Raw genomic sequence first — 143,269 nt, forward strand, 5'->3', positions numbered from 1 at the left:
GATATTAGAATTTCTATTTCCTACGGACTTCCCTTGTAACCAAAAAAAAAAGAGTCTCCTTATCGGATTCATTTACCTCGTTTGAAATATCTTGCCAGTGAACCATTTACAAAGACAAAAAATCAAGAAGAGGTAGTGCAATATCCACCTGACATTATTATCTGGGAAAACGAATATCATGACATCGATTAAAAGAGACTAACAGAACCATATGCCTGCATAAGGTCTATCTTGACCGCTTGTCTCCAAGAAACTCCAGTATCTAGTGGTAATTATTCATCAGTTCGGAAGATAAAAGGACATTAATTATCAAAGAGCCTTCTCCCTTTTATAAAAACAAAAGCTTTCTGATTTCAGCCAATTAAGTTAAGCAATACCACATGCATTCTATTTGCAATAATTTTTTTTAGATGCATTTATACATGATATTGCAACACAAAATGGGACAAGAATTCCTCATAGATTATCTTTTTAGAGACCTTTTCCGCCCCAAATGTCTCGCAGGAACTCTCCGCCACACACGCGTGGTAGTTATCTTGCTAGGCGTGCCAGGGCGCAGTCCCAAGGTAGTGAGATGGTGGAACCACCAACCATCCTCACCGATCTAATGCGTACCGCCTCAGTACATGAGGTCCGAAGGATTAGCCGGTGGCTGGATTTCCTTAGAGATGAGTAGGTCGCGGTGCTTTACGATTGGATAAGTTCCAGACGATGTCGCGGCCACAAGGGAAAGGTTGTTTTAGTTCTCCCAACGTATGCATGATCGTGTAGCCCGACTCATAAAAGGAGCCGACCTCGAAGCTAGTTGTTCACAGTCCAAGGAGGCCCATGAGCTAGCTAGTTTCAACTACAGGATAGCCGAGATAATTGAGCTCAAGGCCGAAACCTTAGCTCGGTGAATATCTTGACCCGAAAGCCAATATTAGTTATGGTAGCCAACAGATCGAAGGTAGGGTGACCCCAGAAGGTCGATAGGATTGCTTCGGAAAGCGATTTAGTACACGGTATATAAAGGTGCTGGAAAAATATATATTGAAGGTGCAATGGGATAAAAGTAAGAATAGAAAAGATACATGCGTTTGATTAATGTGCCAAAGAGGGTATTACAATAAAGAAACTCGACTTATATAGGCTAAGCATGAGCGCCTCCTAAGATAACAAAAATCAGGAAATAAACGACTAAACTTAATAAGTAGCTAATCTGAGACTGTGGAAATAATGTCAACTTATTTAGATATTTAATAACCTAATATAGTGATTAATTAACAAAAGTAGGATATAGCAAATATGGAAGATGCCACCATTACGTTCTCTCATTTCCATGATGTCCATTGCCTTAGATGCATAGATGTCTTCTAAATATAGGAGATTCTCTTGCAACATATAAACGTATCTTGTATGGAAAGGAAAAGCAAGACCACCTTGAGTTCTTCATAGAAGTAAACTTCCTAAATATAAGCTCTATAGAATATTCTCTTCATTTAATGAAGCTACATTTAGGTTTGTTTATGTCTTGAACAAGGAAACAAACCCGAAATTTCCTTCTTTGAGCCGTCGAACTCCTTATGGCTATTTGGGTTGAGTATTGCCACAGATTCGAGTCGAGACGTGTCTCGAAAAACAATTATTGGATATTCTTCTTGCTTGGGCTGATCTCATGGGCTTCTCTTGATCCATGACACGTCTTGACCCACATTTATCACGAAGTGCGGAAAATGGGTGTAAAAGATACCCTCTCATGTCTAGTCACGGGAGAGTATTGAGCAGAGCTAGATATGTAATTATTAGTTTCCGCATTGATCCTTGAACAGTATGGAATGTATTAGCCGTGTATCGGCCATTAGACTTCTAAATTGAACGTTTCTCGCAGTAATAATTCTAGCGGCCATGTAGCCAGCTAAGACATTTAACGCATCTTCTAGCCGTGGGGTCAATCTTAGGGTGGTTTGCCGTAAATCGGCTGCTAATCGGATTCAGCTAGAAACCGACCTTCCAAGCTCCTCGTGAAGCTTGTGATATTTTACAGATGATGGAGCCGATGGTTACATTGTGCTCAGCCCATTTACTCGCAGCTAGCTCGCCCGTAGCCTTTAATGGGAATTCCAACTGCAGCTGTTTAGCTAACTATTTTTCATTAGCCTGGGCAACTAGTAGTTGAACACTTGAAGATTGGCTAATTGGATGGTGGCCGGCTGGAAATTGAGCAGTTGAAAATGGATTAGCTGGAGACTGATTAGATGCTAGCCTCTCTGCTCTTTGACGTCGTTGCTCGAGACCCTTTTGGGATTTCGTGAGCGATACTCGATTCTTTGGATGCTCCAACAATCTCCAATGATCAGTGGGAACATTGGCTGGTGGGACAATGAAGCGCGGCTTAGTTGGAATCCTCCGAGTAGCTGGCTGCGACATACTCAACTGCTTTTGATCCGGTTAGACTATGATCCTCCAAATTTTTTTGTGGCTAACTCTAAGCGTGGCATCAACTCCCCTAGCATGCTGACCGCTCGGCTACTTAACTTTAAGTCACGGCTACAGCATTAGCCACTACCCCCCCGAGCATTCTTGACGCTCGGTTGGTGGTTTTTGGCTACAACTATAGGATTAGCTGCAACCCTCCAAGCGTTCTCAACATTCTACTAATAGTATCGGACAATAACCACAGGTCCGGCTACTACCCCTCGAGCGTTTTTAACTCTTGGCTGGTTATGTTCAATGACATTAGCTAGCTGTTCTGTAGTAGCCAGCTTCTTCACAATTGACCCCGAAGAAAATGAAGTATTTCCCTTAACTACGGAATTCAAACAATGGAGGCACATCTTACCGAGTAGCTCCTTAAGTATTTCCTTCACCTCCTCAGCCATTACGTATTGCTCATTCTCAAGCTTCTACTTGGGCAAAATGGACTTCAAGTTAGCTGCTCCAACAAGCATACTAGTCGAGGCGGAGAATGGGTTTGTGTCAACCTTCAGTAGCTTTTTGGCAAAAGTAAATGTTCCCCGATTGATCTTTTCTTAAATGATATTGTGCAAACTCACGCAATCTTTGGTCGCATGCCTCTAAGAACCATGGAAACGACAAAAGTCTTTGTTCTTTAATTCTTCCGTCGTTGGGTGCTTGTGGTCTTTGTTCTTTAATTATTCAGTCTTGTAGACATCGAAGGAATAATACTTCACTCGGTCGAAGAAATTCGACCTTTCATCTCTACTTACCTTTGCCCAAACAAGAGGTGGCCATGCTAAGGGTTTATCGGCAATTATTTCAGCCGCACCGACCTCGTAGTCTTCATCATAGTCATCCAAAATAGGATGGACTCTCCGTTTATCCTCCGAGCAATCATATTTCTTCTCGGAATCTTCTCTAAGAAATCTCTCGTAGCTGGCCACCTTTGTTGCTAAGGGTTTATCGACAATTATTTTAGTTGCACCGACCTCGTAGTCTTCATCATAGTCATCCAAAATAGGATGGACTCTCTCCATTTATCCTCCGAGCGACCATATTTCTTCTCGAAATCTTCTCTAAGAAATCTCTCATAGCTAGCCGCCTTTGTTGATAACTCAAAGAAATCTCATAAGCCCACATCTTGAAACTTCTTTTTCAGCCTTCGCTCAAAGCCGTTTTTGCACATCCGAACAAACTCAGATTCAAGAAGATAAGCTCGGCACTTCTGCTTTGCCAACTTGAATTGAGTAATATATTCCTCAACCCTCTCACCCAGCTTTTGAGAAAGATTAAACAAGTCGTTGAGAGTTGTCTCCATTTTAGTTCGGTAGAACTGGGTATGAAATTTTGCCTCTATGTCCTCCCAACTCCTAACTGATTGGGCCGGCAAGGAAAAATACCAATTGAATGTCATACTAGTAAGTGAATTGGAGAACAATCGCAATTTGAGATAATCATTCCGGGCCACCTCGCAGCATTGGCTTATGAACCTCGCAATATGCTTGACAGACGATTGTGAGTCGTCACCCAAAAAAAGAGTAAACTTGGGTATCTTGAAGCCTCTAGGAAATGGATGGTCTTGGTCCACCTATTCGGGATATGGTTGGCAGTAGATTGTCCTATCCCCGTGGTTTAAAGTCGAGCCGTACATCTCTCGAATCAACTCTTGCAAGTTGTTTCGATCAATCTGTGGTAGCCAAGCTTCTTGTTGTATTAGCTTATTAGTTGGCTGCAGTGGTTGCATGGGTTGAGCCTTCCTTTATTGAACCAGCAGTGATAGATGAGCTGGTATGTGGGCAGCAACAGCTGGCTGAAGCTAGTAATCTTGGTGTCGAGGAGCAGCAATGGCTGGCTGTAATTAATTAGCAACCGGCTGCTATAATGGCTGATTGAGTGCACCCAGTTGACGTTGGTGTGGTTGATGTATGGCTGATTAATCAGTGTTGCTGGTGGTGTTTGTGGTGTTTGCAATGCGGTCCAACTGTATACATGGGCTGCTGCTGCATTGGCTGATCAGTGACGGCAGCTGGCTGATTTGTGCTTGTATCTAGTGACATAGTCTGAAGCGGTTAATGAGCTGATGTAGCGGGCTAGTGCATAAGCTGGCAAGTAGCGGCTGGTGACAACGTTGGTTGTTTTTGCGCAAGCTGATTAGCTAACGACTGAATCTGGGACTATTGGCGTCATTGCAATGCAGGTAACGAGGTTGATAGCTCGCGTGACGAAGACATGAACTGTGGAAGTCTCGCGGCTGTTGTGGCCCATGAATCAAAGTATTCTTGCAGTTGTGTTTGATTTGGATCCATACTAGGAACGTGCGATACATGCGACTCTAGCACGGGATATGACTGCAAAGCTTGAGAAATCGTGGTTGCAAGTGACAATGACTCACTATGAGCGTGCGATACATGCGACTCTAGCACGGGATATGACTGCAAGGCTTGAGAAATTGTGGTTTCAAGTGACAATGACTCACTATGAGCGTGCGATACATGCGACTCTAGCACGGGATATGACTGCAGAGCTTGAGAAATAGTAGGTGCAAGTGACAATGACTCACTATGGGAAGAAGATTAAGAATACAGTGAATAAGTCGAATATGTTGAGCCGCCGTAGTACGGCCATGATTTTCTAGCTTGTACTTGAGCATAGGAATCAAAGGAATTTCCTACCTCCTTGATGGCTAGAGGTTGACACATCTGCTTAGTGACGATCTCGGTGACTTGTGCCGTGACCAACCAAGATTCCAATAAATCAAATCTGTCATTCATGTGCCTGAGTTCCCTCATCATATCATTCACGGTAAAAGAGTTACTCTCGAATTGTTTCTTCATATATTTTTCAACTCGAGATAATCGGTCGTTGACATTTGTTGAAGCAACTAGATGTCTGCTGACCGCTCCATCTCCAGTCGTGTTGCGTTCGGCTGACTTGTCGTGGAATGGGTCTTAAATCTTCTTATCGCTCAACTCCCCTTCGTTGCTGGATGAGGGACCATCTCCGAAAATTTCTTTGCTTGGGCACGAGTCAGGATGGGCATGCAATTCAGTGGGTCTCACCGAGTGTACCAGAAAGTTGTTCCGCAGGAACACTCTAGCACATGCTCATGGCAGTAAGGTTGGCAGGCGTGTGGGGGCACAATCCCAAGGTAGTGAAATGGTGGAACCACCAGCCGTCCTCACCGGTCTAATACATAGCACCTCACTCCTTGAGGTCCAAAGGATTAGCCAGCGACTAGGTTTCCTTGAAGATGAGTTAGTCGAGGTGCTTTACGGTTGGATGCGTTGCAGACAATGTCGCGGCCACGAGGGAAAGGCTGCTTTGGTTCTCCCAACATAAGCATGATCGTGTAGCCTAACTCGTAGAAGGTAATAGCCCAGAAACTGGCCTCGAAGCTTCACGGTCCAAGGAGGCCCTTGAGCTGGCTAGTTTCGGCTACAGATAGTCGAGAGAATTGAGCTGAAGGCCGAAACCTTAGCTTGGTGAATATCTCGACTCAAAAACAAAGATTAGTTGTGGTAGTCAACAGATCGACAGTATGGTGACCCTGGAAGGTCAATAGGGTTGCTTCGAAAAGCGATTTAGTGCACGGTATGTAAAGATGGGAGAAAAATAGACATTGAAGGTGCGGTGCGATAAAAGTAAGAATAGAAAAGATATGTGCGTATGATTGATGTGTCGAATGGGGTATTACAATAATGAAGCTTATCTCATATAGGTTAAGCATGAGTGCCGCCCAAGACAACAAAAATTGGGAAATAAACGACTAAACTTAGTAACTAGCCAATTTAAGACTATGTAGAAGTAATGTCCACTTATTTAGATATTTAATAACCACTTAACATAGAGATTAATTAACAAAAGTAGGACATAGCAAATATGGAATGTGCCATCATTACTTTCTCTCATTTCCATGGACATCCATTGCCTTCGATGCATGAAAGTCTATCAAATATAGGAGATTCTCTTGCAATATATAGATGTATCTTGCATGGAAAGGAAAAGCAAGACCATCTTGGGCTCTTTATGCAAGTAAACTTCCCAAATATAAGCTTTATAGAATATTCTTTTCCAAATCAACCTATGTCTAGGTTCGTGTATGTCTCAAACAAGGAAACAAACCTGAAATTTCCTTCTTTGGGCCGCCAAACTCCTTATGGTTGTTCAGGGTCGAGTATTGCAACGGATTCGGGTCAGGTCACGTCTCGAAATCCAATTATGGGCTATTCTCCTTGCTTGGGCTGATCTCATGGGCTTCTCTTGATCCATGACACGTCTTGGCCTTCATTTATCTCAAAGTGCAAAAAATGGGTATAAATAGGACCAAAGCAATAACAGTAGAGTTGACCTATCTCATAAATTTACTAGCTCTGAAGAAATTTTGAACGGCATCTATAAAGGAATGCCCAATGTTATAGACCATGAGCCTTAAAAGAGCTGAGCTAAATAACCATCGGTGACTTGTTCCCATTTATTGAAAATAGATCATTCTTTATCTCATCAGAAGAAGTAGGGGCACTAAAAGTTATTGTAAGAAGACTTGAGACTTTTTTCAAATTAAGACTATTGATCTTATCAAAATCTGGGGTAACACAAGGGTCAAAAACAACAAACCCACTGCCTAAGCCTTTATTTCATGTATCTTCTCCAATTTTTATCCATCATCAGGAATTAACACTCGAATTGTGTTGCTGACATTTTTAGCTTTGATAAAATGGTGGAAAAAAATTGTGTTATGGTTTCCCAAATTCTCAGTCACTGCACTCTTAGATGTATTTTTGCTTGTAAAAGATCCCTCATGTTTAAGAGCTTCCTAGTATTTACTTCTGAAGTCCCTTTTTAGGATCAAGATCAACAAATGAATCGGTTCCATATATAATAGAAGACTGTAAACAATCAAGTTCAACTTTAAAACTAGCAGCCCCCATGAGTAGTCCCCCTCCTCCTCATGTATTTTAATTTTTTTTAAATAAAAAATTATTTTAAAATGATACCAAAAAAAAGAGGAGAGATCAAGATGTGACACCACCGTTGGTGAGGTCACCGGCAACCGCTAGGGCTGCTTAGTGACCTCACTAGAGGGGATGGTGGGTGACGAGAAAGCCCTAAACCCCAAGAATGAGAGGGATCTCGAACTGAAATCCCCCTCAATCATAGAGTGTGAGGCTTGCCCGCCGGCCACCAACCATCATCCCCCTACTAACTAACCACCTCTGAGGAAACTGACAACTTCACTGATGGGGGCAGTGGCCGATGGAAAGGCCCCCAACCCTAGATCGAGAGAGAACCGAGATCATAATTTTCTCATAATTTTGGGTCGGGGGTACTCCTGTGGCCCACCAACACTAGCGAGGTTGTCGATGACCTCTTAAGCTGCAGACAACATCAGTAGTGGTGTCAAAATAAGTTCTCTTATTTAGAAAAAAAAATGATATGTTAGCCTATAGACACACATGACATCAAGTAACCTACCACATCTGCGAAAATAGGGCTAGTGTGCATTCTATTTAAAAGGGGTGTCAGTTATCTTTTATTGAAAGTATAGAGGGTGCAGATGAAATTCACCCAAAAGAGAATCTCTATATTAAATGAAAATTTTTTCCCTAAACTTCGAATAAAAAGTATTATTATTATTATTATTATTATTATTATATACCCATACAACCAACGATAGTGACGTTCGGTTTTACTTTGGTGCGATTTTTAACTTAAACCGTAACCAAACCATAAATACAGTTTTATGAAAATTAAAAACCATATCTATATCCAAATCATATTTTTAAAAATAAAACCAAATCATAAAATTAGATTATCTCTAGTTTGATTAACCGCATAACCACATCTTCTACATTAATTTGATAAATCCTTCAATTATCCATAATAATCCGTCAACTCCATAGCGAAATACCCATACAAAATAACCCATCATATAAAACAACACATCCCTAAGCTACAATTCTAAATCGAAAGTAAAATGCATTCCATGATAAAGATTAAGGCAAAAGCTTGAGCGGTGACGTTGAGTGGAAGGTTGTGAGCGAGCGAGCGAGTGTAGCGTTGTGCTGAAAACATAAAGTATGGGCTTTAGGCCCAAATGAAGAAAAATTCAACATGTATACACATCATATTCGGTTTGGTTCGGTTTTTCACTCTAAAAACCGAAAATCACGCAACATCCGAAATTTTCAAGATAAACTACTGCCTAATTAAACCATATATTCAGATTTCCGGATATATGGTTCGGTTTCCATTCGGTTTTTTTTCGAATTTCCGGACGTTTTTGTAGGAGCCCTAAGCAACGGAGCCGCACGTGATTGTTCTTTTTAAGATTCCACATGAAAATATCCAAGGACTAAATAACGAATTGTAAGTCAAACCAACCAAACTACAAAATTCGAGATTCCTGTCGTCCCTTCAATTTTGCGGTAGCCCTTATTTTCTTGGGTATCTTCGAATCCCCCCCTTTTTTTTTAATAGAAAAGAAAAATAATATAAAATCACTTTTTGCAGTTCAAAAGTCACGTAAGTTTTAAAGGAAGAAAACGCGATCTTCCTTCTCCTCCCTCCTTCTTCCTCCTCCACAGTCGTTCCCTCTCTCCCCCAATTCCTCCCTGGTTCTTCTCCCGAGCTCGTTCGAGATCTCGTACGACAGAAGCAGATCTTCCGCAGCTGAGTTGAAACAGGTGAGGCGATTCCCATACCAATGTCTAGATTCCTAAGGAATTCCCCAGATCCCCGTCCTGCTAACATGGCGCTGCGGATCATAAGTTAGTACGATCCGTTGATTCATGCGGATCTGTTCTTTGATTTTCTACCTCTTGCCTCCAAATCTCATCTCATCATGCGTGCATACCACGGAACGAGGTGTCTCATTTGAAGAATTACGAATGCGGCATGCAGAAAAGATTCTACTTTGTTTACTTGATGTGAATCTGTATAGATCGAGGTCGGTCGAATGTGTTAGCTTTTTTCCCGTGCATTGATGATTCGCTCCTTATCGGACGCAGATCGTAACTTTCATTTGAGCTTCGATCCTCATGGGAGCTGTTGCTGATGCCGCAATCACGGTATGGTCTTGATTCAGTCTCTTACCGTTCCGTGATTAGGTCGTTTGACATTATTCATTTGGATCTAATAATGTTCTGTTAATCTCGCTTGGATCTTGAAAATATATAATCTATGATCGCTTATGCATATATATATGTGTGTATGTATATATAATCTTCCCCTGTATAAACTACTAGAGAATAAAGTACTTAATTTTCGGTGGAGAATATCAGAACCATGTAAAGTAACGTTGCAAATTGTTCCATCGATCGCATTGAATCAATTCTCAGTAGCCTGACTGCTGTAGACGAATCTTTCCTTTTATAAGATATTACGCAATCGAACTGCTGGAATCTCTAGCGGTGATGTTGATCTTAGAATCGGATATGCTTTCAGGACGCAACCAGAAGGTTGATTGAAAAGGAACCTACTGTCGTTTTTGTTTTGGGTAAGTTTATACTCACTATTCATATGTTTGTTTACTCCTTTGATTATTCTCTTCTTTTTGTCCTTATATTTTTACAATACAGTGTTGGGGTGGGGGAGATCCATTTCCTTTTTAACCATTGAAATTTATCTAGACGGCATATACGAGCTTTCAATTCTACTCTATATGACATATTGAGCCTGAAGTCATAATCTATAAGCTATCTTCCTTCTATAGGTAGATACACATTGTAAGTTAATTCCTTTATTTGGTCTTCCAGGTGGACCAGGCAGTGGAAAGGGTACACAATGTGCAAATATAGTCCAGCATTTTGGGTACACACATCTCAGTGCTGGTGATCTCCTTCGAGCAGAAATCAAGTCTGGTTCAGAAAATGGGTATGATGATGATTTCTAAATCGTGAACTTTCTTATACAGCAAAGCATAGTCAAGAAAGCCTGAATGTTTTCATAGTTTATTGGTTACGGAGTTCTACTTAATAGATCATCAACAGGCTGTGGTTTTTAATGTAAGTAGTAGCAAGAAAAATGATATATTTGGCAATATTAATTTTCTTCATTACTCATTATTACAGAACCATGATCCAGAATATGATTAAAGAGGGAAAGATTGTGCCTTCGGAGGTAACTATTAAGCTTCTCCAAAATGCAATGCTGGAAAGTGCCAACAACAAGTTTCTTATTGATGGTTTTCCTCGTAACGAGGAGAATCGTGCTGCATTTGAGGCTGTGGTAAGTTACTATTAAACTTTTCCATGTTTTGTTGGTTTTAGCTGCTCTGCCTCGATACACATTCTATGGAAGGACCATTTCAGTATAATTCCTTATTGAAGCTAAAGGCTTGCTCTAATTATTGTTATATGTGCTGGGAAAACGTGATATTGCAGACAAAAATTGAACCAGCATTTGTGTTATTTTTTGAGTGCTCTGAAGAGGAGATGGAGAGGCGACTGCTTGGTAGAAACCAGGTTACACCATTACCACTTCTTTTAATTGTGAGCAATCATTGATCTTCTATACCTTTTATGTCTGACTGGTCTTCTTTCTGCTCCGGTTTAGGGAAGAGAAGATGATAACATTGAAACGATCAGGAAGCGTTTCAAGGTTTTCATGGAGTCTAGCATTCCTGTGGTAGAGTACTACGAATCCAAAGGAAAAGTTTGCAAGGTTAAACTTCTTCTCATGCAGTGGTTTCTACTGTTACTTGGGTACTGGGCTGTCCTACAGACTGATTTTGTTGCTTTTACTGGCAGATTGACGCTGCAAAGCCTATTGAGGAGGTTTTTGAGGCAGTTAAAGCTGTTTTCACCACACAAGATGCTGTGGTTAGTGTCGTTCAAGCATTTTGCATTTGGAATTGATTTTGCAGTGGATTTGATTTTGTCTGGCCATTTGGGTTATGGAATGATTGATTAGGGTAACTGACAGAAGCTTCACTCCATAAAATCTGTTGCTTGGCCTTCCATTTGTTCTTTTCATCTGCGATCTGCAACTACATGAAATACCCAAAAGTAGCACTAATGCATGGATGGCATGTGCAGGTTGTCGCGTAGGCGCAGCAAATGTTCCTGAGATGTCGGACCTATTATATAGCTAAGGTAGCACTTTTATCTTAAGCAAGTACCAAGATGTTGGACCAACTTTCATGTCAAACGCAAACTGTATCTGCGCTTTGCTCTATTATTCTTTTTCCATTCATTTGGATGTAAGCAAGTGTGGAGAGATTCTGGATCAAGGTTGTGGATTAAAGAGTGGCATATGAGTTTACATGAGATTTTGAAAAACATGAGCTAAATCATCCATGGCCAATTCATTCATTTCCTTGCCCCCTGCATTTGATCCAAGCATTTAGTATTCAATTGGTATTTCCTTCACAGCTTAGTTATGAATGAGGAATCAAAACTTGAGTCTTATTTCCAAAGCTGTTCACTAGTAATGGTTTGACGTACGCGTGATCATCATTAGAATATTGGTTTGACATGTGTATGATCATCGTAAGGAGAAAAAGAAAAAAGAAACGGATGGATATGTGGATAAGGTTTGATATGAGCGTAGTTCCTGCTGATTCTTCTTTCTTGTTACCTGCAAGAAAATCTCACGGTATATATGAAATTTTTGTGTTCGCAGGTTGTGGTATATTGATTCGAGTTGTTCAAACTACAGGAGGAATTGAGCTCTTTGCCTGCCTCCTAATATAGAACTATTAATTCAATATAGAAAATTATTTCGTGGGTTGTCATGCCCCCATTTTTACTGTATTACTATTGTGACTTAATGTCATCCGGAGAATGTAATACACTGACAAGAATATAAGAACTGTCGTCGTCCCATATTCTATAAAATTGAGTTCCGTATAATTGATTCTGGGGAACTTGTTTCTGATTTCATGACAAAAATTGCATTGGCCGAGACCTTTCCCAACTATACCTATTGGGTGTGTGCTTAGTATTTTGCTTGTCGATTAGTTATTGAGGACCTGTGTTGATTATGTATCAACCTGCTAATGCATTTTCATGAGATGCCCCTCGAATGTGCTACAAAGAGCAGATGAGCTGTGGGTCTTTGCGTTTCAACAGAGAACAATCAGGGATGAGGCACTGGTTGAGCAACAATTAGCGACTGGGGATCGGTGCAAACCTGGATTTTAATCAAGGGAGTATGCCTGTGCACCTAGTTAGCCCCTCAACGCGGATATGTTATTGATGGGTGTGATAAAGTTCTTGAGCTGAGGATGGCCTTAGCCCAAGGCGGAAGGTGGCCTACAGCACTTGAGGATTAGAATTGAGCAAGATCTCCTGGGTTACATGTTTCCAAGATTACGTAATAAGGAGAGAACATGAAGCGTATTGTAGTTATTGAAGTAGAAATGTTATCCCGTCGTTGCGATCGCAGACTTTCAACTATTGCTGGAAGCATTGAAGATTGTCGCTCCTCGGCCGAAAGCTCTTTTGGATTTCGAGGTGTTCGATGACATCTTATTTTTGCAACTCCCTCCCAATTGAAAATTTGAATGGAGGGAAACGAATCTGTATAATAAGCTTACAAACACAAGCAGCTATTCAACCAATGTCTCAATTTAAACCTCCCACCGAATGAAGGAATCCAGTGAAAATTGAAAAGGGAGGATCCTCTGATCTATTAAAACTTAGGCAGCCTCACCAATATATAAAAATTGGTTCAACCGCGTGAGCAAGGTTTCGGATTCGAATAATGTAAGTAGAGAAAATTCATAAAAAGAGTTTTCGTATACACAACCAAAAACTTAAGCAGTCTCAGCCTATAAATTCCAACATGCATTTACTAACCATAATTTATTTTAATCATTTTTGTTTTATTTTTAAAATGGATTGCTATATTTTCTAGCGTTCAGGAGTCCATTCTGTTGTCCAAGTGTCCAAATTTGTGGGGCCCACTAAGTAAACATCGTGATGGATTGCAACCCAGGAGAGAAACGAAGTCTATACGCGCTAATAGAATCTATTAGGAGAATTTGATCAAATTTTCAACTGCTTTCAAATGTGGATGTCAATTTCTTTGTATCAATCAATACATGTCAAGTCACGAAGTTTCGTTCTCCTCCTAATCAAATTTCCAACTCTTCCTCATTATCACACGAAGCAGAGGCCACCCGAGTCTGGGGGAATAAACACTCAGTATCTTCGATCATACTGCCATCTCTCGACTTGTCTGTTAGGATCCCAGTACACAGGAGAGTCCCGTTGCCCAGGCCTCTGAGGCCTATAAGCCTGTCCAGGATTTGAGACGGGTTCCGGGAAGCTCCTCCCCTGCATGTACTCTGGGTACCTACCCGCACCACCGACATGACTATTTCCATCCCGCATCCATCCATCGTGAGAGGTATTAAAGTTGGTAGTATGGTTATTGACATGGGAATGAGGATTTTGCGGATATCCCAACCCATCTCTCCATGAGTTTGAACCCAAGACGGGCTGTCCAATAGGCGAACTGCCATGATACAATTGTTTCTGAACCGTAGGCTCGGCATAGAGATGATGAGGCTGGGTTTGGGCTCCGTACAGCCTGTCGCGCATGTTCATTGGGACTGGCACAGGTCCAGAAGATGGGTTTGGGAGAGCTGGGCTTGAAATGGGTGGTCGGGCAGGGGCTACTTCGCCAGCTTGTAGAAGAGAAGAATGCTGCATATCGAATGTGATCGAGGGCATTGGAGCTGAGGGAACAGCAGCAGGTTGAAGCTGTCGCAGTTGGAGAAGCTGCTGTAAGTTCGTCAACTGTTGATGTAATACAACGTTCGGATCAGGGTCAGTTGGAATCTGAGACGTCGCTCTGCTGCTGCTCATTTGCCTCTGCTGTGAGAATGGATTCTGTAGAAACAATCCAAGAAGAAATTCAATAAATTAATCCACAGACAAACTAAAAGCAAATTTGACGATTATGTGCAACATTTTACTTTAATCAAACGCGAACAGTAAAAGTTATCGTACTTCTGGAAATCGGGCCTTAATTTCTACTAGCAACAGCATGAATTAAACTTTGTCGCTCAATCAACCAAAATCTCCCATTACAGGCCCTACTGTCTTCCTTGAGGCTACTCGTGGTTCATTGATCCAACCTCTGTTAAAATCTCCAACCTTCAACGTTTCTGTAAATCTCCTCATCAGTATGCCCTCCCAACTCCAATATGAAAGTAAAAATAGCAACAAGGAATCGCCACTTAGAGAGGCCGAGTTCATATTGAGTACGGGAGAGGCAGTAAATTCTAGAATTGGGACTCTTACCATTCGTCTGATTTCTATAATAAGCTCTACGGACTTCTATATTTCAGTCCCTTGTTTTCAGGTTCATCCTGGGTCTAATTGTTTTATTTTATATCCTCTCATTTCTAGTGTAAATGATTATGCGTTTATAGTTTTTCGAGCACAATGCGTTCACAAAACGGGTGTTGAAGTGGTGATGATCATAGAAATATTCACATATACTCGGTGACATCTCATGGAGCTGAAGTATGGACCTAAGTCACGCACCGTTCCGGGATCGCTCGAAGGAGTTGGGGATGGAAGAGAAACCTCAACCTTCTCTTCTCTCCTACCACCACTGCCTGCAATCCCAATTGAGTTCCCAGCTCCACCTGTCTTAATCAGATCGAGCAGCCTGATTGTATCCTCGTTGGACAAATTCCCAGCCTGCCCCGAGGTCAAGGCAAAGACCAACTCTGGGTTCTTAAGCAGCACAGCAAGCAGCTCCATATCAGGTTCAGTAGCCAAGGAGCTTGCATTCTGCGAAACCGGCAATGATGAAGCTAAAGTTGTATTTGAAGGAAGAGTTCTGTTTATGTGTTCTTCTGAGGTTTCCATAGCATCAGCATCGGGCAACTGCTCGATCGGGATCAAAGGGGTCAATGAATCATCATAGTCCATTTCCCAATCCCACGGTTCTTTCGGGTTAGGCGGTATCTCTGGGGTGGTCCTGTAGAGGGTTTCCTTCTCTCGGTGCGTTCGGTTCCTCTGAACTTCAACCTCTTTGCTGTCCTCTCCTCCACCGACTCTCCATAAGTCATTCAGTCTCACTTCTGCATAAAGGAAAAGGGCTCAAGTGGCTGAGTTCAGCATTAGAAAGAACATCTAAGAATAGGCCAATGGAAATTGAGAGAAGACATTCTGCATCAGCTGAATCAAAGGAGAAATATTTGCAGAAATCCTTTTCAATTTACTTTGGAAGCTGGAATGTTTCAGAATGGAATACAAATTGGGATACAGTCAATGGGCAAGACATTAGCTCCAGATAATCAAATAAAAACAGAACGCCTCGGAAAACAGTCGGTCAATAGATGCATTTGAGTTTCAATCCATTACAAAATCAAGCAATAAACATATATCACATAATTAGCTTTCTCCACAAGAAGTTCTCTTCCTGCTGCTGAAAAAAGAGCAATCTCCTCTTGAGTAGATTATCTCCAGACCATGTTAGTTGTTATAATCAAAGAGCTTTACTGCCTTATTCAGACCAATTTAATTTATCAATTCTGGATGGTCCCATAAGAGTATGATTTCTACTTCTGTAAACCAGGAGGGTGCATTGTATTCCACACTTCAGCATCAGCAGAAACAAATGATGTCTGCTAACAGCACCTTGGAATGAAGACTACACAACTGTTTGAAGATTTCCAATGATGCCTCTAGCACTTTCAATTCCGGACATTTTTTCCTGGTTTAATTGCGGATTTCTTTCTTAATGACAGCAATAAATATTTAACTAGGCCAGCTCCAACATGTTCACACATATGATATCCGTATCGAAAGAACCACCAACAGCTCTACCGTAAAGCAGAGCAGTGCAATACGCAAGCAGACAGGAAAAGCCATCTCTATCATAATACAATATACGGATCCTAGATTTCTGCAAACCTTTATAAAATTCCACCAATATTAGCAGGGAAAATTTGCATATTTCATAATACTCTTAACTTGGATCATGTTGTACAACCAACTAATATACACTACTCACTACAAAAGAATGACTCAGCTTTGTCATTGCTATTCTATTTGTCCTACTTGTATAGACCAAGGGGGAACTGGGAAGATCAAAGGAGAAAGGTTCTAAATTAATCACCCTCCGGCAACAAAAGGGTATACAATTCATTGACTGCTAAGATACACCTTCTATAATTGGTATCGCCAGTTCTGCCAAGAGCTTCCATATCAATTCAAGACCCATAAATATATATGATAATATATAAACAAAGTTAAAAAGAAATGAAGCAATAAGAGCAAATTACCTGGAGGCAATCGCCATTGTATCTTACTCCTCCCACACTCCTCTAGCCTGGGCTTCATAAGATCAAGTTTTGGTTTCAAAGGAGAATCAGGTTTCTCAGGGATACTGGCAGGGGCTGCCGCAGCAATTTTCTGTTCTTCGACCTGAGGCTGAACTTCTGCCTCAATCTGAGGTTGAACTGCTGCCTCAGCCTTAGGCACTGGAGGAAGATTGCTCGTATCAGAAATTGAAGGTTTTATTTGGTTTTCAGTCTTCAATTCATCATTTCCGGTGGCAGAAGCTGCCCTCTTCCAGTACTTGCTCTGCATGAATGAAGCCCGCAGCTTTGCCTTTTTAATATCATCAACTGTAATCGGACGGCTTGCCATAGCAGGCACTGCTTTGGAAGCCTGTGGGCCCCTGCTGGGAAATTTCTGGCCTGGCTGTTCCACGAATTGGACCTTCCTTCGTTCTTTCATTTCTAGCATCAGCTAAGGAGACAACTGATTTCTTCAATGACATATTTGTGGCCATTTAACAATGCAGAACAAAAAGCACTCCTTATTTAGAAGCAGAACAGAGGCCAAAATGATTTTCTTATCAGGAACAGGATAAAAAAGGCAGCATGATAAGGCAATGGATCACCATGCTCCTAATTGGCACATTTTATCAGTCTCTCAATTCTAATGTCCTTCAAGGAGAGAGGATTGCAGAAAATTAAAGGATACGGAATGAAGATAAACCCTTCCTGCTTGAATCATCAGCTGATGCCGTCAAAAGTTTCAGTGGTTGCGAAGATTCTGACTTCCTGAATCACAAAGGTCGTTAAACACAAGAAAAGATGACAAACAGTTCAACACTGACCAATTGTACCAAATGAATGCACTACTACCTTGTATTCTCTGAACCTTCATAAGGTGCAAGAATTCCTTCCTGTTGAGAGCCCAAATCTTGTCAGCAATTACATACAGAAATAAAAATCATAACAAAAGTTTCTCCAGGAATCTATACAAGAAAAGACATACAGAAACATTAGCATTTGACTGCAAAGCTTCCTCGCCCATAATTTCACTGAGACTGCAACAATAAAAGAAGACAACTGTTAAGATAGCCCTGACATTCTAATGAAATGTGCGCAGTTTGAACATGATTTTTTTTACTCTGGATAAAAATTTTAAACATAAAATTACCTTTGCTTCCACGCTCTCTCTTTAAGTACCGCATCAGAAGATTTCATGCCATTAGGTTTCTTAAGGGCTTGGGCTCTTACGAACATTTTGCTCCATTTAGCTAACAAAGCCTTTGCCCTGTTTGATACATCTGATCTTCAAATCAGATACATGAGTTCAAAACTAAGAAAAGGTTGGAGTAATTTATTAACCAACGAAGTAATATTTTCAAACAAAAATTTAAATAACCGATTCCTTTTTGACCGTTCTATCATCGTGAGTCATCAAAGACACGTAATATCCACTGCACCCTCTTGTCTACTTCCATTGTAGTCAAAAACTTAATACTTAAGCGATCAGGCCACAAATAATACAAGTTAATCATAGAGATGGCCTAGACTAGAGATATCAGGCATTATAATTTCCAACCCGCCCCCTCCACTATGGAAAAAGATAAATAAAATGAGAAGCAGGAATTGCATCAACCGGTAAAACAAATTAGCTATTTAATTAATCGAATGTCATGGAAACATGCAGCGAACCCTGATAATAACTCAACTACATGAAGTACAGAGACAGATGCTTCTCAGCAATAAAGACACACCTGATGTTCGATAAAATCGCAAACTGTTAACACTCTGTAGTATGGCTGACACATGAGCTGGGACTGCTTCATGAATAGGCAAATGTGAAAGGACCTTCAAATTAAGACAGTAACCATCAGATAAATCAGTGCAGCTTCATCCATTTAACTCAAGCCACAAAAGAGATTTACCTCAAGAATCACAAAAAGGACACTAGTTTGTTCTTCAGTAGCTGCTTGACTAAGCCATGTCGCTATAATCATTGCCCCCCCTTTAGTCAAAAACCTAGAAGGGATAAACAGAGTGCTCAATGAAGAAGTTGACATAGATTAACAGCATGTAGCTAACAAAACCAAAGAACTAAGGATTTACCATGACAATACTGCAGTACTCTGTATCGTCAGGATCCATTTCATCAATTTCACCTGCCCGGAGAAGGTTTCTTCTTTCCCCATCAGACTAAATATATTATTAACAAAATGCTTGTCTAATTCATCTATGTCAGACAAAGTATCATTTTGGGATGGACAGGATGGTACTTCTTCAACATTGCTTGGGCCAACAGCACTCAACGGAACAGGATTAATGGATGCAAGTGGTTCAGAATTGGAAGGAACGTTGTCACTAGCGTTCTTTAACGCTTCAGACCTAAGAGCCTTTTCCCTTGAAAGCCGAACAAATCTCCTCACACGTGTTTGTTGACTAGCAAAGAAATCACGAACCTGTATGTGTCGAACAGATTTTGCAAAATTAAGGTTGAACACAAAGGCCTAGAACTAAGAGAAAGAACTCCAACACAAATACAGAGAAGGTGGGTAAATGAGAAATATAGCATATTTTCAGAAAACCGGATATACCTGAGTGACCTTGACTCCAAAACGGGCACTGATTTCACGAGACTCCTTCTTGCTAATTGCATCTTTAATAGCAAAAACCGATTGCATGTACTTCACTGCTTTAGGATTAAGCAAATCCCTTGGTCTTTTTCCTGATAATGAACAATGTAACAGGAAAGAATCAGGATGAAGCAACAAACAATGTTAATGCCATTGTAAAGAGGGAAAAGAAAACTCACCAATTTTTATGGACAGAGCTCCAGCCGCCTGAGAAAGGTTAAAAAAAATAATTTGCATCAACAAAACATGTAGAGGAAGCCAATGAATCTATATCCAACCTATCTAAGTTTAAAGAATCATAATGAAAGTCGAGGCACTGATTTGCATATCAGTATCAGACTAATACAGCACAAATCCTCAGCTAATCCCCACAAATGTACACCACAAGAGCAACACAGCGCCAAAAATTACGACTTGAACATTGAAGAAAAAGAGAACAATCAACCAAACCACCACAACCACTAATCATAAGGAAACTTGCTGCTTAACAAGTGATGAAGAGCGTAGAAGGCAAACATGTATATCGCCAGGATTCTCAAATCAAGCAATCTCCCGTAATGAATCAATATCAATAGTGACGAGATATCCCATACATGTAGAATAATTAATCACAAGCGAACCCTAGGATAATACTGGTCAAAATTTTCACAAATCGACATTTTCACCCTAGGGACAAACAATTCCGTGAGCACTGCAAAAGAGGGAGCTTGCCCCGTATCATCAGCATAGTGAAAAACGCACCATTTCCTGAGACAGAGGGTTGACGCCGGTGAGCTTGCACTGGGTGACCACAACGTTCTGAAGCTGGTCGATCTGGCTGTGCAACAGCTCCCTCTGAGACTCCAGGAACTTCAGGAACGACGCCGGGGAGTGCGCAATCTCCTGCTCCAACGACTCCTCCGTCGGAACCTCCATAGTCGACGGCGGCAGCTGAAGGAGGGCGGGAGCTCGGTGAAGCCGATGGATGCAATCCGGGCATTAGAGAGTGAGGGCGTAGGAGAATTTGGTGGTGGGTGAAAGCTACATGGGGTCAACTAGCGCGGGAGGGATGAATTCAATCGTCAGGGCTAGGGTTTTCGAAAGTCAGGATTTGGGATGGCAGAGAGCTACGCAGGGAAGGGGGGGAAGAAGAGGAGAAAGGGGATGAGGAAACGTTTGCAGAAGAAACGGGTCAGAGGGGAAAGCGAAGCTCGCCCGAGAAATGCGAAACGGGTCTTCTAATATATCCGATTCAACCCTCCCCGCAGTCTGGTTCGGATCCGCCCTCTTACGATCAACAAGCCCTAAGGTGGTGTTTATCGAGACTAAGTTTGGTAAATTCCTCATCCAAAGAAAATTCCATTGTATTTATTGAGACCCCAATACTTTACTTATTTTCATTTCTGATTCAAAACTTCTACGTTTTATTCAGGAATTTATTAAAAAAAAATAGAGAGAGAGAACTCAAATGGGGATAGTAATGTCTCGTTGACTGGCCACCGCGATCGTAACCAGGCTTTGTGCTCACCAACAACCACGTTTGTGATGGAAGTAGCTGGCAACAAGTCGCTACCATCGAGATCTCCCTCTTTCTCTCTCTCTTCAAAGTGGTGGCTCGTCGATCGGCTACCACTGTAACAAGAAGGTCGTCGGTGAGCTTTGTACTCGTGCGGCTATGGCTAAGGCCTACGACTTGAGGTATGCATGAGTATCGGGTAGAGCCAAAACCGGTAAGAATCTATCTTAATGGCTAGGTTTTGGATAACAATTTAAGGAATCGATGATTATTGGCTCTGGTTCCATGTCCATTTATAGGGTATCCAGAATCAGAACTGAAACCAGTACCTAAAACCATAATTGTTAGACTCGCGAGTCGAATTGTAGAATCACATGATTCTACAATTCACAGGGGGACTAGTGATTCCGATTTCACCTCGGGAATCGAAATCTTAAAATTGTACTAGGATCCCGTCCAAAATCGTAGAATCGATGCGATTCTATCAATTCTACATTAGGCTCAAAACTAAAAATTGGACCCAGCCCAGTCCAATTGTTCAGCCCATCAAACAGTCCGACTGGATTTTTTTTTCCTCTTTTACTGGTCGACGAATGAATGGAGAATCGACTCCTGACTTCTAAACTCTATTGAAGTCTCGAAGAAAGAAAAGACTTCATCCCTACCTTCTCCCATTACTCAAATTTTGCCTTCTCCTATTGAAATTGCTTAATCCCCTACTCAAATTACCAATTGTAATTGTCATTCTTCTTGAAATTGCCAATTGTAATCGTCGTCCTTCGAGCACTGTTGTGTACAGTTGTCTGCTTCGAGCTCTCCGTTGTTGCTCTATTGTGCGTTGATGATGTTGGTGTTGGCGATGAAGATATGGATGGCATTTGATCTATTTGTTCATTTTATGTTATGTTGTTATCTTTTTATTTCTATTTCGAGTTTTGAGTTATGAACTATGATTTGATTTCTATATATATGTTGTTTTTTTTTTATTATTATAGGTAGAATTTTACGATTCACGATTCGATTCTACGATTCACGATTCCACGACCCTCGACCGATTCTAATTAGAATCGCGATTCTAACAACCTTACCCAAAACCTTTTTATCTTTTATTTTTGTGGTATTTTTTATTTTTTATTTGATAATAAATAAATACAATATAAAGATAATAAAGTTACTATATTGATTAAAAAGAATAAGTGAAACCGCTAGGCCATCTCTTTATCCTTCTTCTCTTCCCCGCCCGCTAGCCCTTAGGTGTTGCTCCATCATCGTCTTCTTCCCCATCATTTTCCTCTACCATCGATCTCAACCACTTCATCGTTGCCCTCTCTCCTCGATTGAGACCAGTCACGACTTGCTACTCTGCTCCCGTTGCTCTTCTTATCAATTCAGATCCAGCTGTGACCACGTCGGGTCAGCTTCCACGAGCCACTACCGTCTGCTGCTGCACTTCCATGAGCTGCAACCAACTCGAGTTACTGCATCTTCTTACGTTCGATTCAGCCTGATTTTGTAATCTGTATATGGCTTATGCCTGATTATGTGACGATTTTAATGTAACAATTGATCTTAATTTTTGCTTTAATTATTATTGGCAAGAAAAAAATTACATGGTCCAAATGGGTACTCGGAACCTGTGAGATCTCAACAAGATGGTGTCCGAGTACCCCTAAAAATACAGAGTATTTGAACCCCCACACTCCTACCTGCGACAAGGCAGCACTGCAAAGATCTCCCTCGTGTGAGCATAGAGCCCATATGCAACCCTCATGGAGGGCAGCAGTAGTCGATGACTAGTTGCCGCTGCCGCTCTTCTTTCACCAATCTCGGCGTCTCCCTCCCATTCTCTGTCTCAAAAACCAAAATGGGACTGATTTGTAAGCATAGTAAAGTTGAGAGGCATTGTTGCAAATATAAAAAAATATTGACTTCAGCCGAGCAAATCAGCAAGATAAACAGATTTAGGTTGTGTTTGTTTAGAACTTAATTAGAGAAGCACTTAAAAATTAGTTACAAATTAATTACATGGAAAAATAAATAGGAAGAAAAGAGAAAGATGAAAGACAATGGTCTTATCTACTTAATCATTAAGTCAAAAATCACTAAATGAATGAGCAAAAAATTTTGAATTAATAAAATAAATCATTTTTCACTTATTGGTACTCTCTTCTCCTCATAAAATATTTTCTCATCTTTATCAATCTTTCTCTCTTTCTATACATTTCTTTATTTAACTAATTAAGTGCTTAACTTTTAAGTACTTAATTTATCAAACACCATTTTAGTTTACTTAATAAATAATTTCTTACTTATTATCTTTAACTAGATGAAAGACCTACACGTATGCGCGGGGTAGAGCCGTTAGGGTATTGAAACGGTGAGTACTTTTGGAAATGACACTCATGAAACATAATTTAATAGCTTTGCGTGAAAAATGGAATTTCATCCCACAATTGTCCTAAGCTTATCAACTTAAATTTTTCTCGAAATTCATAGTTTACATCCTTTTTTTCGTCTAAAACGCTCAGTTAGTCTAACAGCAACAAAAGGATCCATTACTAAAAAAATCAATAGGGTAAAATCTACCATTACCTAATAGTAACAGAGAAAATCTCATTCTTTACATACAGGGCTTTTATCTTTACGTGAGTTTGACTTTTGAGCTTCCGTCAGTACAAGACTTGTTGACTTCCATGAGTTAGGAAAACTTACTGAGTTAGAAACTTTTGGGTTTTTATGAGTTAGAGAATAATTCATAGAATAAGAACATAATTTGAAATTTCATGAGTGAGGTAACACCATAATTTTACGCCATTTATAATGTCTTCAGTGGTGATTACTTACAAAATACTCAACCGCAATCTAACTACGTCCTACGTGGAATCATCTTATGCTTTGCCTCAATTTTTATATATTGTATGTAGATATTTAATCATGAATTGATAATTTTTATTATTCGAGAAAACATTCAATATCTATATTTGAGAATCAAAAACTTTTTTTAAATTTTTTCTAGTGTAATAATTAGGAATGATGATAGTTTAATTAATGATGCTAAATTCTCTTACTGTTGAAAAGACAAACAATTACAAGACGAGATCTAAAAAAAAAAAAAGGTGTTGTGCACAGTAAACAATGGGTGAACTGCGTGCTAACACTGGTAAAGTCCTTTCTTCGTTGCAAAGCACTTGATTCAACCAATGAACATTTCCAATTACTTCATAATAGAAAGTGATGACGTAATAAATGTAGAGGAAAGGCATCCTTCACTCTAAATGTGAAAATTGGTCCTCTAGAAAAGGAAATATAGAAAGTTCTATAATATAAAGTACTAAAATAGTCCCAACCTTTAAACTATGCACTCTCATGGTTCCTGAAATCTTATAAAAAAAAAAAACTTAAACGAATATCAATATTAATCTAGCTGGTTATGATAAATTATACTGATGGTCCAAAAAGTTTTATAAATATTTTAATATGATATAAAAAACTTTTTTTGTTACTTGATGATATAAAATATTTCAAAGTTTCAATATAATACAAACTGTCATTCCACCATTAACGTCGTCCTTTACAAGACTGTAAATTTTGCACAAACTTACATAAATCATTTTGTACTATTAAGTTACAACTTCAAAACATTTTACACCACAATGTAACATCCCACAAAAATTGATTTTGCACAATCAACGTTGACTTGACGGCTTCAATGATGAATAATAGTTTGTACTATACTGAAATAACTTTAAAACATTTTGTACTATCAAATAGCAAAAAAAAAAAATTTGTACCATATTGAAATATTTATAAATTTTTTTGAACCACCAGTGCAATTTACTCTTAATATTAATATGATCAGGATATGTTATCTAATATGTAGGGAGCAGGAATTCACCCAAAAGAAAAAAAAGAATTCACCCAAAACAATAACGTAGGGATCAGGAGAGCGAAAATCTAAATGAATAACTAATCGTACTTACATATCAAATCTATAGAACATTAACTTCATTCGATCAATGAATTTAATAGATACAATGATTTATTTCAATTTACAAATAATATTTCTATCGAGCCGAGCTGAATACATATCTCGCGAATATACAAGAAGCTGAGCTAAATACAGGCGGGACTTCCCCGTTTTTCTCCTCTTCTTCAGGGTAAGAAGCTTGTCCCATTGTTTATTCACTTGCCGAAAGAATTGCAAGAACTGCAAGTATGACAAATAAAAAGACGAGGCAGTTCGTTGCGTCTTTACTCCAACGAGCTGCTCCCCTGAAACTGAGAACTATGTATTAACTTCTCGAGCATAGAGGCAGGCTAACATTTTCTCAGGACGAATCTCAGTTATATATTTCAGAGTTAAAACAAAGGAATACTGCACATTAGAATCTATTTATAATTCATCTATATACTTTCCCTTAAATTAGGAAGAACACTAGACGTACTCGACTTGCGCTTGTGATTCTTGCAGGCAAAGCAGGAGAATGTTCCAACACTATCATTTAATCCAACATTCCAGAGATACTCCACTCGTCGTGTAGTTATGCATAATCTCGATTTCTTCTTAATCGCTTAAGATGATCCTTCATTGAATTCAACCAAATTGGAGCGAGATGCACCCCACAATCCTCAACTGCACTTATTCTTCACTTTCTTTTTGTTTAGCGATCAACTGCAATCATTCAACGCGATACGATCTTATTACTTAACCTACGTTTGGGAGGAGGAAGCGAAATGGAGGGAGAAGGGGGGAAATGGAGGGATTCATATGGAAAATCCCGTACAAATCCCTCCATCTCCCTCCTTCCAAACACGCCCTTATAGCTTGTTTGGATAAGAGAGAAACTGAGTCCCACACAAAATCCGCTCCCCTCCCCTCTCTTCCCTCCATTTCCCTCGATCCAAACGGAGGGTTAAGGTCTGTGCCTGTTCTTCAGCAGCCTTAGGAGAGACAATGAAAAAGCAGTGTTACCTTCTTAGGTCCCTTCTTGGTGCTGAAAGGCAATAGCACAGCATCCGCCTTCCTAAACCTTGCTGGGCCTCTAATCACTTTTACCTAAATTGGCGCTGCAATACAAGGAAAAGTTCAAAAAGAAAAGAAAGTTAGAATCTCGTAATAATAGTGGTTTGCAACATCAGAAGAAGAAGAAGAAAAAACCTCTCGAGAGAGCACCCACAGCTGTGCATTGCTGTACGACAATTTAGACTGAAAATGTGTTCTTGGTCCATAGATTGATGAAACAACATTCCAGAATTCCATATATGTAGAATTGCAAGAAATGAGCTTTTTCCCAAAATTTACAAAATTAGGGCTGGAGTTAGCGATTCAGGTCACAATCTCTCCAGCAGAGATTCAGGATCACTTCCAATCCTAATAGCTTTGTGCTCAAGGGCAGCAGGTGAAAAGCCAACGTCATAGAATTTCTTTGCGGTTCCCAACTCATAGCCATGGGCAGTTGCAAGCTCTTATCGGCTTATAGCTTCTGTGGCAAGTCGTACCAATCGCAGCAAACCCTCCACATCTTGGAAATGATAATCAAGAGCAGTTTTAATAGAAGAGATGGCCTCTTTGAACATGGGATCAGCAGAGCTTGCGGTTGCAGCAGAAAAGGCAATTCTTGATTTCTTAGATGCTTCCATCGCATTGCTTACATCCTGCGCCTGAAATTATCATTGTCAAGGACCAAACATACTAAAAGTTATTCATGGTCTTCCTTGTCAAGCACTTTTTTTACTGTCTGTAAACAGTATGCTAAACATGAAATTGCCAAATCTATTTCTGTTTTGAACAACCATTATTAGATTTGTTTATTCAAGTTCGATTTTGATTCACTCACAAAGTTAAGCAAGTGGGCAAAGTTGGGCTTTTTGGTGGCAGCAATGGTTTGATTTCCTGCAACTTGGGGAGAGCTTGCATCCTTGGATTGACCAGCCTTCTCCATATTTGCTGTATTGTTAACATTGTCAACATCTGATGCAGAAGAAGCAGGGGAGACACCTAATAAAAACTTTTGAAATGAGTATACTTAACGTTAAAGAAGGAATTATTAGCATGAAACTTTTATCTTAGCATCTTATTACTAAAGCTTAGAAGCAATTCTCCTTTAATTCATACAACTACACTGGAAACGTTGCACCAAAATGAATGGAAGGAAAGGGCACAAACCAAACAAACAAAACGTAGTCAAATGTCTTCCCAATAGGTTAATAGGTAAATATTTTTCCATTTTAACTAACGAAAATGTACTCACGGAAAATAAACAAAAGAAAAAAGAATTCGTAAATGGTAGGGCTAATCACCGGAAAAAGACAAGTGAATGGAGAAACTCTTTCTACCATGACACAAGTGAGGCCTACAGAGTTATGATTCAAGAAACGTTCAGTTTAATGCTTTCTTGTGATGCTAACCTGGAGGAATCATTTTAAGTAACTCTTGGCGATCTTTGCTTGCATTGTTATGTGAAGAATAAACAACTTTCAAGTAAGCCACTTCCATGCATTTGTACGCCAAAGCAGCAGAGGCCATATCCTTGGATTTTTCATATTCATGAGCGCAAAACCTGTACACATTAAACTAGTAAAATGACAAGAACAAAACGTATGAAGAGTTTTAACTTGAAAACGAACCAATTGAGGAATTGAAGTTCAAAGAACTTCTCAAAGCATGAAGCAACTTTCACCAACCATGCATCCAGAAGAAGGTTGGTTAAGCATAAATGATTGACTTTTGACATTTGAAAAGTAGTGAGAGTGAGCGAGAGATGATAGAATGCAGGAGATCACAGAACACATGTTACAGTTCTCAAAATACTTGATGCTTAATATGTCGCATGACAGAAATCAACAGCTACAAGACAAGACTCATGTCGCTAAAAAGTTTTTGCCACCTAGAAGGACATCTGCAGAAGCTACCGTTCATATAATTTCTTGACAAATTTTAGGGAGGACATGCCAAGATGAGTTAATATGCAACTCATGGATCACTCAGAAGCACAGTTAAAGGCAAAGAGAATGTAGATTCTTCAAAGAGGAGTAAAAACATACTCGCAGAGTTTTGCAGTGCTTCCATAGATTTGAATTGACTGAATAATATCCCCTCGTTTTGAACTCTCACTATTGCTAGATTCCAGTAGAGCAGCACCATGAAGGAATTTGAGTGAAGCCTGGAAGTAGAGCCCGATGCTTTCACTGTTTGACCTTCCATTCTGAAAAAAGAAGCCAATATTCAATTATTAAACAAACAAAGAAAACAAAAGACGAAATGACATGGCAGAAATCACATAGAAGCACCTTGAGACGATCTGCCAAGTGTTTTAGGTCTTTAGCCTCCTTTAGAGCATTGACAGCAACATGACTTCCAGAGTCTCTTCTTGCAGGACTTGGGGCATTGACATCCCGACCCCTGTGTCCATTAGATGCAAAATGCCGAGAACTCTTTTGCTGATTCCCATTTTGATGATCAGCCTTCTTAATTTGTCGTGGTACCTTTAAAGCATCATCACCACTCGAGAGAGAAGTAGGCAGATTGTCTACCCCATTAGTACTTAGGGACTTAGCAACTGTTTTGGAGGAATCCCTGGGTACCTCTTTCTTAGAAGTGCTAACATCAGGCAAGGCTGATACTTTCTCTCTTCCAGATGCTATTTCTACTTGTTCAGCTTTTCTTGAAGAGATCATTGGGTTAGATACTGCATCCTCACTGCTCCCTGCATCTCCTAGATCTGATTGATTCTTTCTGTTGCTGTTGCAACCTGGTTTTCCAGTAGAATCTTTTTTCCTGAGATGTTTACGTTCAGTTTCAGCACTTTTTACATAAGTATTCTCCTGATTACTGCTCATATCCCTGAGTTTTCCTTCATTATCTGCCCCACATTCTTTATCTTTAAATGAGCCAGAGAGTTTTGAATTTCCAATGCCTTCAGATTGTGATTTCCTGTGTTTGTCTTTAGATCGAGAAGCCGAGACCTTTTCAGATCCCGTGACATTTAAAGTACTCCCGTCGCAACTCTTTTCATTCTGTCCTTCTTCAGCAGAGCATTTACCTGACTTTAGTTGCCCAGTAGGATACTGATTGTTGTGGCCAAAATTATCCTGACCAGTGTGTGAAGATAGACGGTTACTATTATCAGGCAAAGGAGCAGCTTTTGGTTTATCACTGTTACCAGAGAGATTATCCCTGTCGGGGTCCAGTGTGGAGGATTCTAAGGATCCATTTGGAGCGGGTGCAGCAGTGTCATCTTTCCCATCACTTCTAGACTGATTAGTCCGGCTAACTAATTCGCCTGCAGAGCCCTTTCTTGGGCTACCTAAAGAGATCATAGCAGCATCTTCAAAATCATGCTTTTCTGAGATGGTTTGCCTTGCTAAGGTAAAATTATCAGGTTTTGAGCTTCTCACAGGCGAAGAAGATACTGATTCAGCCGGAGAGCCTCTCGTCTCGTGGAAGCTCGCCTTACTTTTTAAGGAACCTGAAGCCTTAGAAGAGCATGAAGTAGCTGGAACAGGAGGAGGCGTCAACCCTGGTTCCTTCTTCATAGGAGCCACACGAGTGCATCCCAGGTCATTGTTTGACTGCACTTTCTTGATTTGACCACTTTCTTCATCAATTCTCCTCTCTCGTCTACTCACAGAGGATTCTTTTCGTTTGGAATTTACCATTCTGACTTTTCCTTCTTTAGACTCACTCTCTTCCACAAAAGCCTCATTTTCGTCAAGGTCATGCCCTCTGCTTTGAAGATATGACAAAGAAGTTGGATAACTCTGAGATTCCTTTATTTTCCTTGTATTTGTAGTGATTCCTCCTTCATCAAGAACCCCAGCTTCCACAACTTCATTACTCATTGAAGCTGCAGCTTTCCTACTCGGATGGTCATCTTTAAAACCAGACTTGCCTGCAGTATCATCTGCTGAAACATTTGAAGATGCTTCATTGTGACATTTCTGGTTTTCACTGGCAATTCCAGTCAACGATGTGCTACTGGAGTTTTTGCTAGTCCTGTTAATGGGGACACCATAGTCTCTTGTCCAATCTTCACCATTATGATCCGTCCCCATGTTCCTGGCTTTTTTTGATGGCTTTAAATGATCTCGATCATGCCCTCCTCTCGCTTTCGACTTTGAGACATCACCTGCATGAACTACATACATAAGCAAGTCTGATATATAAAAAAAAAATTCTAAGAAGGTCAAGAAGCTGCCTGCGGGATATTAAAATACAATACCTCCCTCAGAAGAATGCTTGGATAATTCTTCTTTAATTGCTTCCCTTTCAGCTCTACCATGACTGGACTTGCTAAGCTGCTGAAGATCACCTTCTCCTTTCAGAGAAGAATGGTTTATGTCATTTAAGCTTCTATTTTTTGCTGATATCTGCATATTCTTCTTCAAGACATCAGAAACTTCAGCAGGACGTTTTGCATGTCGACTGTTAGGCAAAGCTTGGGGACTGCTGGAAACTATGTTTGAAACGCCTGGATTCACATTCACAAGGTTTTGAGCATCCGGGACAGTAGCTTGGCAAATTGCTTTAACAGCATTTGTGGTTTCCTCCTGACTAACACTACATCTGTTCATCCCAGGAGCCCTGATAAAGAAGGAAACAATCAGCACGCAGTTTCTTTTTTCCTTCCCCAATTCTGTAAGAAAAATTTGCATCCATCAAACATTATATTTCTTGCACAAGTTACTTGTGCTGTATAGTTTCCATATTTTAATGCATTATTATTTATTAAAAGCACAGTTTAAAAGCAACTTGAGAGGAACTTACAACCAATCGAGCATGCTGCAGACCCACTTGTCGGGCAGGTTCTGCCGGTTGGTTCCAGGAGGAAAATGGCGCCACTTTTGACACTTGATGCAGTAGACACCCTTATCTACTTCTGAAGGAGGAAAACCAGCAGCCGGAACTGCACCAACCATGGAGACACCTGAGCCAGGGCCAACTCCAGATGCAGCATCAGGATGAGCTTCTGTTGATGACAGGTTGGCAATCATCTTACTCTTTGGTCTCTCCCTTAGTTCACTATCAGGATCAGATACGCTCCTTTTGATTGTTCCGGAGTCCTGCATAACCATTTTGTGTTGGTCTTCTTCAAAGTCGACGTCCCCAAAAAAATCTTTATATACACCTCTGCCATTTTGAAAATGTCTATCTGCTTTCAACTTGCCGAGTTCTGCCTTACAGTAAGAATCTCCTTCCTGGATGCTCTCCATGCTTCTATTCTTTAATGAAAAACCACTCAAAGATCCTTCTGAAACATCTGTAGCGAGGGTAGCCTGACTTTGACTTGCCTTTGACTTCTGTTTTCCCCCAGAAGATGCCTTTTCCCTGGCAGAAGACATGTTCAAGTAATCTTTTTTCTGGGAGACAGCTCTGATGTCGTAGTTCTCTTCACCTTTGTAATGATTGCCTTTCTTCACTGGAACCAAACAATTACTTGCAGGAATTTCTCCCATATCTTCCAAGAATTTGCCATGGCAGTGAACTTCTGGCTTTTCAACCCCTGCGCAATCGTTGATGTGCTTGAGATTCAAAGTTTCTTCCTCCATTGGATCATCGGAGTGCTTCTCCCGGATTATACTCTCAAAGCCTTGCCTCATTATACTCTTATTGCCTTCCCTAGATTTATCAAATGCCTCAACTGGATCTATAGTCTTGTTATGCAGGGGTTTGTCCACATTAGATAAAAGTGGAAGCTGCAACGTTCTAGAAACCATCTCCTCGCTAGCAGTGTCAACTTCTATTTTCTTGCTCCCAGCGACAGCATTGCTGTTCCAAGAACCTTTTCTTTTACCGCTTTCAGAGGCAGTTGACAAGTTATTTCTCTCCCGTGACTTTCCTTTCTTGCCTCGAGGCACCTTTCTGATATCCTTCATATAATTAGGCCCATGCACCCCCAATCCAGAGACAATCACAGGTCTGCGGTCTTCCAGGGGATTTCCCATTTTGCTAAATTTTAACAGATTATCAGGAAGGGGCGATAAAAGCATATCCCCGTGAATCGGAAAGGATGTCATTATCTGTTCCAAAGGATAATCCATTTAATCCATATCTAATCACTTGAATCCAACAATAAGATTCATTGCAGCTAAATAAAGTACCTGAAGAATACTTGTTGGAGATTCAAGCGGAGCATCTTGATGTTCATGGTGCATCCCCTCACTTCCTGATTGGCTCTCTTCCGAAGAGGAAGATGGAGACTCCCCAAGACCAAGACCACTGTATATTGCTGACTTCTTTAGTGTTGAGGCATTAGCAGAACCCACTTTCAATCGTAACTTCATCCTTTTCTTGTTTGATAAGTTAGCAGATTCATGTCTAGAATCAGATTCTTTAGAGCAGATAGATGGCAAAGGCCCTTCTCTCTTAGTTGAATCCTTCAATGGAGGCATGGATCTAGCACTAGTACAAGCAGTTAGACGTCTCGCTTGCTGAGGTTCGGGTTGGGAAACCACAGTATTGTGATGGCCATCCTGTATAAGATAATAATTTTGAAATTACGTAAAAGGAATTCAACAATACAGCAAAGGAACTCCATGCCAAAAAAGATAGATCAATCGGAGTTTAGATTATTTTGGCAAGATATACCTCTAAATGGAAGTTCCTTGAAGGTTTTGGTGCATCATCATGCCGAACTTTTGGCGGAGACCTCGATGGGGCAGGGGACCTTTGATAGGTAGGTAGAAACGAACCATAGCCTCCAAACTTAGCCCCTGTAGAAGTTAGCAAATCCACAGTAATTTTCCATGTAAAGATGCACAACATTGCGGTTCTTATAAATGAAAAGTTGCCGTGGCTAGTTACCAAGGTTCTCTGCTGAAACGCCCCCCTCAAAATCTTTCTGGAAATGTCCCAAGGCATGTTGAAGTCTATCATCCTTCAATAGTCCAGATAAGATAAAAAGGTGTCAGGACTTCATATAAACAAAGAGACTTCAATTCATCGCAATTTCAGGGCAAACTGTGTAATGCTTTGATGTCCGGCATGGTACACGGCAGGCAACAGAAAAACTTCGACATCTCATCAAGTTGAGTAGTACGGTATAACACTGTAGCAGGACGAGGGGCGGCAGCTATTGCTTATTATATTTTCTTAGAAGGAAAGTAATATATCGTAAGCATACATATTTATCCCCTCATACACAATTGAGTGATGTGATCTAATAGAACATAATCACCCATTTTTCTGGGTGAAATACGGGGCCGAAACCCAAAAAATAACAAAAGATCATTGCCCCGGATGAATTTGAATAAAAATAATCTCACAATCATTTATCACAAGTTTCCTTATATATGAACAGCCGACATAATCCTGTTTAAGTGAACAGAGAGTAATCAGAAGGCACCAAAAATTTGAATTCGAAACCGCAGCAAACGCGAGAGACAAGACAAGTGACAACATCCAGACAAGCAAATCCAGAACAGAATCCAAACGTTAGATAATCAAAACCGTGCTGTGTGAAGTTAAGAGAGAAGAGAGGCATACGATGTAGGAGAGAGCCACGTCAGGGTCCATGGAACTGTCGTAACCGTCGCCGTACCTGTTGTCATGGTAAGAGCACGCCTCCCCTTCCTCGAGCTCCATCTCCTCCATTTCCGTACCTCCAGCACCAAACTATGACGCCCCCAAGCTCAGTCAACGGCCCTCTTTCATGTCTCCCTCCGACAGGACAGTAACCAACGAACCGCACAGAATCCGAAGCTCCTGATAGCTAACTTCTGCCTCGCATCGCTGCCTCAAAGCTCGAAGCCTCAGGTCCCAGGCCAGTTTCTTCCAAACCGGAGCTTAAAGCTCAGGGGAGTGCTTCAACCCGGGAAAGGGCCTCAACGGCGAGGCCAAAGGCGGCCGCAATTCTGCTCAATTGGCCGGATCGAGCTCGATCTCGGAAGGCAGGGAGCTCAAAATCGAGCTCAGAATCGAGTCGTTCGATTCAACGGAATACCCAAAACTCAGAGTGAGAGCTCTCACGATCTCCGGCGAATACCGGACTCCAATCGTCGGAGGGAATTAGGGAGGTGTCGATCGCTGAAGCGTGACCTCTATGCCCATGAAGATCATGAAGAAGAAGAAGAACAGAGAAGAGTGAATCGCATCAGGTTAGAGAGAGAGAGAGAGAGAGAGAGAGAGTTTGGTGGACACAGCGCCCAATTTTTCATTTTTCTTTTAATTTTTCTTATTTCTGATATGAATTTTTTAAATTCTTTTCGTTTTTTACACCTAAGTCGAAATGACGCTTCTAGAAGGATAAGTTAAAAAAATGCGATATAGTAGTGAAGTGAATTTTAAGTAATTATTCATAGAACGAATTTGAATTCGAAGCACAAATCATACAGAAGCAATAATTTATTTTTGAAGTTTTAGTATATATAGAACCTATATAATTATATTAGAACTCCTCAAAATTGCATTCTACCTACATATACAGAAAAAGAAGTAGATAAAAAATTCCTTTTTTCTCTTTATTCTTGTCCAGTCCTCATTTTCATGCTCCTTACTCGTCATCTCAATCAATGATCTTGTGCTCCTTATTCGTCAAAAGTTTTAATTAATATTGTGAAAAAATGAATAAATTAAATATCTCACCGGAAAATCTATATTATATTTAAAAGTATGACAAGTTTATTCAATTTTTAATATTTTAAAAATATTCTTATATACTCGTGATTTTTTCTCGTGCATTTTCGGCTTGTGACTTTTGGTCGCATATTTTCATTATATATATAAACCGGCTCTTTCTATTCATTGCTAATTTTCGACACTTTATTGCCTCGCATCTCTTTCAACCGAGTTAGTCATTCATCACATGTATGTTATTATTATTATTATTATTATTATTATTATTTCATAACAATTTATAGTTTCAAAATTTCGTCGTACCATATATTCGTTTTCAACGTCTATTGTCCTAATAGATTCATACATTCTTTGTTTTATTGCTATGAATCACGTGTTTGTTTTCAAAATTTCCTGTATTCTCAATTTTTGTTTCAAGCAATACATGTATCCTTCGTAAATTTATATCTTTCTTTTCATATATTTTATTTCCATAAGTTTGAGGTGTTTTGTTAGTATAATATTTTCTCACATACTTTTAACTCTCTATTCATCGCTCATCCTCAATATTCGTTACCTTACATATTCTATCATTTATTGCTTCAACCGAATTAAATTTTGTATATGTCTTCTAAAGTACGACCATTCCCAAAGTGTTTCTCTAACCAATTTTTTTCTTTTTGCCCTTGGTAATTTAATAATATTACTATTTTACCATTTACTCAAATAATAAAATTGCTACTAAATATCAATCTTTTTAATAGCATCATCCTTTCATTCATTTAATAGAAAAACTAACTTTTACATATTTTTTTCATGATCTTTCAACTTCAACGCACAATTTCACACTTCTTTACTATAAAAACTACTCAGCATGTTCTTTTTCATAATTATTCACTCTGATAAACGCATCAAACATGAAATAACTTCTCCATTCAATACTCACGATTTCTCTCTCCCCTTTCCCATTTACATTTGTATCTTCTCTATTTTCTCTTTCCGTTTTTAATTACTTCACCTTTTAATATTTTTTATTCTTTGACTTTGCTAATCGTTGGAAAAAAAATTCACGTACTCGCTTTTTTCAATCATAATCCTTTTACTTTTTTCAAGTTTCAAAAACCAATTATACCTATTTTTTTTCATGACCTTTTTATTTCAAGGTACATTTTCATACTTTCTCACTATAAAAACTACATAGTATGTTCTCTCCCATAATTATTTACTCTAAAGAACGTATCAAATATGAAATAACTTCTCTATTTAACGCTCACAGTTTCTCTCTTCTGTTTCCTATTTTGTATTGACGGATTTTTAAAATTCATATTAATTTTTTTAATTATTTTATAGATGGATATTTTCTGATGAGTTACTGATATATATCATGTGATTAAAAATTTTATATTTTTGAAAAAAATTTCAAAATATATATTTTTGACAAATTTATTAAAATATTATTTAAGACATTATGCCATCATTAATTTTTTTCAAAGTCCCAATCAATTTTTTATGGGATTCTATAGATACAAAAGCACACAAATGGGGAAATAAAAAGGAAAGTAAGAGAAGAAGAGTTTCAAAAAAAAAGATACCGTATTATTTAATTTCTTTTCTTATTTAATTTTATTTTCTCTTATATCATGTTTCTTCTTCTCTCCCTATTCTTATTCTCTTCTTTTTTCTTCTATCTACGAGCATCATCTACCATTTTGTCCATTGCTATTGTAGTGCCTGCCACCACACTCGCTAATAATATTGCACAAGCTTAAAGTCTTCATGCTATCAATGTCCTCCTTTACTAGCTCTAGGTACATTTTCGTTATTGCTCCTCAAGGGTACATGTGGAAAAAACGAAGAGATAAGTTACTTCCGATGTAAATTTAATATTGATTATTAGTATAACTTATCAGTTTGCAACTGAAATTAAATTTACTCTTGTGCCTTTAGTGGGATCTAAAGTGTATTATTTGTTTTTTTTTCTTTTATTTGTTAAGTATAAATTATAATATATAATATAATTACTAAAATAAATTTATATGTACATAAAATCGGGTCGGATCAAATTCCTTCCAATTTTCTTTCTTTAAAACTTAAACCCAACCCTTAAGGTCCTTACTTTTTGAAATTTTTCGATCGATTTGGGTCGGATTTTTTTGAATTTTCGAGTTATGGGTGTCATTGCAAGACTATTCGTGAAAATAATATTCCTATTAATTATTTTGTAAACTTTATTAAAAATTTAAATTCATTTCTCTTTTTTTCTTTAGGATATTCTATTGAAATGAAAGACCAAGTCAGAAAAATATATCAACTGGAAAAAATTTCTTGAAATAAGTTATTTTTAAATTGCAATAATTTCATTTTTTAAAATCATTTCCAATATGTTAATAGTACTTATCAAATTTTTATTATTCATACAATAGATTTTGCACCCGCGCAGTACGAAAAAAACATAGTAACATAGTTTAAAACATTACCTCTGTATTTTCATCATTATATACCATTTGTAATTCTACATAATTGTGCTATTATTAAAAAATTTAAAAAAATTGTGATGAAAAATGTCAAAAAAATAATTTTTATGGCGAAAGAAAAGAAAAATAACTTAGGTTGAGATAGAGATGGAGTGGGGGTTGAAGGGAAATAAGTAAAAAGTATAGTAGAAGATGACCACGTGTGAATTGTTGAAGGAGCTAAATAAGATATACGAATTTAAAATTTGAGTAGTTTTATAATTTTATTCTTGCTTTCAATTTTACCTTTCTTCAATAGAGTAAAAAATAATGGGGATAATTTCGTAAAATTGTACCAAATATGACACATATATTTAGATTTAGTGATTTATCATTAGTATGTTAATTTTGTATATACTTTTTTAGGTTACATATATGTAAATGCTATTATTAATATATCTCATATATGTTTCCATTGAATTTAATATTATTTATTTATTCTATTATAAAATTAAATGGAATATTTTTTTGTGAATATTATTAGTTTCCTTTAATAATTTTTTTGATTTTAAATTCAATATTTAAATACCCATGTGGTCCACTTCGTAGATTTCCCTGCGTCATGTTTACAATATGAGTGCCATGTTAGAAAAATCTATTAAAATTGACATGATAGTGATGGCCTGCTAGACATGATAAGAAACTCATAATTTATAATTTTTTAATTAAAAAATTTCGTGCTAGAAATAATTAAAAGGCCAATTTTTTGCTTTTTTGGGTCATCAACACTCATAGATATTATTAACTACTTTTTATTTTTTTATTTAATAAATTAAAGTAAGAACAGATTTCTGACTAGAAATTATCATAAATCCATCCAAAAGAAAATACTATTAATTTACTTATAATTTATATATTTCTTTTTTAAAAGAGTTTTCTTATATATTCTGTCGTTCGAGTATTATGTATTTTAACATTATCAAAGAAGGTTCTACGTGCAATGCTCGTGTAAATTCACTAATATATTAAAAATATTTAGGCAAAATTTGAAAATAAAAAAGACATTTTACGAAGAAATTAAAAAACTAAAAATGGGGGAGATGTGGCGACATAATATTGATATGGATCTATTTTAATTGTTTACCATAATAATAGTGCAAAGAAAAATTCAACTTTTCTTCTTTTATTTTATTTTATTTCGTTGCCAAAACATAGAAAGCTAATTCAAGTGAAGTGTCTCTCTCTTACTGCGCTTGAATGCATTGAATGAACAATTTCATATAGATAGCTACTTTCCAAAAAAAGACTTTTTCTTAATAAAACTCAGTTTTTTAATTAATATAACCACCCTCAGAGGGGAGAGAGATGATGGACAGAGCACAACGTAATTTTTCTTTTTCTTTAGTTTTTTTGTTGAATTTTTTGATAAAAACTTGTTGAACTTTAAACATCTGCATAAAATGATGGTTCTAGAACGACATCTCATTTAAAAAATTTGTCTAGACTTCCCATGTTTGTGAAGGTTTAGAAAAAAGAACATAACAACTAAACTTTTCAGATTTCTTTTTTTTTAATTATTTAATCTACTTTTATGGTAACTCTTTCAAGGAAATTCATTCATGATAGTGGCAAAACGAAACCCTATTTGTCATGATGTTCTAATCAATTGCTCAATGGATAGAATTACACATAAGCCGTTCCTATTTTTTATTTATTTATTGTATTTTGAAATTTCATACATTCAAATATATCGTCTAATTTTTCGGTATGAACCTGGTATCCGAAAACCCAATTGAGCACCGACTAATCCAGTCAGACCGGTTCAGCCCACTAAGAGTTAAAAACTTTCTCAGCGTGGATTTTCTACATTCACAATTATTTAAATCTAGGACATTGCTTAAGTGAAATAAGAGTTGAATCGCTTGAATCAACCAACGTTGGTGTATATCGTCTAATTTTGAGTATGTAAGATTTATGTTATCTATTACATGCTTTTTTTAGCTTTTTTTTTCTTTTAGGGTTATACTTATGACCATCCATCTTTGGTTTTTTTCCAATTTTTCTCAACCTAATATTTATGCTTTAGGCCTTCTTCACTTATGTATATTCATCTATATTAAATATATAAAATTTTGTCAATACTATAAGTCTGCTTTGATATTTTAAAGTTTGGCGGCGATTTCAAACTACTTGTGGATTTTAGTATCCTCGTGATGTATTTGAGAGAGAACTTTCGTGAAACAATGATTACATGAAAAATATGATTGTTTAAAATGGGACAATTCTTGATAGATCTTCGAATTTTATTAAGTTATTAGAATTGCCTCAATTTTTAATATGAAAATCCAACAACAGATTGAACATTCTCTCTCTCTCTCTATATATATATATGCATATATCATATTATTAATTGAATGAAGGTAACTTGTTCAAATTTTTTATTTGCATTTTGTTTGTCAGATGAGAAACTTTGACGTTATATGTAAGGCTTGTTTGTGTAATCTTCTATTTATTATTGTTTTTACAATGTAAATAGTCTTTTATTTAATTATTTTATGATTCTTTCACTTATTTGATCTTGTGGAATGGATGGATAAAAAATATAAAATATTACGCTCAACCAACCATGTCGAGAGAACCAACTAGTGTTGAGTCTAGTTGCCGCTTGTGCCAATACAACATTGTATTTTGTTTAATAAAATATCAAATATGTCATCATATTGAACGGTGCAAAACTTCTTTCTTGTTTTGTTGCCATAAAATGGAGGTCTAATTTATTCAATATCCAAGTGAGAAACCATTGTTTTTCACACTTTACTTACTGCATTGAATGAATAGTTTCATAAAGATAGCTGAATTCCAAAATGATATTTCTCGAAAATTCAGCGTTTGAAATTATATGATTGCCTCATTGTGAAATTGGTAGACCAACCACACAAATTTTCTTTTCCTTTAGTTCCTTTTTGTGCTGAATGAATTTTTTTATTATATTCTTTTTAATCTTTAAACATCCATTGGTATGATGTTTATAGATAGATAATTTAATTGACAAAATCTAATTGAACTAACTATATTTTTTTAAAAATGCATCATACAAATTTACTCACTATAATACTCACAAAAATGGTAAGTACATGACAAATAAAGTTCTCAAAGTTATTGAGATTTTCTTTAAAATAATTTCATATATTTTTTGTAGGGTATAGAAGTCTAAGAAAATTTGTTCATGCGAGTTGTGCAGCGAGGCCCTATCTGTCAGAATATTCTGATCAATTACCGATTGGGTAGAATTACACAAAAGTCCTTTTTGGTTAGTGAAAAGAGGTTTTATTCTTTATTGTATTTCGAATTTCATGCATTTCAAGTATATTAATTTAGATTAAGATTTTCCATATCCATTACATGCTTCTTTTGCATAATACCTTTTTGGGACGCGACACTTTTGGTCATTGATCTTTGATGACTAATGTTACTTAAAACGTACACTGCAAGGCGTCTTCTTTTATATATGCTAATGATATTAAATAAATGAAGTTTTTGTTAATACTTTTAAATTTGCCTTAATATTTTGAAGTTTAATGAAGATTTCCGGCTATTTGCAAATCTTAACGTTTATATTAAAATGACAACTCTTTGTAAGTTTTAATACTCCACCTGATTGATTTAAGAGATAATACTCTTGTGAAACAATGGTTACGCTCAAAATATGATTTTTTTTTAAACAATTCAATTCTTGATCAGTCTTCAAATTTTTATCAAGTTTTAGATTTGTCTAAAGATTTTCAATATGAAAATCGAACAATGTATGGAATATATTATATATCAAACTCCATATTGAACAAATGTAATTGATTCATATTCTTTATTTTGTTTGTCACATAAAAAACTTGGAGATTATATGTTAGACTTGTTATGGTTGGATTTTTTCACTTATTTGATCTCGTGAAATTTATGGATTGTGAGAATAAAATATTGCACACATTCTTTATCTTATTCTAGTCTCTAGTAGACTGCATTAACGAAATAATTTCATATATATTGCTAAATTGCAAAGAGAGATAGAGTTGGTTGTTGATAAAGCAACTACGCAATTTTTCCTTTTCTATAAGTTCCTTATTTTACCATATGATATTCTCTTTTTAAATTTTTTTATCTTTAAATATTCATCGAATGATGCTTCTAGATGGATAATTTAGTTACAAAATCTAATCAAACTTACCCTGTCTTTAAAGCGAAAATATTTGACAAATAAAGTTCAAATTTCTTAAGATTATCTTTTTTTAAATATATATTTTATATATTGTCATGATAGAGAAGTCTTTCTTTAGAAATTTCGTTCGTGCAAATTGCAAAGCGAGGCCATCTTGTCAAGACTTTCTGATCACTTACTGACTATGGTATTTACCTAAAATGTCCCATGGTTTGCCCATTTTGTCAAATCTATTCTATACTTTTTTTTTGTCAAATCTATCCCATGGTTTACTTTTTGCATAAAATCTATCCTGGCGTTATCTTTACCGTCGACATCTAACGGCCGTGCTGACGTGGCGCCTATGTGGCAAGTGTGGCCCACTATCTCTCAACGTGCCATGTCAGCACGGCCGTTAGATGTCGACAGAAAAGATAACGCCGGAATAGATTTGATGCAAAAAATAAATCATGGGATAGATTTGCCAAAAAAAAAGCATATGATAGATTTGACAAAATGGACAAACCATTGGCCATTTTAGGTAAAAATTCCTATACAAAATTACACAAAAGAAATTCTCAATTTTCGAAAAGAAGTTTTGTTGAAATTTCATGCATTTCAAGTATGTCACATAATTTTAAGTGTGTCATCAATCATTGGTGACCTTTTTCATTTCTCTCAGCTCGATATTTGATGACTAATGTTACTTAAGAAGTATGCTCTAAGGTTTCGTACTAATATATGTTTATGATATTAAATATACGAAGTTTACTTTATACTTTAACTTTGCTTTGATATTATGAAATTTGGTAAAGATCTCTGAATATTTGCAGATCTCAACACAATAATGGGGTAAAACACATTCCCTTCCCCTAAGATTTTGCGCAATGACATTCCACCGTATTCTTAATCAAAATAGACGTTCTACTCCATTGACCTTATTGACTTAATAAGATAAATTTCTTATTACCTTCAATCTTTATTAACTTTCATCCTAATTCTTTGTTTTTTGAATTATTCTCATTTTTTTAATATTACACGGTTTATTTACTTTTGATCTTATTGTTTGAATTTTCTATAAGCTTATTAATATGTAATATTTTCAACAATAATAAATATTTTGAAATAAAAAAGAGAAAAGAACAATTCATTAACGACCATTGGAGCTCTCAACAATTTGGAGCGAGGGTGTTCCAAGGCAAGACATCCACTCCTCAAGATTGATATTTCGAACCACTACATCTGACACTAAGAGATTATACCCGATATCAAACACTTGTGTTCCGCGATAAATGCCTCCAATACTCCCACGAAATTACTGATGACCGATTTAATGGTTTATAACATCGCGGGTGGTGGCGTGATTGCCGCCAAGCCTCCACCCCAATATATTGAGATTTTAAAGGTCCTAATTTAAAATATCAATGTTATTAGTGGAGCCTCGCCGATTGCAAATACCCCACCATAGATAACTGAAAATCGATGATTTCGAATAAAGTAGTTACAAGCTTTTTATTATTTATTTATTTATTTTATTTTGAAAACTTATTTTCGTGCACAAAAAATTGGCATTTTAACGGATTTAATGATGATTTAAACAGTAAGATCAAAACGTGAACTAACTGTGTCACCTTTGAAACGATAGTGAAAAAAATATTAAACTCAATTTGTATTAAACTCAATCTCATATGTTATTTCTCCTCTCATATTAAGAAAATCGACTTGATAATTTTTTCCCCTTAAAATAAGTTTTATTATCAGCTTGCTTAAGCTTAAGAACCATCTCGAAAAGATCGGAATCGACCACTTATTCCACAAAAGCGGCTTGTTCTAAGTTTTACAGCCCTGCTAGCCTAGTAAGGGGTTCAGCGGAATTTGTATCACAAAAAAATTGAACTCATCATATGCAGACTGTCATGAATCATCTGTTATTTTAGACGGTTAAATTTAATCATTAAAAATTTGTAATATGCGTATCCAGCTAAAAATCTGTCATTTCACTAGTTAAAAAAAAAAACTGTCATCGCCAAACCTTAAGCACCGCTTTTAAATAAAGTGTTTTTAATTTCTTTTTCGGCTTTAATTACAAAGACCCGTGAGCATAGTTTAATAATAAAAATCATAATAGCTAATAAATGAGTATGAATAATCCCTTAATAAGAATCAAACTTAGAATCTACGATTCATTAGGAAAGAACGTAAATCACTGCATTACAAACTCTTTCTCTGTGATTTCAATTTTCGATATGTGACTAGTTAAGCCATCCTATTACCTAAGCTATAATCCCTTATATTTGTTTTCTTTCTTCCGCAATAAAATTATTAGGCTGAGCTGGATTTGAACCAAGGTTAGACGTATTGCCGACCAATTTACAGTCCGTTCCTTCTTTCTTTTTCTTTTTCTTTTTTTTAATGTACCTGATACTCGAAAAATACAATTAAATTTCAATTAATCTAGTCCAAGTCGGGTTAGTTCACTAAGGGTTATTCTCTCGATGTGAACTTTCTCTATTCACAAGACTCGAACCCAAAATATTGTTTCAGGAAAACGAGCGTCGAATTGCTTGAACCAACACAAATTGCTCAGTCACTATCTTTACTTTCATCAGTTTTACCATATATCACTTACCAATAATAATAATAATATATTATTATCTTAAATCAATCAAAATACAATTATCTTGAACACATGGAAGTATTCAAAAAGAAATATCAATATCAACTTATTAAGAGTTGGATACCATCAACTAATAATTAAAATGAAATATATTTTCAAAATTAGGAGATTCTATAGTGGTTGACTTGAAAAACAATTACAATAGTTGTTTTTATATCAATGGTTAGATTTCAATAGATAAAATATGTATCATATACGTCTCCATTTTTTTTGTAACATGAAGATTCTCCGCTCATACTTTTGATCTTTATATTTTTTATCACGCATCTCTTCGATGACGCTCCAAAACCCTTAGAGAGGAGCAGCTACGGTATACTCCTTCCTGTAAATAAAATTGAGATTGAGATGGATGGATTGTGTTGAGATTGAGACAGACGATGGAGAAGAACTCATTCATTAATTAATTGTTGAGGGCCAAACTGAGACAGATTCTCAAACGGGTTCGAAGGTAAGTCCTTGTAGAAAGATTGCAATGATCAATTAACAGGGGATGCATATCCCCGATTTTACCTCTTAGTTGCCCCTGAGAGATGAAAGTAAAAAACTGTTGGGAAGGGATGTACTTAACCAAATAATAACGCAGCGATTAATCTTCCTCCCCTACTAGTGTAATCGAGATAGGAACTAATCAAATCAACCAACAAGCAGTAAAGTAAAAGAACACCAAGAATTTTACGTGGAAAACCCCGATGTGGGGAAAAACCACGGGACCAACTCCGAATCAACAATCCACTATGAATGAAGGTTATACAATGTCTTTCATCAAGGGTAAACCCTTGGATCACCAAACTCAAGAGAAACACTCTCTTGGATCACCCAAACACTAAATTCGTCACCCACACCGGGTGGTTCACAAAGTCAGCTGAAACAGCACCTACAGAGCTCGAATAGAAATTCTGACCGTTCAGAACTTAGCCCCACGTGTTGTGAAGCTGCTGTCAAAATTTCATCCCAATCGGAGTTCGTTTGACGTCCCGATCGAGGCTTGATCTCCAGCTGCGCGCTGCCCCTGTTTATCCGATTTTGCTCTGTTCTTTTGTTGCTGCTTCTGCTGATCTGCTGCTTCTGTCTGCTGCTGCCGCACGTCCGCTAATCTGCAGCTGTTCTGCTGCTATTTATTCCTCAGCTAGTTTGCTGAAATATTAACCCTAACAAAACTGGGTTCTTGGGCTTATTAAAGCCCGATAAAAGCCCAATACAATTGAGCCCAACTTCCTCCAAATTGGAGGGATACCCAACAAACTCCCCCTCCCGACTATTTGGAGGCTTCAAGCATACCGGCTATACTTCGGCAAACATGAAGTTTCTCCCTAGCGAGAGGTTTTGTCATCATATCAGCTCCATTCTCATCAGTGTGCACTTTGTCTAGCTTCACCAGCTTGGACTCCAACACATCTCTAATCCAATGAAACTTGATATCGATATGCTTCAACCTCGAATGGAAAGTGGGATTCTTGCAAAGATGAATGGCGCTTTGACTATCACAGTGTAGAACATACCTTTCTTGCTTCAAGCTCAACTCCTGCAAAAACTTTTGCAACCACAACATCTCCTTGCAACCTTTGGTCACCGCAATGTATTCGGCTTCCGTTGTAGACAAAGCGATGCACTTTTGAAGCCTTGATTGCCATGAGATAGCTCCCCCTGCAAAAGTCATCAAGTATCCCGAAGTAGATTTCCAGGAATCAATATCTCCTGCCATATCCGCATCCGTATAGCCCACTAACTCCGGCTTACCAGTGCCAAAGTGTAAACACACCTTGGATGTTCCTCTGAGATACCTCAGAATCCACTTAACTGCATTCCAATGCTCTTTCCCCGGATTGGAGAGAAAACGACTAACCACACCAACAGAATGAGCGATATCTGGTCTTGTACAGACCATGGCATACATCAAACTTCCTACAGCTGATGAGTAAGGAACTTTCTTCATCTCTTCTTTCTCCTTCTCACTTGTAGGACATTGCTTCGAGCTAAGTTTGAAATGAGAAGCAAGTGGTGATGAAACTGGTTTAGCATTACCCATGTTGAACCGATCCAAAATCTTCTCGATGTACTTCTCTTGAGAAAGCCAAAGTTTTCCACTTGATCTGTCACGAGAAATATGCATCCCAAGGATCTGCTTTGCCGGTCCCAAATCCTTCATGGCAAAGGACTTGCTGAGCTCTTTCTTCAACTCTGCAATCTTGCTCATATCATGACCGACAAGCAACATATCATCCACATATAACAGTAAAATGATAAAATCACCATCCGAGAATTGTTTCACGAACACACAATGATCTGAAGTTGTCCGTGTGTAGCCATGGCTCAACATGAAAGAGTCAAACTTTTTGTACCACTGCCGAGGTGCTTGCTTAAGCCCATACAAGCTCTTTCTCAGCCTGCACACCAAATGCTCCTTACCTTTAACTCGGAATCCTTCAGGCTGCTCCATATATATTTCTTCCTCCAAGTCACCATGCAGGAAAGCTGTTTTTACATCGAGCTGCTCGATCTCCAAGTTCAGACTAGCTGCCAGTGCGAGAACAACTCGGATCGATGACATCTTGACAACGGGCGAGAAGATCTCCTCGAAGTCAACTCCTTTCTTCTGGTTGAAACCTTTCACTACCAGCCGAGCTTTGTATCGAGGTCGCGAGTTCTCTGTCTTCAACCTGTAGACCCATTTGTTCTTCAATGCTCTCTTACGTTGCGGTAGCTTCACTAGGTCATACGTGTGATTTTCAGACAAGGAGTTCATCTCCTCATTCATCGCCTTCAACCAGTGCTCCTTGTGCTCATGTGCCACAGCTTCATCATAGCACTCAGGTTCTCCCCCGTCAGTCAGTAGCACATACTCATGAGGCGGATATCTTGTAGATGGTCGTCTTATTCTATCAGATTGTCTAGGTAGATCTGCAGGCCCTAACTGTAACCGCGAGCCTGTATCATCCGTAGTCACATCATCATCTACCTGAGGAATCTCACCCCCAGTCGTGGTTTCTTCATACTCACCAGGTACCTCTTCCACTGGATGCTCTACATCAACCGGTACAGGAATAGAGATCTCGTGAGGATTGTCTGCTCTGGCCTTCTCTAACTTTTGCAAATCCTCGATTGTCTGGTCCTCAAAGAAGACAACATCCCTGCTCCTGATGATCTTCTTGCTATCAGGGTCCCAAAGCCTGTACCCGAACTCTTCATGTGCATAACCCAAGAAGATGCACTGTTTTGCCTTGGCATCAAGTTTTGATCTTTCATCTCGAGAAATGTGAACAGATGCCCTGCACCCGAAAACTCTGAGATGCTTGTATGATACTTTCTTGCCGGTCCACACCTGCTGGGGTACATCTCCATCAAGTGCAACTGACGGTGTAAGATTAATAAGATCAACCGCTGACCTCATTGCCTCGCCCCAGAAAGGCTTAGACAGTTTCGCCTGAGAAAGCATACAACGAACTCTCTCAACAATTGTGCGGTTCATTCTCTCTGCAAGCCCGTTCTGCTGTGGTGTCTTCGGTACCGTCTTCTCAAGTTTGATACCGTGAGTCCTGCAATAGTTCTCGAAAGGACCCCTATACTCACCACCATTATCAGCTCTTACACATTTCAGCTTCATGCCCGTTTCTCTTTCCACTGCTACATGGAAGTTCTTGAAAATCTCAGTCACCTGATCTTTAGTTCTCATAGGGTAAGCCCAAACCTTCCTGGTGTGATCATCTATAAAGGTCACAAAATAGAGAGCACCACCAAGAGATCTATCCGACATGAAACAAACATCAGTATGCACAAGGTCAAGTATATGATCGCATCTAGAGGGACGACTTCTAACAAAAGAAACTCTCCTCTGCTTACCAGCTAAACAGTGATCACAAGTGCTCAAGTGCATACCTTTAACGGGCAAAGACTGCTTTCTAGCAAGAATTTGAATACCTTTCTCGCTGATATGTCCGAGTCTCCTGTGCCATAGCTCGATAGGATAATCCTCAGCAACATTAATTTGACCGGAATTGTGTCTGGCACGCAGCCTGTAGAGAGTGTCGGTCTTCTGACCCCGTGCCACAATCAACGAACCCTTGGAGAGCTTCCATCTCCCATTACTAAATTCGTTACTGTAGCCTTCATCATCAAGCTGACCCGTCGAGATTAGGTTAAGGCGAATTTCTGGAACATGCCTCACCTTCTTCAGAAGCAACTTGCAGCCAAGCTCGGTCTCTAGATAGACATCACCAGTACCGACAATCTTGCATGACTGTCCATTTCCCATTCTCACATAACCATAGTCCCCGGTAGTGTAAGATGAGAAGAAATCCCGATGAGGAGTGACATGAAACGAGGCACCTGTATCTGCAACCCAGGTAGAGTCCTGACATGTGAAATTCACATAGGCTTCATCACAAATGATGTAGGTCTCTCCATCAGATGCCACTGCTGTAGTACCTTCTTCCTTCTTGCTCTCACCGTTGCCATTCTGATTTTTCTTCAGAGCTCTACACTCCCTTTTGTAGTGTCCCTCCTTTCCACAGTGATAGCAAGTGACCACTTTCCTCGTCTTCGACTTTGATCTACCCCTCGATTTGCCACGTGAGTTACTATGCTTGGAAGAGAAATTTCTGCTTTGACTTCTCCCCCGTTGTTCAGTAACCAAAGCTTCAGACTGAATGGAAATCCCCGAGCCTTTCCTTCTAGTCTCCTCATTAAATAAACTGTCTGTCACCGTGGCCAACGATAGCTTCCCGTTTGGCGCAGAATTGCTTAATGCAACCACGAGTGTGTCCCAATTATCCGGTAGAGTCCCTAAAAGTAGACAAGCCTGCAACTCATCGGGTAATATTATCTCCAGGTTCGTCAACTGGTTAATAATATCCTGGAAATTACTCATGTGCGCAGCCATATCACCTCCATCCTGAAAACGAAGATGAACCAGCTTCTTCACGAGGAATGCCTTATTTTGCGGTGTCTTCCTCGCATAGAGATTTGTCAATTTATCCCACAAAGCTTTTGCATTTGTCTCCTGAGCAACATGATGATAAATACTATTGTCTATCCACTGCCGAATCAAACCAATAGTCTTCCGATTTGTGCGTTCCCAAGCCTTGTCATCCTTATCTTTGGGTTTCGCGGAATCCCCTTCAATGGGATCGTACAAATCCCTGCAAAATAGAAGATCCTCCATCCGAGACTTCATATAGAGTAGTTGGTTGCATTCAACTTGAACATAGATCCTGTAGATTCCTCCATCTCGAAAACACCGAAAAACTCAAAACTTCTCTAACCCGAGCCTCTGATACCACTTGTTGGGAAGGGATGTACTTAACCAAATAATAACGCAGCGATTAATCTTCCTCCCCTACTAGTGTAATCGAGATAGGAACTAATCAAATCAACCAACAAGCAGTAAAGTAAAAGAACACCAAGAATTTTACGTGGAAAACCCCGATGTGGGGAAAAACCACGGGACCAACTCCGAATCAACAATCCACTATGAATGAAGGTTATACAATGTCTTTCATCAAGGGTAAACCCTTGGATCACCAAACTCAAGAGAAACACTCTCTTGGATCACCAAACACTAAATTCGTCACCCACACCGGGTGGTTCACAAAGTCAGCTGAAACAGCACCTACAGAGCTCGAATAGAAATTCTGACCGTTCAGAACTTAGCCCCACGTGTTGTGAAGCTGCTGTCAAAATTTCATCCCAATCGGAGTTCGTTTGACGTCCCGATCGAGGTTTGATCTCCAGCTGCGCGCTGCCCCTGTTTATCCGATTTTGCTCTGTTCTTTTGTTGCTGCTTCTGCTGATCTGCTGCTTCTGTCTGCTGCTGCCGCACGTCCGCTAATCTGCAGCTGTTCTGCTGCTATTTATTCCTCAGCTAGTTTGCTGAAATATTAACCCTAACAAAACTGGGTTCTTGGGCTTATTAAAGCCCGATAAAAGCCCAATACAATTGAGCCCAACTTCCTCCAAATTGGAGGGATACCCAACAAAAACATCCACTTGAATTGATTGAATCAATTGATTTTACAATTTTGAATCAATTATACAATCCTCTTCTGACCCAACTCCCGAGCTTGCTCCTAGCCTAACCCGGCCCCCGATGATCACGACCAGTCACCAGTCGCCAACGCAGTTGTCGTCGGTGCAGAGGGACGGCCATGATCAGCGGCGACTGTAGGGGGCTATGGTTTGTGAAGAAGAAGGGGGCAACTAGGGTTTCGGCAGATTCGGGGAAGAAGATGGTCAACCTATTCTTTTTCATTATGTTGAAAATCATAATTTTTTTCCCAAGTTTAATTGAACCGGCCTGTTCATTCTGGAATGATACGAGCCGGTATCAATTTATCTTGGGTGCGACCAAGCGTCAGCGAAAACGATGCATGGCCGAAAATATAAAAGGTAAAAATATGAGTGAGGAATCTTTATGTTTTCAAATGTAGACCCTGATTTTATCTATTGAAATCTAACGGATGAAATAAAAATAATCACGGTGGCTATTCTTAGAGTCAACCTCTGTAGACTCACTTTTACAAAATTAGACTCTAGCCATGCACTCTCTTGACTATTTCTTCATTCACGACAGGGAAAAATGCTTCTTCCGGACCCTATTTCCTCAATGCCTTCAGAAAGGTTGGCAAAAGCAACAAGCATCAGGGTCTGGGCAACACCAAGAAAAATGTCGCCCAAGGCATTACTTTGGCCGATCTTCCATGAAACGTTGGCCAAAGTAGTCGCCAAATGCCCTCCTATCCCGTCTTCATGAAGAAACATCACCTAAGATGAGACTTCTGCCGACCATAAAATTAATGTTGCAAGGAGCGAAAGTTGCTTCTCTCCCTACACCTAGGGATAGAGTCGCCATAAGTACCTCTTTGCCGACCTTACTGGTAATGTCGCCTTAGCTACGCTTCCAGTGACCCTTTTTGAACATTGGAGTAAGACAATTTAGTTGCATATGTGGTGTTCCTAATGACAACTTCTTGTCAACCAGATTTTGTTACCGGAAGTACCTAGCCCAACGCTTCAAAGAGTCGGTCTATGTTTACCTATGCCAACTCCTTTCGCAGCTAGGCAAAAGTCCTCCTTGGTTGACCCACTTTTAAGCATCTTCCAAAGAGGACCTTGGGCGACCCTTTTAAGTGCCGGACAAGATACCCTCTCAGCTGACCATTTCAGAAGCATTGGCTAAAGTACCCCTTTACCAACGCTTTGTATGGATTAACGGCTACTGAGAACAAACTGTCTATATGTTGTAAGTTGGGTTTCGATTGTTATTAAATCTTTCATTTACGAGCTTCAAATTTAAAACCTCGTACTTTTATGGTAAAATGTGATGTGATGTCAGTTTCTATGTATTAAACTTTGAGATTTATGCGAATATGCTTTCGTACAAAGGAACAAAATATAGTGACTTTATGAAGCACGAAAGGGACATTGCATTTCCTTTCACAATTTCATATCACAAAAAGAAAGAAGAGTCAACTGCATAAACTATCTTGTTTTTTGACATGATGTATATGAATAATCAAAATAAGAATAATGACAATCGACTATATGTATGAATGAAATGAAGCACATAATTGACTATTTTATTCGTAGTTGATCCGCAAATGATTGATGCAAAGGATAGTGGATTGATTCAATATGGGTGTCCATAAAAAAGATAGTGAGCTACATTAAAAACATATTGAACTATCCAACTTCTTGATTGAAGCGGACGCACAGTAAATATTGATCATATTCCCCCCCACATTGTCGTAACTGTACCATGAATGATCGGTCCTCTTCTCCTCCATATCGTCATAAGGAAACTATACCCTGAATGGAGAAGGACGAAACATCGATAAACTTCTCTGATTTTGAGGACTAATAAAAGTGATCAAAATAATATATTGAAGCAAGAACACTGAAAGCAACTAAAGATTGAGGAAGAAAAATGTACTTTCCAAATAGATAAAGATAGATAATATCATATCACTTGTCACTAACGGCCACAAATTAATTTCAAGAGCTTATAAGAAGCAAATGCCGCTTCAAATGATTATAATAGCTTCCTTCATTGTATAAATTTCTAAATAAAAGAAAAAGGAAAAGGAAAAAAATGCAAATGTGCCGATAACTTCAGTAACACGGATACAAGCTCAGAAAAACCTCCAATTTCAGCAATAATCTCTATATGATCATTCGATAACTAAATTGTAGATACGAATTATAATTTCTTTAAGGGAAAATGACACTTGAGGTCCAATATGTTTGCCAATTTTTGACATCGAGTCCTAAATGTTTCAATTTGGAACATCAAGTTCTAAAAGGTTTGAAAAAGTGTCACTTTTGGTCCTTTCCATTACCCCCGTTAACGGAATTCCAGCGAGGCAAACGGGCCCCTCCATGTGGTTGACGTGGCACTTCGTAAGTGGTCACGAGTTGGTTGGGGTCCGAATGTCGGGGTAGAATCAGGTTCGGGTTCGGGTCCGGGTCCGGGTCCGGGTCCTAGTTCAGGTCCAGGTGTCTCCTTCTTCACCCGACTCCCTCCCCATGCGGCTCGAAACCCTAGCGCCGCCCTTGCAACCGCCGATCACGGGCACCGTAGCACCTCGAGTAGCCCTGCCTGAGCCTAATCAATTCCGTCAGGTTCAATCTCGTCTCTTCCTGGTCGGATCTGGGTTTGCTTCATTTCTTTGGTCAACCTTTGTACTGCGCCAAATCGACACTCGATTTGGCGATGGAGAGAGGCCGATCAGGCCGCCGGGGGGGGGGGGGGTGCGAAACAGAGCAAAATGTTCCTCTGTAGCTACTGCTTGTTCTTCTTTCATTTCCAAACCCATAACTCAAACTTCGCTTGGGGTTTCACGAGCTTTCAGATTTTCCAGATCCAACCAGGAGGAGACGAGATCGAACTTGACGGAATTGATCGGGCTCAGGTAGGGCTGCTCAAGGTGCTACGGTGCCCGTGATCGGCGGTTGCAAGGGCGACGCTAGGGTTTTGAACCGCATGGGGAGGGAGTTGGGTGAAGAAGGAGACATCCAGACCCGAACCTGACCCAATTCTACCCCCGACATCCGGACCCGAACCAACTCGTGACCACTCATGAAGCGCCACGTGGAGGGCCGTTTGCCTTGCTGGAATTCCATTAACGGGGGTAATGAAAAGGACCAAAAGTGGCACTTTTTCAAACATTTTAGGACTTGATGTTCCAAACTGAAACATTTAGGACTCGATGTCAAAAATTGGCAAACATATAGGACTTCAAGTGTCATTTTCCCGGAAAAAAATGCCCTATAATATGATCAATAAAACAGTAACAAATAGCAATTCTACTTTGCAAACCAACCTTCAAAGAAGAGGGCATACTGCTAGCACCGGTGAACATTAGTGACTTAGAAACCTGCTTTTAGCTTCAGTTGTTGAGGGTAACTTGCATCTCATATCATTGCTGTGATAGATCCCCAAAACAAATCACATGTTGGCTCATACATTCCATGTGGTTTTTTGAGTCTTAATTACATGCGGTGGACTTGCTATACTCCATAGGCATAACATCAACAAACAATAATCCACTGCAGGGGGCACTTGCCAGATGCACAAGCAATCGATGTCAAAGTAACCAGGCTCAAACCATCCAATAATATCACTATCTTAAATAGGCCTAAGTTCGGAATGATCCCTATAATGAGGAATTAAGTTATCTTGGGGAATCTACAAAAGGCTTCTTTCTCCCTGTTTATAAGAGCAGTCGATAGTCTTTTAGGAATATTGTCCTCATTTCTAAGCCATTCTCTTCATCTTTCAGATAGTAGTAGTCATAAAGTATTTAGCAACAAGATAAATTCACATTCATATCTATGACAGGAAGGACTTTATTTTCGTGAAACCAATAACAACACTATGGGAAGCATCACATGAGCCTAGTCTTCAGTAAATGTTAGTCATCCAAAAATAATATCCAACAATAAAAGAAAATGGATGATAAGTAAGTGATATTTATCTTCTAAATTGTTGATCAGCATAAAACTTTGTTCTGAATGCGATTTGAGAGATTTGCCAGTTCAATGTAATGAATGCTTAGTAAGAAACTTATATGCCTTTTGTTTTGAGGTAATTGTAGCTTACACCTTTTATCATAGTTCTTTCAAAGGGAGGGCATTTTAGAAATGATACTTTTAACATTGAAAAACAAAAAAAAAACAAAACAAAAAGAAATACAAGAGAAGGTAACTTGTAAGGGTGAAACTTAAAAAGATGGCGGCTGCTTAAGTCACCATATAAAATGCAGTGTTATCAGAACCAGACCGGACCGGGCGGTTCAATCGGTCGGACCGGAAAACGGACCCTTGTCTGGTCCAGTTAGCTTAAAAACCGAAAATGAACAAATAAACCGGTGACCCAAAACCGGCCGGTTTTTAGGTAAACCCATCGAACCCATTCGAACAGCTGGTTTCGTGGGTTCATAATTTTTAAGGGAAATCTGAATTTCCTGACCCGAAACCGAAAAGCTCAATTGAATCAGCAAATCAAAATCGATTGAAACGGTGAAACTTGAAAGTGAAACCCTAGTCTTCTTCTTCTTCTTCTTCTTCATCTTCACTCCAGTCTTCTTCTTCTTCATCGTCGCTCATCATCAGTCAGTGATTTCTGCTAGAGGCCAAGCTTCCTCTTCTCCTTCTGTCTCTTCTTAGCTTCTCCTCGTCCAGACGTAGCAAAGCGACGACCCGGGAACGAATTCCTCACCGGTAGGGGAACAGGAGACGGCCATGTCGAGGCACATCAGCTCCTGAAACGGCAGGGGGCCAGAGTCCAGACGCAGCAGAGCTTCCTCTTCCTCTTCTCCTTCGAGGCATATCTTGACCTGAAAAGGTAAGCTTTGCTTGCGGTGATTGGGGCAAAAGGATGCTTGAGATGAATGACTGGGACAAATTTAAGATTTGTCTCTCTCTGTAATTGGTAAAGTGGAAAGGGACATGAATGTCTCTAGGCTCTTCATGCTCATGTGGGCAGCAAGGACCTCATTGCTCCCAGCTATTATGATTCTCGTCAATGCCGGAGCAGAGCCTGCTGTTTTCTCCATTGAAACTTTGCTATAGAGAAATGATATATGTCTGTTGAAGCTTGTGCTGTCTCTGTATGCTGAAAGTGTAATGGGCGGTTCCATCTTTCTTTCGCGAAATTCTGGGTTCCTTCTGCTAATGCCGAATAATTGCGCAGGAAATGGGAGGATTCTTCGAATTTTTAATGAAGATTCTTGTAGATGTGCTTGTCCGAAACTCTGAACTTTGGCCTGAACATATACAACTGAGTTGAATTATTGAAATTCGTGGTCTGTATAGTGATGAGTGCTTTCCCAGACAGAACCAGAAAAGCACTTCTTTTTTTGTTATATTGACCTTCTAGAGAACCTTTTGTTTCATCTAAAATCTGCATATCGTGGGTGGAAGATAATTTCTGCTTGAACTTCACTGTTTGACTTTGATTCTACCCTTTTATTGAGATCATGATGGTGCAGGGAAGAAGAGCGATCGCGAGTTTGAGAGATAGAGAGAAAGGGGGCGAGAGAGAGATCGATCGATCGATCAGAAAGAAAAAGGTCAGTGAACGAGTGATTTATTGGAGAAATTTTATCTTTTAATTCTGCCCTTAACCTTGTTTTAAGCTATAGTTTGCAAACGAATCGGAGTGACAGGGATGGAGGCAACGGTGAGTTTGATTTGGAACATATTTGATTAAATGCCCGTGTGTGAGAAAGAGGTGTTGTCGGTTACATGTGAGAAAGAGGTGTTGTCGTTGCCTGCACTGGTGCCTCAATGGAGCGGAAGCTTGTGGTGAGTCCCTATCCCTTGTCCATTGTTCACTGCTGTCTAGGAGGTGGTCATTTTTCAGGTAATAGGAATTGGCAGCAATATAGGTGAAGATCTCAGTTTGTTGTATTGCTTTTAGAAGTTCATTATGCGGAGGAAATGGGAGGTGGTCCCTCTTTTGGTTTTTTCTCGAGCTGTAAGCTAGACTCTTGGCTAGATGTATTTCGGTTTGGACAAATGTAGAGGTTTATCTCATCGATCTGATATGGAATTAAATTGATTATTTATTTATAAAAATTATTGTTGAGTAATTTCATAATTTATATTACTGTTTTTTGGTATTTTATATTATTTTCTTAAAATAATAAATATTTATTTATTTTATAATAAACAAGCGGTCTGACCCATCGAACCCCCGATTGAACTCATAAACCCATGAACCCATAGCTCGGCCGGTTCGATGTCCGGTCCGGTTCTGATAACACTGATAAAATGAGCAAGCTCACTTAAGTCACCTGTCCTTGTGGAGTTGACAGTCAAGGAAGATCATTCGATCAAACTCGTACCTTTAAGTCATGACGCAAGATCATAAAGCAATATAGATTTCTTTTAAGTGTTCTAGCAGTAATGTTATTCTGCAGATGAACAGGTAGTTCGCAGTGCTTTCAGTCTCATCGCAAAATTGACATAAAAAAACTATTGATAACTCTCTGAAGCTAATATAAGAAAGTGCTTAATCAATAGTGATGAATGAAACAAAGATAGCCACACAAAGAACCAGAGATGATAATCCTCCAAAAGAATGCAAAAGAAGACCTAATTATTATCTTAATCATAAAAAAATTATTTACAATCTTCTATCAAATTTACAGTTGGTCAAAATATCTACATAGTAAAATTGCGTTGAGGCAGTTCTGATGTGTCGGATTTATTATATGATTCATAAGTGTTTTTCAGTTTTTCATCTTGTTATGCTTCTAGGTTAGAGAATATACTTGAGACGAGAATAGCAATGCAGTTTGCTTTATATGTGCAGTAGCTTTGAAAGACATCGCAAATAGCTGCACTACTCCGGCGTACCCTCTAAGCTTCAAAAAGCTGACTACTGTTCTTCGAGGTCGCTAGAGAGTAGCTTTCAAGTCAAGATATCCTCAGCTCAGTCGAAATCTTCTGCTATAAAACATTAACGTCACCTTTTCTAGCCCATATGGTGTGCAAGATTTTCTATTTTTTTCCTCAATCATTATAGAATTTGATATCATGCGTTTTATTTTATTCTCTCTATCTTTTGCTTGTTTTAATTTTCACATTTTGAAAATTTCCAATTTATTTTGAACTTCTCATTTTTTTCCAGCACAGTTTTCTAATTAAAAAATATTGAAATTGCAAATGAAGTTTAGCGGCAGAAATGGACGTTAACTTTTATATCGTATGGCATATTAATTAGTACAACTTTTTAGAAAATTTAAATCATTTATTAGCAATCGAGAGTTCATAATTTTTACGCTTAAATAGATTTATAACTAATTTCAGTTGTAGTTATATCAGTTATACATAAATTAATATGATAAATCAAAAGATTGACGAGAAAATTTTCCATTGTGCGGGTTACTTCCTAGTATAATTGAACCCGAAATGGAAAGCAGAATATACACATGATACACTTGAGAAAAGACATTGAATGTCCTCCATGTAGTGCAACTATGCTTGTTCTCATAAGAAAATATTTGAGAACATTGGCATTGCTCAAAATCAAGGCAGTGATTGTAGATCACTTTAGCCTGTTTCTTCCTATATCCTTTCCCTCAATTTCCTTCGATCCAATCAATTATTGTGTAGACCGGCTCGTTAGATGTCCTCTTGCTATACCTTTTGGACGTTCACATATATATATATATATATATGTATGTATGTACGTATTATCTAATGGCTTAAGCCATCTTTCATTAGGTGACACTTTGGGGGTTGTTGTTACACCCGGCAACTTTGTATCATTTAATTCAATTTCGGCTTTGGCTTTTACTGAAAAAAATAAAATAAAAAATAACAAAGAGTTGAGTGATCATAGGAAATCCCTTCAATATATTCCCATTATGTAACAGAAAAGATAAGTAATGCAAAGTTGCCAATAATTTCAGCAACAGCCCTAATAGTAGTCAATGAAATTACAACCATGTTTACATATCATTTAATATCTATGCTGTCGATACGAATAATGATATCTTCAGTAATCAAGACAACTTGTTGTGCCACTAAGCAACATTTGAGGAGAACTAAGTTAATTCCTAGAAAAGTTAGCAGTGGCCAGCAAGCAGATAAAGTCCATGGACAAGAAGACATTATCGGAACCACTCAGTAGCAACGTCGAAACCTATGAAGATAATCCCTACATATGACGCACTGTGGCCTCAACTGACTAAAACTAGCTGAAGATCGATCGGGGAGGATTTATTCAGCAATGGCTTCCTTCCATAAAATTACTTTTCTTGCTACTGTCATTATGATTGTGCTCCTGTCCGTCGGCTGGGGCTATCCAGATACCAAAAGGATATACTTCCACTGTAGCGACGATTCATATGAGATAAATGCCTCTTTCAACCAAAGCTTATCTTCTATTCTGGATGACCTCGTGGATCAGACACCCAAATCGGGTTTCAACTACTACAGTTCATCGTCTACAGATCCCGATAACGTGGTTGCGTACGGTCATGGAGCCTGCAATGGGGAGCTTACGATTCCAGACTGCCACATATGCATGCAACAGGCTTGCTTCCAGATACTGGTTGATTGTGAACAGAAGTTAGGAGGACAGGTTCAACTAAAAGACTGTAGATTAAGGTACGAGGACTATCCATTTGTGGAATAGTTTCTCTTTCCGAGAAAATAATGGAATCATGTTTCTTGGTAATTGTCAAAGCCCCAGGTTTACAATGTGAAGATAACTATTGCACGGTGCTTTGAATAATTGCACTTGTTATACATGGAATCAGACATGGAGTTCGCTTGTTGCACGACGTAACAGGGTATACCCTTTTTATCTTTTACATCTTTTTTTTTTAACAAATTTAAAAAAAAATACCAAGACACAAGAAGAAGCTTTTTATTCTTCATCAGGAAGAATATATGGGGTGATTAAGTCATTGTTACTTTTGGTATTTGTTGAATCCCCTAATTAATTTGATCACACTAAGTTCCTGCCATTTAAAATTCGAAGATGAAAAATAGTACCTAAGTAAATTGATATATTTATTGATCCAAAGATTTTAAATATATTATTATTAGTAGTAGTAGTAGTAGTAGTAGTATCATCTATATACAATTATAAAAGCTAGGCCAATGCATAAAAAAGTGTAACGTAGGACGAAGCCTATTTTCAGTTAATTGACAACCAATGAAAATGCATTAAATGGTGGAATGTTATAGTACCAAATCATATAAAATTCCAAGAGTCCATCTCTTGAACATACTATTAATTTTTGTATACTTTTTGAAAACTATTATGATATTTATCATATTTGAAATATGAAAAAATATTTTGAAAATATACAAAAGGTTGTTACATCTATCTTCATCTTCTCCCATTCGATTTCCTATTTTAGGGTTGAGTAAGTGAAGATACTAAAAAGAGAAGACGTTCATGTAAAACATTAGTCAGTCAATAATGGTTATGATTTCTATAGTTTCACAAGATGGATCATGTTTAATGTTATGGCAGACCAATTGCTTTATCACTGAGGTCACACTTCAACAAAAAGACATTTTGACATTTTTAATCACTAACATATCGAACGAAAATTTTGCTTTTCAATAATATCGCACTTTGTTGCTAGCCCGCGCATTCCGTAGGCCGATTATGTAGGTATTATAATATTGGAGAAGAGTGCAGTAGCGTAACATTCTTCTTTCAAAAATATTCATATTAGAAATTGGAGATTCTACCACGATTGGTAGGTAAAAATAATCATCGCGATTGTCTTATTTTTAATCATTAAATTTCCTTACGTGAAATCTGAGCAATAAACATATCTTATATTATTTTTTTTACGTTAAGATTCACACCTCTTACTTTTATTATCAATATTTTCTACGCATCTTCTAGTCGACGGTCGATCTTGCCCGTGAAGTAGTCGGATCCAATTTGATATTAAATTGAATTGAAATGTACTGGTTGAATCAAATCAAGAACAATTTAATTACTTTAAAAAAGACAAAAACAAACAAACAAACAAACACCCATATGTTCGGCCTCATATTCCCAAATTGATAGAATAATTATCGATGGAACCCTACTCGAGTCTCTGCAATTAATTAACAACAGAGGATCCATGAGTTTGTTCATCAAAATGCAACTACGCAACTCATCATTTTAAATAAACATAGCTCATGAAAGATGAGAATAGAAAATCTAAAGCACGGGGCGGACTAGACTTGAAACAAGAAATTTAAAATGGAGTGTTGTAGTTACGAACTTGTTCTTCATGGTGGGCATCGGATGAAGGGGGACTGGAAGGCTCGGGCAACACGGCTGAGGCCATGGTCGGGGTGAGGAATCAGCGATGGTGGGATAGAGGTCAATTGTTGCAGCCAGTGAGGAATCGACGACGGACTGAGCTGGAACCAAGCAGGGAGGCAAACACCGCGATCGACGTCGCAGGGACGGGAGGGTAGGGGGAGGAGTCCGCGTTAGAGTGGGTTGGCAGTAGTGCGGGGAAGGGCGAGCGATCGAAGACGCTGCTGAGCATCGACGAAATTAGGGATTCGATGATTGAATTGTTATGTCAATTGTAGGGATTTGTTCTTGTAAGAGACCGAACATATTTAGGGATTTTATTATTGAATTTTTCATTAGATTTGGGAAATTGGATATTTGTTCTTGTATTAGGCCGAACAGATGAGATGGATTGGTTTTACAATTGGCGTGCTGTTTGTTTAATTTTTATTTTTTTTATTTTTTTTAAAGTAATTAAATAATTTTTAAATTTGATTGACCCAAAACATTTTCGCTCTGATTTAATATCAAATCTGATATGGCTCGTTCACGGACGAGACCAACCTTCAATGAGAAGATACGTCGTCGAATATGTCGATAGTAAAAGTAAGAGGGGTAAATATTAATGTAAAAAGATATAGGACAAGTGTCCTGCTCATATTTCATATTGGAAAATCTAATGGTTGAAAACAAAATAACTATTGTGGTTATTTTTGCTATCAACGGTAGTAGCATTACCTGATTAGATATTATACAGTAATTTAGAACCATCAAATCAAGTATAAACTTATAAAAAATAACTGACTCACCAACTATTTTCTTTCTGTTTCTCTTTTTTCTCTCTCCGATTTTGTAACACTGTCTTTTCTTTTTACATACCTTTTACTCTCATTTCAATCTCCAATGCATTATTTTCTTCCTGGAAACTTTAACATATAAAATATTCCTAGTTTAAAATTCTAAAATTTATTCATGATATTTGGATACATTGAAATAGAAGATATAATTTACTTAAAGAAGTAGTGTACATAATAAATTAATATATGAAAAAAAAAGAGTAATAAGATAATAAGTGATACCATGTGTAGTACGGGTAAACAATCTAGGCTACACGTACACAATCTAGCATATTATTTTTCGATGAACAATCTAGTACACATATTATATATGTGAAAAACTTACTTTAATATTTAATGATAGCACTATTTTTTTATTTACCAAAAAAAAAGATAGCACTGTTTTCTGAAATCAAATTGGTCATGATCGGTCAATTGTACTCATATACATAATGTGGTTACCACAATATATTATAGTCATAATGATATCTTGCCATCAATATCCATATCCATATATATAAGTAAAATTGACTTCTATTGTAATATATGATACATCATCAATGTAAAAAACTTATTAAAATAAATTTTTGAAAAGATAAAACTATTAACCTTACTTATATTATAAGATTAAAATCATTATAATATAAACTTATAATAAAATAAAAATTAAATATTTGAAATAAATATGCCATAAAATTTTATATTTAAAAATCTAGAATAGAGTTTGTGTATATACATATATTTATGATAGATTTGGCTACTATACAAACAATTAAATAAATATAAATTGAATTATTCAAAATAGTCTAACTTTATTAATTTATTATTGTATGAAATGTGAAATTAATTATTAACATTTTTTATTGTGTTAACAAGGAATATATTTTCTAAAAATCAGAATAATTTCTATAAGAGATGTTATATAAATGTGCTAAAATAAATATTTAAGACACAATATATATAAACAATACGAAAAAATTCAATTGATCATACATATAAAATTTTAAAAATGACAGTGGATATAAAATAAAAAAGTTATAACATATAACTATGCTTAATATCATAAATAAATAAAATTAAAAATAAAAATAAAGATTACAAAATGCTATCTTAGAAAGAAGGCAAAATAAATTTCTATTATAGTTACTAAAATTAATTAATGTAAGCGACAAATATTAACAATTAACTTAAATATCATATACAACTTATTTGATCGTATTATAGCAATCAACTTATTAACAAAAAATATTGAATAATACTATTTGAAAATTACAATTATTAATTGAAAATATTTTTGATGAGAAATTGGTTCTCAAAATATAATAATTATAATAAGAAATTATATAGCTAAATATAAAATAGAACTCGTGCAATGCACGGAAAAAGAAGACTATTATATAGTAAAGTAGAATTAGCACATTAAATGTGCATTATTATTAACCCTTATTTTATTATTAAATCAAATAAAAGTAAAAATATAAAATATGTATAATATGTATATAGTATTTTAAGTATCTACACTCTATAAATCATGAAAAAAAAAAAGAAATTTATGGCCACAACAGTATATTCTTTATTAAATTGATTAATTAAAAAGTTAATATAGTCACTTATATGATTAAAATTCAGAATAACCATAGCAATTGAATGAAAAATGCATGACATGTTTACAATGGGTTATATTTAAATAACTAAATCGATGAATCATAAAAATTACAATTTGTGGCCTCAAAAGTACAATTTTGCATTGACAAATTAATTTGTTAGAACATCAAAATATTGTTGCTAACTATCTTGAAAAAGAAATACTCAAGCACTTGACCCTATAAATATTTAATATGCTAATTAATTTAATAATTTATATGATTTATTATATGCATGTATATATATATATATATCAATTTGTATTTATAAAGTAGATGCTCTAGGTAAAATACGTATATAATATATAAATATATGTTTATGTTATATTTATATCAAGTGAATCACGTTAGAAATTTTATATATATATGTTTAAAAAATATTACTAAGGGAATTATCCAAAAATGAAAAGAGAAAACTTTGTAATAATTGAGATTGAAGCTTTTCTCTATTATATTATATTTATATAGATATAAATGAAGTCAATACATTAGGAGGTTAAAAAGCTGAGATAGAAATTAAAGTATGTCCAGAAAATTAGAAAAAAAAAAACTTAAGAGAATACCAATCCTATTGAAATCTTGTGCAATACATTCGCTTAAGTTTAAAAATAAGCAATAATGCACTTATATTACATAATTAAGACGTCATATATGATTATGTTAAAAGCATTATAATATATAAACATGATGTATTTTTATGTGAAAAATATTTCTATTAAATCATGTTTGTCTCTTCATTACTAGTATATAAAGAAAATGATGCTAAAAATGGTATAAATAGAATTATGAGACATATAATCAAGTATAGAAGTTTTTCTTTTTTTGATTACAAGGAAGGCCCATGGGTATAGGGCATGAAATAAAGTATAAAAATTATATATTAATATTATAAATATAATCAGTTTTATTAATTTTGATTAATAACTTATGTAAAAATTCCCATGCGTTAGTTACGTATTAAATTTAAAGTTTGAAACCCATAAAATGTTAAGTGCGTTATCAGAAGAACTTTAAAGCATTTTTATATGGAACTAGTCGAAAGACGTGTCCATATAGTTTCTTCACAGATCTATGGAATGTTTAGAGGTCAAATTGATGGGCCCGACCCTCGCAGCCCACTAAGCAGAACATACGATCGTCTCAATTATCCCAGCGCCTTAACGAATTAAAATGCAACATCTATTCCTTGAAATATATTACTTAGGAAAATATCACGCCAAGTATCTTTAAGAATCATCAAATCTCAAATATCTCGGTACCTCATCACGTCCAACCCCCTCCTATATAAATACGAAATAATTATTTTTTTTGGCCAGAATAGGTATGTTATTTAATTTCAAGCAATATAACACACTTCCATACGGAGTCTGAATGGGAGGGAAAATAGAGGACGCACTTCCCTTGTTGTAGGTTTGGAGCGGCATCAAGCAAGGATCAGATCCATGTTAATAATTAAGAGTCTTGTGAATTGCGCATGAACCTCTTGAATCAAACATTAATGGTGTGTTTGATTTTAGAGTTGAATTTTGATTTTAATTGAGTTGTAATGATTGTATTATTGAATTATGAGAAAAAATGTGAAAAAGTAATGAATAATTGATAGAATTTAGTATTAAGAATTGAATTGAATGGTTAAAAAAATTGAAGAAAATGGAAAAAGTAATAATTGTGTTGTTGATTTTTGTTATATAATGAGTAAAATTAAAGTTAGAATTCCTTAAAACCAAACGGGTTATAAATTTTTTGACTGTTTCGAGCCTATTAAGACGGTTTACTATTTTTCGGGAGTAATTTGAAACATACTAAAATATACAATGTATTTTGACATCACTCTTAACTATAGATTGCGCATTGAAATTAACACTACGGATGATGTCAACCCTTTTTTTTTTTTGCATAAGTGATTATGAAGATGCTAGAACTGAGGCGGCGGGGAGTGAATTAATGGTCCACCGTTTCAAGGGAGTCCCACATAGAAATACACGTCAGCATCGTTAGTGATGTTAACGTTCCATGTCTGCAGTTCCGTAAAAATTGGACAAAATTTTCACAGCGCGATAGATGGGAAATAAACCATAAACATTAGGATGCATCCAAAAAAAAAATGAATGAAGGTTGGGATAAAATTGAGGCAACGCGAAAAGGTTGGATACATCATGCTATTAACCGTTTAAAAATTTTAGAAGGGTCCAAATTTTTAATTTTTTTTGTTACAATAGAGGCTCATATGTTTAATATAATAGAATATATATGATGCCTTATTTGGGATTAGAGTTGAGATAAGCTCAACTCTATCCTAACTTTGTGTGTATATATATATATATATTTAATTGGATTATAATAATTGTGTTATTGAATTATGAGAAAAGATGTGAAAAAGTAATGAATAGTTGAGAGAAAGTAATAATTGTATTGGTTAATTGTGGAAAAAATAATGAATAGTTGAGAGAATTTAGTATTAGAAATTAAATTGAATGATTAAAAAAATTGAAGAAAAAAAGAAAAAATAATAATTGTGTTATTGAATTGAAGATAAATGGAGTTAAGTGGAGTAGAGTTAAAAGTAAACTCTAAAACCAAACAAAGAAATCTAATAAAGGAACACGGATAATCTCACATGAGTGTCGAACCTAGAACCTCATACCTTGATGTATTTGGATATATTCAATGTCCTTATTCATGCATCATTATTATGAAGCATTTACACTCATTATATGTTGTGTCTATTTTATGGATTAAGATGAAGCCCGTGAATTAGGGCAATGATTTTAGGGTCATGATGAGTAAAACCAACAATTTTAATAAGTCCTCCTATTTTAAAAGGTTCCTGATCATAGAATCACTGACTAGAGAATCAATAATACTGATAAGACTAGTATAATTGTTACATGCTCCATGATAGAGGGCAGCTAATCTCACAGTTAGTTATGAGAACTTAATAATGTCCAATGGAAATCTTATATAAATGTCAATAGGTGATTCCTCAGGTGATAGAAGGTGTAACTAATCTTTAGAACTGGGATTACTGTAGTACTTTATAATTGTTAATTTATGATTTTGGTCTATTACTTAGCATAACTCATTAGGACGTGTGCATGATATTTTGGATATAACTTTCATGGAAGTGGGTGAATATAAACAAGGGATTGGTTACTTCTAATGCGAGGAGAGAACGGGCTAGGTTTTGTATTGAATATTATTTTGAGAAATCTCTCGCCATAGTAATATTAGAAATATTTGATCCCTTTCATTTGACCTCCATTCTATCTGAGTGAGTGGTCATGACAAGTTGCTAGATGTGAACCGTGACGGGTTAATATGATTAAGAGTTAATTTGGTAATCTTATTAAGTGGTTTAGTAAAATTAAATTAGTTAATTAGAAGTGTTCTAATAAAACAATTATCTTAACACTATATGGGCCGACACATTGCCAGTTTAGTGCTGTTCAATCGCCCCCCACGTACTTCTTCTGAATTTCGAATAGTATTCAAGATCCTCTGTTTCCGATTATCTAATAAATCGCTTAATGAAAGTAGATTATCTTTCCATTCATTTCAAAACTTCCATAATCCCTTCCCGAGCCAAATAATCGAAAAATTAGGTGGTATACTATATGTATATGTATCTTAGAGCTTCTTTTAACAACCTATACATTCTGTTCTCATTTCCAATTGGACGGTCCCTTAACCCAATTAGCAGAGGATTATAAATGGATCAAACTTTGTCACTTCACTTTCACCTACCTTTGGATGAATTTTTTCTAAAGCTAAAGAAAAGGATTTCGAACAAAATAAAATTTGCCTTTTTTATTTCGTTTTTATTCAGAATTTAAAATCAAAATGGAAATATATTTCTATATATATTCGATATAGAATATAATAAATATATATTTGGAGTCTAATACAAGACTTTTTCTCATAATGAAATATATTTATCTATTCATTTAAATTTCAATTAGAAAAAGTAAATTTTGCTAGCCCGAAATAAGCTGGTAATGATCACGTGTACTTTATTTGGATAAGGACATAACAAGAAGTAAATTAACGATGAAATTTGGGGAATTCCATAAACATTCATTAGAATGTTTGTAGATACATGTTGTATGGCTACGTGCGTGCAAGACTAAAAGGGCAATTTAAAATTGTTTGTTCCAAAAAAACCAAAAATCTGGTAACTGAAAAGGGATCGAGATCGAGATATCAGTAGCAAGCAAGCAAAGATATATTCTATCTCTGGGATAATTGAAAATTAAAAACGGATGGAGAAGATAATAATAATAATAAGGCTCTCTAGTAGCAAATACCGAAATAGGCCAGCAGAGTGAACGCGTGAGAGAGAGGTCGGTCCGAAAGCCAAGTGTTCTTCTCTTTCGCTAGAGGAATCTTGATTTGTATCATCATCGAAGAACGCACACGTATGCATCTCCTCAAAGGATCATATACAACATCTTCACCCGGTCTTCGAAGGTTATACTCCAAAATCAGTCTTCTTTTTTTTTTCTTAAATTGATATCAAGATGATGGTTGTTGGAGTATACAGGAACAGATTTCCTTCTTCTTCTTTTTTTGGTGCGTTTTCCATTACAAGTGTGCGGGTCCATGTACTCTGTTTTTTTCACGATACTCAGACCCTATTCTGTAAGGGACATATTCCAAGATTTTGAAACCGAACCCTACCTTGTTGAGTTATGGAATCGGAATCTATTCGGAACCTATATTATACCACGAGATCTGAGTATCCTATTAAAACTTGTAAATTTCTTCTCTCGCTAAATAAAACCGAAAATATTTCATCCATAATAAGTTATCACGCAAAACAGAATGTCAACATAGATTTATATATTTTTTAAATTAGTAACTATATTTTTTAAACATAGAAATATCTAAATATAACTATATATATATACATATATATAATAGGGGGAATTATTATCAAAATCCAGATATCGGTTCCCGTTTCGATTTTGAGTACCCAATATACAAGAATCGGAATCGAAATCGATTTTTATTTGATTCCTGTCATATTCTCAATACGAGCTACCCGGTCCGATTACGGGTATATTTTAATACCCGATTCATATCATAACGGATAGATTTCGGCCGATTCCGGGTATATCCGGTATCCGTGCACACCCCTATTTTTTATTGAGGCGATGGGCATATTTTGAAAAATATTCAAAACTTTGGGTCGTTTTGAAATTTTAAGAAAATTAATATCCCCCTCATCGAAACTGCAACTGCTTCCCTTCAGTCGTCCACTTTGCTTTGACCTCAACTCCTCTCTCTCTCTCTCTCTCTCTCTCTCTCTCTCTCTCAGCCCGGCCGCCTCTCTCTTTCTGGGTCTCTGTTTGAAGGACTCCTCGTACTATTCCGAAGCATCTCTTTGGTAAGTTCTTAGGTTCCTCCCCCTGACTATGGTCGAATGTTATTCACAGCCGAGAGTAGCTGATAATGGCGAATATTATTCTTTGTGCCCTGCCCCCCTTCAACCATGTCCTGTTAATGTGATAAAGTAATCATAGATAATATCATCGGATTCTGGGGCCTGCCCGGTTCCATAAACCCTGTACATACGCTGTTCCTTATCTTCCTTTGGCCTCTCGATTTCGTGTCGGAATGATTCTATGTCAGGCTCTATGAGCTCAATGTGCCATTAGTTGCTTTACTATTGAGTTGTGTTATCTTTCGGGAGTTGAGTGACTGGGCTGTTGGTTATTTGTGGAAGTCACGAAGAGGTGGCTTGTTCTTTATTTTCGATTGTCGGGTCTCGTGAGAATACGAAAATCACATCGCTAGCAAGATTAGCTGGTAGGTTCCTGGCGTTTTGGTTGGTAGTTTAGTGTGTACAACTCGAAATCAGCTTACTTTGATAAGTGGAATTCTCGGTTGGCTTCGGCTGGTTTTTACGTTCTTCTCATGATTTGCCTGCTTACGCCATCATACGCCCTTTTGACAGGAAGAAGTTTCTTTGTGTCGCACTGGCATCAACCACCGGACGATTCCAAATGTTGCCGATTAACTCCTCTCAAAAGCTTTCCTTCACAAAATCCATCGATCATGGGGATCTGGTCATAATTTATGAGAGACATGATACAATGAAGGCGGTCAAAGTGAGTGAGGGATTATCCTTTCAGAACCGCTTCGGCATGTTTAAACACTCAGACTGGATCGGGAAGCCATTTGGGTCCAAGGTTTACAGCCACAAGGGTGGGTTTGTGTACCTATTAGCTCCAACTCCCGAACTTTGGACACTGGTTCTGAGCCACAGGACTCAGATCCTTTATATTGCCGACATCAGTTTCGTGATTATGTACTTGGAAATAGTTCCGGGTTGCTTGGTTCTCGAGTCTGGGACTGGAAGCGGGTCCCTCACAACCTCTCTTGCCAGGGCCGTGGCTCCTCACGGCCACGTCTACACATTCGATTTTCATGAGCACAGAGCTACTTCTGCTAGGTAATTATATGTTTCTTGATATAGATTACCAGTTTTTGTTTGCAATGTCTGATTATAGAAAAATGACGTACTCTCCACCAAGACTCCCTAAATGCTTATGCTTTACTCGCGCACGCTTGTGTGTGTGATAGATGATAGATTTGATTTATCTCGAACTTTAATTCATAAATTTTATATAGTTCTCACGTTTCACATATTTAGGATATGCTTGTTAATCCATCGGCTCTATATTTCTATAGTAGCACTTTTTTAGGACATCATTGACTAGATGTGTTCTGCAGAATGATACCTATAGAGCGTATGAGTATCTGGCGAATAACCAAATGTTTTGGTCTGGACATGAAAGATTGGTCCAAGTTCATAACTGAAACTGAGTCATAGATTTGCTTGTATTGTCATAAGCTTATGGAATGAACTTGGACAATTTATCCATTTTGTTCCTTATCGGGGATGAGATAAGAGAGAGTACAGAGTACTACAGACTGTTGATTTGATGGCTTCTCTTCTTTTAAATTCTTGGTATAATGCTCTGCTTAACTACGACCCAGTAATTTCTGCCTGTTCACTGGAGAAATATTACAACAAAACCAAGATCTGCTCGTGAAAATTCTAATATACCTAGTTATCCCTTCTTGCACAGGGAAGACTTCGAGAGAACAGGAGTGAACAGCATAGTCACGGTCAGTGTTAGAGACATTCAGGGTGAGGGATTCCCTGAAGAATTCTGTGGCAGGGCCGATTCAATCTTCTTGGACCTTCCTCAGCCGTGGCTGGCAATACCTTCAGCAGCTAAGATGTTAAAACCGGATGGGACCCTGTGCTCTTTCTCACCTTGTATTGAGCAAGTCCAGCGATCATGTGAAGTTCTTCGAACAAACTTTACAGGTAACAATAATAATAATGATAAGAAACCATCTTTCTCTCATCCAAAGAAACACAAGCTTGTACATAGTATGCACATCTGCTTGCTTAGATTTTCAAATCACGAAATCTGCTTTCTATGCATCTGTATGATAGATATTAGGACTTTCGAGATCCTCCTTCGCACGTATGAAGTTCGAGAAGTGAAGATGGACGCCTGTCGGGATAGCAATAATGAGTCTCCTAAGAAGCCCCCTTGCAAGAGAAGACAGATGATTGGAGCGAACAATGGTGATGATATATCAAGTCCTACGGTGATGGCAAAGCCTTCCAGCGAGGCTAGAGGGCACACCGGTTATTTAACCTTTGCAAGACTCAAGTGTTTGTAATACACTTCAAAAATTCCAATTTTGTGGTTTAACTGCTGTTAGACATTCATGTGGTTCATTTGTTTCATTACTAATCAAATTGTAAAACCACCTCAATAAGGGATGCAATATTTAATGCATTGATCATTGAGTTTATAGAAAGCGCACACATGAAGTTATAATAAGGTTAGATCACAAGTGATAGGATATGAGAAAATTTTGTTAAAATTTAGGAGATGAGATATTCGTAAATTTAGTTGTGATGTTCTGAGTAAGGCTTGGTTTGGAAGCAATATTGTCAATGGAAAGAGGGTTCAAACAAAATTATCAAAAAATAATTGTTGATTTCAAAATTAGGTAAATAACCTAAGTACGAATCTTAAAGTATAGTTTTTTTACAGTGAATTCAAAAAGCAACAGTTTATTGGTCAATTCAAAAGGCAACAGTTTATTGCAAGGGTTACATGGAATACTTAGAAAAAAAATTTAGATTAGATAGAAGAGTGTGTCTATCATAAGGAGGCTCCTTAAAAGTTCACTCTTAAGATGCTCCATAAAGAGAGAGATTGTTGTTATTTCGTAACAAAACTGACGAGTTTTTAACAAAATAATGCACCATCTTATCGCAAAATAAATATCTTACGATTAAACAACAGATTTCTTATTATTTAACAGTAAAACTTACTGACAAGCATTCGACAATAATGACACGGTCCTCCCGATTTGCTTCTGGAAATTGCTTATTTTAAAGAGCTTTCTCATGGAAGCTGATCTCCTAGGTAGGTTCTTAACTAAGTACAAATTCGATATAATTCTCCAAATTGGATTAACCATAATTTTACGGAATCAATACAATAATTTTACCTCACCTTTACCAGAACCGTCACTCACTCTAAACCTTGAAGCAAGAATCTCACTGTTACTCTTTCTTTTTTCGGTGATAATTTCATTGTTAATTTTCATTACTTGAACTTCCTGATCTCCAATGCTTGCCGTTCCCCAATTCTGAGCTTAAGGCTGCTGTGAACTTGAGGTCACATTTTCGAGCCTCGCATTTCAGTGTTTACGGATACCTCAGAGGCCTATGCCTCGTCGGAAGCTTTCAGATCGACCTTTAATGTGATAGATCATGGTCGGATAATCTTGAGGTCAGTGCTGACATCAATATGGCGAGAGAAGGTCAGGATAAGGCAGACCATCGCCCACGCACCGTCGCCCACCAGTAAAGAGCTAAATCCGTGACTCTAGGCCAACTTAGATGACTGATGCTAAGATTGCAAGGTTGCGATCTACTTACAAGCTGAAACTGTCTTGGATTTTGATTGACTTTAATCATGAATACTTTTAATGAGTTTCAAACTCCATAAAAGCTCATACTGCAAGTCAAGATTTTTTAAAATCTTTCAGATATTCCGTGAGTCTTTTCAAATTAGATCTTTAATAGGCCATAGAACGATTTTATCCCGTGCACGGGATTCTCACTAGTGTTCCATACCCAATCTAGGGACACTATTTATAAGTCATTCTCTTCCTCGGCAAGAGGAAATTCTCCTCACGATTCAGTTAAGAACTAAAGACTCTGCAAGCAAGATCCAATTCGTTGAACAGATCGCAGGAGGTGGACCACAGTTCACTAGCCAGTTTCGCATTATACGAAAGAAAAAGAATTTATTGTCCGGCCACTCCCACCGAAAAAGTACACTCCCGATGTTTCCTGAAGATAAAGCAAAATGCAAGTATTCATGAGCCTATGCAGTAAAACTCCTTCACAAAATAATGCTTATACGAAGGGACACTTGGATGAGATAATATATTTTTAAAAAAAATTAGAATAATTATTAAGAAAAAATATGTGAGAGAATTTATTATAAAATTTAAAAAAAGATTAAAAATAAATAAATAGTTTGGAAAATTTAATTTTAAAAAACTCGTCATAATAATGTTAAAAAAAATATGTGAGGAAATTTATTATTAAATTAAATAAAATATATTAAAAAAATAATGACTGTATTATTAAATTGAGGAAAAAATAGAGTAAAGTGAAGTAAAATTTTAATTTAAAAACCAAACAAAACCGTCTGTGAATGAGAGCAGTCAATGAAACATTTAAGAGATGGTCTAATTGAAATTAAGCATGCTAAAATCGACAAGGTACTCACTGCCCGAATGGAAGAACATGGACCCACGACGATGCAAAATAAAGATAGCCGTGAATTATTATGCATGGTTTTGTTTAATAGGTGCGATCTAATGTCGAAGTTTATCAATTTAGCACTTTCAAAGGATGGCCGTTAATACTGAAATTGAATATTGATTACTGCTAGAATATGCACTCCATCTTGTTTGACAAGTAATCACATTTCGAGGATGTGGATTTATCCCAACAATATGGCAAGGAACCATACATGACAGAAACATGACTTGCTTTCTCCATCAAGCCAATTTGCCGTTGAAGTGCATAGGAGAATAGCAGGAGGCAGACTGCAAACAAGAAATTATTTCACAATAAAAGGAAAAAAGGATTAATTCTCGGGTGCATTATATCAAACAGAAAAGAAAGAAAATTCTCTTGCATACATTTGGAGTACTCATAAACTTGAGCAAACGGATACTGCTTTGATCTCAAGAAGCACTTGCCCATTACAGCTTGCCCGTCAACCTGCATAAAGCGCACCCAAAAGAAAGAGGTCAATAAATGCAAGTTTGAAGCCATGCCTAAATCTTTGAAGTAAATATCACAAATTTTGTTCATTTTCTCAGTTAGGAGCATATATTCCTTCTATGTGACTAATTAAGGAATTCTCAAAAATCATCCAGACCGTGTGATTGCAATATTTATTCGCTGTGCACTCCAAATTGAACCCGTATAGGGACCATTGTGTTCATAGATTATATGGTTGTTAACATGACCTCATATGAATATCAGAATATGGGGAGGGAAACAAAAGAAAGGATCGTGCAATAAGAAAATTTTACCCGTTCGATGCGTAAATGATGTCACATTCACAATCCTTGAAGGCACAGGGCTGTTTATGAGAAGAGGCAATAAAAGCTGGGTCAAGCAGAATGCACAGATGTCTCTCTGAAAGATTTAAGAATTGTTGTTAGATATGAACAATAAGCAAACACCATTTGACTTTTTGACATAATTGTTCACCATGTTTCAGCATAAAAGAATACAGAAACAAAGCAAGAAAAAAAAAGGGAAAAAAAATCATTACTCGTTGTATCCTTCAGCTGTCTTTCTCAGAGAAGTTGCAAGTATCCCAGCATTGTTTATTAAGAGTTGGACCGAAGAATGCATATTTGAGTGCTGTAACCACTGCTGAAGAGATTCTTTGAAATGAAAGATCGAGCGGAAGGAAGAGATGTCAACTTCAAAAGCTTTGGGATGGGCCTCCTTATTCAACATTTGAATCGTTGCAGCAGTCTGGGGGCACCAAAGCATAGTGTCATTTTGAGATCACCAAAGAAAAGCCTAGATAAAATTCTTACAAGATTTTATTAGATAAATGATACAATTGATAACGTATCAGAAGTTCATCCAACTGCAGAAACAGAAGGATTTTGATTTTCAGATATTATGGAAACCACTTATTTTTCATTAAAAAAAAAGCAAAAGAAAGAAAAGGATGCAGTTTCTTTCAGCTGGGTGCAGTTCCGGTTTTCCTTGAACTAAATGGAAACATCTCTTTTATGTCAAGCAAGTAAATCGTGTTTTGTTCGACCAAGTCTATCATATCGAATAACATTGTTGTTCTGTGTCTTTGATATCAATCTCTAAAGACTATCACCAATTCAACTTTATACAGTTCTTTCAACAAACTTACAGTAACAACCCTCCTAACAGTTCATGCTCCTGAAAAATTTCGAAAACCTTCCCAACAGAATTATCATAAAAAGGAAGGTTCCATAATTTCAGTATCTTCTTTATTATGAAACAATTATTTGGAGAATTTGATCCTGTCCATAGATCCATGATAAATTCATGCCCAACTGTAATATGAACAGCAAATGATAAGGACTATAGTTACAACTGCAAGAAGAGATTTATCTTCCCATAAGTCAAGGCTGGTTCCAAAATGAACGACTTAATTACTTCTTGTTAATATCAAGCTTATTTAAACTAAACCAGCCTGCAAAGAAGTAACATCACAACCTCTAGAAATATATCTGCATCTCATTAATAGTAAAAGATGAAATAATATGCATATTTAAAATTAAAAAAAAAAAAAACCGAATGCATGTGATCGAAGAAAGACAAGTCCTAAAATAACGATTTCATTAAGGCAGTATTAAACTCTATCCACAAGTAGGAGTTTAACTTGAAGACGACTAACAGTCCAGTTCTAAACAAGAGTACACAGGAAAATTGTCTTCTTTCCATCAGATTCCCACAACAAATGCTAAGCATGCAAAATATATACCAGTTTTCAAGAGTTATCCATCCAGCACAACAAAACCGGAAGCACAATCCGAACAGATCCATCATTACCATTACCGCAACATATTTGTGCAAAGAACAGGAAGAGCGTGAAGAAAGGATAGAACAATAATGAAAGTAATGAAGTACCAAGAACAATGGTGAAAACAATAATGAAAGTAATGAAGTACCAATAACAATGGTGAAACCTTCATCTGAGAGAGCTCAGGCGGCAGCTGCACCTAAACCTGATGTAGCGTGCAGCAACCAATCAATGCATATAATTTTATACCAATATGAATCATGAAACAAAAAAGAAAATAGATAAAGTGATTACATGTGTAAAACGAATGGGTGCTTACACCAGTGATAATGCGGACAGGTCTAACGGGAGATGTTGCTAGGGAGTGACGAGAGTAAGAGTAAGACTTTCGAGCTTGCAGGCTTCGAACATATAACTGCAAGGGTGAGGTGATAAGAGCAATGGTCCAAAGAACTGCCATCCTCCAAACTCTACCGAGCAAGCAAAGAGACAAACTTCTCTAAACTGCACCCTCATCTAACTGACTGAAAGAACTGGCATTAGATTGGCAAAACCGAAACCAGACTAAACAAGACACGGAATTCACTTTTTCACATATGAATCAAAGACCAAACTCACAAACCATAACAACGATAAAAGTTTGATGGTTCTCAAGGGCAGATAGAAACAAGAAACAGAAAGGCACATATATTTATAGATGAACAAACAGATACAGCTGGAGCAACATAACAGTGACATCTACAGCAGGAGTAATGGCTAAATAATTAGTCTACCCATGTGAAAGTAACATGACACAGAACCATAGCTGTGGAACAAGAAGCTTCAAATTTAAGGTTTCAGCGATGGCGCAGACACCCACAAACACTCCCATGTCCTAAGCAGTAAGAATTTAATTAACAACAATTGGATCACACAAAGCATGAGCTGATGCATGCAATGGGTGAAAAATCGTCTTCACTCACCTTGAAAATCATCTTCACCCACCTTCCTCGATTTGAAGTAAAACTTCCGACTCTCCAGTCCCATCATTAATCCTATCTCGATCCCCTTCCCCTTCACCACCTCGTATTGCCATCATCTCCATATTCTTTTCGACCTCCAGCTTCCAAGCCCTGACCCGCTCTGCTCTCTCGCCCCATCCTTCCTCCAGCAACCCGACAAACCGGTCCTTGATCTCAAGTAGTGGGTCCCTATCAATCAGTTCTCCATCCTTATAGGCCTCTCTCAGCATCGCTGTCTTTATCCCTCCCTTCAACGACATATAGAATATCCCAGAGTGCCTTGTGAATGTGCTGGAGAACGCATTGGAGAACCTGTAATCCTCAGTGAACTTCCCTATTATCGGCACAGGAATCCTCTTTAACAGCGAGAGGGAAAGCAATTCGTGAAAAACCCCGACCATCCTCTTCTCCATCTCCGGCGACGCTTGGTCCAAGTGCGATACATCCTCGTATGGGGAGATGTAATCGAGCTCCAACCAATCCCGAACCCACTCCCTCATCTCCTTCTTTAGGAAAAATCCTGGCGGGAGCTTGACATTAAAGTTGGGCCGGGACCGGATCCCGGTCATCGTCGACTCTTCCTCCGCCTGCCTCTCGATAGCAGACTTCGCAAACTCGGGGTTCCATGAGATCAGCTCCAGGAATGATTTGCCCTCACCCGGGGAACCGACTAATCGGAAGTACTCAGGATGCCTTGGGACCAAATCAACCAGGAAATCGTTCGGTAACCCGAACTCTCTCTTGACATGAACCAACTTATCAGTGCTGATGACTCGGTCCTTGGACATCATCAGCAGCTTACAGAGCTTGGACACGATCAATCCCTCATTATGGGAATTGATCAGCCGCTCCTTCTCGAGGAACTGCCGGAGCCGGGCGCTTGGTCGAAGGAACTGCACGAGGTCAGACTTTGGCCGGATCCGATCGTAGTAGGTGTCAAAGAGGCCGGGGTTCTGGTCCAAGAAGGTCCGTACCTTGACATTGAGGCGGAGCCTCTCGCGGCGCTTCTCAAGGTATTGGAGCGGGATGACTTGGCCCGGCTCATTCAGGACCTCGCGGACAACTCGGGCAGAGAGCTTGTAGCGCTTGTCATTGTCAATCGCCTGGTCGAGCTTCGGGTCCTTCCGCCACACCACTCTGAGGCTCGAGATGGACCGCCCCAGGTGGTGGGGATAGAGAAGTGCAGAGCTAAATCGGAAATGGTGGCGGAAGTGGGCGGTGACAGAGAGGGTTCTGAAGAGCATTTAGGAATTGGAGAGCTTCTGATGAAAACCGGGACGCAGAAGAGGGAGGTCTATGGCGGCGAAGCTCCTATGGAACAAGAAAAGAGGAATATCAACTGTTTATAATATATGCTCGTACATACATTTTCCCAAAAAAAAAAAAAAAAAGGTAAAAGATATAGGCAATAATTATTATTCTTTTTGCTACTATCGTCCCCACAAATTAAATTATAGTCGAAGAAACACGTAACTTACGGAACACTGAAAATTTAACATTGAAAAGAAAAGTTTTTTTTTTTTTTTCAAAAGGTGTCTGCCAAATGCTTCGAACATCTCTTACTTAGAAATTGCTCATGATCTTCGCACAAACTCGAGAATGACACTCCTCTCTTCTTCGGAAACTCCCAAATTAAGGATTTTTATTCTAAATTATATATATATATATATATATATATAAATGTAGGAATGCTAGTTTTACTTCAACTACAATATGAATAAGAGTAATTAAATTTACCTAAAAATAATGAAAAAGAGGTCCAGTGTTCGATTTTCGTGAATGATAACTTTGCACCATTCATCTCCCTCATATCCTATGTTGTACATACATCTTTACGAATTATTAGATCTATGAATTCCAGTAATCCGGAAACAGTCCCGGGTGTAGCCTTTGATTGGGAGAGGTCCCAAGGCAGAATTTTCATCCAGATGGGCAAAAATGTTACTTGACATAAATAGTGCATAAATATTTTTTTTTTAAGAAACGCAAAATACTAATTTTACATAGTTTTATAATAAAATTTAAAAAAAAATTCAAAGTTCAGGGGGCAATTGCCCTCCCTACCAATTAACTGGCTCCACCCCTGGCTCGAAGTGTATTGCCGGTTAGAAATAAAATTGAAAGAAATCTAAGATCGAAAAGGCATATGTAATAGATTAGTATACGCATGTCCTTTTAATTCTATGGATTACAACTCTTTACTAATCTACAGTTATATTTATATTCCCCAAAAATTCTAATTATATCTTTGTAGATGAAATTTTTTTTAAAAAAAAAGATTTTCGTCTATACACGAAAGAAAAAGAGATTTGACTATCCGTACCCTAGGAGTGTTTCCTTATAATATGCCAAAGGGCGTGATAGTGACAGTCTCTCCCATTGATCAGCAAAATACACAATTAAAATCACTAGTCACGCATGTATACAACGAATGGTAAATTCAGAAAATATATATAAATAATAAAAGGGCAATTATGAAATGTATAAAATGGTAGAATGGGAATTATGAAATGTATAAGAGTAGAATGGAGATTATGAAATGTATAAAAACAAAAGGGTAAAGTGGGAATCATGAAATGTGGAGAAATACTTTTTGAACTCCGTACTTTATATATGTATAAAAAAAGTACATATTAGTAGTAAATAAATTTTAATATATAAAATAAATTTATGAATAATTATGGAAATCTTAGCTATGCATATTTCGGTGAAAAATGTAAACAAAATTATAAAAGGGGTAATTATTGAATATAGATATATGTGTATATATACAAACATTTCAATCAAATTTGTTGAGTTATCATGAAATGTACGCAAGTCATTATTTATACAAACTGCAAATCTTTTTTCCTTTTCAAAGTTATGAGGACTACAATTCATTTTATATGATAACTCGTTTAAAATATTGAGTTTTCACAAAATATACTGAGATTATTATAAGTTGTGATAATTGTGACTCAAATTATGAAAAACTGGTAAGTTATCACTAATTATACTATAAGATTATTAAAAAATATACTAAGTTATTTCAGTTAGTGATAACTAGTCATCACAAATATATCAAGATCGTCACGACTCGTGATAACTAAGTTCAATTAGGGAAGCTTGTTTAAGGCTCGATTTAGGAGGTTATTGCTAAAATAAAAGTACTGAAATATAATTGCTGAAAAATATGTGATGATTTCAAAATAAATAATAGTATTTTGAAGGTTTAAAACTGCAAAAATTAAAATTACTACTTAAAATAGAAAATAAGTATATGAAATTTTTATAAGCATCTATTAATTTTTTTGAGAAAATCATGTTTCTTACAACTAAGATCGACCACATCATGCTTTTGAAATAGTTCGCCAAACACTAGTTTTGCTTAAAAATTAGTCAAATTAACACTTATACAGTCACCGCTACACTCCTAAACGAAGTCTAAAACAGGAGTTTCACAAAATGTATAGAGGTTAGTGCAGCTAGTGATAACTAGTCATTACAAAATGTGTAAATGTCATCCTCAATTACAATAATTAACTTCAATTTGTAAAAACTTGATCAAAATGAGAGTCATCACTACTAATGATAACTAGTCATCACAAAATGTATATAAATTATCAAAAGTCATAATAAATAAGTTCAATTAGCGATATTCAAAATGCAGTAGGTAGTGAAAACTAATTATTATAATATGAAAAATAACACAACAACATGATATTTGTATTTTTTCAGGAGATAGCACATATCATAACATTTTTCAAGGTGTAGCACAATTTGTTTTGTTTTCATTACACAACACCAAAATTTTGAACTTTTCACCATATAGCACCTCTACCAACTTCCCATAAAAATCTGGATGGAAACCTAATGTTGCACCCACACCATGAACACGTGCAATTATGGTGAAATCCAAACAAATGAATAAAATAAAAACCGTTCCAATAGCATTAATAAATTAGTAATTTTTAGGGTAGAGCAAAAAGGCAAATAAAGAAAGCAACAAAAAAAAAACAAGATATTTTTGTATGAAAATTTAAAAAATATCTGAATTGATGCTAAGAGAATGAGGGGGGTGTCCTCGTCGACCACCCACTCTAGATTTGAGAGATCCCAATTGGGAATCTCATAATGGAAACCTTATATTGAAATACAATATGTAAATGTTTGTTGTTGAGACATTTTTTTCGCTAGGATAAACTAATACAAAAGATTCGAACTTGACATCGCCTTTATTGATTAGGACATGATGCAAATCATGTAGTAATTTTGTAATATATGAAAATGACAATGCCTTATAATTGATCAAAGATTCTTAAATTTGGAAAACCACACCTAACTTCATTGTCCAAGCCCACGGGTGACCTCCATCGGTGGTTGGTGGACAACTGGATTGCCCCTACCCATTCTCCATGTAATAACTCGGGTTTTTCATTTCTTTTGTGATTTTTGCAAGTTCCATTTTATACTTTTTTTTATGTAGTTGTTTGGGTCCTATCAAGGTAATATGTGTATAGGGTTACGGTGCAATATTAGCTTTTTGTCCAATTTCTTATGAAAAATTGAGTGTTATGTGGTAAAAAATTCGAAATTTTTGTTATGTGTGGTGAAAAAGAATCAAATTGTGCTACCTCGAGAAAAAGTCAAAAAATCGTGTTGTACGATGTAATTTTTTCTTTTATATTTATTTTATTTAGTTTTATAGTCCCACCAAAATTATACATGTACAAGGTCTGAGTGCCACATCCGCTTTTCATCCATTTTTTAACAGAAAATTTATGATTTGTTGTGGCACTTAAAATTTTCAAAATTTTGTGCTGTATGGTGAAAATATTATGATATATGTGTACCTCGTGAAAAAACTCAAAATATCGTGTTGTATTGTATTATTTTTCAATCACAAAATATGTAAATGTTATCATAAGTCACGATAACTAAGTTCAATTAGTGATAACTTGTTTAAAACAGGAGTTTTCACAAAATGTATAAAGATAATTACCAGTAGTGATAAGTAATCACCACAAAATGTATAGATGTTATCCAAATTGTTATAATTAAGTTCAATTTGTGATAACATATGCAGAATGAGAGTTATCATAGCTAATGATAACTAATCATCAGAAAATGTATGGAAATTATCAAAAGTTACAAAGAATAAATTCAATTAGTGATAACTTGTTCAAACGGCAGTTACCACTAGTTATTTAATATTACACAAGTCATGGAAACTAAGCTCAATCAGTGATAAGTTGCTCAAAATTGAGAATCTTCACAAAATGTACCGAAATTATCACAGTTTGTGATAATTAATTATCACAAAATATATCAAAATTCACAAGTCATTTTAACTAAGTTTAAATGGTGATAATTTATTGAAAACCGAAGTTACTCAAAATGTATTAACATTATCACGAGTAGTGATAGAATGTATTAACATTATCATAAAATGTATCAAGGTTCTCACGAGTAGTGATAACTACGGTGGTGTTTGATTGAACTTAGATTTGATTAAGTGTTGAAAATTAAGTGCTTCACTTTTAAGTGCCCAATAAAATAAGTAAATTTTAATTAAATTCATCAAATGGAGCTTCAACATTTCACACTTCAGCTTCTATATATTAAAAAGTAATAATTGATTGATTATCCAACACAAAATCAAGAAAAAGGAAAATAATAATTTTGAGAAAGAAAAAGGAAACCCAATTAATCTGCTCAGCCAACCTTTTCCCCCCTTTTTTTTCTTTTGAACGACAATATTTTATTGAAAGTACTATAATTTACATTGAGATGCCAACTAAGCCATCGACCACAGAACCAACCAAGAAACTACCAACTAAGACACGATTGCTGATCAAGGGACCAGCCATGGAGATCCTTATTAAACAAACCCACAAACCAAACCACACAACAAACATGAATGGATCACACCCTATGTATTCCAATCTTATCTGATCCGACTCAGCACAAGACATGACTAACAAAACTTCACTGTCAAAGGCCATTGTTTGTTCATGACCCTTGCGTCGAGGCCATGGGGTTGCCATTGGCAAATTCGATCGGGCTAAACAGTTTGGTCGTTGTCGACCAATATCATATATATACTCTACACAGTTTCATCTAATGATTCATAATAAGTTCAATCTCATGAATCATTGTAAGCCTAGTTGAGTAATTGTTACGCTTAGTAAGTACATTCTACTTTTAGACATAGTATTGCATGTTCTTTTGTTATTTTTTTGCTCTGAATATGTTCATTGTTCAGTAAGTATTACTTGCAGTGCAGTATCTTTAGATGTTCCGGATTCAAATAGACAATAAATGAATCCTAATCGGATTCAGCAAAAAAATAAATAAATCAATAAAACAAATCAGAAAAATTTGGAAATTTTTAATTTAGATACAAATTCAAAACCCTAAAATATCCTAGACTCAAAATTAGAACTTTCTTTTCTAAAAAAAAATAAAGAATGTTAAGATTTTAGGAAATAAAAAAATTAAATCAAATACAATTTGAAAATAATTGTACTTTAGTTTTAAGAGATAAAATAAAAGAGAAAAAAATTAGAAGGATAAAACTATTGTTATCAGATCCGGGAATCGACACCATATCCGATCCGATTCGCCTGAAAACCCAAATTGCAGATTTGAACTGCCAGACCCATTAAACTTTTTGAGCAAAATTCCATTGAACCGGCCGATTTTATGGATTTTTTATTTAGTGTAAAAATTGCTTGGTTGTATAAGGATTTGAACTCATGACTTCTTACTTCCCATACTAGCACACTACCAACCAAACCACCACTATTTTCCTGTTCTTTAAACTCTACTTTTAAGTACTTATTAAAATTCAATATTTATTTTGGTGTAAGAAATATTAAATATAGATATTTTCTTACACTATTCTTATATTTCTTTGAAATCATCATACTTCTATCTTAATTATCATAATTTTTTAATAATATGAATATTTATTTTATTTTAATTAAACGTGCGGTCCGATCCATCGAACCCCCGGTTGGACCCATAAACTCGTGAACCCATACCCCTTCTGGTTCATCATCCGGTTCGATTCTAATAACACTGAATAAAACAATAGTTTCACTTTTAATTTGTGATAAATATATATATGAATTATTGCTATTATTACTCTCAACGCACTACGCAGGCTATTTAATAGGGGTGTGCAAAAAATCTCAATAATCCAACCGTATTGTAAAACCATTCTATTTTGAACTAAAAAACCAAATTTATCGGTTTGAGAAATATTCGGTTCAGGATTTCAAAATGGAAATCAGTTACGGAACGATTACGATTTTCAAAATTGAAAAACCACTGTTGTCCCGAATTTATATATTTATAACATTACTATATATATTATATATGAAAATTTGGAAATTTCATTTTGATAGGAGGTCAAAAGGTCAGGTAAAGGGAATAAAATTTCTAATTTCAGTTTTAGATGTACTTTTTTCTGACTCTTCTCTTTAGATACATGGATGAATGTTCTTTAACTTTTTATTATTATTATTATTATTATTATTATTTTTAGCGTTTGTAGTATGTGAATGTACGGAATATAATGAAATCATAATTTCGGATTTTTAAAATTTTTTTCCAATATCGGTTTGATTAATCACACCATAAAGCCAATTATTTTTCATATGGTTTTATTCCTCTAATTCGGTTTCGGCTACGGTTCGTGAAATTCTTGTCTTGAAAATTCGGGATGATGACGGTTCATGCTAGAAACCATACAAAACCATCCCGTGCCCTCCCCTGCTATTTACAGTTTATAGACCGGGTTGTTGCAGCATGCTATTTTTAACTTATGTTACCATGCAGGCGTCCAAACCATTAGCACAGTTCAGGTCGAAAATGGGTTGACCCCAAGCTAATGAATAACTGCATATATATACTCGGTCATCAGTATCTGTCCAGCGATCCATTTATTAACGAGGCCGCACTTCGCATACAATCCGGACCCATCTGTTTGATGGGCCATGCTTGGGCCAGCCCATTTAAGATCGTACTCCGGGCTCAGCGTGGCCCATGAGCCCAAATTGCAAGCCTGAATATAGTTATTTATCGGATAGGATAGGATAGGATAGCATATCGAAATGGAAACCTATGATAGTGCTAACTGAAATTCACCATAAATTACCTTCAAGAAGGTCAGCAACAGTTCCATCTATCAGAGGCTAAAAGTATTATTTATCTCAAATCCAAAATCTGTTACAACAAAGGTGTAGTTCCTTGTAAGTTGGCCAAAATAAAGGTAAAGACGGTTTCGGTGTCCCTGATGAGACAAGCTTTTGCCGGTGTTTAATCCTATCCCAGATAGCTCAAGAGTTCTAGGGTCATTCTTCCTTACCCGATTTGGCATCTGTCGTTTCTTGAGACGAAGCGGAGGACTTAGATTCATCAAACTCCATCAACTACATCATTTGAAAAGCAAGAACAATTAAGCAAGTCATCAATGTCCTCCTCTAACCCAAAAACTAATACCAACCATTTGGAGATACTGTGACAAACACGCTATATAGGTGAACACAAACTAATCAACTCTCAGGAAACAGAGAGATCATACCTGTTTCACGTCACCATTCCATAAGCAGTGAGCAGCAAGGAATCCTATGACAGACGGTACAATGTAGAGCAGTGCTGGCTGCATTTAGCAGTACATAGAGAGAATTAGTTTGATATTTCAAGTAAAAGTGAAAGAACTTGACCAATAAAAGAGACAAGTTCCCGTAATTTACCTGGGCAGCTTGAAACCAGTTCATGACAATAATGGTTAGTATCACACCGACAGCATACCCAAAAAATGCACTCTTAAAGTACTGGCTTTCTTTCCCTCTTGACACATCAAATCGAAGCGCCAATGCCACAAAGATACCTATATAGAGAAATACAAGATACACATCACATTCCATTTGAGATTGAGGAGATGACTTTCCATAAAAGAGATCATAGTGTCTTGCCTTTTGTAGGCATGCTGTTGGATGTTCACATAACATTGACAATTTATTAGTTGATAAGATTCTTTTTCTTTTTCTTTTTGAGCGACACAGATATAGAAGAATCCATTAAGAAACACCTAGAAAGGTGCAAAGAATACATGTATGGAAAGTTGCCCAAGAGAAAAGTCCAAGCCTTAAGAAGATAAAGAATTGGCAAACTCCAACAACGCATATATATTCCTGTCTATACCAAAAACTCACGGCTCTAAGAGATCTACCACCAATGGACAAAGATTCATGGGATTCAATCAAGCCAGCAGTTCCTACTCATGTCATATAATCCAGAAAATGGTAAGTGGAATTCAATCATTCTCCACTGGTTGCTAAGAGCCATTAAGTAGAGACCTTTTGACTGCTAAAATATAGATGGCTTTCCTATTCTCTTTAACTAAAGATTCCTCAAACTACAAAGACAAAGCATGCCAAAATAACCCTTTTTTGTCCATATAATGTGTCGCTGAGATTTTAGAATTCTGTGCCATCAACATTTCTAAAATAAATAGGTCTTCATGATTAAGAACTATCAGAAGCATTTTACATTTAACTAAAAAGGCTTTACCAGGAATAACAATATCTCCAAGGCCAAGCATGGAAAATGGCCGGGCTGAATCTGCTGTCGGAAACAGAAGCTGCATGGAAAACATTAAATCAGGAACATAGAGCATGCTTATTATCTCACACAAGCATATTACCAAAATGAATATAACCAATGCCAGTACCCAGACTGGATTAGCTAACTGACCTTTATGGGAGCATCAAAGGATTTTGCAACACTGACCATCACTGGAGTGAAGAAAACCCAAAATATATCATACACAAAAAGTCCAGCCTGAAATGAACAGATGAGATTTAGGAGCAATTAAAAAAAAAAAAACAGGGAGATGGTTGTGTCTTGTGTATGATAAGGAAATGGCAGAAATAAATCTTTTCTTGCATGGTTTTATATCTGCATCTAACTATCTTCAAGATAAGTGACAGATGTTTTCAGCTGAAAAATACACTTAACAGATCAATGACCTGATAGATTGCATTACTTACCAGCAGAATGGCACCAGTTTTGAAGGATCCAAGAGAGAGCATTTCAATCCCCTGCAAATAAGAAAAAGCAAACCTTCATTTGTCAATATTACAAATTTATCTCAGACAAAAAATCATTTTGTATCTCTTTTTCACATAACAATCACTAATGCTTTCCAATAAGCAACAACAGCATGCAGAGATGCCCAGATGTAAAATAGCACCACAAAGAAGGGGGAAAAAGCCTGGGTTTGTAAAATAGGCGCCTGTAGCAGGCAAGAACATAGAATCCAACACAAATCAGAGAGTGGCAAGAAATTTGGAATAACGTATATCTAAGGGCACAATGCAGCAGAGAGCATGACTATGTCTAAGATTTAAAAGAAATAATGATAATTAAGAAATCAAATGGTCACAACATGCTGAAAGATATGACTGATAAACACATATTCAGAACATTGGAATCATAGATGGCAACTGCAAACCTGAATGCAGAATGAGAGGCCCAAGATATTGTTGGCAAGCCAATGCTTCTTTGAGGCATACCATGCACAGAAGAAAGTCCCGGGGATGGCAGCAACAACCTGAGATCTAGTGAATTCTATCTCCAAAGCTGGGCAAGAGAAACATACAATAAACTCATAAATCTTGAATAATATTAACAAGATCAACTAATGCACTAACATCAATAGATTGACACATTCTTTCAACATTATTTTGCAGAAGAAAATATTCCAGCAAGATTGCTTTCGTATCCCATCCGCAAGTAAAAAGTTTAAACGAAAAACAATTAAAGGTGTTCACCATCCAGGCTTCTAGGCATTCGGCGAAGTATAGAGTTATAACTACAATAATATAAGTTGGGATAAATATCTAAATTGGTAAAGAATATGGACGATACATACAGCGGAAATATGGAAAGCGCCAGACAATGAGATCCTCATTCCAATGCTTCGGCAAGTATCTCTTAATAGCAGGTAATACAGTTGCCCTGTTAAATGAAGTATTGTTAATTTAAATTTATAATGAACAAGAAGAACGCCAATTAGAAGAACGGCAATCTGATAGAGTACATAAGATGCGGTGTAAACCCATACTAAAGAACATACGCAAGAGCAATGATCCCAAGCACGAAGAAGTAGCAGGTCAATACAGCATTAACCAAGTCCTTCGACAGGAACTTAAACAGCAAGAAAAGTGACAACAGCATTGCACTCCCAACAAATGGGAAGCGCATGGCATGCTCATTAGACATTGTCTCCTACAAAGCAGAAGCAAGGTAGATATATTAATCAACTGAAACAAATGTCAAAGGGAGAAAAATAATATTCCGGGCATCATTGCTTACAGTGGGTGGTGTTGGCTTGACAGATCTGTAGCAGCCTACGTAAACCGAAAGGCATGCAGTCAAAATGACATTTAGATTTGGATCCACCTTCATGACAAGCGGAGCCAGTGTTAATCCTGCAGGAAGAAAGAGAGCATGAAGCTCCAGCTGATTTGGGAAAATATATCATGCAGAGGATACCATCTTCCAAATCTAATTCCATCAAATGTAGCTAAGAAAATGCATGAACTACTTGAAGTTGATAGCAGAAAGATTTCATCAACTAGCAAGGCCCGTTCTGTACAATTACACAATACCAAACTAATACGCTATTTAAAGGGAAATGCAGAAAAGGCATCCCATCAGTGCATATCCTCTACACCTGCCGGCCCCATCATGGCAATAATAACTCTTCTAAAAATGTATTTTTCGCTAGCAAAACCAATGCACGAGAAGAACCTATGGCCTCGCAAATTGCCTAACCAGTCACCAACATTAAATGGGTAAAATCACAAAACAAAAGAAACGTTTATATGCCCAGAATTCTCCAACAGTATCGAAATAGTTGACGAGTACACAAGCCAGGGGAATGACAGAGCAGTATTCATTATTTCAAGATTCAGATGCTCCGACCGCAAACGATGCAGCGGTCACATCGAGTCAAAGCTAATTATCCATAAAGAGAAAAGGGGATAGGAACAGACCTGCTAAGGCGACATTTGCTATGCGCTCACAGTTCTTCATCTTTATCCTACACTGCACTTAAAACTGAGCAAGTCAGACCACTGAGGAATATAAATCGATCCAACAACGTCAATCAGACATCGGAAAATTCACCCCCGACACGGCCCTCCGCGGAGACTCAGTGAGGGGCAGTTGACCCCAACTGACATTGGCCCCAAGCCCTTAAGGCTAATATATTCACAACAAAAAGCAGACTTCCCCCTAAAACCACCATTTCCAAAACCAACCCGACTCAGCAATCAGGGCAAGAAATCAAGAAATTTACAAAACCCTATAACGGAGATCGTCACCTCGTTCAATTTGTCCGGGGCAACGACCGAGCGGGTGCGAGGGCGGGCGGGAGAAGTCGCCGGCCCGGATCAGAGATCTGCCGAGAGAGTGAGGGGAAGGAGGGGAAGGTGTTGATCGAGGCTAGGGACGAGCAGCCAGCCACCGATCAACAATGGAATCGAGGAAAGAGTAGGAGCTGAGTGAACGAATGAATTCTCCAATTAGAGAGAGAGAGAGAGAGAGAAGAAAGAGAAACGATGGGAATGAAAGATGAAAGCCCGCTGACTGTGTGGGCTGGGCCTGCCAACGGAAAACCGTTTCAATTCAACATTGTTCAGTTCAAGCCGTTTCCGTCGATTTTGATTTAATCGTGGATGAAATGAAATGAAATAAATAAATAAAAATAAAAATAAAAAAGAGAGAGGATTTTGTTCGGTTCGTGTCGGGACTCGGTATGTAATGAGGTTGGGATGTGATGGGATTGAGAATGGAATGACAGTATTCCTTTCTGTATGGTTTGGTAGGGCGTCGGAACTCGGAATGTAATTTCAACATGGTTCATTATTGCTTATGAAATCGGGTATTAATTTCTAGATTTTAATAATTATTTGTAACATTTAATTTAATTGTGAATAAATATTCTAGAATTTTGTAAGTTGAAAATGAAATGCAATTGGGTTCTGCTGAGAAATGGTATCACAATATGTGAGATTAGAATGTGACGGAAATGAAATCAAAATGATTTTCCTTTTTGTTTGGCTTAATAGAGAATAAAAATCTATAATTATATTTAACTTTAATATATATATATATATATATAGAAATGATATATTCCTTTATTTAGCAAAAAAAATATGTGGTACTTTAATTAATATTATAGATAACGATCACTCTAACATATATAAACTACTAAGTAATCTACCTAACTGAATTTTAATTAATTTCAAGAAAATAAATCATATCCCATCTAATCTAACAGCAAATATAAAGAGAACAATATTTGTGTATCTAAACATCTAACATATATGGTCATATATTCATATTAGGGTGGTATTTGTTTAAATTAAAATTAAGAAATTAAATATGGAGTGTTGATTTTAAGCACTTACTGTATAATTGGTGGCTTAAATAGGCAAGACTGAAATTCTATGATAATATATTTACTTGTTCTCACACCCGTGCGTTGCACGAGCAATTTCACGCTGTTTTTTCCAAAATCTTCTTAGTGAATAAATTTTCAAATTTTGAATATGAATTTCAAAATGACTTCTCAAATGTATATGTTTCGTATATAAGTTAAATAGTATTTTTCATTTATTCACTAAAACTTAATAATTCTTCATAGTAGCATGTGATTCATTGGTGTACTAAACAAAATTATTAGAGTGCCGTGTAAAAGAAATAAATTATTTTTTAAGAAAAAATAGTTGTAAATGACAATTAATTAAAACTTCTCATGCAATTTGTGAATTTCATCAACAATATAATCTTTCTAAATATACATTTTTCAGAACGTTTCTGGCTTAAGTCATAATTATGTTTCTACGATTACTTTTTGAAAGTCTCTGGTTTTTACCTTTCGTACATAAAAATGATTTATTAAATTATAGTGGTAGTGAATCACAAAAATAATTTGTTACAAATTTCAAAAAGAAATATTTTTGTAATTTTTATTCCCTTTTTTCTTAGTAAGAGAGGAACGATAAAAGTAAATACTTATAGAAAATTTATTTTTTTAATGCTAATAGAGAATCAAGTGATATCCAAGTATGAGTAATATTTTCTGTACAAATGTGTTTTAGGCATCTAACTCAAAGAATATTTAACGAAAACATTTCTTAAGCAATGTCTGATTAATAGAATAGTAATAGATTTTAAAATAATCTTAGTAATCTAATTACATTTCTAATTTTTTAAAAATTATGAAAAATCTTAGTGAGATTTTGCTAAAAAGAAATATTTATTGCAACATAAAAGAAAAGCAATGAACAATAAGAGAAGACATAGAAAAATAAGAAACAAACTTCTTTTTTCCTCCTTTACTTTTCTCCGGCTATGCTCAAAGTCGATGTACAATTGGCCGATGTAAATGCACCTACCGATCCATCATCTTGATCAAGGTAAATGTAGATCATCGACACTCGAATATTGCAAATCCACCAAGATTAAATTCTTGTAATGTACCCCAAAGGATATCTTTTTTTTTTTGTGAAATACCAACGGAATTTGACATGAGACATTAGTTATAAGAAGTGCAACAAAAAGGCAAGAGAAGAGAGAATATGCTTTCGCCAGTGAATGGATGAAAGGTTTTAACAATTTGGTGCTTTATATATAGACATGCATTATTAAGTCCTTTTAGTACATTAAAATACGTCAATTGGTAAATAATGAAAAATGTTTCACAACCATTTAATTGGATAATTTAGTAGGCATTGAATAGGTGTCATTTACTAATTTCCATGTGTTTTTATTTCAATGCAATTATAGAAGAGTTTGAGATCATTTGGCCACTAATGTTATGTAATGTATTACCTTAGACATTAAAATATCAATTTGATGCTTTTTATATAGACATGCAATAGTAATTTTGGTTCATTAAAACACGTCAATTGGTAAATAAAGAAAAACATTTCACAACCATTTAAATGGCTAATTTAGCAAGCATTGAATAGGTGTCATTTACCAATTTTCATGCGTCTTCATTGCAATGCAATAAAATTCAATTTAATATCCCACATGTACTTATTATATAAAAGAGTTTTAGATTATTTGGCCACTAACATTATATAGTTTATTACCTAATTCATTAAAACGTCAATGTTTCAAAAGTTCGTGTGTTTGGTTTTTAAAAAATTTTCAACTCAACTCCACTTATCTTCAATTCAACAATACAATCATTACTTTTTTCATTTTTTTAATTTTTTAACAATTCAATTCAATTTTTAATATTAAATTCTCTCAACTATTCATTACTTTTTTCACAATTCAACAATACAATCATTACTTAATCATTACTTTTTCTCAACTATTCATTACTTTTTCACATTTTTTCTCATAATTCAACAATACAATCATTACAAACCAATTAAAACTAAAACTCAACTCAACTCAACTAAAAAACCAAACACATTAATTTGTAATTCATTTGTCAATTTTATAAATTATATATATTTTTTAAATAAAGTGGCAATTTATTATTATTTTTTCGTACACATTATAATGGTAATGTGTCAAGAGTTTAATTTGTAATTCATTTGTAAATTTTAATATATTAATATATCCATGTGTTAAGAGAATAGTTTTCCACAATTATAGATAATATTTTTAAAATATTAATAATTTATTATTTCTATAAAATAATATTTTAGTAATTTATTTGTAACTTATTAATATGTCTTTATAATTTATTTAATACGCGATGTATCAAGAGTTTAATATATAGTTTATTAATATGTCAATGTGTCGAGAATATAAGAAGTCACAGATGCCATGCAATTGACATATGGCAGAGCCTGATGAAATGATGTAACAAGCATATGATAGCTTCAATGCCGCGTGTTTAAGTATAGGAGAATGCTTGAATGTCATGTTGCGGAACCTAGCGAAATGTTTCAATATTATATATTATATATTGATTTGATAGGCCAATATTTTGCTTAATTCTATTTTGACCCAATACTTATTATACTTTTATATTTTTATAATTTTTTATGATTTATGGAAACAAAAAATGAAAGATCAGAGGAAAGGGCTGGCCACCAATGCCCCATCGAGGTCACCAATAATACCAAAGGCTAACAACAACCTCATATGGACAACAGTGGTCGGGATCGGAACCATCACCTCCCCAAATCTCCCTCTCTTTGAAGATAAAAGGGGGGGGTGAAATCGGAGTAGAGGAGGCTCTATCGCCAGCCCCCATAGCCACAAAGAAGGTCGTTGGTGACCTCCATGCCTACAGACAACCTCGTTTGTGGTAGTCAGGGCCAAACACAAAGCCTCTATCCCTCTGATTTCCACCCCTCCCCTTCTTCAATTTCAGCAAGATAGAAAGGGATTACATGCGATGATGGCTCTGATCTCGGCCACCACCACCCTGACAAGGTCACTTGCAGCCTTAAGGGTCACTGGCGTCCTAGGCGGTGGTAGCCGAAATCGGAGTCATTGGCGCCCCTTCCCGCCAATCGTCCTTCTCTCCCCTCTCTCTCTAGCCTTTTAAGCGAAAATCGAAAAATGGGACCACTTTGCAATCACAAAAAACTTTAGGATAATGTAGAAAATTTTGAAAAAATACAAGTGGTTGAGGGATTCAATAGAAAAAAAGAGTAGGTTTTCAAGTCATTTTCTTTTGTGTTAATTAAACAAGTGTAAGGGCTGAAATTTTAATTTTAGTACTTAATTTGGGCTTTCAAACACATATTGCGTGTGCCACATTGAGAAAAATTATCAAACTGAATTGGGACCAAGAAGAATGAAGAATTTTTAGAGGGAAAAAATGACGGACAAACTTCATTTTATTATACTTGTGCAAGAGAGCTATATTGATAGGAATTTTTAGCAGGCAGGACGGATTGAAACAATCAGAAGCTTGGAATTCGTAGGTCTTGCCCGTGCGTGTTTGTCCAGCTGGCAGCTAAACCAAGATATATATATATATATATATATATATATTATATAAACTAAAACGAGTCCGTATTAACCTTAAGAGGACACATGTCCTCCGTTGTTCTTTTCTTTTTCTTTTTTAATAAATTTTTAAGTTTCTTTATATTTTCAAAAAATTTCATGAGTTTATATAATTTATCATGTTTATCCCTTTAATCCAACACATGTCCTCCATTCGCTTTTTTTTTTTATAAAAATAAATTTTTAAGTATCTTTATATTTAAAAAAATTAAGTTTATCCCTTTAATCCATTCCAATATGTTTGATTACAATCTCATGAGTTTTTCTCCTCATTTCTAAACACCTCTTCCCGAAAGTTAATTTTAAAATACAGCATCTGCTTTTCCTGTTGAAAAGGGGATAAATTATAATTGTTTTTGATGTAGTTTATAATTATGTTTCATGCTATGTTGGTGACAGATTTTCTTTTCTTAATACTTCCAACTAACCAAATGTACCCAATTATCATGAAATAGCTTATCATTTGTAATAATTTTTTTGGGGTGAATCGTTTTTAAAGAAATTTGAAATCATCTAAACCCATTTCAAGTACGACAAATAAAAATGAATCTAAATAGTTCATATATAATTTTTAAAAAAACCAATTTATATTATTCTAGTATAGAAGCAAGCGCATTGCACATACACGATGTCGAAAGAATTATCAAGTTAAAATGACATAGCATCACTGATAAAGTTTTAATTGAATAATATTTGATGTCTCACTAAAATAATGGAATGTAAACAATGTACAACTCGGACACTTTATTGTTGGTATAAAATGAAAGAGGCATATACAATATACGTAGTACTCACACACACACACATATATATAATTGATCTTCAACTTATTTTGAGATAGCCAGCAGCACGGCCTATCAACTATCAAAAACAGATGTAAATCAAAGAGTAAAGTAAAAAATATAAAAAAAAATTGTAAACCTCAAGATTGACCCTCTAGACGTGGTCGCCAGCGAATTCTGAGGTCGCTAGTGATCTCATCTAGGGGGGCAGGGTCGTTGGTGTGGCCTCCATCCCACACAATCGTGCCCTGAATTCCCTGAGGACCACATCTAGGGGGTGGGGGCATTGGCGGGGCCTCCACCCCAAATGAAGTGCACCCCAGCCCCGACATGGGGCCGAGTCACTTTATTTTTTATTTTTGTTAAATTGTTCGTTTCAAAATTAATTTTTTATTAATTTTTCATTAATTTATTCTTATGTTTTATTTTTTAAAATTTTAAAATTCAAGCCAGTAAGAAATTGCCACGTGGCCTTATTTAATAGCGTTAGTTCTCGTCAACATTCATTACTGTCTAGTCATGTAATGGATCAAAATTGCCCTACAAAACAAGCATATAGGACTAATTTATCACTTTTAAAACTTATAGGATCAAAAGTGATTAAAAGTCAAACTTATTAGAGCAAAAATATCTTTTTTGATATATATATATATATATATACACACACGATTATAAAAGCTGAGACAATGGAGTGCTTGTGTTGCATGACATTTTCGTGTCACAACCAATAAGAATAAGACAAGTGATATAATATTAAGCCGCCACGTCGTTTTTTAAAACCGTAAGGGAAGACCATGAGTCACGTATTTATATTGAATTAAATGTTATTAATATTATTATTATCTGTAATGTAGAGATGCAAACTTAATATTTAGCCAATTTCTTAAGGAAGAAGAACTTGTCTTCTAAAACAAATTATGTAAAAGTTGAGGTTTTCGAATGAATTGTAACTTCCAATGGAGCATTTGAAGATGAGTTGATACTCTTAATATGCTGCACCTAAATATATATATATATGTGTGTGTGTGTGTGTGTGTTTATTTATACTATATATTGTTAGACATATTACTCTGTATTGGGTGATAATTATGCTTTTGCAAAATCTTAACAGAGTGAGCTGATATTTGTTAGAAGTTTTGGATGGATTTTGGACGAACTTTTGGTAGACGTGTTGCATCACCTGTCTTATACACATCTCGGTTGCAATTAAAATTATCTCTTCTTTTACTTCAATCCCTAAAAAGTGATTTGGTCTTATATATTAGAACTTTTCTTGCAGAGGGTTTTGCCATTGAGAGCGAGATACGTTCATCATAGATTTTTAAGGAGATTACAAACTCGTCAGACCATATTAGGATTTTCCGTTAGATGGGTATCAGGAATGTTCATTGAAATCAGAAATGTTGTTTGATCATTGATGTAAAACTATGCTAAGCGTGTCATTTGGAGTTACCATCAACAATGCGACAAGTGACACAATTTCATGTTAAATTATATGCATTATCAGTAATCACGTGACGTCTACCTTTTTCAAATCTTTGCTGACTTCAAGGGGAGAATTCTGTCAATTCCTAATCTACACCTCAAGCTGCCTGATTGTCCTTATAGATCATCTTTTCAATTTTGACACCTATCTTTTCTAGTTATTTAGGTTTCCTTTGCTCGATTGAGCTCTGTTGAATAAATGTATACTAGGCTATTCAACCCACACGTTACACGAATTTTATAAAAAAAATTTATTATGAAATATTATATATTCAGATAATTATTAATATTGATTTATAATTTATATTAACAAACTACTATTATTTTATAATTAAATATTAATTTATTTCGTATGAAGTTCCTTGTTGATTTATAAAATATTTGGTAAGTTATCTATAAAATATTTAGTTAATGTAAATTATAAATATGCATGTACAGTTATATCCCTATTTATTGTATCGTTTTCAAATTTATATATCAATATCTATACCTATACTACAATATAAAGAGAGAAGTTAGTGTTCCATGTCGGTTACTTTTGGACGGATTTTCCCATATTATCCATATTATCTTTGATAATATTGAAGGGAGAAAAAATAAAACATTACATGCATGGTCAAAATAGTAAATTTAGCTATTTTGAACACACATCTATCTTTCATCATTCTCCTCGCACGTGTTCCACTCATCCCGACTTTCAACCTTCCCTCTCCTGTTTAGTCCTATCCCCTTTTGTCTTTCTCTTTTTTTCCCCGAAATCCTCATCCTCATTTTTTTTATTCTTCATTTTTTTTTTCATTTTCACCCACAGTTTCTTAATGCATCCGAGTTTTCATTTTTTTGCTAAATAAATGGATCCGCTATTTACTTAGTTGAGTACATGTCAAAATAAAATCTATAAATAATGTTTTGTAAATTTTGAATTACGTATCCGTCATCAATGAAACTCTTTTTATCTAATGTTAATTAAGACTAATTTATACCGTGCAAAATACAAATATAAAATCTATATCCATGAACGAAATTTATCCCACATTTTTCATCAAGTATTGATTGAATTTAATATTGCGCCATCGTGTAGCATGAGTGCATTATTTAGTTTAGTTAATGTCAATAAATTGTAAGTATGTATTTACAATTATAGCCCCATTTATATTTTCGTATTTGACTAATTATAAATGTTTTATGAGCACATTGAAGTAAATAATTGCTATATATTTAATATTTTGTTAACTGAAAGAAAAGTATTATAATATAAACGATAGTTCATTCTCATTGGTCCATAAATGAAATATTAAATATTATTGAATGTTTTTATAGGGGGAATGACACTTGAGATCCTATATGTTTGCCAATTTTTGACATCGAGTCCTAAATGTTTCAGTTTGGAAAAACAAGTCCTAAAAGGTTTGGAAAAGTGACACTTTTGGTCCTAAATCTAACTGACCGTTATCGCCATGCCACGTGGCCGTTAAATGCTGACGTGGCGATTTGTGATTGGTCACGAGTTAGTTCGGGTCCGAATTCTGGGGTGAATCGGGTCGGGTTCGGATCCGGACGTCTCCTTCTTCGCCCGACTCCCTCCCAATGTCTGAAACCCTCTCTCTCTCTCTCTCTGCTTGTCACTCTCTTCGATTACAGCAGTCTCCGATATTGTCCTCTAAACCCATCTCTGTTTCTGTCTGTTCTTCAAAGTTCATGTTTCGTTGAAATTAAGGAATAGGGTCGATGCTGTTTTTTTCTACTCAAGCTGGGAAATTTCGCACCTCTGTTTCTTGCATGCGCTACCCTTTCGATTACTTGGGAAAGGAAGCACTTGCTTGTCCGAAAATGGGTTCTTACCACTTTGAGGAGATCTGAAGAAGAAGAAGAAGAAATGTAGCAGAAGAAAATGGGTTCTTGCCACTTTCAATCGAACGTTCGGACCCGAACTGACCCGGAATGTACGAGCAAATGAGTCTGCTCTGCTCCTCCTTGGCACAGCGACAGGGAGCGGCCGCGGCCGGGGGGGGGGGGGGGAGGGGGTGTGGTGGGTGGGGGGCGAGAAAGAGTTAAAATCTAAACTGAAATCATCAATATCCTCCCACCGGCCAAATTGCCGCAAGATTCTAATTTCTCAGTCAAGAAGAAGTTTCCTTTTTTACCCATTTGGGCTGGAACTCACATCAGATCTTTCATGCTGTTTAGTGGCTACAAATTCAGAGAGAGAAACAGAGCATACTTAACAATTTCAACAGAAAATTAATTCGATTGACGGAGAAAAACATAAGGGCTTGCGTTGGGAGGCAGCAAATTCCCAGGAAGAGATTGATGAACCACTGCCTCCAGTGACTCCACCCGACACGGAGATCAGATCAGAAGACATAGCAGCAGCAGTAGAAGTATATCGGAGACTGCTGTAATCGAAGAGAGTGACAAGCAGAGAGAGAGAGAGAGAGAGAGTGGGGAAGCTCCACAACACAGCACGGCACAAAGAGGAGGAGAGAACAGAGGGTTTCAGACATTGGGAGGGAGTCGAGCGAAGAAGGAGACGTCCGAATCTGAACTCGACCCGATTCACCCCGGCATCCGGACCCGAACTAACTCGTGACCAATCACGAAGCACCACGTCAGCATTTAACGGCCACGTGGCATGACGGTAACGGTTAGTTAGATTTAGGACCAAAAATGTCACTTTTCCAAACCTTTTAGGATTTGTTTTTCCAAACTGAAACATTTAGGACTCGATGTCAAAAATTGACAAACATATAGGACCTCAAGTGTCATTAAAGTGGCATCATACGGTTATAAATTTTACATTAAAAATAGAAAATTATTTGTGCACCCTACTATTGGGAAAGTTATTTGGTTCCATACGTTGCATCAATTTAGATCAATCAGAAAATCACCTCGGTTAAAAGTATTACTTCTTATTCTAAGCAACAAATATATATTTAAACGACGTTATATATATATATATATATATATATTTTGGATAATGAAAAATTGTTAGAATCTTGGTTATGATAGGAGTTTGATACCGGTCATATATTCTTGCTCTTTTAAGCCAAAGAATTATTAAAAAAAATCAATATATAGAGAGAAAAAGTGAATTTTTCATAGATTAGATTTTCAAATTGGATTATCATTTGTCTTAAAATTTTCATTTTTTATTTTAAGCTGCCAATATACCTCTTGAGAATTTGTTAGAATCTTGGCTATGACAAGAGTTTAATATTGGTCATGTTATCTTGGTATTTTAAAACCAAAGAGTTATTAAAAGACAATCGATATATATAGAGAAATTCACGAAAGTTTCATAGACCAGATCTTCAAATTGGATTACCACCTGTAGACAAAGTTTTCATCAAATTGTTTCACAACATGAAGAGAATTCATATAGATCTACAACAAATGAAATATGTACATACACTTGCTGTTTATACATTTCTTAGCATATATCTAAATTTTGCTACCTTGCAACTTGCGCACACACACTGCATTTAAAATGTACTTGCTATATAGCTATTCATTTGAATCAATAGAAGATGGAATTTGTATTCACCTAGATAGGTCAGATCATTCATGTATATTCAAGCACCTCCTGTAAGAAATCAACCGAAGATGAGAGTAAATGCCATCTAATCGCATTTTTTTTTTGCCACCATCTAATTGCAATGTGAAGTCTACAATATAATTAAGTGGAAATCAACATCAAAATTTATTTCTCTATGAATTTGATAATAGAACCCGCATCTCTAGAACATAAACATAAATAAATTACCCATGGCTTTGTTTGACGAACTCATAACCCGCACTTGTAGAAAAGAAGAGGAACTTTTGAAGGGATAAATTCTTAATATCATAAGCAACATAACAAAATACTAAAACATAAGTAATATACCTGTGTCTTTGTCAGAGGAACTCATATGTTGCATGGCTTTTCCATTTTAAAAAATTGAGAGGTTTGGGTGAGGATTGATTAAGGATCACACACACACACACACACATATATATAGCCAGTTTTTGTTATAGCTACTTGACCACAATAAATGGAATTAATTGAAAACAAAAAAAGAAAAGTAATGGACAATAGAAAGGCATAATTACCATATTAATATTATTACTAAATGATCAAAATGTAACTTCATTTATAAGAATTTAGAGACTTATGAAGAGTAACGGATTCCTATGGATCCGAATGGTACTAATTGGAAAAAGTTAATTTACTATAATTAAATTATCATAATTATCAAGTATCAATTATTGTACACATTATGTACATATATACATATATTTTATTGAAATGATTTGTTCATATATGTTGTACAATTATTTATAGTTGTGCCCCCATTTAATGTAGGGATACAACTTTATATATATAGATTGATTTAATGTTAAATTCGATTAAAATAATTTTTTCTCTTTTAATCTTATATGATACTCAATGTACAACACAATTCTAACAATTCGACTAATTTAATTTTTTCCTTTAATTAAGTGTGTTTTTTGCCATGTTTACTTTTTGTATTAAAATTAAAGCAATTGTTTTGGCCCAGTAATTCTACCAATTTGAATGTTAAATTCGACTAAAATATTTTTTTCACTTAATTAAAGTTATACATATAATTAAAGCAATTTTTTTGGTGCTGCAATTATACCAATTCGAAAGTTAAATTTGATTGAAATAATTTTTTTCGTGTAATCTTATATGAATTTCAATGTACAACACAATTCTACCAATTCGATTAAATAAATTTTTTCGTTTAATTAAGTTTATATTTTTTTTGCCATGTGTATTTTTTGCATTAAAAGTAAAACAATTGTTTTGGCCCTATAATTAATCTATTGATGTGTCAAAAAATAAAATTTTCACAATTGTATATAATATTTTTTTATAATATTAGTAATTTTTATTTTTATAAAACAATCTTTTAGTAATTTATTTGTAATTTTAATATGTCGATGTATCAAGAGTTTAATTGTCGAGAATATGGGAAGTCTTGGATGCCATGTAGTTGACACATGGCGGAGGTTGACACATGGCAGAACTTGGTAGAGTAATGTGTCAAGGATATGAGAGTCTCAAATGCCATGTATCAAGCATAAAAGAAGGCTTGAGTGCCTCATGGTGAAACCTAGCGAAGTGTTCCTGCAATTATATATTATATATTGATTCGAAAGTTAAATTTGATTGAAATTATTTTTTATTGAAATAATTTTTTCCGTTTAATCTTACATGAATTTCAATGTACAACACAATTCTACCAATTCGATTAAATTAATTTTTTCGTTTAATTAAGTTTGCATTTTTTTGCCATGTGTATTTTTCGTATCAAAATTAAAGCAATTGTTTTGGTTTAGTAATTAATCTATCGATGTGTCAAAAAAATAAAATTTTCACAATTGTATATAATCCTTTTTATAATATTAGTAATTTTTATTTTTTTATAAAACAAACTTTTAGTAATTTATTTGTAATTTAGATGTATCAAGAGTTTAATTGTCGAGAATATTAGAAGTCTTGGATGTCACGTAGTTGACACATGACGGAGGCTGACGTACGGCAGAACTTGGGGAGCAACGTGTCAAGGATATGAGAGTCTCGAATGCCACTTGTCAAGCATAGAAGAAAGCTTAAGTGCCACATGGAGGAACCTAGCGAAGTATTTTTGGCATTTTATATTGTATATTGATTGTCAACTTCTTGAAATTTTAATATCGTCATCACTTATTCAAAAAAAATAGGCAAGTCTTTTAGCTACATATAGAAGCTAATGGATAGGTGTATTGTTGCAACACTTTAAAATTCTGACATATTTTTCGCCAATTGCATACACAATCAGTTGTTCTTAGAAGGTAGACCTTGCAACAATAATACGAAAAATTGGAATAAAACTTTTTCAATATTGAAGTCTATATTTTAGATAAAAATCTTACAATTGACTTCTTGTATTTTTTGATATTGCAAAAACTTAGATATGATTGATCTTAGTAAATATTATTTTACTTACTAACTTATATGGAGATGGAAATTTATATTAAAATTATTGTTTTTGTATAATTGTTATATATTGACTTAATATATATATATATATATATTGACTTAATGAAAATTTATGACGACAAACATTACAAAGGCTATACTGACTTAAAATATATATTATATATTATATTATTTAATAGAAAACTTTATCAATAATATGGGTTGGTTCAAGCAGTTTATTGCCTTTTTCTTTTAAGTAAGGTATTGTGTTCGAGTTTTATGAATGGAGATAATTCATGTTGAAAGAACTTTCCTCTTAGCAGACATACTCAACTCAAACTGAATCAGTCGGAGCCTGCGCAAATACGTGAGAGCAATATTATAAATAGATGGTAAATTTGCATAAAACTACCCATCTTTCTTCGGCACTCGCACTCTCTCCTCTATCTCTATTCCTCTATCTCCTCATATTCTCTCATACTAATGACATCCATTGATCTCCCTTCTTTTTTTTCCCCTTTTTCTAAAGAAAAAAATTATACATTTTTTTGCTACAACATATTTCCGTGTGTAGTACGGATATGTCTACAGTTGAAACATAAAAGATCCATTGTCCATGAATTGAATTCATATACTCATAATGATAACTCTCGAGCCCACGACTTAAACCAATACGACATTAAGTCCAATTTTGTTGATCTTTGTATCCTTGATGGTTATCTGAATTTATATGTACCTTAGTCACTATTATATAAATAAGATCATCTTTAACTATAAAAAAAAATTCACACACTTATTATTCAGCAAAAAAAAATTTATATGCCCGTTTATCCGTAACCTTGGTTGCTCCAATTGCTGAAGATGAAGCAGTCATGAGTCACGCCTTTCGACCAAGGTAGGATTTGGGTCGAATCGAAATTGAGATGGCTAAACGTTGCGGTTCGGTTTCAGCTCGGACATGGTACCAAGTATAAACCTGGTTCTGATTTCCACTCTGGTCTCAGCCACAAAAGAGAAACAAAACCAAATCAAACACGACCAAAACCGGGATTGGTCAATACCCAGTGCGGTCAAACTCGTATCCATCACCAGGGGAGGAACCGTACTCTATCCACACTCCGGGTAGACGAAACTCCGTTTCCAAACTGACCTTTCTTTCACCGGATAACGCCTTACCTGTTTCAATTCAAAACCCCCGGGGAGTCTCTGGCTCTCGTTTCCCACGCGAAACGCAATGAGCAGCTTAACCACTAGCTCAACAGCCCGGCCATGGCTCCGGCGGAGCAACCTCCCGGTGCCGCGCCGTTTCTCCGGCCACTCAAGGAGCAGAGTCTCCTTCCCTCGACCGTTCCCGGCCACCAGAGCTCCGAGGACCATTTGTATGGCGGTGCGTGCTAAGTGCTAACTTCCCTTTCAAATAACCGACAAACTGAATTTCCGCAAATGCTAGGATTCATGGTTAACTTCAATTTTAGTTAAAGCAGTTGTGCTCCTGTTTTGAGTATTTTCTTCCGTACTGTTCTTCCCAATCAAATGGGGTTGAAATTCTCTCCGTCTAGTTGAATGTTGTACGAGTTAGTAAGTAGCTGCGGCTGGCGGGTCGATTCAATTTTCGGTTAGAGTATCACTTGTTTTTGTTCGTGTCAAAGTTGTGCATAAGGCTGTCAATTTTGACAGAAGTTTATTGTTTCAATTCGATTTCAGGAGCCCTATCTGATAACAAAGCTGGAATCTGCGGAGAAAACATGGAAAGAATTATCGGTACGGTTTAACTATTGCCTGCAACTCGAGCATTGCAATTCCATTTGTGTTTGTAAATATTGCTCCATCTTTGAATAATTTATCCATTGGGATTGGTTGTATATGATTTCTTCCAAAAAGATTGAAATTCCATGTTTGAGAAATTTAATTAGTAGCTTTTGGGTTCATCCATGGGTCGAGATATGTCTCAAGGTTGATCCTATGTCCTCATTCAATGCAGTGTAGCGACCCACATGAGCCTAGACTTGCCTGATTACATGAGCTTTTATGATGTCATATCTCCAGGTTAGCTCTATAAGTAGTCCCTCATTAGTAAAGAAGAAGGTATCAGTTTGAAATTGTGTAAACTAATATAGTAGTTTGAAAGTATCAGCTAAGTTTGGATCTGTGGATAGAGTTAGTGGGATTTCTTTTTGGTTTAGCTGTGTTGGCTTTTATCTTGATATTATCTTGGGAGAAAAACATTTAGATTCTGAACCACACCTTTTGTACTTTTGAAATCCTTTATGAAGTATGGGCTTGTTTTCATCATCCTTGGGGCTGTTGGTATTTGCATTAAGAATATTATTGTATATCCATCTACAATGTGTTGAAATGCTTTGATTATTATCAGGAAGAAAAGGACACACAACTTTCAGTATAAAAGAGCATAATCTTGCTTGTTATAAAAATACCTGACCTAATTATTGTTACTGGAGGAATTATCTCGTGTAACAGCTCTAGAGATCATCAGCTATATATCTAGGTCAAAAGTGTTTCTTCAATTTGCCGCACCTAAACAAAAAATTGTGGAGCCATGATAGCCTATATTAACATTGAAAGCATTCACTAAAACTTTTCAGGTCAAACTGGCAGATCCTGATGTAGTTTCGAATCCCACAGAATATCAGAAGCTGGCACAATCGGTGGCAGAACTTAATGAGGTAGCTCTGTAGATCTTTATTCTCCTTACATGGTTTTATGAAATACTTATGCAACCTATTATTTTCATAGCCCATAATGAGTTATTAAGCTGCGCTGCACTTATAGGTTGTGTCAACATTTAGAAGATACAAGGATTGTGAAAAGCAGCTGGAAGAGACCAAAGGTTTAACTAACTATTTTCTTCCCGATTAACTTTAGCATATTTGACGTTTTCTTTGACAGCTATTCTTCGATGTCATGATTCCTCAGCTTTAGCAAAAGATGAAGGGAATGATGAAGACATGACTGAGATGATAGTCTATGAAATCAACTCTTTGTCTGATGAACTCAAAGAGCTTGAAGAGAGGTTCAAGGTGTTGTCGCTTTTCATGAGAAGCTTTATTATATGAAAGAACTTCATTAGCCCGGTGTTTTGTACTGTGTGATGTGCTAATATCAATGTATTGATTTTAATTCCTGTCGATGATATTACATAGGAAACTCAATTAATATGATAATTCTGTAATTAAATTTGATAATTTCCAATTCTACATGTTACTTTGCATCTGGCATTGCCAAGATAGGTCCATGCAATTCTGTTATCAAATTTCATCATGACTTAATTCAGTTTGTTGCCAGTTTTTACTCTTCTTCCACCTTCTTATATTTGTAGTTTCCCCTGAGCTAAACTTTTTTTTAATGTTGCATTGGTATGCTTATAGGTCTTGTTGCTTCCTACCGATCCTCTTGATGCACGAAATATAATGCTCGAAGGTAAAACTTCTTTGATTTCTTTTCCCTGTGGCCTAATGTATTATGATTGATTGGCAATTATCCATTGTATGCACTACCAAATGCTAAGTTATAATCTCTTGTTAAGGCCACCCAAAATTTGATGTTCTCTTTTTGTGTTTCATTAAGTTTAGTTGGAATGTAGTACCTATTGCTTAAAACCCTTTGAAGAAAATGTATAGGTACCATAAGGCTGGTGAAGGAAGCCCATAAATACTCTTTCTATAGCCTTGTTTTGAGGGCATTTCTAATGTTACACCATTTATCTTCATCTTCAGTAAGAGCTGGCACTGGTGGCGATGAAGCTGGGCTATGGGCTGGTGACCTTGTAGGTATATGTTTCATTTTTCATTTCTAGTAATTGGCTTCAAATTGCATCATACTGTAATATGCTGGCAGAGGAGAAATTTGTGGCATTTGCTCTTGAATCAACATGATTAATTTGGCTAGAAGGTTTTACTCTGTCACTGGAATCTTAGTTAAATTCAAAAGTGCATCTAACATGCACGCATTATTGAGAAAACTGCTGGATAGTCTGCCTGCATAAAGAGGTCACAGGTGAATCTCCAAGATGAAAAATACAAGTTCCCTTCTCGCTACTTAAAATCAGACTAATCATAAATTTGGCCTTCAAAGAGGAATAAGTTGTACAAAATTTGAAGACGATATCCTGTTATCAAGAAAACCTGATGGGCCTTCATCATGTTTTGGTCTTTGATGATTAGGCCCGCATGTACCAAAAGTACAGTGAGCGAAGCTCCTGGAAGTATTCCCTTGTTTCCAGTTCTGAGGTACTCTTACTCACTGACTGATTTATTTTCCTCTTGTTTCTGTTGACTTGTTTAAAGAATATTTTGGATATTTTGATTGCTTCAAGGCTGAGAAAGGAGGATACAAAACCTATGTAATGGAAATCAGAGGCAACCGTGTATATAGCAAACTGAAGTATGAGTCTGGTGTTCACCGGGTTCAACGTGTCCCTCAAACAGAAGCACAAGGACGTGTCCACACCTCCACTGCTACTGTTGCCATCATGCCCGAGGTAAGCATATTTATATAATAATTGAGATGACCTGTTGATCTTAAGTAGGGGTATTCCGTGCTTACATGATTTTAGTTATTCATCATGCTCATAGTATTCTAGTTAAGGGGTAAAAAATGCTCGTGGGTAGACAAAAGATGCTTGCTTATGTCTCTTCTCTTAGGTGATAAGACAGTACCAAACACTGATAAGCTTGGAGCTACTAACAAAAGAATAGAACAAGTGACAGCTCTGATCAATGGACTGCTCATATCTCTTCAAAATAAAGAGAAAATTTATGTGGAATACCTCATGTTGATTGCCCGATCCTAAGATAAACTCGTGAATCTTATGAATGGCTCATGATGGGGACATGTAGCCCATCTGATAAGCTTGAAAGCTACTAATGAAAAAAAATAACACTAGACAGCTCCGACCAAGGGAAAAGGACTACTTATTTATCTTCAAAATATAGAGAAATTTTATTTGGATTACCTCATATTAATTGCCCAATCCTCAGATAAAATTCACTAATCTTATCGCTGGTCCATGACAAGGATATGTGTTCTAACTTCGCATTGATCCTTGATACTTTGTTTCTTTACTTTGACCTTCTGAGATTCTTATGAGTGTTCTGTTGTTAACAGCTGCTTGCAACATGAATGCTTACTAAGTTGATATATATGTATTATTCAGATTGAGCTGATCCTTGTTGAGCATTTAAAACCATTCAGGTAGATGAAGTTGAGGTTGTCATTGACCCAAAGGAGATTGAGCTTACAACTGCAAGGGCTGGTGGTGCTGGAGGTAGACTTTATGAGCATCTTTATGATTCTGTTTTCAAGTACATGGTATTCCTCGATCATAGAGTATCAGAAGTAAATCAGAACCTAGAATTTAGATTATTGCCTGTACAATAGATCCTCGTCTACGAGATGTTCTATAGGTCATCTCTAATGTAAGAGTTATTGATGCAGGACAAAATGTGAATAAGGTGGAAACAGCTGTGGATCTTTTCCACAAACCAACTGGAATTCGTATATTTTGTACTGAAGAAAGGACCCAGCTTCAAAATAAAAATCGTGCTCTTAAGTTGCTTCGAGCAAAATTGTACGTTCCTTTTTGTGATGTTTAACATTCACTTTATGTGTGCTAAGCAAAGTACCTCTTCTTGCTTTTCTGTGTCGTGCTATTCTTCTCAGAATCATATATACTTTATCCGTGACACAGGTACGAGATTAAACTAAGGGAGCAGCAAGAGGAGATCCGAAATCAGAGAAAATCACAGGTTTGGTATATGCAGTTTAGAGAGCCTGATTTTTTAACATCCTTGTTACAGATTTTTGGGGCTTTTGTTGGTGCAGCTTATTACATTATTAGCCCTAAGTTTTTTGCTTGGACATATTTTCATATCCTGAGTTTTCCTCTGAGAGAGGAACATTCTTTGTCAAACTGCGGTATCCAGAAGATCAACTGCAGCCCATATACTTTTCTTGAATATGCAGGTCGGCACTGGGGCTCGGGCAGAAAAGATTAGAACGTACAATTACAAGGTATGCTTGTGGTAGCCCCACAAGGTCTGCCCTTTCTGAAACTATCTGGATCTCATAAAGTTAATTTTATTGCCCTTGCGCATGAGGACAATGTATATCACTACTTAAATTTATCAACTCAACAGCTATGCAACTGATGCTTTAGAGATATGATTATGTGTGGTTCTCCACTACCTCTTTTGTTACCGTCAATTTACCATCTCAGCAACTGTGCAACTGATGCACTTTTGTTTCCATCAATTTTTTTTTTGTTTAAATTAGAATTAGGAAAAGCCAAAGGGATGTTTATGTTAGAGATTTCTTGTTTGATCAGGATAATAGAGTTACAGACCACAGGTTAAAGATGAATTTCGAGCTCACATCTTTCCTTGACGGCAATATCGAGGATGCAGTCCAGGTACAGTTTCTTGCCTTTGCTTGTATATGATAATTCAGATCCCAAAGAATGAAAAGAATTCTTAATCAGCCTCATCACTTTTCATGATAAACTCATTATTAGAAATAAAGCACTTGGTTTAGAACATTCATAAGATCAGTTTGATTGTTTAACTGAGAGGATGGTCACTTGGGTTTCAACGTTTTTCCTAGTCCTTGTCTAGAGCATGAACAAAAGAAAAAAGAGAGAGGAATCTACTAAATTGCATTGCACAGAATATTTTGCTATGCGATTTTTAACACGTGATCGAACAATGATTTCCCTTATTTCTCTCATTTGAATAATGAGAAAAATCTCAGTTTTCTAGAGCCAAATAGGACGTAGGATGCAATTTTCAGGTTTAGTTGTTAAAATCTTAGTTAAAGAAGGCATTCATTATTATCTTGGAGAACTTACTCGACGTACAGGAGCTGTGTATGATATTCAAAGGAAAGTGGAGTTTTCAGAGGATTTCAGGAAAGTTCGTTGGTCAAATAGATAAAAGAGAGAGGGGAGAAGGATCAATGATGTGATTCATCTCATGGCTATTGAAAATGGCTAAAATTTGATGGTTAAACATAAACATTGAATGAATCGTTCCTTGAAAACCAATCCTTTGAGAATTTCATAGTATAAACTACCATTGCAATGCGAGCATTTTCATTACTCTTTACCTCTTTTTTTGGCCTGTTTATTCTGTCATTTAAAAATCCGTTTTTTCAAGCATCTCGTATTTGAAAGCGTTCTATTTCGAGAAAGCCATTTCAAAAGCCACCTAAATTCCCAGTAAAACTGAAAAATCCTATCCTATGGCAGGCTTGTGCTGCAACGGAGCAGAAGGAACTTCTCGAAGAGCTAGCCGAGTCTGTCGCTGCCACTGGGTAATATATATCCCGTGCTCATTGTCTTCATTGCATCTGGAAGGCACGCGTTTCCGGTGGGGAGAGGTGCATTCCTTGGACAAGATTTTGTACTGAAAGATGGGATGGAGAAATACTCTGGTTGCACCGGTGCTTTAGATTTCACCGAGGAAAATGAGATGGCTCTTGATGTTTGATTGACTAAATAGGGGTCTTCAATCGTCCCTCTGAAAATTGTGTTGGATTGAATCATATACGAATTATTCTCTTAGCGATTCACCGAATGAGGCCGGTTGTTTTTAAATCATTGAATTGGGATTGAATTATATTCAAATTATTCTCTTGGCGCTTCGCCAAGGAAATGTAGTTTTTTGAGGGAAAATTGTAACGCTCCAAGATCATCTTTGGACATTACGACTCCACTTATGTAAATACACAAACATAAGTAAGGCATCTTACTACAAATATATACTACAAACATAAGGCATCTTTTTTTGTTTTTTTTAATTGAAAATGGTCATGAGAATCTTTCATATATCCACTGCAAACATGGATACATGCGGAAAAATGCCCAACTAAAAATTACAAGAGTGAGATATAACAGTTTATCAATTGGACAATTTACAAAGGAAAATTGGGAAAAAATTATATCAAAATAAACTCTAGTACAATTGGAGATTGTTATCTTAGAACCATTAATTTCGATTACGAACTGTTTATTACATTTCACCATGGATCTCAATATACACCGAGAAGGGGATCCTTGGCCTTATCCATAATCCATGGAGAAATTTCCCTTTTATGAAAAAAGTGGAACAGACAGGGTGTGCTGGTCGGTATCCGAGCACAAAATCTCATCACAGATCACAATTTTGGATAGTCAAACCTAAAGAGCTAGAGTAGTTAAGCAGCTATAGTAGCTATGTAGCTAGAGCTCCTAGATCGGTTCAAACCAACGACCATCAATCGATCTTAATCAACATAATCCTAGCAGTCTAAACCCAAGACAGTCAAATCTAAGGAGTTAGAGTGGCTAGAGCTCCCTCGATTGGTTCAAACCAGCGTAATGGGGGAGTCGAACCTGCTCAAATTAACAACAAAAGGCAAACCACAAAATAATTGATTTGAACTGGTGGGAGGAAAATCAGACCGATAAGAGTCACGATCCTATTTGTGGTAGGCGGGGGATGCTATCGCTGAGATGGATGACGGATTTACCAAATACGAGAAGCCGCCACCGTGAGGCGAAAGAGGGGTGAAGAGGCTGGTCTGGATGGCGCCACCGCCGTTGGAGAAACAGTCGTCTCGTCTCTAAGTTGTGCAACATTATTGTGGCCGCTCACAATCGGAAGAGGGGCTCTGCCAGAACCACATCCACTTTCGCCGTCATAGCAGCCTGTTTAATCTACTTTCGGCACCTTAATGCTCCCTACACTTGGGTTACACGCCCGCGTGCCCGAGCCCAGCTTGGTTCCTCTGGCTGCCCAATGGCGTAAAAAATGATACAAATCGAACAACCTCAGATCTTGCTTGTTGCAAACCAAATTTACCAACAGTGATACTGTCTTGTAATTGTAAATCTAGGTCGCTGCAAGGCCCGCCGGTGGCCGCGCTTGCTATCCAGTTGAGTCGTGTTACAATGCAAGATCGTTGCAATAAGAACTCTTAAATATATAGACACATATATCTCTATCATGCTTGTATTTCAGTATTTTTTATGAAATTTTTCACAAATTTAATTTGTACATTTTTATACTCAATTTCATATATTATTTCTTTCACGTGCAAACCGTTTATGGTTTGAAACTATATATGATCAATCAATTACTTTTCAATATAAGTCATATAATAATATCCAATTAAATATTTCAATATTTTTCTTTTGGTCACTTGACATCTAGCCATGCTAGAAATTTCCTCTTTAATTTATAAAAACAAATAAAAAATAAATATAAATAAAATAAATTTCTCTCTCTCCTTTGCCTCTCCACTAGAGAAGTTTGTCGCCAATGATCGGAAGCTCGTAGTCGTAGGAGGAAGAAGCCTTGTTGGCCCTCTCACTCCTCTTCGGCTGTTTTTTCTTTTATTGGACTAAATTCACGGTGGGGCATCTCTATAGACGAACTTAACTCCCGACTGAGCTCGCCGACCCCAAATCTCTCATGAGATTTGGGATCGGGTGGGTGAGCCCCTGCCGGAGATCCAACCCCCGACTGAGCTTTGCAGCTAGCTCAAACTTCGCTGGCTATCTTGGTTTGAGGGTGGAGTGCCTACACCCCTAGCACAATTTAAAAAAAGAAAAAAAATTGAATTTTGAGAGGCAGCTGGGATCGGTGTATTGATGAAATCGAGTGCCTCTGTAGCTGGGTATCGATGAAAAAGGTAGAGGTTGGGGATCCGAGCCCTCAAACATTACAGGTGTCGATGAAACCCAACAGCTATCCCCCGTTATTATGATCTCTCACAATCGGAAGAGGCTCCGCCAGAACCGTGCCCGCTTATTCGTCGTCATAGCAGCCCGTATAATATGCTTTCGCCACCTTAATGCTCCCTACACTTGGGTTACAGCCCCGCGTGGCCGACCCAAGCTCGATCCCTTTGACTGCCCAATGATTTATTAACTGGGAAGGTAAGTTGTATAGTACCAATGTCGACTGGATGATGCGGACCTCATGAAGGATTGTAAAAGCCGACGATCAACTTGAATTGATTCCCAAATCGCCAAATACAGATTCAAATGAAGAGGACTATTGGCCCGTTATTTATAGAGAAACAACAACCAATAATATCAAAGAATGATTATTGTTTATGACGAAATAAGAACCAATAATATCAAATTATGCCGAACCTCACAAGTTATCACATTTGTTTATTCGAAAGAGTTTAATGAAGAATAAATGAGAAAACCTCACCAAAATAGTCTAACCTATAATCAGCTACTCAGCCTCCTTTATATAAGCTTAGGAGCTATTGGAAAAAATAAACTTGACAAACAGAATAACCTTAATTTACCAAAGTCAGAAACAACAAAGGAAATTAAATAAAGGCCACCTAGAATAGTTGACATTTTTTTTATTCCATTTTCAGCACCTCTCGACTTTCCTTATGCGTCTACTCCAATTTGGATTGGGTTATCGACTATCTCATTTCAAGTCAATTGAATAAAACATTTTGGAGGTCCAATTGAATTAGACTCCTCTTGGCCCCGAAAAGTCCATCATCAAGCTATCCATAGCTTGTTGGATTCGTTTTGCCTTCGCTCGTGTAATTGGTCCAATCGGCACATGCAATTCTCCAGGTTCTTGTGTATCAGCTCCCTTTTCATGAATCCAACTTCCAAACTCGTGTGTATCAACCTCATCATCATGCCCGCAATCCTCATCACTGGATGTATGCATACTCTCTCCCCTTTTATTTAAGAAAATAGAATCTTTTTGACCTTGTATATCTTGTTTATTTATATTTATTTGCTAAAATTATAGTAGCTAATATCATTGCTTTCTATGGATGTCAACTGAAACATCTGATAATCAGGTGCAGCATGAAATTTCAGTATAAATCACAATTTCAAACGGTAATAGATACCAATTCCGTTATAGATCCCAATTCCGGACGGTAATAGATACCGGTAATTCGTAATTGGTCAAAACTCTATATCAACATTTGTTATCCAAAAGTTCTCAGGAAATTCATTTAAAGTGTGTTTTCAATAAAAACAGTTTGTTCTCGTAAGGTCCTATTAGTTTTCCTAATCATTCCTGCATACACTTTGATACTGACGAGACCATGTCGGATTAAATGGCTCACTCGCATGCCCGTCCTTTTGGAGGATTGGAACCGTAAGGGTCTGGTTCCAGTCGTGTTAGTCACGTCGCATGTTTTACCACGGTTGGAATTGAAAAATATTAACGAAGAGGTTCTCTGTTGCAAAACTTGAATCATTTTATACATAGAACTTACAAAAACATGATTTAATTTTTCGGTTAATTATGGCCCGGAGCCCTCATTTTATACATAGAACTTACAAAAACATGATTTAATTAATTATGGCCCGGAGCCCTGGAAAACATGATTTAATTACTTTTTAATAGACCATCCTATAAATAAATATAATTTCAAAACAATGAAAACAGTGGCGTCGACAGACTCGATCTAGTTAATTAGCCACTGTCGTGCGTTAAAACCGATATTAAATTAAACAAGGCCAGATCGATCTTGCTTCCTGCAAACCAAATTTAACGACAATGATACTGTCTTGTAAGTCTAGGTCGTTGCAAGGTCCGCTAGTGGCCACACTTGCTATCTAGTTGAGTCGTGTTGCAATGCAAGATCGTTGCGATAAAAACCCCGAAAGTATGTATGGACACATAAAATTTCTATCATGTCATTATTATCTTCCGTCTGTTAAATAGGCAGGTGTTTTGAGAAGAAATATTACTAGTGAAAATTTCACCAGAGAAAATTACCCCGAGCGAGTGTTCCTATTGGATGGGATGATCAGGCAAATTACTCCCGGAATTAGCGATCTCAAATGGACAACTTGGAAACATGATAGATGATACCATTACCAACAAGCTATGATTTGAGTAGTAAGCAATGTTAAAGACAAAATTCGAATATTAAGAAACACACTTGTCTGGGAAGGGATTGTTGAGATAAAGACGAGATCTTTCCAAGATCTTACCATATTTCTTCAGTTGCGCGTCCAAAACTTTTGCCAAGGTTTGAAAGTTGAATCTTCCAAAATCATCTAGTATGATATATTTACGCGATTGTTCGTGATTATTATTATTATTATTTTAAAAAAGGGTTTTGCTTGATCTTATATGGGCCAGAACCAAGCCAAGCAGCACGTACCTACAATTGAGCCGAACTATTCATGCTTGTACTCGAGTACTTCCATTAGAACGATTCAGATCGATTTATTGACTTCGATTGCTTGTAGCCCTTACTGAGATTATATTCTGTAATATTTGGTTGTTGGTATTAGTTACGCGTGTCAAGAAAAAAAATAATATTCAGCTCTCTACGATATATATTTCGATGTGCACAAGGACACTGTTGCTTCAGCAGACGATTCGGGATGTCTCGAGTTATTCGCTTTGATTAAATCTAATCAAAGCGAATAACTCACGCAAGCCACATTAAGATTTGTAACAGAAATAAAATGGCAGACTGTCTTAATTTTTTTTTTAAAGGATAATATTATGGAAGGATTTTCTTCCTATTGTATTCATGTACATATCTATGTATACCATACTTAGGTTAGCCTATTTTAGGCATAGACATTACTTTCCTTTTATTGATCAAGACTGAGTTGTATACATACCAATGGAATGAATGACAAATGCAAGCTTTTCAGCCCAATCTCATTTCTTTACATGGTATCAGAGTATCGATCGTGAGGGCAATCGTCAAGCTCCAATTTGCTGGCCAATTTTAGGTCGAGCTTCTGTCCTACCAGTTTCTGGACTGAGCGTTCCTCATCCCCTCATTCTGCCAGTTTAGAGTTGAGCGTCATCAGTCATTTCCCAATTTTTTGAGAAGTCGAAATGTCGAAAAGTACAGAGAGCAGTGACTCTACAACAAGCATACCTCTAGCGTATCTCCTCTCTTCCTCGGATGGACTAAGGACTCAACTAATTTCCTACAAACTCAAATGTAGGAATTACAATATGTGGTCACAGGCAATGAAAACTACACTCCAAGCTAAGAATAAACTTGGCTTTGTCGAAGGCAAAGTAAGATAGTCGGCAGAGGGAGAGCCCTACCCTGAGCAATGGGTAACGTGTAATTCGATGCTTGTTTCCTGGATTTTTAATCATTTAGATGAAGAATTGCAGAATTATGTAGCCGGGGCAAAGAACGCCAAGGTACTCTGGGATGATCTTAAGAAGCGTTTCTCGCAAGCAAATGAAACAAGAATCCATCAACTCAAGACCGATATATGCTTACTTAGACGGGAGAGGAAATCTATTTCTGAGTATTACTCGAAATTAAAGAGTTTTTAGGATGAATTGGAATTGTATCTCAACATGTGCACCTGTGACGGTAGAGCTCAGCTTGCCACCCAAAAGGAAAAAGAGAAGGTTTACCAGTTCCTCATCGGGCTTAATCCCGAGTTCTCCACAATTTGGTCCCAAATCTTGAGCATGGACCCTCTTTCGAATGTCAATCGAGCCCACTCCATGGCCGCACACGATGAAGCTCAACGATTAATCAATCAAGGCAGGGATTCTAGCTCAAAAGCGATGGGATTCGCGACCAAAATTGCAAATGACTATGGGGGCAGTAACCATAATTTTGATGGTTCGAACAAAGGAGATTTCAAGGCTCGGGGTCGACCTTTCTGTGACTATTGTGGACGGAACGGCACCGAGCCACCTGCTATTAGCTTCATGGATATCCGGCCACCGATCAACCGACTCAATAGAGATCGAAAGGGATTTCTTCAGGGCAATCGCGGCCGGGGAGGAAAATTTGAGGCTTTTTCACCCTTTATTCAGCAGCAGCGGGGAAATGTTGGTTTCAGGTTCGGATCTTCCAACCCGGGACAATCTGGCAACTATTACTCCAGCAGCCCATCCAATGTGCGTTCGGCCCATCTAACTTACGGGCTGTGGAGGCCCAATCACTCAGCCCAAGAGCTTGTCCATCATAATTCAACAGACCACATGGCGGCCCAAGCCCAGGCCCATGGCGACTAGTCAACAGACCTCAGCAGATTAGCCCATTTCTCTGAGGCACAGTTATAGCAACTTGTCTCGATGGTTTCACGAGATGACGGTGAGATTAATTAATTAAGTGGTGAGAACTTTATGCCCATTCATTCAAAACTTGATTGGATTATTGACTCGGGAGCTTCACGATATATGACTGGTAGTTTGGATAATCTTTTTTATGTTACTTCCATTAATAACGGTCCAATTATTCATGTTCCGAATGGAACAATCAAAGTCACTTTCATTCGGAAAATCTCGTTTGGAGCTAATATGGTTCTTCATAATGTTCTTTACGTATCGGATTTTAATTGCAACTTATTGTCCGTGACTCAATTATCTCGAGAACTTAACTGTAGGGTCCACTACATTTCTGGTCTATGTTTGATTCAGGACCGCACCTCGGGGAGTATGATTGGAATGAGTGAACTTCATGGGGGCTCTGGCTTCTACGACAAGTGTCTTCATCATTTTAGAGAGCACGGGCAATGAAAGTAAATATTGATGACATTTGGCACAAGCGGTTGGGACATTCTTCTTATCGTATTCAGTTCAAGGATAACTCTATTTTTATACATCGTTTAGACAATAATACGCCTTGTGACGTATGTTGCCGAGCAAAATAGACAAGTTCAAGTTTCCAAATAAGTTCGAATAAAGCCTCTTTCCATTTTAATTAGTACATTGTGATATATGGTTCTCTATGTTTTCAGAAAATTTTCTTGGAAAATTGAAAATTTTTCTGAAAGTAAATATGCCATTAAATTTTCTAGAAAACTGTATAAGAAAAGTAAAGCATTTTCCAAAAGTTAACAGACCTGCATTACTCGGCCAAATTTATTTTCCCTTGAATTTATTTTCTTTTTCAATTCATTTTGCTTAAAGCAAATGGGGTCCAATGCCCAAATATCCAGGTGTTTAGTTTATGCCAAGACATTAGGATATAATTCTACTGGCATCCCAAGGGAAAGTTAACCGATATCTCTCTTTTTGACACTATATAGCACGATTTTGAACTTATTTTCACTTCTTCACACGTTTTTAAAAGTTATCACGATCTAGCACGAATCACTATTTTATTCCAAAATCTAACATACCGTTAAACTTCGTCTAAAAACCGTTAAACTCCTTATTCTTCCTCCTCCTCCTCCTCTTTCACGACTCTGCTTCACACGCCCTCCCTGCAAACTCCATCTGATCACGCGTCAATCACCATCACCAACAATCTTCTCCTTTTCTTCTTCTTCTTCCTCCCTGCAAGTCCGGGACCGGTAATGAACGCCCACTCCTTGATCAAACCTGCAACAACCGACCTACTCTTCTTCCTCTTCTCCTTTTCCTCTGCAAGCTGACCCGCTTACTCCTAGCTGCACTGCAACGTCACCGTGACCATCCTTTGCTCTTCAGCTCTGATCACTCCATAAACCTCTCCCCCTCTCTCTCTCTTTCTCTCTCTTCTCGGGCAGGGGCAAACAGAGAACAGATAGCGACGTCCATTCCCTGTCCTCACCACCATCCCTTGGTTGCTCTCTCCCATCCTTAGTACCTTCACCATCACAGACAGATCTCCCATGGCTTCTTACTCTTCCTACAACTCTTGGTAGCTTCCAACGGCTACTGCTCCTGCTCCTTTCACGCCTCAAGCAACCAGTAATTTCCGTGACCATCTTCATCATTATTTTCTTGGCTTCAGCGGTATCTTCTTCCTTCTTGATCTCTCTGCTTCTGCGTTTTAGTCGTGAAGGAGGAGGAGGAGGAGGAGCAAGAAGAAGAAGGAGTTTAACAGTTTTTAGACGGAGTTTAACGGTGTGCTAGATCCGGAAATAAAATGGTGATTCGTGATAGATCGTGACAACTTTTAAAAACATGTTAGGAAGTGAAAATAAAGTAAAAGTCGTGCTATATGAGGCTATTTTCACAATGATATGTGGTTATTGACGGTCACATTACGTTCGTTCCAAGCATTAGGCACCCTCCGTAGAGAGCTTGCCTAACAAATCGGACGTCGTCGTCCAATGACGGACATTAATTGTGGGTATTTGTACTTCGCCGCGAAAAACTCGACATTCCAATGTCGAGTTAATGCAAGAATTGATGGAATCTAACCCCCTTTTTCGGTAGATGGAACCTTTTCTCTTATGATTGACGTGCATTACCGGTGCCCTGCAATCGTAATTTGCAATATTTGAGGAGAGGAAATGGACTTGATCATTACCAATAACTTCTTCGTGATTTTATATATGAATCAGGTGACGAGCAAGTCGATTTTACATATATTCCATCCAAGCTATCGATATAATGTGAGGTCTCATTTCTTGAGGAGATCGGGTTATCCTTAGTACACGATATCGGAACTCGATAATAAGTTACTGTACACATGTTATCAATATCATAACTATACGACTCGTTATCGAACCCATCTCCGACCCCGAGAAGTACCAAAAATTTACAGGGGGTGGGCCCACAATCGGATGGATCAATGTCTCATCGATCTGCGTTTCAGCGGAATCATTATCATCATCATCCTAGAACAAGCCTATACATACACTGTACGTATCGATTCTGCGGTTAATCCCTCCGATGGTTGAAAGAAGGAAGCCTCTGGTGCTCTCTTCCACCAAGTTCCTCGTCAGCTCCGTGCTGAGCTCGTCTCGGCCGGAAAGAGCGGACGCCGGGTACGAGCTCGCCGGCGGTGATGGCCCGCCGAGGTTGCAGTTGCCGGCTGGAATTCTGCGGCTGCCGAAGGACAGGGAGGACGTCCCCGACCCGAAGTTGGCTTCTTTCGACGGTTCAGCTTTGGTCGGGGTCTCCACTTCCGCGCTCAAGAGGCTGTCCATAACTTCAGGCTCACTGGTACGCAGCTCGAATCGAGTTCTGCACTAATGAATTTTGGCGTTGAAATTCGATAGTCAGCTCGAATTTCCACCTTTGGTCAATAGGTTTCAACTGTGCTTTTCTGGGGAGCTGCTGTGTGATATGCGTATTTGCTTGCTTTGCAGAAGTGAAAGAGCTAGTGAGTCGAGTAGCCTTGATTTTACATAGAACTGATAGAAGTTCACTTGGCTAGAAGATTTATGTTGATCGGTGTGATTGCGTTGATAACTATGCCTGTTTTGCCAGATAAGTCGTTTGGAGTTGCACAATAGTGTAGCTTAGCCTTGAGCATCATTGTTAATTCCATTGTTTTCGTATTGAATGTGGGGTATTCTTTAAAAAAGTTTGCTTTCTATGTTTCGTGACATGAGCAATTTTATCTGGAACCTGGTTATTTATTTAGTTGTTGCTTCTGCTACTGATAAGGTGTATGCCAAGAGTGTTGAGACCAATGTAGAGCGAATCGTGCAAGTGGTTGTCCTGGATCCCCCCAGCAACAGCCGAGAACACTTGCCCAAAACTCAGTGTGTGCCTCTTTCACAATGTTGTCGGGAATTACTTGTCTTTCCTGCACATAATCTTGTCCAAAATGAGTCCGAGTTGCTGGATCATGAAGTGGCCTATTTATCGCCGCCACTTGCGTTTAACCTTGGCTTGCATTTGTCATGCTTCAAAACCCTTTTGCGGCATGGTGAGGACACTTTAGCATCTTTCTTCAAAGCTGAAATTGATGATAGCATATGGGAGAAGATCAGTGAGATTCCTGGTATTGACGTGGAATTAAGACCTTTCCTGCAAACACCGAGATACGCCTCCCACTTGAGGGCTTCTTTTGTGAAGATACCAGAATGCGGCACCCTAGAATCTCTCCGTGGCAAATCAACTGTTGAAGCTGAAGAACGCCAAGAAATTATTGATTTGGCACTGCAGCACTACTTTGAACTTGATAGATATATGGCAAGAGGTGATGTTTTCAGTGTTCACATCAAATGGAGTTGCAGCTCCCCAGTTTGCATTCCATGCAACCGAAAATCACTGATTGGTGACACTATCTATTTCAAGGTTAGTAGTCTTCATACATTTATGGCAGATAATATCACATTTTTTACATTTAGGATTGCAGTTACGAGGACTGGTTTATATGGAAGAGTTTGAACAATTAGGTAGTGGCTATGGAACCATCAGAGGAACCAGTACTTCGAGTTAATCGCACTCAGACTGCACTTGTTCTTGGAGGAAGTGTTCCCTCTGCAGTCCCTCCTGATCTTTTATGTGATCAACCAAAAAGAATTGCTCCTTTGCAAGGAGATACAGTCAAGACACTGGCTTCCATACTTACACCCCCTTTGTGTCCATCAGTAATATCTACTAAATTTAGAGTTGCTGTTCTGTTGAATGGTTTGGAAGGTAACTGTGGACTTTGAAATGACTGGTCAATTTGCTAGTATTCATGTGTCAGCGATTCCTTACTGAATGTCTTTTGTAGGATGTGGGAAGAGAACCGTTGTTAGGCATGTTGCTAGCCGATTAGGTTTGCATGTAGTGGAAGTTAGCTGTCACAATTTAGTGGCCTCTTCTGAGAGAAAGGTGTCCACTGCTTTGGCGCAAGCCTTTGATACTGCTCAAAGGTACAGCTTCGTATGGCATAGTTTATACTAATTGTCAACAAGACTGAATGACTGCTTTCTGATGTCTTTTGTTTGCCTATGAAGAATATGTTCAGAAATGCTAATTAGGATTAGGTTTCCTTGTCAAGATGATTTTATCAACTGCAGTTACTTATCAGTTTATCCAAATATCGTATTCTTTTGCTCCGAAGCTGTAAATCAAAGTTATTGGTATGGTTTGCAGATATTCCCCCACGATACTTCTTCTTCGGCATTTTCACGCTTTCCGGAATATGGGATCTAATGAAGGTTTAACAAGTGATCAAGTTGGTGTTGCTTCTGAAGTTGCATCTGTAATTCGAGAATATACTATCCAAGATGACGAAGAGGACGGTTACCCTGAAGATGAATCAAATGGTGACACAGTAAGTTGCATGCAGCACTTGCAGTGGATGCTAGTTTTGAAGATCTATATGGTTTAGCAATTACAATTTGCTTTGGGCAATGAGTGGCTTTTACATAATGGAGAAAATTTTATATATCTTTTCTGCAGTGGTAGATTCTAACTTCAAAATCCTTGTCATGGTAAGAACCAGAAAGAAATAGTTCTTGGACGTTTAAGATTAAACTCCTGAATTAGCTTAGAGTGAAATGAGCTACGAGCTTGATTAAATACATGTATACACCAAAAGCAGGTAGTCTTCAAGTCTGTTTTGGTGCTTCAGCTATTCCCTTTTGATTTTGCAGAAACCAATAAATAATGTTAATAGACGTGCTTTGAGTATCCTTGTTTTTCCTTTCAGAAAAAAGTGTGTTGATTTCTATATATTTGGGAACAGTTCCCAGTATTTCCTGTATAAAACTGTAAGAGGAGTGTACAGGAGAAAAATTGCAAAAGAGAAATATGAAGATGGACAGCAGTTTTTAATATCATAGAGGACTTCTGTTTTTCTTTACTAAGAACAGGAAACTGTTTTTACTTAGAGTAGGAAACTTATAAGTTGTTGGAGCGTTGTGTTGTTTTCCTTGTTTCAGTTAGGAAAACCCTTTTTCTGTTATTGAGCCACATTTCTTTCCCGATCCTTCGTCCTCTTATTCTCTCTTGTAGTCTCTTAAGAGTTAAGACTTCAAACTTTTTTCTATTTATGTTTGCTGTAAACAAAGCTACAAACCTCTCAGATGGATGTCCATGTTGAAGGATCGTTAATTTTCTTTGCCTACTATCTGCAGATAAATGTCCATATGTCAGGCAGAGTTATTAAGCTTGATCTTTCTGTTGGTGCAGAATATGAACAATATTGGGAACTTAATTAAGCACAAGATCTTATTAGTTGCTGCTGCTGATAGTTCTGAAGGCCTCTCTCCAACTATTAGGCGTTGCTTCAGCCATGAAATTAGCATGGGCCCTTTGACTGAAGAACAAAGGATCGAAATGTTAATGCAATCACTGCAGAGCATTTCTGAAATACTTCCCGATGTATGTGGTCACCTATTCATTAGTGATATCATCTTCTTTCATTTGGTTGATGTCTGTTCATTCTTTGTGAAACCCGAAAAAATTGGGCTGACCTCCAATAAGCTGTTCCTTACAGAAGTATTTATATTTGCCGGAATATTCTATCCTTACATTGTTACCTGTTTCTGTCTATGCTCATGGCTTTTTTATTTTTTTATGGAGACCCTGCTTTGAGTGTTGCAAGTATTAGTTGGAAAATTATTAATTTAAATAGCTATCAAAATGATAGAACCTTGTCCTCATTCAATTATTTGTTAATATTTACATCCACTATGGCTTCATATCTGTTTCTATGACAGTTGACTTTGATGGATCAGATGGTTATTTCTTGCAGAAAAGTCCAGGGGACTTCATAAAGGAGATAGTTGGACAGACATCTGGATTTTTGCCCAGAGATATACGTGCTTTAATAGCTGATGCAGGCGCAAACTTAATTCCTAGAGGCACTTCTGAGACTGACAAAGTTGACCGCTCACATCTAACTAATATTATGAAGGAACATGCCGTTAGCACTGAGGTCCAGGTTCTTGAGAAGGAGGACTTGACCAAAGCATTGGAACGGTCAAAGAAAAGGAATCTGGCAGCTCTAGGTACTCCTAAGGTATGTTAAACGATGACTGGGCTGTTGCCATTATTTCCTTTGAGTGTTTAATTGAAAGATTATGTAAAAATTTTGGTGGTACAGGTTCCTGATGTCAAGTGGGACGATGTTGGAGGTCTTGAGGATGTGAAAAAATCAATTCTGGATACTGTTCAGGTGGGCTTTTATTTCTAGCTGAGACCTTAAATGATTTAGGTTGCATAGAATTCTGTATGAGCTTCAGTGGTTTTCTGTTCATAAAGAGGGACTTTGGATGTTTAAAGTAGCAACAGAGGCTTCATTTTGGTAGGAATATCATTTGATTTTCTAAGAATCTTAGTTTGTATGCTAATACATCATAACATATAAGTTGAATATGCCTTAGTATTTTGTCTGCTTGTCAATAAGCTGCTTCTTTTGTTTTAGTAAAAAACACGTCATTCTGCATCATAATTTAGCTTCGGTGATGAGTGTTGTCTGGTTCACACCTCAAGTTAATGTTTTCTTCTGTCATTCTTGATCGTCTACTCTCTATTACATCCAGAACTTCTCTTTTATTGAAACCTTTGTTTCACTTACTGAGGTTTGCTCAATTATTTTTGCATAACCAGTTTCTTCCTCTGAAAGAAATGTATTTGTACCTTTTCTGCTCGTATACAGTGATAATATAAGAGACTTTTTTCTACGATAAGTGAGAAAAGGTCTTGCCCTCTTTATGAGTAGTTTTACTTTATTTTTCCTTTAGGTTGGTGGTATATGAGTTGTTCCAATTTGCTAGATAACATATTTATGGTTCAACTGCAGTTGCCTTTATTGCATAAGGATCTGTTTTCATCGGGTCTGCGCAAGCGGTCTGGTGTTCTTTTGTATGGCCCTCCTGGAACAGGGAAAGTATGTTTGGTGTATTAACTAAGCATTTCAATTTCTGAATCTACAGAATGACTATTTCTTATTTTTGGTTTCAGAAGTTGCCTTTTCTTATCAAATGTGCATGCACTTATGTACATTTGTTTTGACTCCTTTCCAGACCTTGCTCGCAAAAGCTGTTGCAACAGAATGCTCCCTCAATTTCCTTAGTGTCAAAGGCCCTGAGCTTATTAATATGTACATTGGAGAGTCAGAGAAAAATGTGCGAGACATTTTCCAGAAAGTGAGTGATTCCTTCTTGTATTTTTAATATTCCTTAAAAATCAACAAAATTTCATAACAAGCAAATGAGTTCATTTTTCAAGTGTGTTTTGCTTTGATATAGGCCAGATCGGCCCGCCCTTGCGTTATATTTTTCGATGAGCTTGATTCTTTAGCTCCTGCTCGGGGCGCTTCTGGAGATTCGGGGGGCGTAATGGACAGAGTTGTTTCTCAGGTGATGAAAATTTTTCTTTCTCCCATACCTTATCTTTTCAGTTAACATTTTAATACTTGAAGTATCAGCATTCTCTTGATAAAAGATATCTTCTTGTTTCTGTAGATGCTCGCAGAGATAGACGGCTTAAATGATTCCAGCCAGGTGATTTATCCACCCCCCCCAACTCTCTCTCCCTGATTGGTGATTTATGCTACAATATGCAATGAATCTTCCGCTTTTCCTTTAGGGTGTATATTAAGGTATCACCCATGTCGTTTGCTCAATTCCACATACAACCCTGACGTGTCATGTCTTGAAATATCAGTTGGTCTGGCAGCTTATGTGTTTGATACATGTAATTTTTCTAGTCTTAGTGACAACTTTGCAGAATTATCTAGATTTGTTTGACTCTAAACTGATGACCGGCTTTGATCTTCTTACTTGGAAGTAATGACAACATTTTCATATGATTATTGTCTCTTTAGGACTTGTTCATAATTGGGGCTAGCAACAGGCCTGATCTTATTGATCCAGCACTTCTAAGGCCTGGCCGATTTGACAAGTTGCTATACGTTGGGGTCAACTCTGATGCATCCTATAGGGAGCGGTCAGTTTTCTTTTCTTTTCCTGCATAAGCTTCCACTTTTTTTTTTTGATTAATCAATGAAAGAATGCCATCTTTGTTTTTTTTTACCAATATCTTGCACTTTTCAGGGTACTTAAGGCACTTACTCGGAAATTTAAGTTGCATGAAGGTGTGTCTCTTTACTCGATAGCAAAGAAATGCCCCCCTAACTTTACTGGCGCAGACATGTACGCCCTGTGCGCTGATGCTTGGTTTCATGCTGCAAAACGCAAGGTTAGTGGAGCGTAGATTACTGGACGTTTTATTTGTGAATCTTTTGGTTCATATCTATCAGTGCCTAACTAGAGGAGATGGTTTTACTGGAAACGGCTCATGTGTACAGTCTGATTCTTGTTTGTGGAACCATAACCAGAATAGGATGATTTTCCCACTAACCGAAAACAACTTACCCACTCCTTCACTGAACCAGAATTACGAGAGGCAGCCCTAGGAAACTAGTTGTTTCCAGCTGGTTTCTGCCTGCAGATACAAGTACACATAAAGCAGAAGATTCACTGAGGGGCTAGACTGAAGTGAATTGGCCGATTTTTCATTGATGGAACTGATCCAGCATGTTTTACGCATTCTTTGATTACTTTTTAGCTTCTTATAAATTAAAATTATATGAGCTGTTGCAGTGCATCAGAACTATTTTGGACAGACCTTTGAACCCATGCCTTTGTCATCTCAATGTCCTGTCTACTTCTGATTCTGTGATTTATTATTCATTGTGAACCTGAGAATTGCTTCCTTCCTGCCTTGTGGTTGAAAGATATGTTATAGAAGTTGAAGAAGCATCTCGATGCTTGTTTGATGATACTGAATTCCCGTACACGGGGCATTTCTCTTGTTCATGTTAAACAATGAAATCACCTGTGAGCTGGAAATTAGTTGTTACTGAATTTGGTCCTGCTTTGTAGGTTTTGACTTCAGATACAGGTTCTAATGACAAGGATCATCAAGCTGACTCTGTTGTTGTTGAATATGAAGATTTCGTGGAGGTAAATAGTACTTGCTTTCTCCCTTTTCCTTACAAATGCTTCAGAAACAATAGCATAGAATTATTATGCTGGTCTGATGAGCTTACATTTTTTCGCTAATTTGTTCGAGGGATTTCGTTTCTTGTTACGTGACGTTAAAATAATCAAACTTCAGAATGGTTCGCATGTGACTTGTTTTGCCCCTGCTGGTAATGATTTTAAAATGCAGCTGTTAGTTCAAGTGTCAGTCTCAGTGTACCCCTTCCAATGTTTCTGTAATGTAATCAGATCATTTTCCTTATGAGTCTTTAAGATGAGCATAGGTTGGGAGTCCAATCACATAATTGAGAATAATGGGCTCGGATAACTGAAACTGAAGAAGATTAACTAATCCCCATGTCTTCCTGTTCGGGTCTTTAGGTTGTGGATGACTGTAAAGCTCTTCCTATTCAACGTCAACTCATGGAGCGTTCGATAGTTTAGACTTTAGAGATATCATACCATGAATTGTCATTTCACTGCATAATCTGTTAACTTGATAGGTCTTGAGAGAGCTTTCTCCCTCTCTTTCCATGGCCGAGCTAAAGAAGTATGAATTGTTACGGAATCAATTTGAGGGCTCTTCCAAATGAAAGGCTTCAAGTGAATTTCACTCTCTTCCCGAGCTTCTGATTGATGGATCTTTTCTGGTACTGCTTCTTGATGCTCTTCTGGTGTGCCCAGGTTTTTGAAGTTTGATAATATCACCACATCTTCATCTGGTGAAGAAAAGGAAAGGAAATACTCTAGATATCTGTCAGCATTACATGTCGTGTGAGTTGTGACCATAACATAGTATTTTCCTGATTCATAAACAAGCACTCTTGAGTTCCGAATCTTTGATTTTTACTACTCAGGTAGGTTTGATATACTTATTCGTTGATACCAGCATGGCAGATAGATGTTATCTCTTTTATTTTGCTTTTCTTGTTGAAATGCAATGTAAGTTCTGTAAGGGTTCAAAAAAAGGGGGTAAGAAACAGCTACAAAAATGAGAGAGCTATCTGTGAGAAAGATTAGTTTCACAAGAAAAGATGACTATTTACATTTGGTTAAGAAAAGCTAAAGTAAATGAAAACAAATAATAATTTTTTAAGTTAATAATAATGTAAAAATATAAGGATTAATTAGGCTAAGTGCGAGAGATTATTTTCACCAGATTGCTTGATATGTTGAAAACTTTTATAGCTCGAGTTAATTTTCAATTAAATGCTTAAGGGAAAGCTGACTGGTCGACGAGGTGGACTTATCTGTACACAGCTGTATGTTTTGTGGGGCCCATCCCCTTCTCCCCCACATGATATTGTAAATTATCCCATTCAGCGCGACATTTTGAAAATTTTTAACTTATAACACCTATCATGCCATTTTTGCAGATTGCATGATATTTTGAATATTTTATTTTCTACGTTTTAGAGCTGAAGGACTAGTTCCCATTGGGGCTCCCCTTGGTCTAATTCCACACCTTTAGGAGAGTAAACTAACAATTTCGTTCTTGACTTATACAAGTTACATCAATAGAATCTCTGAAAAAAATATTACATCAATTCGGTCTCTGATCACATTAATTTAATCCATGGGCACATCAATTTGATTATTAATTACATCAAATCCATCCCTGAGGTCTTATAATTCGTTAGAGGCCTAGATTTGTATGCATAAAAAAGGTCCTTATGTCCGTATTTTTTATTTGGGTTTTTTTAATCATTTTTATATACTTTTTTTCCCCATTTTTTGTTATGTTATTTACATCAATATAATCCTCATACCCTTACATCAATATAGTCCTTATACCCTTAATTAACATATTGAGCACTCCTTAATACAGATTTGTTGTAATATAGGCCCCCCAAATTTGCAGTGCACTGTTATTACAGTGTGAGAATATATTGATCAAATTCAAAATGAATAAAGCAATCGAAACAATCAGTGACAAGTAATATTAATATAACATAAAAGTCATTACACTTAAGTGAATACAAGTCACTCAAATTACAAAATGGACCAACTTGAATATATAACATTGAAGGAGACCAGTAATTCATCTTGTAAAGTCAAGTAGTTCAACAATTTACAAAATGAATGAACTTCCTAGATAAAATATCAAAAGCAACCAATAGTGCATCATTAAAGCATATAATAATCATTGTCTTCATCATGTACAATCCATCCAAAAATCCAAAATAAAACCATCTATGTCCCAGCCTAAAACCATCTAAGACCACTTCCTATCACTATTCCATAATCACGGTCTTCATCATCCAAAATGCGCCCATCATGAGTATTGTCCTGCTTTAGCATCAACCAAAATCAGTAGTAAAAACCAACCAAAATCATTAAGGAGGCCCTGGTGCTCCTGTGTTCATAAACGCCACAAACCTCTAGGTAGTTCCAGTACTGACACCTTGAATAGTTTCCCTTATGTAGGAGCTCTTGGAGGGGGCATCATGCCAAGTCTCACTAGAGATAGTCTGAATCATGATTGTCAGAATCGCGATTCACTTCGTAGAATCGTACGATTATACGATTTTAAGGGTGACTAACGATTCCGATTCCATGACAGGGATTGAAAATGTAGAATCGTGGCTGGATCGGGTGGAAACTCGTGGATTCGTTGGACAAGACTGATTCTACGATTTTGTTTTCAGCCCAAAGTCGGTCGAAGCCTAGGCCATAGAGCAGCCCAACCCATTTTTTCCCCTCTTCTTCTTCAATATATCGAGGATAGGATAGTATCTTCTTCTTCAAACAGTTAGGAAAACCTAAGCTGCTAATGCTCCGATTAAGCCCTAAGTTTCTTCTTTAATTTGTCAACCGTCGACTGAGCCCTAAGCTATTGCTGCTCCGATTGCTTTGCTTTCTTTGTTGTGCTTTGCTTTGTTGCTCTGCTTCTTGATTCTTTCTCTGACGGCCCACGAGCTCTGCTTCTTGATTCTTTCTCCAATTGCTTTGCATCTTCGAGCTCTTTTTCTTTCTTCGCTGGAGCTACTGTCGGCTTCTTTTTCAAGCTTTCTCCAGCCCGAGCTACTAAAGTGCTGCTCTGCGTCTTCGAGCTTTCTGGTGGTGCTATTGGTTTGAGGTTGCTGTCTGAGGATCTAGATCCATCAACACTCTGGCTTTAGCAACCTGCTTGATATATGCATTAGGTTGAACCTTTCATGCTTCCATGGGCATCATAGGGGGCACAAGTTTTGGTATTGCAATTGGTCTCCTATGGGGTTGTTCAATCTTTAAACCAACCTTGGCCACATAAGTCACCACCCTCCTGATGCTGGGATTACACGTGATACATGATCGTTTTCAATCGATCTACCTGCATCTACATGGTATACTCTTTATGCATGAGTTGCTGCTAGTAATTAGGAGTTGGAGTTGATAATGTCTCCACTAATGTCTCTAGCAGACCCAGAGCAACAGCCTGCTCCGATGAAATGTCAAGATTTTTTTTTAATCTTATTACTGATCACGCTTTGAAAAACCATGTATTTATATGTGGTGCGGCTCTCATTATGATGCCATCTATAGAATCTGTCGCACTGTTCCACGAGAATGCCTACCATGATAGGAAATTGGATATGTCTGGTGGCTATCATGTAATCAAACAACTCATTGGCACGGGTTGTTTTGTTTTCGTCCACCTGCTAAGCATCCACATCATTCTGATTAAATGAATTGAAACTAATTATTTCGATCATATTGACTTCCTGAATAACTGGAAATGAATCTTTATCAAAAGTCATATCGAACTTCTTTTTAGGGAATTTGAACTCTTTAGACTCAATCTTATCTTGAATCAAGTTCCTAAATACAACAGACTTGACAATAGAATGAGTAAAAGAACCATTCAATTTGTAGTAATCCCTACCCTTCGGGTCCTGTTCATTAAGAACTTTTTGTTTGCCTTTGACCTTAATCTCACCATGAGCCTTAAGCCAATCAAAGATCTAGTCAATTTTAGTAATATCAATTGAATATTTTCTTTCAGCCTTGTCTTTGATTGAGCTTTGACATCCCTACGAGTCAAGGTAGCACAAACAATGGAATCACCCTTAACCAATTTAGCCATATCAACATCATACTCTTCATTATTAGAGTCAGAGTGAATGTAGTAATCATGATAAAAGACAGAAACATTCATTTTGTCAATTTCTTTTTCTTTTAGCAAATCTTCATATCGTGAAGCTAGTGGCTAACTCATATAAATTTGCAAATTTAAAGCCAACAAACTTGTCTCTAAGATCTATACACATGCCTTGGTAGGCCATAGAAGCATAATCTATTTCAGAAAGCATAGCTCTACACTAGATTTTGGCTCTCTTGAATCTCTTAATGTAATCCTCAACAATTTCCCCATTCTTTTGTCTAGTTTGGGTCAGATCTCCTACAGTTACTCCCAAATTAGATTTGGAGAAATGTAGAACAAACCAAGTGAAGGCTGCCCTAGGCAATGACATTGGGAACATTCTTAATTTAGAGCCCCATTATTCGAAGCCTCTATACATTGGCAAGTGAATCTAGCTCGGTGTTCAACGGCCATAACATTATCCTCTTCAAAAAATCTAGAAAAATCAGGGATTTTGAATCCAAGAGGAAAAGGTTCGTCTACCCACTCAGGATGGGGTGGATTAGGCCATTGAACTAACACTAAATCAGGAGTTATTGCATTGGCTCTCCCATCCATAGTAATGGTAGTTTGGTCTGCTCTAGGCATTTCATTTCTGGCATCTGCCCTAATGTTTAGTATCATTTCCTCCAGTATTGTGTTAGGTTTATTCTTATTGCCAGCTTCATAATCAGCAGGTCTAAATCGTCATAGGTAGTCCTGACATCCTGAGAATAAGATGTTCTACAGGATCTAGCGTTACGAGGATAGGTTGGCTCAAATGGCCTAAATTCGGGGTCTATACCACCGAAAAAGGAGGAGGCAGAATGATTCGGCCAACTACTCCTTCTATTGCCAATGTTTCTCAGTGAACTCTTTGGCTCTCTCGGAGCAGAGTCTGAGAAGTGAACTCGGCGACAGTTGGCTCTAAGGCCATCATCACTAGAATTTCCTACCCTAGGAGGGGGATATGAAGCATTATGAGGTTCAAGATAACACATAGATTCTTTCCCTCTAGCCATTTAGTTTTGCCCAACCGTGGATTGTCCAAAGCCTTTTCGGGCAATTTCTCTAGTTAATCAACTAGCGCTTCATTCAAATCTAATCTGACCCCACTAATCTGAGATGTGATCACTGAATCAACGTGCCTCAGCACATTTTGTATCTCATCTCGAGAAGTACTCTTCTCTTGTAAGATACTTTGATTAGCTTGATCGAATATAGATTCATATTTTTCTAATAAGTCTCGTAATTCATTATGAAGAACTGTTGATTTAGTCCGCGGGTTATCGCTAGACTGTTTTTCGATGACGAGCTAAAGTTTCAGCCTTGATTTGGGGAATGGCTCCCCGAGGAGTCTTCTAATTGAAGGTCAAAACTTGATTGAGAATCAACAAGATGATTGTCGGGTTCTTTTTCACTATCTAGGTCAACAAGCACATTGGTTCCCCGATCTGGAGTTAAAGCTACAGTGCCTTGAAGGCCAAGGGGATTAGTGTGATCCTCTTGCATGTCTAAGCTGCGATTATGCTTTCTAGCTGACATCTCTCTAAAGACTCAAAGATCTACCTCCCACTACGGTTGTCTAAAACACTGTTTGCGGATTTTGACAGACTAGAGAAAGCAATTTTCAATTTTTAATTTTTTGGAGAGCTTCTTTCCGGCCCAAATCCATGGATTCTTTTCGGTAATGTCTTGCGTACAATGATTTCATTACAATAGAGAGAAACACGCAATTGCAAAGCAATTATATGAAAATGAATTACAATATTTAATAACAATATGAGAATTACAATTGGAATATTAAAAGATAACAGCCTCGAAACAAAGTTACAGAGGATGACATACTTTGCTTTCCATCGACAAAGGTAGTTTAAGCTCTGAAAAGCCTTGACTCAAGCTCGCCCAAGTTTAACAATTTAGAAGAATTGTAGCCACGTTGAGATGCTCGAAACCAAATGCCGAGGGATGGTGACAACCTTCATGAACAAGGACTAATGGAGTCGTGACCGTGTCGTTGAGGAATACTCTTAATGCCATAGATGTTGAACCTGAATCATTGAGGGATACGCCCTACTGCTACAAATTCGATAACCCTATTCCTAAGATAAAAGGGAGGATGTTCCCGAGTTAAGCTGAGCGCCAATATGTCGATAGTTGTGTGTTGTGTTGTTTTTGTCCCAGGAGACTAGCTGGTATTTATAGCGTCCAAGCTCTTTTGGTTGTTATGCTGGTTGCTCTGAGGTAGAGATCATGGGCAAAGTGGCTGAAGCGAAATTCTTTGCTGATTAAGGAAAGTCTTTGCGCGCTCTCTTATGTAAGTAAATCCATTAGTAACTGTCTGGGTCATGTCTTTCACGCATATCTTCCACATGATCTTATCCTTGAGGGTCATGTCTTCGCTTTTATTCACTTGGAATTCTCGCTAAGCCGTTCTTCTCCTACTCAGAATGATTCGGCCGCATGTGCCATTCGGTCATCTTTTACTTGTGGGTGATTTGACGGAGCATATCATTCGGTCCATATTCCAAAATGCAGCATATCATCTTTCTACAATGGACGACACAGGGAATTCAATCACGAACTTATTGGCTATTGTAAACAAGTCCTTGACCTTTATCTATTTATGCCAATGACCCTGAATATATTAACCAGTGTTGGTCCATTAGATTCATGCCATGTGGCATGAGCTGAAAAACTAATTTCGTGCTGGCAATGTACTCTTATTTCTTCCTTAATCAAGGACTCAAGTCTCTCTTCAAACAAATCCGACGTCTGTCCTTGAAGGAGACATCCATACTTAAATTTATAATATATTGTACAGTTGTTTGCAACAAAACATTGGAAAAAGAAAAAAGCTGTTCACAGTATGAAATTGAACCACGTTTAACTTAAACTTATAATGTTTTGTAAACTTGTTTACAACATAACATTGAAGGAAAAAAGAAAAGGTGCATGAGAATATAAAATTGAACCATACTCACCCTCTGCACCCAAAATTGGACCAATATTCATTAATAGGAAAAAAAAATGAATCAGTCAGATATTCTAATCAAAATATATCGTGTAGATATTCAACTTTTTAATTTATTCAATAAAAGGGAAAAAGAAAAGGATATGTGCATCTATGAAAGTCATTGTTACGTGTCTCTCTACAACTGACCACTGTGGATTAAAGATGAAAATGGAGTATGGATGTCAAACCAGTATGCCATCGGGGCTCATGTCTGTTCCCCATTACCAACCATCTTCACAGTGGTTGAGCTTAGGAATCCTGAAGCTTTTCTTGACAGGGTTGAGTCACGAGTATCCCACGCGGATATGCTGGTGCTGGACAGTCCTAGTTACAGCAGAAGCAATCAAGACGGCGATATTCTTCCGCTTGGTTCAAATAGAGCACCAGGTATCGATGGATTCCCTCCTTGCTTTTTCCATCAGTTCTGGCCACTCCGTGGTGACGAGATAACACGCTACTGGCGCAAGAGCTATTTCATGTGATTAAATGCAGGAGACGGACAGGTGATGGTGTGGCACCAATCAAGATAGACATGAGTAAGGCCTATGACCGAGTGGAATGGGGTTTCTTGGAGGTGGTCCTCCATAGGATGTCCTTCCAGCCAGCAGTCAACCGGTGGATAATGGAGTGCGTCTCAACGGTGTCCTTTTCGGTATTACTCAATGGTCAACAAACCCCGGAATTTGTCCCAACCCGCGGTCTTAGACAAGGGGACCCCTTGTCTTCGTATTAGTCCATCCCGTGCGCCCAGGCCTTCATAGAAAACTTAGTCTATGAACAACTATAGGGGAATATCCAAGGGATACATCCACATAGATCAAAGGATGGGCTCACGCATCTCCCTTTGCCGATGACAACCTATTATTTCTCGAAGCCACAACAGTTGAATTAAGTGCTTTTCGAAGAGTCCTGGCAGAATATGAAGTGGTCTTGAGACAACAGATTAATTTTGTAAAGTCGAGCATTCTTTTCAGCCGAGACACCCCAGCGACAATCCAGGAGAACTTCCAGCGGAGGTTACGCATTCAGGAGATGAAGCCCACCGACAAGTATCTAGGTCTGCCAATCTGTTAGCAATATAAAGGTCAACTGGCTTCAAATGCCATATTTGATCGTATCCGTAGCATAATAGAAGCATGGATGACAAAGTTTCCAAGTCCTGCAGGCAAAGAGGTTCTCATCAAGTCCACCCTATCTGCCATTCCAACATATACTTTGTCTTGCATGACTATCTCTAAGGGTGTCATTCGAGATATCGAAGCCCCAATCCACAAGTTCTGGTGGAGCAGAGATACGGCACGCCAGGGATAGCATGGGTCAGATAGACGAAAATCACGCAAGTCAAAAGTTGCGCAGGCATCGGCTTTCGACACCTTAAGGAATTCAATGAGGAACTTCCCGCGAAGTAGGGATGGAGATTTCTTACGGAACATGACTCTCTATGGGCAACGGTGCTACTCCTCTAGGTCACGAGACTCCCAGTATGGAGATCAATTTTTCAAGCAAGACAATTGTTGCTACCAAGATCAATCTGGATGGTAGGGGATGGCCATTCAATCGACTTCTGGACAGACCCATGGGTACCGAACTACGACCCTCTGCTAGCATGGGCGACGGATGGTGAGGTCAGCACTGGCACATTAGTAGCCAGTGCTATCAAACCTTCTACATGGACATGGGACCTAGAATGGCTCCGAGCTCGACTTCCAGAATTTATTGTCTAATGCATTGCCAATATTGCTCTATTTTTGGACCTGTGCAGATACACTCACCTGGAGACCTCATTCTACCGGAGTCTACTCCAAGAAATCGGGATACTTGACCCTGATCAGGTACAAAGATGACGCTCAAGAAGGGTCTTTGTCGGGCTCTTTCATGAACACGAACTCTTTCTAGACCAAACTGCGAGCAATGCAAGTTCTGCCCAAAATTAAACTATTTATTTGGCGAGGGGAATCATGCACTCTTCTGCTGTGCATCGAGCTCCACCATCGACGTATTACCGATGAGACCAGATGTTTGCTCAGCCTATACCAAGATGAGTCTTGGGACCACCTCATGTGAACTTGTTCCTTTGCGTCAGCAGTTTGGTTTGCTTCTGAATGTGCTGTTTGTGTTGATCTATCAGCTTATCCTCGATCGGAGATTGGTTGTTATTCGATCCAACTGGAGGACCTACGTTATATAGAGAGTCTTTACAGTATAAATGCTGGTGCATTTGGCTAGAATGCAACCATGTAGTGTACTCTTGAGCCACTCCATCAGCATCTCTAGATATTCTTATTGTTGAACTCTTTCGGCCATTGATTGTACGGCAATTTGCCTCCCAACCAATAGAACCGCGCCACAAGGCAGCAGTGGTGCATACTTTTTGGAGAATCGTTACAGACGGATCTGCACATAGAGCTACAACTACATCGACCCTTTTTGGCGCAACAATAATACTCACGGATACATCACGAGTTGTGGGCATAGTTGTTTCTTCAGTGCCAGGTGACTCTTCTCTACGTGCGGAAGGCTTAGCTTGTGGCACTGTACTTTTGCTCGCGGTTCGCCTCGGATGTCAGGTCCAAGCACTCTACACAGACTCCTCCATCCTCCAAACGGCTCTTGTCGATTCTGGAAAAACCCCACCGGATCTGTTTGGAATCGCTTCGAACTCCGCCCATCTGATGGGGATCCTCAATCACCCAGTCTGCTACCACTGCCCTCGGTAGGCAGTAGAGTTGGCTCATAGAATAGGCAAATGTGCTACTAAATATGGTTTGATTGGTTTTGGGATAGTAACTCTCTAATTACAAATAAGTTAATGCATAACTCTTTCACCAAAAACAAAAAAGTGTTACGTGCCTCATATACCTATATAAGTATAAAAATATCCAAATGAATATAAATATAAATATAAATATAAATATAAATTTTCTTGATTCTGTATGCTCAAAACATTAACAATATTAATAAAATCATACCCATCTTTTTTTATGAGTGATCAATTTGGACCATTATCTAATAAAGTTGAACTTTCAAAATAGACAATTACGAATCTTTCGATATTTCACATGATATCAAAATACAAGTCTAATAATGTGAATACATGTGGCTCCTATTTAATGAGTTCACCAAAAAGAAATATCTAGAATTCTTCGGACCCATGCGTGAGGAGAGTGTCAATAATAAATAATAAACATGCCATCATCTAGTAATAAGGGAGAGTACTCAGTTGTAGATAATATCATTAAACTACTGATTAAAGTAATATATTATAATATAATATCTGTCCATATATATCTTTTTATATATAGTTCTAATGCAATATGTGTCCAGCGCAGCATAGACCTTCGGCTGCTAAATTGATTAATATTATAGGTCTGATGCTTTCCATGCATAAATTTATTTGCACATTTGACTTACTTGGCATGTTGATGTCACGAGACAAATAAAAATAATTTTTACTAAAAAAAAACCCGGATACAGAAGAATATTTATAGCGCACCTTGACGTCAAAAGGCCTCCTCTTTTGCACGTTTGAGAAGAAAAGTTTTCACAATTAGAATTGACCTCGCCCAAAAAATAAAATAAAATCTTTTTATTGGAGTTTGCAATCTTTTTATTCTTTTGTTATGTTGTTTGGAATTTTGGAAGTAATTTATATCCCAAACCTTTCTCGGCCTTTTGCTAAGATCCAGTGTAGTGCCCCCCATATATAACCTCTTGCTTCTTTCGTTTGTTTTTTTTTTTGTCGTCACATTTCAAATGGATAAATTACCAAAAAAACTGTGTGATTATAAATTTTTTTCCTCAAATTTATCACATACTTTTAATTTCTTTTAAATCACACAGTTTTAATTTTATTCAAAATCTATCACACCATCCTTAAAATTTTTTCGTCAAATACTGTCAAAAACATGCCCCAAAGTGCTGCATCAGTTGCAAATCATATTCACGATGAATATGGAAATAAAATTATGAAAGTGCGTGTTTCTTCTTGGTATTAATGCTTGTAAAAATTTAAAAGAAAAATCCGAGCTAAGTTTCAGTTGTGATTTGTGCGACCTAATAGAGTAAGGACATCTTGTTTTTCACTGAAAGAAGTAAGAAGAAATCCTAAGTTCTGTGACCGATGGCTATGGTGGTCGCCAAGCTACTATGCAAAATGCATTTACACTTTCATTTTAGTAAGTTGGATGAAGTAAAACATAAGAATAGAAATACATGAAAGCCTCTTACACCTCCAAATTTGAAGGTTTTAAAAATTTTGGCTTTTGGAGGTATTTGGAGAGTTCCAAGTCCTCCAAAAACTTCATAAAATTTTGGCAAACAAGATTTTTCGTATGGATATTCCTCCCTCTTCAAAAACTCTTAGACGCCTAATTATGCAGACATAGCCTTGTACTTTTAGCATATGAGAGTTAAAATTTGGAAATACCTCAAAAGGCGTCGTCCTCATGTTGTGTCAGAGGTGGTAGTTTCAATGCGCTTCCCCGGGAAATCTTCTTAAAATTAATGTATACATAATCAATGTTCGAACCATACCCAAGTTCAATCTGGTTTCAGTGGTCAAGATTGACTTGCATGTATTTTAAAAAAGAAGAGGAGGAGAAATGGTGGCTGTCGGAACGAGGGAGTCCACCCTACTCGTTCCATCAAGAGATTGGACCAATTTATTTTTTCGATCACAATAAAAATTCATAAATCTAATATATAAAAATTTTAAATATTCAATAAAGGGATACTAATGGTCCATTAGGTATTGAACTTGAGTTTCGCCTCGCCTACGGTCACGTGAACCTGAGGACCGGTCCTACACAATTATTGTACTTGAGTTCCGAACAAGTACATAAAATGTCCCCGGCAGGGGCAATCATGTCATTTCACAGACAAGAAAGCAAAAGTGTCGGTTCCAGCTTAACTCCAAAAAACAATTGTTTATGTTTTTATTAACTGATTAAATTATTTTTCCAGAACTCAGGTGTCTGTGTTTGGCGGGCACCCTACAAATAAAATAAATAAACAAAAAAATAAAAATAAAAATAAAAAATGCTCCAGAAAAGCGCATCAAAAAGCAACCCTATTAAATTAAAAACCCAAAAATCGCATCACAAGGACGTCATCGTGGCAAGCCCATACTCCTATAATGCGATATTGACACCATAATCATGACCGTCCGTCGCGCTTGGGCCCTCATGAGTCCCACGGATGAATGGCCATGATGACCGTGTGTCACATAACACACAGTCATGCTAGGCTTTCCGACAATGTAAACGTTTTAAAAGATGCATTGAAATAATCTCACGATTACGACAAAATAAGGTGAATTTATTTAAAATAGTCTCAGTTAATAAATTGATAATATTTACTGTTCATGAAAAATTAAAAAATCCTAAAATATACCCAATTAAATTGAATTTCAAAAAAATACATCATGAGAAAGTTGCAACGACGAACTAATTCTCCTAAAATGCGAACTTTACCTGCAGTGTAAAACATTTTAGGACGCACTAAAATCACTTCATAGCCATGGCAAAAACTAGTCTAAGTTTGTATGTTAATGATATCTATGATTCGTGAAAAACATAATCTGACACTCAGCTACAAATTTGAGCACCTAATTTGCTATATATGAGTTGGAAACTCGCTAAAATTAGCTCATAATATGGACCAAACAAAACGAACTCAAATTAGTTTCAAAATAAAATGAAAAATAATTTATTTTTAAATTATTATAACAAATAAAAAAGGACGGAAAAAAGGCCCAAAACTTGACCGTACATACTCTTTAGCGAGAGAGAGAGAGAGCAGAAAGATCTTATAGAGAGAGAGAGAGAGAGAGAGAGAGTGATCAGTGAGAGAGTGGGTTTTTTTTAGAGAGAGAAAGCTTTAAGCTTTAGCGCTCTCTCTCTCTTTCTCTCTCTGGCGCTCGCGCACTGTATCATTGTATCAATCAATCTCTCTATCTACCCTATTCCTTCTCCGTTCTCACGCATCTGACGTCTCCAATCATCACTCCCCCACCCCACCCCACAGTCTGTACCAATAATCTGTCTGTATTGTCAATCCCTCGCGTCTACAGAGCAGGGTAAATAGCTCGGATTCCCGTCATGGAACTGTACGGACTCAACCCGGCGAGGAACGGGTCTCAGTCGGGCCACCAGCCGGCGGACTGGGCCCCATCAGGCGGGGAGACCGGGCTCGAAGGTTCCTTGTCGTAAACTCTGACCCTCTCGCATTTCTGTGTGTTTTTTTTTTTTATCTCCTCTTTTCTGGGGTTTGCTGTTTGTGTGGTGTTCTGTGCAATGTGGGGGGCTGATTAGGGTTTCTGTTCGGATTTGGGGGAAATCGGCAGAGTCAATGTGGCAATTGGGGCTGGGCAGCAGCGAATCCTACCCGGAGCGGCCTGGAGTGCCCGATTGCGCGTATTATATGCGGACCGGGTTCTGCGGATATGGAAGGAGGTGCCGCTACAATCACCCCCGGGATCGCGCCGCGGTAATGCTCTTCGTTTCCGTGCATTGTTTGCCTTTTACGTCAATTTGTCGAGGACTCTTCAGAGCTAGGGAATCTAGATTGGAAGCTAAATTTCGATATTCAATGGAATTTGATGTTTCCTTAGTTCTGCTTGTCTGTAGGCCGTGCGGAGAATGTATTGTCTAGGCGCTTTAGTTCTGATTGGTGGACCTCAGAGTGAATTATACTGGTGATGTTCTGATACGGGTTTCGCTGTTCAGCAATGTGGGTTGATTGGAAGTCACTTCTGGTCCCCTGATGCTAGGCCGTCCTTTTGTAGGGAAAATGTAGATCTGTGTGCATTCTAATAGTACATATCAGTGTTTAGCTTACTAATGTGGTGTAGGAGGTGCATGATGTTGCTCTCTTCAAGTTACATTGATTGCTGAGTTTGTGCATTCTTGTGACATGTGTGCTGCAGAGGTGTATATAGTGATTTCGTGAAGTTTTTGCTACGCATCATGCGTAATCTTAATGGTTGAACTGGTAAATTATTGATGTTGTAAATGAGGATCATCTTGGCTAGTAGTATTAGGAGATGTTGTTGATTGCTGTGGGGCTAGTTAATGAAAAAGATAATTGCCAATTGCTTTGAAGTGAAAGACAAGGAGAATGATTGTCTGCCCTGTTTTTCTGTTAGCTCCCTGTAGGAGAGTTTTACTATATTTTCAGCAGATGTGATAAAATATGCACCATGTGATGCATTTTCTGGCTTGTTGTGAAGCACCACTACATATAGAGATTCGGTTGGGCAATGATGACTTTTAATCTGAAATCCGCATGCGATGCTCAGGTGGCAGCAGCTGTAAGAGCTACAGGGGACTACCCAGAGCGACCGGGAGAACCTGCATGTCAGGTAATCAAACTTGAATCCCTAATCACAAATAAGATTGCGTCCGACTTAGGATTCCTCAGAATCTGAATGTCTGGTATACGCCTCTCTGTCATCTGCGAAATGTTTCTCTGCTTGCTTGAATGTTTAAGCATGAGGGTGTTGTTGCTGTATCTGCAGTTTTATCTAAAAACCGGGACCTGTAAATTTGGTGCATCGTGCAAGTTTCACCACCCAAAACATGCCGCTGGATCCTTGAGTCGTGTCCCATTAAATAGTTATGGATACCCTTTAAGACAGGTACAGGCTCATCCATTCATTCTTCTTTCTTATTATCTTTCTATCCATTCTCTTGATATTTTTAATAATTTTCATCAGGGTGAGAAAGAATGCTCCTACTATTTGAAAACGGGGCAGTGCAAATTTGGTATAACTTGTAAATTCCACCATCCTCAACCTGCTGGCTCCTCGATGCCAGCCTCTGCACCTCAGTTTTATCCCCCGGTGCAGTCTCCCACGGTTACTCCTGTACCTGAACAATATGGAGGAGCAGCAACCAGCTTAAGAGTGGCTAGGCCTACTTTATTGCCTGGCTCATATGTTCCTGGGGCATATGGTCATGTGCTGATTTCTCCTGGAGTCGTTTCAATGACTGGCTGGAATCCTTACTCAGTATGATTGCAGCCATATCATGACATAAAATTCCTTAATACTGTTCATCCATATATTATCTGTATATATTTTAGACCAGAGAAGTGATCCTATGGTAAATCTTCCATTTGAAAACCCTTAGCTGCGTGCTGATTAGAATTTTTTGATATACCTGAAAAGTTATTCTAAATTGTTAACTATTGATTGATTTTTGAAAGTATGAAATGATTTTTAGACTTCTAGAACTTTAATGCTGATTTCATGAAAATAAGTTCAACTATGCATGTAACTGTTAAAAGTTGGAAAGATTTTTTGGTAGAAAAATATGAAACCCCTTGGATGAAATTGTAATATAAACTGAAACAGAAAAATAAAAAGAAAATGCAGTAATTATAGTAGGATCAAAGCCCAGGTCAATTGACTAGTTTCCATGATATCTTTGCCTTTACTTGTGCAGGCCCCTGTAAGCCCGGCATTATCTCCAGGTGCTCAACCTGCAGTTGGAGGAGCTTCTTTATATGATGTAGCACAGCTTTCTTCCTCGAGCTCTGCACTTACAGTAGCATATCCTCCTGCTCCCTCTCCTGGCGGACCTTCAAGAGGCAGCCAAAAGGAACAAGTGTTTCCCGAGAGGCCTGGTGAGCCGGAATGTCAGTACTACTTGAGAACTGGTGACTGTAAATTTGGATCATCTTGTCGTTTTCACCATCCTAGGGACCGAATCTTGCAAGGGCCAAATTTCGTCCTCAGTCCGCTTGGTCTTCCTTTACGCCCGGTATGGAAATAGTTGTAGTTGCTTCTACGGTTGCATTTTTTTTTTACTCTTATTATCTATGGAAAATAGTGAGATTCTCATGTAGACTTTAATTTTTATGTAAAGTTACTCGGAAGTTTAAGTTGATTTTATTAAACTTTTAAGATAATAATGCACCTGTGTTTTTTTTTTTTTTTTCTAGATAAACTGAGAAATTGTTCCATAGGTATAGGATCTCTGCTAGGTAGTGCATGCTAGCTACATATTGTGAAATTCGGCACAGTGAAATTTTTTTGGACAAGACACAGTGAAATTATAAAAATGTGTTGTCTTTTCACAGACTGGGCCATGGCTGTTCTCCCATTGAAAGTTGAGTTATTTGCTTTTAAAAGTTGAAGTCTGAATATATTCCATGTTGATGTGACGCCTCAACTTGCTTTCCATGAACGAACTCAAGCCAAATTTTGTCTAGTTCAGACCTAGAGAGTAATTGATTTTTTGAAGGATTTATTATCTATTATTCTCAACCAAAATAAGCCATCTCGTACTGCTCAGGGTTAAAATATATAGTGTACTCGCTTCTGGGTCATGTTGATTTGCTTGGCTATAACTATGTACTGGGGTATCGGCAAACTTACTCAATGCTTGATGTGGTGAATATCAATTTTTGTTCTAATAATGACAGTCAAATAGATTTTATTGACTGTTTAATGCCTCAGAAAGTATTTTCCGAGCCTGAAAGTTTTGACATGGAAGTTTTGCTTTCATGGACTCAGTAGTATCTACTTCCTTTTATGTTTTGGATTTTAGATTTGGACTATTGCGGGTTGATAAAATTGAATGTCGGTTTCTATATATTAAGTAAACTCAAGCAGCTCACTCTGATCGATTTTTTTCCTTTAATGGGTCGAATTACCTTTTTATTTTTTTTAATTTTATTTTTGGGAATACTCAATAACATGCATCTATTCTGGCAAATGTTGACATCTTAAGCAACACAGTGAGCTCGTACTCAGGGCTGGATGATCTCTGCGATGTATATGAATTACATATATGTCTTCATGCAAATAAAAAAATACATGCATTATCGTGATCACCAATGAGAAGCGGCATTGTGTTCTTAAGACTAGTTCTTGAATTTCTACTACATGCTTTTCTGCATTCCTACTCAAAAACTTCAGGCTCTCAAAAGGATTGTTTTTTTGTCACTTTTGATTAAGAAATGTTAAATTTGCTCCCAGAGATTATCGCCCGGAAAAAAAATTTCCATTCTTTTAGGAACTTGTCATTCAACCTTTAATCAAAAGCCATAGTTAGTGTTTCCTCGGCACCTACCCCAACTTTCTGGGATCTAAGATGACCTTTATGGGGAAAAGACTGCAGAGTGATCTGGAGAGAGTTTTCTTCCTCTTTTTTTTTTTTTTTTTTTTGAGCCGTGAAATTACATTTCTGTTTTCAGTTCTTGGAATAGGAACAAAACGTTCTGTTATTACCTTTTTTCAGTGAACAAGATGCTCTGTTATTACTTTCTTTCCTTGTAAATATGTGGCAATGAAGTTGGAGACAGGGTTCAACCCCAAAAGGAAAGTAAGGGTTGGAGAGGGTTCTATAAGTTAAGTAGGGAACTATCAGATCTGATCTTTATTTATGTCCCCTTGATTTGTAGTTTATTGCTTTCTCTCTTGGTTGTGATGAGAATCTCTTGTACAAAATCAAGTAATTAGCTGTCATTCTTGCCGAACCTGGAGCGGTAATATGGTCCATATACTTGCCTAATTATGTAACCATCATTTTAATTAGTAACGTCTCTTCTGCTTTTGAAGTGCCATTCAATATTGTCTTCCTAATTAGTATCTTATATATGATTCTGCATACTTTTGTGATTGAAATAAGGAAAGAATAGTCTGCTTTTTCTGTCAATCCTAATGATGCTCAACATAGTTGTAATTCTACAGGGCGTGCAACCCTGCAGCTTCTACCTGCAAAATGGGCACTGCAAGTTTGGGTCCATCTGCAAGTTCGACCACCCGATCGGGCCCATGAGGTACAACCCATCTGCTTCATCTCTCATTGACGTGCCTGTCGCGCCTTACCCTGTCGGGTCCCTTCTAGGAGGAACTCTGGCCCCACCTTCCTCAGAGCTTAGGTCGGAACTCATCCCGGGCTCCTCCATGAAAGACTCCTACCCCTCCGTCCGAGTCCCTTCCGGCAGCAACACGACCAGCTCGGTGGGCCTGATGTTCTCCCAGACGGGGGCCGTATCAATCTCCGATGTTCAGCTCCCTGTCCAGAGCTCGGCTCCCTTGAGTAGTAGCAGAAATACGAAAGAAGGTGGGGATGTTCGTATATCAAGCTGAAGGACTTAGGGCAGAAGAAAGGAAGCCATCTCAAATGAGATTCCACAATCACCAGCAGCATCATTAGATTTCTGTTTATATCTTGGGGCGATTATTATTATTACTATTACTATTAATATAAATAATGATGATAAATAGGGCAATTGTAATTAGAGGCAGCATTACTGGGTATTGGGGTCTATGAGAATCCAGTCTGATTTAATCAGAGCATTAATTAGGGTTGAAATTGTCATCATCCTTTGTTGAGGCTGTCGATGTCCATATTATATATCTTGAAATAAGTACACTCTAGGTGAACATTTAATATGTACAAGGAATCAACGATATCGGGTAATTTAATACTCCCCATTCCTTTTCACTTGCCCTGATCTTCTTTTCCCTCTCGCTGATATCTGTTTCGTTTCTGCCCTTGATGATGAGTGTGTATTAAATAGATCTAAACGTTCTCTATGGGTGTTGGCTTGGGTCCGGCCGCAGGGCGTTTTGTGGGGATTTCAGACAACTGCATTTTTCCTCTATAGCATTCTTCGCTACAGATAACTAATCGTATGGAGCACTGTTCATCAATTGCATGTTTAAATCAAGTCTTAATCCGCTCCAAAATATATG

At 37.2% G+C, this 143,269-nt stretch overlaps 9 protein-coding genes and 2 long non-coding RNA genes across 30 annotated transcripts; 6 read left to right on the forward strand and 5 right to left on the reverse strand.

The window, feature by feature from the left end:
* The first annotated feature begins 8,956 nt into the window (after positions 1-8,956).
* Positions 8,957-12,320, forward strand: LOC116209793 (UMP-CMP kinase 3-like). The gene is made up of 10 exons (XM_031543490.1): positions 8,957-9,122; positions 9,447-9,506; positions 9,883-9,934; positions 10,194-10,311; positions 10,509-10,665; positions 10,821-10,901; positions 10,993-11,100; positions 11,187-11,258; positions 11,475-11,531; positions 12,061-12,320. Exons 2-9 carry the CDS (start codon positions 9,477-9,479, stop codon positions 11,484-11,486), a joined length of 630 nt encoding a protein of 209 aa, XP_031399350.1. The 5' UTR covers positions 8,957-9,122; positions 9,447-9,476; the 3' UTR covers positions 11,487-11,531; positions 12,061-12,320.
* Positions 12,321-13,413: 1,093 nt separating this feature from the next.
* On the reverse strand, positions 13,414-20,501 carry LOC116211062 (homeobox protein LUMINIDEPENDENS). The gene is made up of 13 exons (XM_031545256.1): positions 20,056-20,501; positions 19,494-19,521; positions 19,276-19,406; positions 18,791-19,140; positions 18,610-18,703; positions 18,439-18,532; positions 17,856-17,985; positions 17,691-17,742; positions 17,558-17,598; positions 17,394-17,473; positions 16,688-17,146; positions 14,937-15,481; positions 13,414-14,276 (listed from the first exon to the last, which is right to left on the reverse strand). Exons 1-13 carry the CDS (start codon positions 20,227-20,229, stop codon positions 13,584-13,586), a joined length of 2,871 nt encoding a protein of 956 aa, XP_031401116.1. The 5' UTR covers positions 20,230-20,501; the 3' UTR covers positions 13,414-13,583.
* Positions 20,502-24,752: 4,251 nt separating this feature from the next.
* Positions 24,753-33,959, reverse strand: LOC116209782. 11 transcript variants are annotated; one of them, XM_031543470.1, is made up of 14 exons: positions 33,294-33,959; positions 32,613-32,685; positions 32,397-32,521; positions 31,910-32,281; positions 30,576-31,828; positions 30,031-30,392; positions 28,100-29,937; positions 27,854-28,014; positions 27,218-27,369; positions 26,647-26,807; positions 25,987-26,470; positions 25,782-25,876; positions 25,255-25,481; positions 24,753-25,087 (listed from the first exon to the last, which is right to left on the reverse strand). In XM_031543470.1, the coding sequence occupies exons 1-11, from the start codon at positions 33,399-33,401 to the stop codon at positions 26,276-26,278; spliced, it is 4,800 nt and encodes a 1,599-aa protein (XP_031399330.1). In that variant the 5' UTR covers positions 33,402-33,959; the 3' UTR covers positions 24,753-25,087; positions 25,255-25,481; positions 25,782-25,876; positions 25,987-26,275. The 11 variants fall into 11 exon arrangements, with proteins under 11 accessions (XP_031399330.1, XP_031399324.1, XP_031399334.1 ...); XM_031543464.1 differs by having other exon boundaries at positions 25,968-26,470; XM_031543474.1 differs by having other exon boundaries at positions 25,255-25,876; positions 25,968-26,470; positions 26,647-26,756.
* A 20,176-nt stretch (positions 33,960-54,135) lies between these two features.
* Positions 54,136-55,774, forward strand: LOC116209813. The gene is made up of 2 exons (XR_004157341.1): positions 54,136-54,517; positions 55,164-55,774. It is a non-coding gene; the product is annotated as an uncharacterized LOC116209813 (long non-coding RNA).
* Positions 55,775-67,681: 11,907 nt separating this feature from the next.
* Positions 67,682-70,262, forward strand: LOC116210912 (tRNA (adenine(58)-N(1))-methyltransferase catalytic subunit TRMT61A-like). The gene is made up of 4 exons (XM_031545051.1): positions 67,682-67,809; positions 68,380-68,877; positions 69,518-69,762; positions 69,895-70,262. The coding sequence occupies exons 2-4, from the start codon at positions 68,429-68,431 to the stop codon at positions 70,125-70,127; spliced, it is 927 nt and encodes a 308-aa protein (XP_031400911.1). The 5' UTR covers positions 67,682-67,809; positions 68,380-68,428; the 3' UTR covers positions 70,128-70,262.
* A 2,132-nt stretch (positions 70,263-72,394) lies between these two features.
* LOC116210910 (protein WHAT'S THIS FACTOR 1 homolog, chloroplastic-like) lies at positions 72,395-76,906 on the reverse strand. 7 transcript variants are annotated; one of them, XM_031545045.1, is made up of 7 exons: positions 75,535-76,905; positions 74,892-75,096; positions 74,721-74,777; positions 73,328-73,536; positions 73,083-73,188; positions 72,684-72,765; positions 72,395-72,587 (listed from the first exon to the last, which is right to left on the reverse strand). In XM_031545045.1, the coding sequence occupies exon 1, from the start codon at positions 76,815-76,817 to the stop codon at positions 75,549-75,551; it is 1,269 nt and encodes a 422-aa protein (XP_031400905.1). In that variant the 5' UTR covers positions 76,818-76,905; the 3' UTR covers positions 72,395-72,587; positions 72,684-72,765; positions 73,083-73,188; positions 73,328-73,536; positions 74,721-74,777; positions 74,892-75,096; positions 75,535-75,548. The 7 variants fall into 7 exon arrangements, with proteins under 7 accessions (XP_031400905.1, XP_031400907.1, XP_031400909.1 ...); XM_031545047.1 differs by having other exon boundaries at positions 72,398-72,765; positions 74,892-74,987; positions 75,535-76,906; XM_031545049.1 differs by having other exon boundaries at positions 72,398-72,765; positions 74,867-74,987; positions 75,535-76,906.
* Positions 76,907-83,686: 6,780 nt separating this feature from the next.
* On the reverse strand, positions 83,687-88,187 carry LOC116212414 (signal peptide peptidase-like). 3 transcript variants are annotated; one of them, XM_031547017.1, is made up of 12 exons: positions 87,954-88,187; positions 87,624-87,670; positions 86,941-87,056; positions 86,702-86,853; positions 86,498-86,583; positions 86,078-86,205; positions 85,614-85,664; positions 85,318-85,404; positions 85,135-85,204; positions 84,315-84,451; positions 84,143-84,220; positions 83,687-83,990 (listed from the first exon to the last, which is right to left on the reverse strand). In XM_031547017.1, the coding sequence occupies exons 2-12, from the start codon at positions 87,661-87,663 to the stop codon at positions 83,913-83,915; spliced, it is 1,023 nt and encodes a 340-aa protein (XP_031402877.1). In that variant the 5' UTR covers positions 87,664-87,670; positions 87,954-88,187; the 3' UTR covers positions 83,687-83,912. The 3 variants fall into 3 exon arrangements, with proteins under 3 accessions (XP_031402877.1, XP_031402876.1, XP_031402875.1); XM_031547016.1 differs by having other exon boundaries at positions 87,624-87,680; XM_031547015.1 differs by having other exon boundaries at positions 87,624-87,675; positions 87,954-88,186.
* A 13,830-nt stretch (positions 88,188-102,017) lies between these two features.
* Positions 102,018-108,557, forward strand: LOC116212462 (peptide chain release factor APG3, chloroplastic). 2 transcript variants are annotated; one of them, XM_031547087.1, is made up of 15 exons: positions 102,022-102,241; positions 102,559-102,615; positions 103,458-103,538; positions 103,645-103,702; positions 103,789-103,892; positions 104,241-104,292; positions 104,589-104,638; positions 105,036-105,101; positions 105,188-105,352; positions 106,066-106,138; positions 106,309-106,441; positions 106,562-106,619; positions 106,837-106,884; positions 107,198-107,281; positions 108,116-108,557. In XM_031547087.1, the coding sequence occupies exons 1-15, from the start codon at positions 102,089-102,091 to the stop codon at positions 108,182-108,184; spliced, it is 1,251 nt and encodes a 416-aa protein (XP_031402947.1). In that variant the 5' UTR covers positions 102,022-102,088; the 3' UTR covers positions 108,185-108,557. The 2 variants fall into 2 exon arrangements, with proteins under 2 accessions (XP_031402948.1, XP_031402947.1); XM_031547088.1 differs by lacking the exon at positions 105,036-105,101 and having other exon boundaries at positions 102,018-102,241; positions 104,589-104,642; positions 105,159-105,352.
* Positions 108,558-113,419: 4,862 nt separating this feature from the next.
* LOC116210116 lies at positions 113,420-114,651 on the reverse strand. The gene is made up of 3 exons (XR_004157421.1): positions 113,931-114,651; positions 113,755-113,806; positions 113,420-113,655 (listed from the first exon to the last, which is right to left on the reverse strand). It is a non-coding gene; the product is annotated as an uncharacterized LOC116210116 (long non-coding RNA).
* A 2,578-nt stretch (positions 114,652-117,229) lies between these two features.
* On the forward strand, positions 117,230-125,344 carry LOC116211113 (peroxisome biogenesis protein 6). Its single transcript, XM_031545340.1, has 16 exons — positions 117,230-117,731; positions 118,179-118,814; positions 118,916-119,159; positions 119,239-119,380; positions 119,604-119,784; positions 120,645-120,836; positions 121,210-121,476; positions 121,561-121,632; positions 122,260-122,346; positions 122,483-122,605; positions 122,708-122,818; positions 122,924-122,962; positions 123,286-123,407; positions 123,515-123,659; positions 124,346-124,426; positions 124,948-125,344. The coding sequence occupies exons 1-16, from the start codon at positions 117,459-117,461 to the stop codon at positions 125,035-125,037; spliced, it is 2,805 nt and encodes a 934-aa protein (XP_031401200.1). The 5' UTR covers positions 117,230-117,458; the 3' UTR covers positions 125,038-125,344.
* A 12,043-nt stretch (positions 125,345-137,387) lies between these two features.
* On the forward strand, positions 137,388-143,018 carry LOC116211284 (zinc finger CCCH domain-containing protein 32). The gene is made up of 7 exons (XM_031545594.1): positions 137,388-137,757; positions 137,906-138,048; positions 138,860-138,922; positions 139,079-139,198; positions 139,277-139,570; positions 140,007-140,324; positions 142,259-143,018. The coding sequence occupies exons 1-7, from the start codon at positions 137,661-137,663 to the stop codon at positions 142,658-142,660; spliced, it is 1,437 nt and encodes a 478-aa protein (XP_031401454.1). The 5' UTR covers positions 137,388-137,660; the 3' UTR covers positions 142,661-143,018.
* The last annotated feature ends 251 nt before the right edge of the window (positions 143,019-143,269 follow it).

The sequence above is a fragment of the Punica granatum genome, chromosome 6, assembly GCF_007655135.1.
Source record: "Punica granatum isolate Tunisia-2019 chromosome 6, ASM765513v2, whole genome shotgun sequence".
Taxonomy (NCBI): Eukaryota; Viridiplantae; Streptophyta; class Magnoliopsida; order Myrtales; family Lythraceae; genus Punica; species Punica granatum.

Bases quoted from the DNA above. Each gene is read 5' to 3' on its own strand.
- LOC116211062 (XM_031545256.1), bottom strand. From the start codon at position 20,229: ATGGAGGTTCCGACGGAGGAGTCGTTGGAGCAGGAGATTGCGCACTCC. The intron at 19,407-19,493 runs GTGAGTTTTCTT...GTTCATTATCAG, and splicing joins AGCTCTGTCCATAAAAATTG to GAAAAAGACCAAGGGATTTG. The intron at 17,986-18,438 runs GTGTGTCTTTAT...TTTGAAGATCAG, and splicing joins GCGATTTTATCGAACATCAG to ATGTATCAAACAGGGCAAAG.
- LOC116212462 (XM_031547087.1), top strand. From the start codon at position 102,089: ATGAGCAGCTTAACCACTAGCTCAACAGCCCGGCCATGGCTCCGGCGG. The intron at 103,893-104,240 runs GTGTTGTCGCTT...GTATGCTTATAG, and splicing joins AGCTTGAAGAGAGGTTCAAG to GTCTTGTTGCTTCCTACCGA. The intron at 107,282-108,115 runs GTACAGTTTCTT...ATCCTATGGCAG, and splicing joins ATATCGAGGATGCAGTCCAG to GCTTGTGCTGCAACGGAGCA.
- LOC116210912 (XM_031545051.1), top strand. From the start codon at position 68,429: ATGTTGCCGATTAACTCCTCTCAAAAGCTTTCCTTCACAAAATCCATC. The intron at 68,878-69,517 runs GTAATTATATGT...CTTCTTGCACAG, and splicing joins CACAGAGCTACTTCTGCTAG to GGAAGACTTCGAGAGAACAG. The intron at 69,763-69,894 runs GTAACAATAATA...TCTGTATGATAG, and splicing joins TCTTCGAACAAACTTTACAG to ATATTAGGACTTTCGAGATC.
- LOC116209782 (XM_031543472.1), bottom strand. From the start codon at position 33,401: ATGGAGGAGATGGAGCTCGAGGAAGGGGAGGCGTGCTCTTACCATGAC. The intron at 32,686-33,293 runs GTATGCCTCTCT...GGACTATTGAAG, and splicing joins ACGTGGCTCTCTCCTACATC to GATGATAGACTTCAACATGC. The intron at 30,393-30,575 runs GTAAGTTCCTCT...CTTCTTTATCAG, and splicing joins TGCAGCATGCTCGATTGGTT to GGCTCCTGGGATGAACAGAT.
- LOC116212414 (XM_031547017.1), bottom strand. From the start codon at position 87,663: ATGAAGAACTGTGAGCGCATAGCAAATGTCGCCTTAGCAG. The intron at 87,057-87,623 runs GTCTGTTCCTAT...TTCTTCCTGCAG, and splicing joins AGCAAATGTCGCCTTAGCAG to GATTAACACTGGCTCCGCTT. The intron at 86,854-86,940 runs GTAAGCAATGAT...TCTGCTTTGTAG, and splicing joins TCAAGCCAACACCACCCACT to GAGACAATGTCTAATGAGCA.
- LOC116211284 (XM_031545594.1), top strand. From the start codon at position 137,661: ATGGAACTGTACGGACTCAACCCGGCGAGGAACGGGTCTCAGTCGGGC. The intron at 138,049-138,859 runs GTAATGCTCTTC...TGCGATGCTCAG, and splicing joins ACCCCCGGGATCGCGCCGCG to GTGGCAGCAGCTGTAAGAGC. The intron at 140,325-142,258 runs GTATGGAAATAG...GTAATTCTACAG, and splicing joins TTGGTCTTCCTTTACGCCCG to GGCGTGCAACCCTGCAGCTT.
- LOC116211113 (XM_031545340.1), top strand. From the start codon at position 117,459: ATGGTTGAAAGAAGGAAGCCTCTGGTGCTCTCTTCCACCAAGTTCCTC. The intron at 118,815-118,915 runs GTTAGTAGTCTT...TTGAACAATTAG, and splicing joins GTGACACTATCTATTTCAAG to GTAGTGGCTATGGAACCATC. The intron at 121,477-121,560 runs GTATGTTAAACG...TTGGTGGTACAG, and splicing joins CAGCTCTAGGTACTCCTAAG to GTTCCTGATGTCAAGTGGGA.
- LOC116210910 (XM_031545045.1), bottom strand. From the start codon at position 76,817: ATGCTCTTCAGAACCCTCTCTGTCACCGCCCACTTCCGCCACCATTTC.
- LOC116209793 (XM_031543490.1), top strand. From the start codon at position 9,477: ATGGGAGCTGTTGCTGATGCCGCAATCACG. The intron at 9,935-10,193 runs GTAAGTTTATAC...TTGGTCTTCCAG, and splicing joins TACTGTCGTTTTTGTTTTGG to GTGGACCAGGCAGTGGAAAG. The intron at 10,902-10,992 runs GTTACACCATTA...GCTCCGGTTTAG, and splicing joins GACTGCTTGGTAGAAACCAG to GGAAGAGAAGATGATAACAT.